Raw genomic sequence first — 141839 nt, 5'->3', positions numbered from 1 at the left:
TGCCTCTGCCTCCCGAGTGCTGAGATTACAGGCCTATGGCACTACCACTCAGCACATAAATGTTGTAATTTTCTAAAAGACTTAGTATGTATACAGTGCTCTGCCTGCGTGTACACTTTCAGGCTTTCAGAGTATCAGATCACATTCTAGATGGTTGTGAGCCACCATGTGGTTGCTGGAATTGAACTCAGGGCTTCTGGAAGTGCAGTCAGTGCTCTTAACCTCTGAGCCATCTCTCCAGCCCACGTAAATATTATTTAACAACCCTGAAACTAGGTAAAACGAGTTGAGGCCTGACGGCAGGCAGCAAAGAGATTCCAGACAGAAAGTAGGAATGTTACAGCATTGGGGTGTGGGGTGTGGGACCTGATTGGGAGCAAGTGGTACCAAGGACTGTGTCCTAGAAGGCCACATGCTGCAAGGGTGAGTGAATTTGTTGGACCCTAAAGTCCAATTCTGGAAGTGGGGGGTCGCCGCGAGAGACCACTCAAGTCACACCAGCTGAGAGGTAGAGGTAACATTTATTACTGACACATCAGAAGTCCCAATTGTCGATGTGTGAGGGTCCCTCAGCACTCGGGAGGTGAAAGACCCCCAAGTAGCTGTTACAGGCTAGTTTTAAAGGCTAAAACCACAAAGCAGGTGGGGTTACTTATCAAGTTAGACCATATGGACATTAGGACATCTGGCATTGGGAAGCTCTTTGTGGGGGCTTGGGTGTGGGTCTCTAGAGCGGTTACTGAAAGCCGAATGGGGACATCTGATATACAGAAACTTACATGTAACTATTCTGGGAACTAGGGTGGAACTTTTTAAGTTAGAAATAACGAGAACTGGGAGAGGTGAGCGAGGCTGGACAAGCGAACAAGCATCTTGTATTTTACAATTTTACAGTTTCTCTAATTGATTTTGACAAGACTAGAGAGCAAGTGATTTGCAGGTGATTTGCAGATGATCACAGCATCTAGCAACGGGTGACCCACTTATGACCTGAAAGGGAAGAATTCCTTGGAGCCAGCTCAAGAACATCAGCAAATGTGAACTCTGGAGGCTGCACCTTTCCTGGTATGAGCGGAGCGTTATTTCTCATTTTATTTTGAAACAAGATTGATCTCACGATGTAGCTGTGGCCAGCCTGAAACTCTCTACGTAGATGTACACTAAGCTGGCCTCAAACTCAACGGGAGATTTGCCTATTTCTGCCTTGTAAAAGCTGGGATTAAAGTCCCGTACCACCACAACAAGAAACAACATCTTTAAAAGTATTTTAGTATTTCTTTTCTTTTTTTTTTAAGTGAGCATGGGTGCCTACAGAGGCCAGAGGCTTTAGACCCTTTGGAGGTGGGAGTTACAGGCATTTGTGACCTGCTTGACAGGGATGCTGGGAATCCAACTCTGGTCTTCTGAAAGCGCACTACCAACTCAGCCACCTCTCCAGCCCCTTTTCAAATAAAACTTAAAGCAATGAAACGGAAGCCCTCGTAAACTGGACCTAGAGAGATGGCTCAGTGGTTAAGAACTCTTGCGGCTTTTGCTGGGGACACAAGATCAGTTTTCAGCATCCACACAGAATAATAAAAACCTCCCAACCAACTGTAACTCCGAGTGCAGAGGGATACTGTGGCCTCTTCTGGCCTTGCACATGGCGGGGCGGCGCGGGGGGACACGCGCGCCACGCACCCCAGTTGGCAGCCTCGCGGAAGCCATGCTGCAGAGCACCGGAAGTGGCCGTACCCACTGGGGGGGTGCCTCGGACACAGGCGGGAAGAAGACCTTCCGGGAAGCAAACATAAAGGGCAAAAAGAAAAAAGAAAAAAAGAAAAGGGAAAAAAAACCCTAATAAAAAAAAAAAAAGAAAAAGAAAGGGGGCGTAAGGAGCCTGGTGGGGAGGAGGCACCCTCGGCCCACGCTCCCTCGCCCCGCGCGCTCCCGCCGCCTGCCCAGGGCCGCCGCGCACGCGCAGCCCAGGCTTCAGACCCCCGGTGGCGCGGCCCGCACACCGGAGGGCCCTCAGGTGCGTATCCCGCCGCTGCTTCCCTCACAACTTCCGCTTCCGGAAGTCCCCCGGGGATGAGACGACTCTCGGGGCGCGTGGCGGAACCTTCAGGCGCTCGAACGCCGGCTCCGAACCCCATTTTCCGTTCCGCGAGCAGGCCCTGAAGAGTGGGGGGTGGGGCGGGGAAAGGGACGACGCGCCGCTAGGCGACCGGCGCACGCTCGGCGCGCACCAGGACCTCTTCTTTGATTGGCTGTGACGGGAACGAGGAGGCGGGAAAAGACTACGCGCTGAGGTCACCCGCCACCTGACGTACCTGTGTATGGAAACGTTTAGTTGGTTGAGGGAGGAGGCGGGGCCACCGCGGTTGCCTAGTAACGGAGCTCTGGCTCCGCCTTTGATGTCGCTCCCTGCCTGTTGGCCCCAGGATTTGGGGGGCCGGTCTGGGCTCTTAGTGGCCATGGTCTTATGTGTATAAAGAAAGCGGAGGAAAGGACCCAGGCTCCAAAATGTGGCTTGTGGTCTGGTTGAGAGTACAAGGTGGCCTATGACCATAACATTTAGTACAGCAACCAAAAAAAAAGTTTTAAGTGAAGTTTACTTTAGTAATGTACTTAACCTATTGCACCCAAAACATTATTCTAGCGTGTACTCAGAATAAAGAACCAGAAATGAGCCGGCAGCGGTAGTACATGCATTCAGGTGGATCTCTCTGAGTTCAAGGATAATCTATATATAGCAAGTTCCAGGCCTGCTGATCTATACAGTGAGAGTTGTCTCTGAATAAATTATAATAGCTTCATTAAGATACAGGAATATTCACCCTTCAAAATATAATGCAAGTCAGAAAAAAAAAACCCTCCCTAAAGTGAAATAAAAACATAGAATAAACACCGGGCGTGGTGGTGCATGTCTTTAATCCCAGCACTCAGAAGGCAGAGGCAGGAGGATCACTGTGAGTTCGAGGCCACCCTGGTCTACACAGCGAGTCCAGGACAGCCAAGGCTACACAGAGAGACCCTGTCTCGAAAAAAAAAAAAAAAGAATAAAATGACAAATATAATTCAAGTGTAACTCAAGCGTGTCAGTCACTTCAGCCCGGAGGATGCTGAGGCAGGGGATTTCGAGTAAGAGTTTATACTTCAAACGTAGTATGGTGAGACCTTATCTCAAAATTCAAAAGCTGATTTAATTCCAGCACTCAGGAGGCAGAGCCAGGCAGATTTTGAGGCCAGCCTGGTCTCCAGAGGGAGCTCCAGCACAGCCAGGGCCACACAGACAATCCCTGTCTTGAAAAACAAAACAATTAAAAAGAAGGAAAAAAAAAAGGGCTGGAGAGATCGCTCAGCGGCTAAGAGCACTGTCCGCTCTTCCAGAGGTCCTGAGTTCAATTCCCAGCAACCACATGGTGGCTCACAACCATCTATAATGAGATCTGGTGCCCTCTTCTGGCCTGGAAGTGTGCATGCAGATAAAGAACTCATACATATAATAAATAAATATTAAAAAAAAAAAAAGCCGGGCGTAGTGGCGCACGCCTTTAATCCCAGCACTCAGGAGGCAGAGGCAGGCGGATCATTGTGAGTTCAAGGCCAGCCTGGTCTACAAAGTGAGTCCAGGACAGCCAAGGCTGCACAGAGACCCTGTCTCGAAAAACCAAAAAAAAAAAAAAAAAAAAAAAATCCCAGCACTTGGGAGGCAGAGGCAAGTGGATCTCTGTGAGTTCGAGGCCAGCCTGCTCTACAAAGCAAGTCCAGGACAGCCAGGGCTACACAGAGACCCTGTCTCGAAAAGCCAAAAGAAAAAAAAAAAAGAATTTGACTCCATATGTTCCAGGGAGCTGGCCTCTCTAGTATATTCTGTAACTCTGCTTATTGCAGTCCCGTGTTCTCCTTCGGTCCTTGTAGTTGTTTTCAAACGAGGTCATTTTTTTTTTACCATATATTTTATACAGTTAATTGTCTTCAACAGACCCAATTAAACAAGACTTACTTGTTTATGCCAAGCAGTGGAGGTGCTGGCTCAGCATTAAGGACGCTTGTAGAGGACGAAAGTATAATTCTGAGAACCTATATCAAGAAGCTCACAACTCCTTTTAACTCCAGATCCAAGGGATCTAAAGTTCTTTTGTGGCCTACACACTCACCTATGCACATGAGTGCATGTGCATACACATGTATACATACACACAGGCACACACACATAAATATACACATATAACTAAATAATCTTTTTAAAATAGAAGAATGAATAAATAAACCATGTTTTGTCTGTTGTGAATGATGCCACAGTGTTTAATTCTGTGTGTTGGGTATGGGTATTTATTTTTAGATTCTTGTGGGTGTTTACTAAAGAATAGAATTGCTGGGTCAAGCTTTGTGGGTATCTTATTTTATTTGTGTTTGTTTATACTTGGGATTGAGCCCAGAACTGTAAGCTACAGCACCACACTTATGTTTTGTATTTTAGATAGATTTATTTTTATGTATCCATTCATCCATCCATCCATCCATCTACCTACCTACCTATCTGTGTATTTTCTTGTTGTTGTTGTTGTTGTTTTTTTCTGAGACAAGGTTTCTCTATGTAGCCTTGGCTAGCCTGGACTCATTTTGTATACTAGGCTGGCCTCGAACTCACAGCGATCCACCTACCTCTGCCCTCCCAGTACTGGGATTAAAAGTGTGCACCACCATGCCTACTTTATTTTAGTTTTTCAAGTCAGGGTTTCTCTGTGTAGCGTGGCTGTCTAGAAACTCACTCAATAGACCAGGCTGGCCTTGAACTCACAGAGATCACCTGCCTCTGCCTCCTGAGTGCTGGGGTTACAGGAGTGCACCACCACAGCCCCGTGTCATCATACCCAGTTTTAGCTAGAGAGTTGGTAGAGACAGAGGGCTGGAAGGGCTTTATTCAAGCTCCAAAAATTTTATCTAGTGGTCATAAAGATAGTAGGCCAGATAGAGAGGTGACAATAAGCAGCTATTAAAAGGCAATAAAGATAAAGCAAAGGAATGTGGCTTCTCTGATCTGTCCAATCTCATTTCTACATGATCAGAGACCATAAAATAACGTGCCAGCTTCTGGCTGAACATGCAATACCTTAGGCCAACTGCAGTTCACATGGAGTCTTTCTTGGTGTCCCTCATAAACATGAGGCCCTTGCATTGCAAGAAGGCATCCAGAGGCAGGCACAGTTTAGTGGGTTAGTGGTGCTTAAACTGTGGGTCACAACCCCTTTGGGGTCCACTTATCAGCTGTCCTGCATACCAGGTACTTATGTTACAGTTCATAACAGTAACAAAATGACAGTTACAGAGTGCAGTAAGATAGTTTTATGGTCGGGGCTCACCAAAACATAAGGAACGGTATTAAAGGGGTGCAGCATTAGGATGGTTGAGAACACTGGGCTGAACTGAAGGGTGGAGATGTGGTCCAATACAAATTTATTGTGTAGCCAGGCTTGGTGCCTCACACCTTTGATCCAGCACTTGGGAGGCAGAGGCAGGTGGATCTCTGTGAGTTCGAGGCCAGCCTGGTCTACAGAGCGAGTTCCAGAGCAGCCAGAGCTGTTACACAGAGAAACCCTGTTTTGAAAAACCAAAAAGAACCCCTACCCAGATCTAGCCAATGGACAGGATATTCTTCACAGTTGAGTGGAGAGTGGGGTCTGACTTTCACACGAACTCTGGTGCCCCATATTTGACCACGTCCCCTGGATGGGGAGGCCTGGTGGCACTCAGAGGAAGGATAACAGGTTACCAAGAAGAGACTTGATACCCTATGAACATATCCAGGGGGAGGAGATCCCCCTCAGTCACAGTCATAGGGGAGGGGAGTAAAGGGGAAATGGGAGGGAGGGAGGAATGGGAGGATACAAGGGATAACAATTGAGATGTAATATGAATAAATTAATAAAATATATTTAAAAAGAAGAAAACAAAGAAAAAAAGAAAGGCTTTCCTGACTCCTGTGTTGTTGGTTATATACAGGATGTAAATAAAGCAAAACCAACAGTTGATTGTTAATTACTGCTTGATGCAGCATTGATGCCAACTGGTAACACCTTAAGATCAGCCCCTCTCGCTCTGCCTGTCATCTCTTTCCGTCAAAGTCCAGTGTTGTAAGCCAAGCATGGTGGCATGTGTCTGGTTTCTCAGCACTTGGAAAATGGAATCAGGAGGGTCAGGAATTCAAAGTCTCCTTGGCTACACACTTCAGTGTCAGCAGGGCATGTTACATAGGCCCTTTCGCAAATAAGACAGTCAGGTCTGGTGGCACAGTCCTTGAATCCCGACACTCAGGAAGCAGAAACAGGTAGGTCTGTATGAATTTGAGGCCTCCTTTCTTGCTGTGTAGATCGAGGTCCAGGCCAGCCAGGGCCTATATTATGAGACTCTGTCTTTAAAAAAAGTAATGCTGGGCGTAGTGGTGTACACCTTTAATCCCAGCACTCGGGAGGCAGAGGCAAGTGAATCGCTGTGAGTTCGAGGCCAGCCTGGTCTACAAAGGGAGTACAGGACAGCCAAGGCTACACAGAGAGACCCTGTCTCAAAAAAACCAAAAATCAATAAATAAATAAAAAAGAAACAGCGCTCTTCTGTGTAGACTTCCCTGGCCTGCCACAAAGGGACCAACCTCAACCACGCAATGCTCCCACGGTGCACCTTGCTTCCCTGCTGTGGGAGCAGCAGGCTAGGTAGGCTTTGGGTATCATACGAGGACTATGTCATGCCTTCAGTGTCCTCAGAGTATCTCGCCTCCCAAAGCTTCTGGCATCTCCATCCTGCACTAGCCTGGACATCCTAGCCTTAAACCATAATGGACCGTTGCTTCACACCCACAGAGCTGTAGTCACGTGATCACAAGAACACCGAGGGTTCCCGACACTCTCTTCCTTGTTTCTCCTATACAGGAGCAATGGCCCAGGTAGCAGTGTCCACCCTGCCCATTGGAGACGAGCCCTCAGACAGCAGGATGGTGATGACGTTCCTCCTGTCTGCCCTGGAGTCCATGGTGAGACGCTGTGGTTCTGCCAGTACCTCAGGTCGTTGTTGAACTAAAGGATGGTGACGCGCGTCAGTGCGCTCCTTATGTACACACCCCCTCTGTCAGTATGGGGGTATCCTTCAGTGCAGGCATGGTGGTACACACCGGTAAACCCCAGAACTTGGGGAGGTAGGGAAAAGAGGGGGCCTGAGTAAGGGCTGTTTGCATTTCTGTTTCAGTGTAAAGAGCTGGCCAAGTCCAAGGCTGAGGTGGCCTGCATCGCCGTGTACGAGACAGAGGTGTACGTGGTGGGGACGGAGCGAGGCTGTGCCTTCGTCAACGCCAGACAGGACTTTCAGAAAGACTTTGCACAACACTGTAGGTGGCCAGCATTGTACAGTGTCATCCCTGGTGCTGTCTGTCTGTCCCTTTGGTTGGTTGGGTTTTTTAATATAGGGGATTAAGTTTAGGGCCTCACACATTGCTAGGTAAATAATCCACCGTTGAACCGTAGCACTACTTTTATCCTCATATTTCTTTCTTTTTTTTTTTTTTCCTCCGAGACAGGGTTTCTATGTGTGGCCTTGGCTGTCCTGGAACTCACTCTGTAGACCAGGCTGGCCTCGAACTCACAGAGATCTGCCTACCTCTGCCTCCCAAGTGTTGGTATTAAAGGCGTGCGCTGGCACCACACCTGACTTGGCTCTAATTTCTTGGGGTAGTGTGGGATTTAGTTGTTGATTTGAAGATTACCTCCTTGTCATTGTTTAGAGAATGTAGTCTGAGTTGTCCTTGTGGTGGCCTTCCTCCCTCAGACCCCCAAGCCCTGGGGTCACCAGTGAGCGCTCACCCTCCTCCCTCAGACCCCCAAGCCCTGGGGTCACTAGTCAGCGCTCACTCTGGCACATGGGAAGCAGTATCTCTATTTTGGGGGTGCTCACCACACTCCATCTAATTTACCACATCACCTGCTCTCCTGTCAGGGCTGGAGAGATGGAGGGCTTGCTGTGCCTACAGGGACCCACATTTGGCTCCTAGCAGCCACATCTAGTAGTTAAGGACCACTGGTAACTCTAGCACCAAGGGATCTGTTGCTCCCTTCGGCCTCCAAGGGCATTTACACCCATGTGGTGTACAGACACACACGTACACATAAAAATGAATCCTTTTTTTAAAAGACAAATCTTTTTACTTACATATTTATTTTATGTACATGAGTGCCCTTTCTGCATGTACACCTGCAGACCAGAAGAGGGCACCAGATCCCATTATAGATGGTTGTGAGCCACCATGTGCTTGCCAGGAATTGAACTCAGGACCTCTGGAAGAGCACACAGTGCTCTTAACCTCTGAGCCATCTCTCCAGCCTTCAAAATCTTAAAAGAAACCAACTCTATTCTTTGGGGTGGGGATACAGCTTCGTTGATAGAGTGATCACCTGGCATGTGTGAAGCCCAGGCCTCCATCCTTAGAAAAACAAACGAAAACACCCTTTTTCTGTAAAAGGGTCATTCTATGATTGTTCCCTTTTTTCTTCCTTTTCCTTTTAATACCAGAAATACAGATGGGAGGAAACAGAACGAATGCTTGCCCTGACCTGTGCTCCTCCTGTGTTGCAGGCCAACAGGAAGGGCTGACTGAAGAGAAACCCCTGTGTCCGGAAAATGGGACCCAGATCTGCCCCGGAGAAGCCCAGCTGCTCAGGAAAGCAGTGGACGACCATTTCTGCTTTTGTTACCGTACGTCTCTGTGGGGCATGGGCGGCCCGTGTGTGTGTGTGTGTGTGTGTGTGTGTGTGTGTGTGTCTGTCTGTCTGTCTGTCTGTCTGTCTGTCTGTATGATGTGCTATGTGGTTGTGAGTGTGTAGTACATGTGATGTGCTATGTGGGGTGTGTGCGTGTATGTGTTTCTGCTTCTGTGTGTGATGTGATATGTGCTTGTGCTTGTGTGTATGTGAGTGTGTGTGTGTGTGTGTGTGTGTGTGTGTGTGTATTGTGTGATGTGTGTGAATGAGGTGCCCACATGTCATACAGTCATGGAGGTCCCAGAACAACTTGCAAGAAGTTGGTTTTCTTCTTCAACTGTGGGTTCAGATCAATTGAATGCGGTCACCATGCTTGCACCACTGAACCACCTCTCTGGCCCCCAGAGTACTCTAAATAGCCATATAGGAGTTGTGTGATTATATCAGCTTGATGTCTTAGGATTCTGTGAACTCATTTATTTATCAATTCATATGTTTATTTTACAGTTCTGGGGAGGGAACCCAGAGTCTCATGAATTCTAGGCAGGTGCCCTACCACTGAGATACACCCCAACCCCTCACTGGAGGATTCTAGGCAGGTGCTCTACCACTGAGCCACACCCTAGCCCCTCACTGGGGGATACTAGGCAGGTGCTCTACCACTGAGCCACACCCCAGCCTCTCACTGGGGGATTCTAGGCAGCTGCTCTACCACTGAGCCACACCCCAGCCCCTCACTGGGGGATTCTAGGCAGGGGCTCTACCACTGAGCCACACCCCAGCCCCTCACTGGGGGATTCTAGGCAGGGGCTCTACCACTGAGCCACACCCCAGCCCCTCACTGGGGGATTCTAGGCAGGTGCTCTACCACTGAGCCACACCCCAGCCCCTCACTGGGGGATTCTAGGCAGGTGCTCTACCACTGAGCCACGCCCCCAGTCCCTCATTGGGGATGGTTGTACTTCCATCCCCAACATCACACATACACATACACAACACCTCTAAGCCATCAGATAGCTATGTAGGAGAAAGGGAAGTGTAATGAGTACAAATCTGAACAAAGTACAATGACACACATATACATATAGGAAAGTGTCACAGGAAAGCTAGTTATGATGGAGCACACTTGTGATTCTAGCACTGGAAACCTGAGGCTGGAGGATCACTGCAAATTGGATACCAACATAGAGCTCAGACCACCGTGGGCTCCCTTTCTCAAAGATAAAAGTGAAAGAATTAGGGAGCTGGCTTAGTGGTAAGAGTACTTTTACAAGCATGAGGATCTGAACTCAAATCCCCGGCACAAAAGGCACTGACCTTTAGCAGCAGCTGAAGTTTTACAGCTTTGATTGGGAGTCCTATAGATGTTTTAGGATAGAGAAGAAAAGGCTACTTTATGCCTTTTGAAAAAAATTTATGTGCATGTGTGTTTTGCCTACATGCATGTCTATATACATGTGTGCCTGGTGCTTAAAGAGATCAGAAGAGGATGTTAGATTTTCTGGAGTTGAAATTACACACAGTTGTGAACTGCCATGTGGGTGCTGGAAATTGAACCCAGGTCCTCAGGAGAAACAACCAGTGCTCTTAACCATCACTTCAGCCCCTCCCCCACCCTTTGTTTTAGAAATGAGAAAGGGGTTTACTTTGGCCTGTTTTTTTGGGGGGGGGGTTTCAAGACAGGGTTTCTCTGTGTAGCCTTGGCTGTCCTGGACTCACTTTGTAGACCAGGCTGGCCTCGAACTCACAGCGATCCACCTGCCTCTGCCTCCCGAGTGCTGGGATTAAAGGTGTGAGCCACCATGCCTGGCATTTTTTTTTTAAAGATTTATTTATTATGTATACAGTGTTCTGTCTGCACATATACCTGCAGACCAGAAGAGGGCGCCAGATCACATTATAGATGGCTGTGAGCCACCATGTGGTTGCTGGGAATTGTACTCAGGACCTCTGGAAGAGCAGCCAGTGCTCTTAACCTCTGAGCCATCTCTCCAGGCTGGCCTGTTCTTTAAAAATAATTTACTTTATTATTTTTTTTGAAACAGTGTTTCTCTGTGTAGCCTTAGCTGTCCTGGCATTGTAGGCCAGGCTGGCATTGAACTCACAGAGATCAGTCTGCCTCTGCCTCCTGAGTGCTGGGATTAAAAGCTTTTGACACTACGCCCGACTTAAATTATTTTATATACATTGGTGTGAGTGTGTCAGATCCCCTAGAACTGAAGTTATAGACAGTTGTGAGCTCTCATGTGGGTGCTGGGAATTGAACCCGTGTCCTCTGCTCTTTACTGCTGAGCCGTCTCTCCAGCCCCCACACCCTGTTGTTTTGTTTTGTTTTGTTTTGAAGACAAGGTTTCTCCTAGAAACCTACAAGTAGAACATTATGATAGGCAGATTTGGGCTCAGGGGTCCTGCTCAAACTAAGGCACCAGCCAAGGACAATACAGGCGGTAAACCTTAAACCCCTACCCAGATCTAGACAATGGATAGAACACTCTCCACAGTAGAGTGGAGAGTGGGATATTACTTTCTCACATACTCTGGTGCCTCACCTTTGACCATATCCCCTGGAGGGGGAGACCTGGTGGCACTCAGAGGAAGGACAGCAGGTTACCAAGAAGAGACTTGATACCCTATGAACATTTACAGGGGGAGGTAATCCCCCTCAGGAACAGTCATAGGGGAGGGGAATAAGGGGAAAATGGGAGGGAGGGAAGAATGGGAGGATACAAGGGATGGGATAACAATTGAGATGTAACAAGAATAAATTAATAAAGGAGAAAAAATATATTCATAAACAGAAAAAAACAAAAAAATAAATGTATAATAATTTAAAAAAAAAGGTTTCTCTGTGAAGCTTTGGCTGACCTGGACTTACTTTTGTAGACTAGGTTGGCCTTGAACTCACAGCGATCTGCCCACCTCTGCCTCCTGAGTGCTGGGACACCCAGTTGCTTTAAAGGCGTATTAATCAGGAATCTCTAAAGAGAAACAGACTGATAGAATGATCACACACACACACACACACACACACACACACACACATACACACACACACCCACACCCACACACACACACACACACACACATTTTAATATATTGCCATAGTTTGGGTTTCTATTACTGTGATGAAACACCATGACCAAAAAGCAAGTTGGGGAGGAAAGGGTTTATTTGGCTTACACTTCCATATATGTATATATTTGTGTGTATACTGAATATATATATTTGACTTATTAGAGTGGCTTACAGGCTGTGGTCCAGCTAACTGTCTCCTGACTGAAAGATGAAGGATCTGGTAGTTGTTCAGTCCACAGGGCTGGATGTCTTAGCTAGTCTTCAGTCTGTATTGGAATCCCAAAGAAGTAGGTTCTAACACCAGTGAAGGCATACCCCAGCATTAGAATCGATGAGCTTGCCAGCAAGAGTGAGAGCCAACAGGCAAAATGCAAACGCTTCCTTTTTCCATGCCCTTTTATGTGGGTGGCCACCTGAAGGTATGGCTCAGATTTAGGGGAGGGTTTTCTGGCCCCAAATTATCCAGATTTAGGATGGGTCATCTCACCTCAATGCATCCAATTAAAAAATCCTTCACAGGTGTGCCCAGCCCTTTGGGTTTTAGTTGATTCCTGATGCAGTCAAGTTTACAACCAAGCTTAGCCATCACAGGAGAGAAAGAGTCCATTACAGCAGGGACAACATGGCTACAGGCAGGGAACAGGTGGCAGCGGGAGCAGGAAGCTGGCTGACGGCGTTGCAGCCACACTCAGGAAACAGAGAGAGCATTTGTGCTCTTAGTGTATGTATGTTCCAGCCACGTGCCCCGTGTCTGTTGCACTAGGTGAAGCTGACAGGTGTGCACTTCTGCGAGGATCATTTACCATCGCTCGTCTCCTCTTCCAGGTAAAGCATTGGGGACAACAGCCATGGTCCCTGTGCCCTATGAGCACATGCTTCAGGACGAGGCCGCTGTGGTGGTTCAGGGCCTTCCGGAAGGCCTGACCTTCCAGCACCCTGACAATTACAGTCTTGCCGCCCTGAAGTGGATTCTGGAGAACAAAGCAGGGATCTCATTCATTATAAAGAGGTAATCTCAGCCGGGCGGTGGTGGCGCACCCCTTTAATCCCAGCACTCGGGAGGCAGAGGCAGGTGGATCACTGTGAGTTCGAAGACAGCCTGGTCTACAAAGTTAGTCCAAGACAGCCAAGGCTACACAGAGAAACCTTGTCTTTAAAAAAAAAAGGAGAGGTAATCTGCTCCCTGGCTTCTAACAGTTCATGCAGTGATAAGCTGCCTTGAGCCAACTGTGGTGGCACAGGCCTGCAATCCCTATACTGGGAGACAAAGGCAGGAGAATCACTGAAAGTCTGAGGCAAACCTAGGTTACAGTGAGCTCAAGAACAGCCTGGGATAAGTACCAAAACCCTGTCTCAAAAAAAAAATATATTGTGGTCTGGGGCCACAGCTGAGATGGCTAAGTCGTTGAGCACTCACCTGGCATGCACCAAGGCCTGGGTTCTAGGCTCAGCACTGCAGCAAAATGGAGTGGACTGTTCACTGTGTATGACCGCTCTGCTTGTGTTCATGTGAGTAATGGTGTTGCTTTTCTTGCAGACCTTTCCTAGGTGCAGAGAGCCAGCTGGGTAAGTAGCGAGTGCTGATCCTCGGTGGCCACCCAGAACCGCCGAACCCGTTCTACTATTTTACCACAGTGATGAGGCAACCTGAGCTGGGGGTGGGGTGGCAGCTTGGTAGCAGATCTCTTTCCTGAAGGGTTGCCCAGGGAGGGGCTGAGGGTGTGTGGTTCAGTAGTATAGCACCTGCCTAGAATCCCCCAGTGAGGGGCTGGGGTGTGGCTCAGTGGTAGAGCACCTGCCTAGAATCCCCCAGTGAGGGGCTGGGGTGTGGCTCAGTGGTAGAGCACCTGCCTAGAATCCCCCCAGTGAGGGGCTGGGGTGTGGCTCAGTGGTAGAGCCCCTGCCTAGAATCCCCAGTGAGGGCTGGGGTGTGGCTCAGTGGTAGAGCCCCTGCCTAGAATCCCCCAGTGAGGGGCTGGGGTGTGGCTCAGTGGTAGAGCCCCTGCCTAGAATCCCCAGTGAGGGGCTGGGGTGTGGCTCAGTGGTAGAGCACCTGCCTAGAATCCCCTAGTTAGGGGCTGGGGTATGGCTCAGTGGTAGAGCACCTGCCTAGAATCCCCCAGTGAGGGGCTGGGGTGTGGCTCAGTGGTAGAGCCCCTGCCTAGAATCCCCCAGTGAGGGGCTAGGGGCATGCCTCCATGGGAGAATGCTTGTCTAACATGCATGAGACCCTGAGTTCTCTTATTAACACTATAAAAAAGAGAAAGAGAGACAGAACACCATGGCATTATGACACTAATGGGCTAGGCAGATGTCCCACACTGGAAGAGACAGCAGCCCAAGACTTGTCACAGCCCAGTCTGGGGAGATTCTATAGTGACAGCTACCTGGTCTTCCAGAGGGGTGTGGGCATGTAGGCAATCAACTGCCAGTCTGTAAGTACAGCCCTGGAACGACCGGGGGGTGTTGGCTTTGAGGGCTCTAGGATTCATTCCTGTGCCTCTGAAAGTCAGGTCAAGGAGAAGGAGTAATTCTGTTTAGCACAGAGCCAAGAAAACAATGTTACTCTTAGGATGCCAGGATCATCCCCGAGGTTGGCATGGGGCAAGAATAGCTTAGGGGGAAAGCTCTACAGTGATACAGCCCTCAAAATAAGCAGGGACTCAGTGGGGTGGTGGCCCACTGTTAAGTGTCCCAGCACTGAGCCGGGCATGGTGGCGCACGCCTTTAATCCCAACACTTTGGAGGCAGAGACAGGTGGATCGCTGTGAGTTCAAGGACAGCCTGGTCTACAAAGCGAGTCCAGGACAGCCAAGACTACACAGAGAAACCCTGTCTTAAAAAAACAAAACAAAATACACACAAACAAAGAGTCCCAGCACTGGGGTGCTGAGGCAAGAGGTTCAGGAGGTTCACTACATATCTAGACCCCTCTTCAAAGAGACCAAGCTTAAGATGCAGGGTCTTATCTGTTTGGTTCTCTTGAGATAACAAAGCTGAGCAGCAGAGTACCCACAGACTTGTGGGAACCCAGATGTCCCCTGTCCCCTTGCTTCACAGCAGTGAGGGTACCCTTTTCCCCCCACCTCCAAATATCTCTGCCAAAAGCATTTAAAAATCCACCCATATATGGCTGGGCGTAATATCGAGTGTCTTCCATCACAGCACTCAGAAGTCAGAGGCAGGAGTATCTCTGAGTTCAAAGCCAGGCTGGTCCATCTAGTGGACCCTAGACCAGCCAGAGCTACATTGTAAGACCCTGTATTTAAAAAAAAGAAAGAAAAGGGGGCTGGAGAGATGGCTTAGTGGTCAAGAGCACTGTCTGCTTTTCCAGAGGTCCTGAGTTCAAGTCCCGGCAACCACATGGTGGCTCACAATCATCTATACCCTCTAGTGACTTCTGGTATGCAGGTGTACAGGAAGATAAAGCACTCATATTCATAAAATAAGTAAATAAAACATTTCTTAAAAAGAAAGAAAGAAGGAATCCACCCACGTTACTTTCTTAAAGTATTGCTTTGGAAATGTAACAGGAGCCCCATGTCCCCTCTGGTTTACAGAGCACGATGTCTAAAGGGAGTGTCATGGTAGACAGTCCAGGTAGAGGAAGGAGGTCCAGGGGTAGGGACCGTGTGCCTCCCATTGTGTGTACCTAGATCAACATGGGCCCCTCCAGGCCACCTGTCTTCGTGAGGTCCTTATCCTCTTTCTCCTGTTAAGAGTTGGAGTCCAGTGTGGTAGCACACACTGTCATCCTCACATTGGAGAGATCGAGGCAGGAGGGTTCGGAGTTCAAGACCAGCCTGGGAGACACAGCAAAACCCTGTCTCCAAAAAATCCAATGAATGCTGGGTGGTGGTGTCACACACTTTTAATCCCAGCAGTCAGGATGCAGAGGCAGGCAGATCTCTGTGAGTTTGAGGCCAGCCTGGTCTACAAAGCAAGCCCAGGGACACCAAGGCTACACAGAGAAACACTTTATCAAAAACAAACAAACAAACAAACAAAAAACCACAACCCAACCTCTCAAAAAAAATGCAAAAGAAGACTGGCGAGAGGCTCCAGCAGTTAATAACCCGTGCAGAAGACCAGGGCTCACTTCCCAGCACCCACACAGTGGCTCACATCTGCCTGCTGTTCCAGCTCATGAGCTCCATGCCTGCTTCTGGAGGGCACCAGGCATGCATGAGACAAACATACATTCAGGCACTGGCCCCTGCACATAAAAAGTAAAAATAAATAAGCCTTTTAAAAGAAGATTTATTTATTTTATTTATTGTATATGAGTGCTTTATCTGCAGAGAGGGCATCAGATAACATTATAGATGTTTGTGAGCCACCATGTGCTTGCTGGGAATTGAACTCAAGACCTCTGGAAGAGCAGGTGGCACCCTTAACCACTGAACCATTTCTCCAGCCCCTAAATAAGTCTTAAAAAAAAAAAGATTTATTTATTTATTAAATATACCACGTTCTGCCTGCACACAAGAAGGGGGCACCATATCTCATTTTAGATGGTTGTGAGCCACCATGTGGTTGCTGGGAACTGAACTCAGGACCTTTGGAAGAACAGGTAGTGCTCTTAACCTCTGAGCCATCTCTCAAGCCCCTAATTCCTATTTTCCTACCAAAGAACAGTCGCACACAGTAGCTGGCACACAGTGCTTCCACGGCAACACTGTTCTGCTGTTCCTCAGCCTGTGTGGGGTGTCAGCCCTGGAGCTGGAGAACTCCTAAGGTCCTGACATCAGACCCTTCTATACTGTGACAGAGCATTTTCTAGTGAGGCCTATGCTTATTCTGGGTCCTTAATCTAACTGAGCCCGCTTAGAATGCCCAGTAACAGGGAAGGGTGGTAAACGTTAGCCTGGCTGGCATGATGGCTAAGGGCTGTCATCCCAGTGCTGGGGAGGCTGAGGCAGGAGAATAACAGGTTTGAGGCCTGCCTGGGCCGCAGAATGAGTTCCAGGCCAGCCTAAACTATGTGACGATAACTCATTGCAGACAAACAAAAAAAGGGCTGAGGAGACGGACCTCAGTGCTAGAGCACTTGCCTAGCGTGTGAAGGGCCCTGCCCTGGGCTTGATCCTCAGCACCAAAAATAAAACAGAAAAATAAAAATTAGAAAAGCAAGAAGTCATAATCCAAGTAAAGAAAGAAGTTTTAAAAGCAAGAAGGAACCCAGCGGTGGTGGCGTATGCCTTTAATTCCAGCACTCAGGAGGCAGAGACTGGTGCATCTCTCTGAGTTTGAGGCCAGCCTGGTGTATAGAGCAAGTTCCAGAACAGCCAGAGCTATACAGAGAAACCCTGTGTCAAAAAGGAAGAAAAAGAAAAACAAGAAGGAGAAAAGAAATTCCTGCACTTTGGAGGTGAAGGTAGGAAGATCAAGAGTTCAGGGTTATCCTCAGCTACCCAGGATATTTCAGGCCAGCTTGGGTTACCTATCATAAGAAACAAAAACCCAAAGGTAATGTATTGTTCAGGAAACAGTGATAACACAAAAAAAACTCTGCATGTCCGGGACATTGGTTGGTTTGTTTGTTTCTGGAGTCTCCTCGGCCTGTGCTGGGGCCCTGGGGGGTGGGAACCCCTGGATGTGGAGGACCCTCTGCTCACTAACCCTCAGGTGCCCATGAAGAAGCAGGCAGGCTAGTGTAGTGCCCGCCAGGTGACCTGGCTGGGGAGTGGCCAGGCTGGGGTCCATACCTACACTCATGGCACTGTCTGCCCACTTCCAGCATAGCTCACCAGCTGCTATGGTAAGCAGGGCTGTTTTTGCGTGGCCTCCTCCTCAGCTAGCATCCTAGGATGGCCTTGAGGTTAGAATTCTTCCTTCTTCTGTTGGCTTTCCAAGGATGTGGCCTTGAATGTGAGTCCTGTTCCATGCCTCTGAGAGAGAGTGATGTGTACGTTTCCGTTCTTACACAGGTGGCCTTGGGATGGTGACAGATGCCGAGAGGCCAGCACTAGCACCAAATGACAGGTAAAAAAAAAAAAAAGTAATAAATAAAGGCATAGACTACATCATAAACCAGGAATAGTGAAAGACAGAGAGGGAAGGCAAGATGATCTGGAATTCAAGGGCATCCTTGGTTACATAATTTGAGGACACCCACATGACACCTGTGTAAAAAAAAGGGGGGGGTGTAAGTGGCTGGTAAGGGTTACAGAAATGGCTTAGCGTTTAAGATTGACTCCTGCTCTTCTAGAGGACTCCATTTTGGTTTCCAGCACTCATATCAGGTAGTTTATGTTACCTGTAACTTGGTTACAGGTATCTGACATGCTCTCTAACCTCCATAGATACATACCTACATGCAGACAAACACTCGAACACATAAAAAAAAAAACCAAATAAACAAAAATCCTGACCTACCTACCTATCTACCCGTCTACCTGTCTTTTTATGGATTTTGGTTTTTTTGAGACAGGGTTTCTCCAAGTATCCCTAGCTCTCTTGGAACTCACTCTGTAGACCAGGCTGGCCTTGAACTCAGAGTTCCATTTGCCTCTGCCTCCTAAATGCTGGGATTAAAGGTGTGCGCCATCACACCCAGTTCTGCCCTAATTTTTTGACCTGGGTTCCCTTTTCCTTGCAGCTATGGCCCCGTGAGTGTGAAAGCTGAACCCATGGAAGATTCTGGTACGTGCACTGATGCTTGACAATCAAATGTTTAGCAGGTTATCATTTGAATGACAACTTTTAAATTTACTTTTATAAAAAAGACTATTAGAGCTGGGCGTGGTGGCGCATGCCTTTACTCCCAGCACTCAGGAGGCAGAGGCAGGTGGATCACTGTGAGTTCGAGGCCAGCCTGGTCTACAAAGTGAGTCCAGGGCAGCCAAGGCTACACAGAGAGAAACCCTGTCTCCAAAAAGAAAAAAAAAGAAAAAAAGAAAAAGAAAAAAGACTATTAAGTATTTAACCATAGCCTGATGGGTGGTGGCGGTGGCGCATGCCTTTAACCCTAGCACTTGAGAGACAAGAGGCAGGTGGATTTCAGAGTTCAAGGCCAACCTGGTCTACAAAGTGACTTCCAGGACAGTCAAGGCTGCACAGAGAAACCCTAACCAGGACAATAGTTATAGACTAATAGATAAGTACTGCTTATCTGAAATGTTTGGCCCTGGCCAGTGAGATGGCTCAGCAGGCAAAGGCACTTGCCTAATGACCTGAGTTCCGGCCCCAGTTTCCACATCCTATAAGAAGAAAACCAGCTCCCACAAGCTGCCTCCACACACTGCACTCCATGGCATGTGTGGATGTGGCATGTGTGGATGTGGCATGTGTGGATGTTGCCTGTGTGGATGTGGCATGTGTGGATGTGGCACGTGTGGGTGTGGCACGTGTGGGTGTGGCACGTGTGGGTGTGGCATGTGTGGATGTATGCATACACCACACACAGAAGAACAAAAGCCGCTTAGAGCATCCCTGTTCTTCCAGGGGACCTGGGCTTGGTTCCCAACACCCACATGGTAGCTCACAACTGTCTATACCAGGAGTCTCATGGGATCCGATGCCCTCTCCTGGTGTGTAGACATGTACATGCAGAAAAAAAAACACCCATCTAAATAAATAAATGGAGTTACATGTGTGAGCCACCACATACAGCTTCGGCGTGTTTGCTGAGTGTGCATGTGCAGGTGTGCACACCTCTGCTTGTACTGAAGCCAGAATAAGGCATTTGGTGATTTTCTCTGTCTCTCCAGCCATCCTTGATGCAGTGTCTCTCCCCGAACCCAACACTCACGTTTTCTGGAAGCCCGCAAGTCCCAGCAATCCTCCTGTTTCTATTGCATTTGGAGCTAGGATTACAGGTGTAATCCTCCTTGCTAGGGATGCCTGGCTCGCTTTGTGGGTTCTGGGACCTGAAATCAGTCCTTATGACTGCATAATGTGTGCTCTTAGCCACTTTCCCATATCTCCAGTTCCTATATAGTTTTGGGGTGTTGGTTTGGTTTGGTTTGGTTTGGTTTTTCAAGACAGGGTTTCTCTGTGTAGCCCTGGCTAATCCTGGACTCCCTTCATAAACCAGGCTGGCCTTGAACTCACAGCAATCCACCTGCCTATGCCTTCCTAAGTGCTGAGATTACAATGTTATGCCACCATGCAGCTGGGGTGTTTGTTTTTTAAATTCTCTGGCAAGCCAAAGACAGCTGAGACTGGGGAAGGACTCATCTCCAGAGTCAACCAGGAAGGAGTGGAAAGTGGAAAGCCACCATGTTGGGACTGAGATGCACACGTCACAACTCAGTTCTGCTCAGCTGTGACACTTGGCTCATCTCTTCCTCCTGGCTTTGTTTCTCTTGTCTCCAGGGCTATCACTAGAGTCTGTGTGGTCTTGCATGTTCCCCACGGGGGCCAGGGTTAAACTCTTGTTCACCAGGGACACACTGGGAGGTGATGGGACCGTTGAGATCCGGAAGCTACTTGGAAATCTTTGGGTCATTTAGGCTTGGCCCTCCTGCCTGGCCTCCAATTTACTGTTAGCTAAAGAGGATTTTAAGACTCAGTCCATGTGTGTGAGGCTGGCCTTGAACTCATAGAGATCTGTATGCCTCAGCCTCTGGAATGCTGGGACTAAAGGTGTGTGCCATCACATCCTGCTTCCAAAGAGGATCCCGAGCTTGTGATTCTCCTGCTTCTGCCTCTGCCTCCCCAGTGCTGGGATGACAGGCTCGCAGCGCCATTCCCACCAACCCTCATGTTCTTTTAGCTGCCTCTGCTCACCTGCCCCCAACTGTGCCCCCTATTGTGCTCACAGGCACTTCACCAAAGGCCGCAGCCGTGTTAGTCAAGACGGAGTCAGAAGATCCTAATTACTACCAATGGAACATGCAAGGTAATGCTGTTGGTGACCGCCACTCATCTAAGAGCTGATACAGATGAACGAGGGGCACAGGATGATGGCTCAGTGGGCAAGCATGAGGACCCGAGTTCTAATCCCCAGAACCCATGCAAAAGAGCATGTCGTGCGTGGATGCCTGGAACATCAGCACTGGGAGGCGGGCGGATAAGAGGATATCTGGGGCTTGCTGACCTAGCTCCTGTCTCAAGGGGATAAGGTGGCGAGTGATCAAGCAGGACATGGGCTATCCTCCCCGACCTCTGCACAAGCACACACCTGAACACACACACACACACACACACACACACACACACACACACACACACACGTGAAGATACTACACACCCCACAAAACAGATGTATGTGTGTTGACCTAGACTAGCAAGTTGCCTTCTGAATTAAATGGTGAATGGGATTTACCTTAAATACAAGGGAGCATTTGTGGGGCACATTTGTTGTCCCAGTGCTCAGAAGGTAAAGGCAGGAGAATGTCAAGTTTAAGGTTATTCTTGATTATATAGCAAGTTCAAGCCCGGGCTACATGAGACCCTCTCTCAAAAATTAAGAAAACCAAGCTAGCCAGGCACAGTGGCATATGGGGAGGCAGAGGCAGGTGGATCTCTGTGAGTTGGAGGCTAGTCTGGTCTACAGAGCGAGTCCAGGACAGCCAGGGCTACAAAGAGAAACCCTGTCTGGAAAAGAAAAGAAAAAAAAAAAAAGAAAACCAGGCTGGAGAGATGGCTCAGTGGTTAAGAGCACTGGCTGCTCTTCCAGAGGTCCTGAGTTCAACTCCCGGCAACCACCTGGTGGCTCACAACCATCTATATGACTACATGGACTACTGTAACTGTAGTCCTGTGGGATCTGACACCCTCTTCTAGTGTGCAGATGTACATGCAGACAAACCCATTACATTAAACAAACGAATAAATAAGCGATTCCAGAAGATTGCCGTGGCCACAGCAGTAGGATTGCTGTGATGGGGCCCATATCCCCGTAACTAGCACTACTGTGGGTGGCTGAATGCGTCATCACCGTGGGAACTAGTGAATAAGTGGGGGCGTGAGAAACTCATGAGGTAGATTTGCCTGGATGCTGTGTGCTCATTTCTCCCCTCTTCCTCAACTGTTTTCTATTTCTAAATTACAGTGATTTCAAAATAATTTTTTTCCTATAAAAACAACAAAAATAGAGGACTGGCAAGAAGATCAGTGGTTAATGTTCCTGCCACCAAGTTTGCTGACCCGAGTTCATCCCCGGCACCCACATGTTTGAAGGAGAGAATCAACCCATACAAACTGACCTCTGACCGCCACACAATCTCTGTGGCATTCAGGCATTTGCTCCCACACATTTGCATATACACAATAGATAAATGAGCGTTTAAAAAAAAATCATTTTTTTGGTTTTGGTTTTTAAGACACCATTTCTCTGTGTAGCCCTAGCTGTCCTAGAACTTGCTTTGTAGACCAGACTGGCCTCGAACTCAGAGATCTGCCTGCCAAATGCTGGGATTAAGGCGTGTGCCACCACCGCCCTGCTAACTTCTCTTTTTTATTTTATCTTGTTTTGTTTTATTGAGGCAAGGTCTCATGTAGCCCAGGCTGGCCCCAAACTTACTATGTCCTACACCCCCATCCTCCTGTCTCCACCTCCTGAGTGCTGGGATCCGAGGCGATGCCCCTCCCGGTTTTATGTGGCGCTGGAGGTTGGGCCCAGGACTTCCTGCATGCTAGGTGGGCACTCTTTATACTGAGCCACACCCCAGTCTTGGAAACATTTCCATTGCATTCAGTGGCTTCTTTGTTTTATTCTAAACGTTTCGTTACATTTTTATTTACTTATTGGTGGGGAAAGGAGGGAAGTGCTGTAGTGCTCAAGTGGAGATCAGAGGACAATTCCCCTCCATTCATAAGATGGATCCCGGGACTCTTAACTCAGGTCGTCAGGCTTGGCCACAGCACCTTAACCTGCTGAGGCATCTGGACGGCCCCAGTGACTTCTGTATGAGCTGTGTTTCTCTCTGAGCTGTAGATTGCTTTTTCTCCTTTCAGGAAGCCAGCATTCTTCCACCAGCTGTGAAGTCATAGAAATGGAGTTACCATCCGAAGGTTAGAAAATGAAGCCTCCCACCCCCCAAAACACATGGGAAACAAAGTGGCTTCTGGCATGCTGTCTTAGGAAGCAGCATTAAGGGCTGCGGGCTCCCGGTTCCTGATCTGTAAGTGGGAACCTCACACTGCTGCTGCCTGCTGTGGCCTTACCACAGTAGGTCTTTTTGTTTGCTTACAGAGTATCTAGGCAGCCCAGGTTTAGGCTCACCATATATCTGGCCTCAAATTTGGAGCGGCCCTCGCTGCCTTTGCATGTGGGAGGACGGTGTGGAAGCCCACATCTGGCTTTTCTTTTCTTTTCTTTTCTTTTTGTTTTGTTTTTAGATAGGGCCTCACTCTATAGCTGTGGCCAGCCTGGAACTCACTATTAAACCAGTCTGGCCTCAAACTCACAAAGCTCGCACGCGTGATCACACCCAGCCCTCTTTCCTTAGAAGACAGGCTTTGAGCATACAGTTCAGGCTGGCATCAGAAGTGAAATCCTTCTGCCTCAGCTTCCTTAAAGCTGGGATTAGAATGTGAACAACTGAACCAGCCAGCCAGGCAGTGGTGGTGCACGCCTTTAATCCCAGCACTCCGGAGGCGAATCTGTATGAGTTCGAGCCCAGCCTGGTCTACAAAGCGAGTTCCAGGACAGCCAAGGCTACACAGAGAAACCCTGTCTCGAAAACCAAACAAACAAACAAAATAAGACCCCCCCCCACCAAACAAAATTAGTTCATTGTGTGTTTAGTATGTGTAAAACATACATAAAATTTCAAGTGTAGTGGCTGGAGAGATGGCTCAGCAGTTACAAAACTTTGCTGCTCTTCCAGAGGACCTGAGTTCAGATTCCAGAACCGACACAGCTGCTTACAACTGTGACTCCAGTTCTAGGAGATCTGACATCTTATGACATACACACACACATACACATACACACACACACACACACACACACACATACACACACACACATACACACACACAGTATACATACAAACATGTAAACACTCATATACATAAAATAACCTTTAAAAAAAATTCTAAAAGGAGTCCAGCCTGGTCTACAAAGTGAATTTTTGACTCAAAACAAAACAAAACTCTGAGGTGAGGATAGATTTGGGTGGGTGACGGTTGGGGACAGGGACAATAAAGTGTTGGAACCTGAGATTACTTAATAATGGATGTCATTTTAGTACTTTTCTTTTCAAGAGTCTACTACGTTGGTCTCTTCAGAGACAAATGAGGACTCTGAGGCTAATGTGAAAATGGAAGGTAAGGTGAAAACATTTGTGATTGTCACATGGTCAGCGCGACTTTTGCTGTGATTGTCACATGGTCAGGCCGGCTTTTGCTGTTTCTGAAATGGTTATTGGAGGACAGAGATTGATGTCACTGTGTGTTCACATGCATGAGTGTGTTGGGTGCTGTGGCATCAGTGTGTGTTCACATGCATGAGTGTGTTGGGTGCTGTGGCATCAGTGTGTGTTCACATGCATGAGTGTGTTGGGTGCTGTGGTAGTTTTTCGAGACAGGGTTTCCCTGTGTATCCTTGGCTATCCTGGACTCACTTTGTAGACCAGGCTGGCCTTGAACTCACAGCAATCGCCTGCCTTTGCCTCCCTGAGTGCTGGGATTAAAGGCCTATACCACCACACCTGGCCATAACTGGCTTTTCCCCCCCTTTTTTTTTTCGAGACAGGGTCTCTCTGTAGCCTTGGCTGTCCTGCACTTGCTTTGTAGACCTGGCTGGCCTCGAACTCACAGCAACCTGCCTGCCTCTGCCTCCCAAGTGCTAGAATTAAAGGCATGCGCCACCACGCCCGGCCATAACTGGCTTTCTAAAGAAACCAATAGTCTCACTACAGATAAGAATGGCCCCCTAGGCTCATATGTTTAAACACTAGGTCCCTAGTTGATGGAACTGTTTGGGAAGGATTAGGAGGTGTGGCCTTGGTGGAGGAGGTGTGTCACTGGAGGTGGGCTTTGAGGTTTCATTTCCGGTTAGCTCTCTCTGCCTCATGCTTGTGGATTAAGATGTGAGCTCTTAGCTGTTGCTCTCCCACCATGCCTGCCAGCCTGCTGCCATGCTTTCTGCCATGATGGTCATGGACTCTAGCCCTCTGAAGTCATAAACCAAATAAGCTTCTCCTTCTGTAAGATGCCTTGTCAATGGTGTCTTATCACAGCAATCGAAAAGTAACTAAGACAGATGCCCATGCCACAGCACAGAGTCAGAGGACAACTCGATGAAGTCTCCTCTCCCCTTCCATCTTTATGGGTTTTTTTTTTTGTTTTTGGTTTTGGTTTTTGAGACAGAGTTTCCCTTTGTAGCCTTGGTTGTCCTGGACTTGCATTGTAGACCAGGCTGGCCTCGAACTCACAGGGATCCACCTGCCTCTGCCTCCCAAATGCTGGGATTAAAGGCGTGTGCCACCACCACCCAGCTGAGAAGCCCTGTCTTAAACAAGACTAGGACAAAGGAACTGGAGACATGGCTCAGCAGTTAAAAGCTGCTCATGCCCAGAGGACCTGAGTTTGCTTCCCAGCACCCATGACTTGGGGGCTCACAACTGCCTATAACTCCAGCTCCAGGGCATCCAGTACCCTCTTCCGGCCTCCGCTGTACTCCCATGCACAGATCCCAACATAGACACACATTCAACCACATAAATAGAAAGGTATTTTTCTAAGAAGATCAGCACCTTAAAGGAGGCAGTGTCCCTTGTGTCTCACAGTTTGAGGGGAGACAGCCTCTAAGGTATAGGAGGCACAGGGTGAGGAAGCCGGCCCCATTGTATGCACAGTCAGGAAGCAGACAGATGCTGGTGCTCAGCTCACTCTCTTTTTTATTCTGTCTGGGTCCCCAGAACATGGGGTGGTGCCCCAACATCAGGATGAGGCTTCCCGCCTCCATTTAGCCTCTGGAAGCACGCTCACCTACATGTCTAGTCAAACTGACCTTCAAGGTTAACCATCCCTTCACCTCTCCACACTGCTGCTCCCTGTGCTGGGGACAGGGGTGGGGTGGGAGAGCATCTAATCTGCATTTCTCTTCAAGTAACACTTGGGTATTTTTCAGAGACTAGCCAATTTTGTGTCCACTCCAACTCTTTTCTTCTCTCTCAAGGAAATGCAAATCCGTCCAACAGTGTGAATTCTGCAGCAGGTGTTGAAGATCTTAGGATTGTGCAGGTGACAGTTCCAGGTAGAGACACTCACTTATTGTCATCATTTGTTTTGTTTTGTTTTCTTTTGTTTTTTCGGAGACAGGGTTTCTCTGTGTAGCCTTGGCCATCCTGGACTCACTTTGTAGGCCAGGCTGGCCTCGAACTCACAGCGATCCACCTGCCTCTGCCTCCCGAGTGCTGGGATTAAAGGCGTGTGCCACCACATGTTTCTTTTTGAAAAGGTTGTTTCCCTTATTTATGTGTATGTATGTGCCTTTGTCTGCCATGTGAATGTAGTTTGTGTAGAGACCACCAGAGGGCACTAGATCCCTTGAAATTGTCCTGGAACACACTCTGTAGACCAAGATGTCTTGAACTCTGAGATCCACCTGCCTCTTCTTCTCAAGTACTGGGATTAAAGACATGTGCCCCCACTAATCATTTAATTTTAATTTATCTTGATGCATTTGTTTTCTGAGTATGTGTCTTGCCTGGGTGTACATACCTAGTGCCCATGGAATTCAGATGAGGGTGAGGATGGTTGTGAACCACCATGTGTGTGCTGGGAAAGGAACCAGGCCCTCTGCAAGAGCAGCCAGTGCTCTTAGCTGTGGCATCATCTCTCCAGCCATTCCCTGCCCCACTCTTTTAATTTTTTTTTTTTTTTTTGGTTTTTTTTTTTTTTTTTCAAGTCAGGGTCTCTTTGTAGCCTTGGCTGTTCTGGACTCACTTTGTAGACCAGGCTGGCCTCGAACTCACAGCGATCCGCCCAACTCTGCCTCCCGAGTGCTGGGTCCCCACTCTTTTAAAAAAAATTTTTTTTATTTAATTTTTGAGACAGGGTCTCACTATGTAGTCTCGGCTGACCTGGAACTCACTGTGTAACAGGCTGGCCTCTAAACATAGGCTGGCCTCCATCTCCTGAATACTGGGAGGTATGCACCGCCATACCACCAAGCTTTTTAAAATGTTTTATTAACAGCCAGGCATGGCAGTGCACACATTTAATCTCAGCACTCAAGAGGCAGAGGCAAGTGGATCTGACTCTGGTCTATGGAGCAATTTCCAGGACAGGTAGTGCTACACAGTGAAACCCTGTCTTGAAAAAACAAAAAACAAGCTGGGCATGGTGGTGTACACCTTTAATCCCAGCACTAGGGAGGTAGAGGCAGGCAGATATCTGTGAGTTCGAGGATAGCCTGTCCAGGACAGCCAAGGATACACAGCAAAACCCTGTCTTGAAACCACCCCCCCCAAAAAAAAGAAAGAAAGAAAAAGAAAAGAAAAATATTCCCTTCTAGTCCTAGCATCACTTCTTGTCTATTGAGTGAGCTGAGGTCTGCATGACAGTGTTGAAGGCCATGGGGGAGAGATGCACCCTTGTTTTCCTCAGCGTTGAAGATGTTCCTCAAAAGTGGCACAAGCAGGGGCTGGAGATGGCTCGTGGCTGCGAGGGATTGCTGCTATTGCAGAGGACCAGGGTTCTGTTCCCATCCCACAACTGCTCACACCCCCCTGTAGCTCCCGAGCATGCCATCTCCTCCGCTAACCTCCATAGGTACTGGCGTGCTTGTGGCACACACATGAATACAAAGTTTAAAAATGTTAAAGTAACATGGGGTGTGCTTCTGTGGAGTTGCCATTTGGAAGAACATCATCCCTAATGGCTTCCATTTTGTGAATTTCCCAACGGCGTAGTTGTTGCACTCGGGTAACTAAGCGATAAGACAGGTAAAGTGCTACCAGGCATTTCTGCCAATATCTGTCTTAGAAGGAAAAAAAATGTATGCATGAGCCTGGTCTGCTCTTTCCACTGATTTTCAGATGATGAGAAGGAGAGACTGTCAGGCATCGAGAAAATCAAACAGCTGCGAGAACAAGTGAACGACCTCTTCAGTCGAAAATTTGGTAAGCTTCTGCATTGCTACACGTCCAAAATGTATGTATTTGTTAAATTATGTGTGTGTGTGTGTGAGAGAGTGGCATGTGCATGTGAGTGCAGTGTCCTTAGAGGCCAGAAGAGGGCGTCAGATCCCTTGGCACTAGAGCTACAGGCAGTTGTGAGCTGCCTGATATGGGTGATGGAACTCGAGCTCAGTTCTTTGGAAGAACAGCAAGTGCTCTTAACTGCTGAGCTGTCTCTCCAGTTCCACGTCTCCAAAATTTATAACTTTTACCCCGTCCATCCCTTTGTGAAGTACTGAGCGTTGGAAGTACTCTAGTTGCCAGGCAGTGGTGGAGGCAAGTGGATCTCCATGAGTTCGAGGCCAGCCTTGTCTACAAAGAAAGTTCCAGGACAGCAAAGACTATACAGAGAAAACCTGTCTTGAAAACAAACAACAACAAAAACCCTGTCTCAAAAAAAAAAAAAAAAAAGAAAAGAAAAGAAAGAAAGAAAGTACTCCAGGCCTATTATAATCTCTAACCAAAATACTTTTTATTTATTTATTTTTGAGACATGGCCTGGCTGTACAACGCAGGCTAGCTAGTCTTGAATTCAATCAAGATATTGCATCAGCCTTGAAAGTGCCAGGGTCACAAGCATGTGCTATTACAGGTAGTTCAAAAGGCTCCACAGAGCAGGTGGTCCTAGAACTTTTGATCCCCCTGGTTCAGCCTCCTGAGTAGCTGGGGTTCTAGGCCTGTGTCACCAGGCTCAGCTCAGTCATCGTTGGGTTTGGAGACAGCCTGCCACTTTGTTGCCCCAGCTGCCTTTGAACCCTTAGACTCCAGTGATCCTACCTCTGGGCTCCTCCAGGTCCAGCTCAGAGCTTGCCATTAAAGACAAAGCGTGGACAGCCTGGCATGCAACCTGAGTACTGAGGAGGTGTAGGGGCAGGAGGATTGCTTTGAGTTAAAGTCCAGCCTGGGCTACCATAGACCCTGACTGGAAATGTATACCACATCCCACCTCTCATCACAGGGGAGGCGATCGGAGTGGACTTCCCAGTGAAGGTTCCCTACAGGAAAATCACCTTCAACCCCGGCTGTGTGGTGATCGACGGCATGCCCCCAGGGGTGGTGTTCAAAGCCCCCGGGTACCTGGAGATCAGCTCCATGAGGAGGATCCTGGATGCTGCAGACTTCATCAAGTTCACAGTCATTAGGTGAGTGAGTCCCAGCTCCACACGAGAGCAAACTGGAGGTGGGCAGTTCAGGAGCTGGGCCAGGCGGCCAGCAGGGTGAGAGGAGCTGCACTTCACGCTCCCTTCTGCAGCTGTGTCTCTTGTCCTCTTCCTTTTATTATTTCTTTCTTTCTTTCTTTCTTTTTTCATTTTTTTCTTTTTTGGTTTTTCGAGACAGGGTTTCTCTGTGTAGACTTGGCTCTCCTGGACTTGCTTTGTAGACTAGGCTGGCCTTGAACTTATAAAGTCTGCCTGCCTCTGCCTCCTGAGTGCTGAGATTAAATGCACGCACCACCACTGCCTGGCTTTCTTTCTTCCTTCCTTCCTTTCTTTCTTTCTTTCTATCTTTTTTTAAAGATTTATTTATTATGTGTACAGTGTTTGCCTGCATGTACACCGGCATGCCAGAAGAGGGCACCAGATCTCATTATAGATGGTTGTGAGCCACCATGTGGTTGCTGGGAATTGGACTTTTGGAAGAGCAGCCATCTCTCCCGTCCCCTTATTATTTCTTATAATTATTTATGAGGGGCTTGTCATGGCACGTGTGTGAGGACAACTTGTGGAAGTCAGTTCTTTCTTCCTACCCTGTGGGCCCCAGAGACTGAGCTCTGAGGTTTGGTGGCAAGCCTCCTTACCCACCTCGTCTTGCTGACTGACCATCGTGGGTTACGCCCCTCAGCCTGACTTCCTGCTTTGCCTAGCATTGTGTGGAGACCACACCAAAAGTGTGGAGACACAGCTGGCTGGGCAGAAGGAAAACAAGCTCCCCCTCTTTCTCCCATGTCTCCCCGCAGACCACTTCCTGGACTTGAATTTAGTAACGGTGAGTACTCTGTGAAGTAAGACACAGTGCTTTGTGGAGCGCCATGGTGGGCACTTACCTCAGGGTCTGATGTCTGCAGCCTGGATCCTTCCAGTACATCACACAGCCTTTCAAATGTGCTTTTTTTTTTTAACCTTGGGTTTTGCTTTGTTGTCAAAGGGCTGGGGTTGGTACCAAGGTCTCACACACGTTAGACAAGCACTCTACCTTTGAACTACCTCCAATGCCCCAGTTTACTTTTCGTTTTAGTTCCCTTTTTTGGTTGCTTTTTATTATTGTTTGAGATGAGGTCTCAATGTGTAGTTGGCTGGCCTGGAAACTCCCAAAGATCCCTGGTTCTAGGTCACAGACTATGGCACCATCCCTGGTTCTATATGGTGCTGGATATCAAAGCTAGGGGGGGCTCTTCACACATAGTAGGCAAGCACTCTGTCACACCCTCAACCCTCAACCACATTTTCTTTTCTTTTTTTTTTAAGATTTATTTATTTATTTGTTATGTGTACAGCACTCTGTGTGTACTCCTGCAGGCCAGAAGAGGGTATTAGATCACATTATAGATGGTTGTGAGCCACCATGTGGTTGCTGGGAATTGAACTCAAGACCTCCGGAAGAGCAAGCAGTGAGTGCTTTTACCCACTGAGCCATCTCTCCAGCCCCCAACCACATTTTCTTATGATAAATTTTCATATGTGTGCTCTCAGGAACTGTTCCACTTATCAACCCTAACACATGGAGCCAGGTATGGTGGTGACTCAGGTCTATAATCCCAGCACTAGGGAGGCTGATCTAGGAAAATTACATGAGTTCTAGGCTAGCCTGGTCTACAGAGTAGACCGTGTCTGAAAAAACAAAAACAAAACAAAATGAAAAACCCACAAACCCCACCAACACACGCATACTTAACCACACTCCTCTCGTGAGCTAGGTGGGGGTCTGAGTTGACCCTGAGTCTTTGGAGATCTACACCAGGGAAGTCACATAGCGCCTTTGCTTGAGCCTTTCTTTAATATTTCAAACCTCTTCTGTAAGTTAGGCAAGGTGGCACACACTGTGAGCCAGGCACTGAGGAGGCTGAGGCAAGGTTCCCACTAAGAGTTCAAGGCCAGCTTGAGCTACAGAGTAGGTAGTCTCAAAAGAGCCAGGCATGGTGATACACACCTTTGATCTCAGCACTCAGGAGGCAGAGACAGGTGGATCTGTGAGTTGAGACCAGCCTGGCCTACATAGTAAGTTCCGGGACACCCTGGATTATCTAGAGATATCCTACCTCAAAAACAAACAAACAAAGCCGGGCGTGGTGGCGCAAGCCTTTAATCCCAGCACTCGGGAGGCAGAGGCAGGTGGATCGCTGTGAGTTCGAGGCCAGCCTGGACTACAAAAGTGAGTCCAGGACAGCCTAGGATACATAGAGAAACCCTGTCTCAAAAACACACACACACACACAAAGAAACAAACAAACAAACAAAACAAAATCAACAAACAAAAAAATCCCGAGAGAAGCCAGGCATAGTGGCATATGCTAGTAATCTCACATTTAGGAGGTGGAGGCAAGAGAATCAAAAATTCAAAATCACCGCTGGCTACCTAGTAAGTTTGAGGCCCGCTCGCCTATCAGGAGATCCTCTCTCAAAAGTAAAATATATCAGGGCAAGAGACAGAGCTGTAAAATCACCATTCATGTCTCTATAAAGTGGGAAAACGGAAGATAGACCAGGAGGGCCGCGTGTTTCAAGAAAAGTGGGAGCGAGCTTATTTCTTCATAGAAGTGCAGAGCACCCCCACGTGTTTGATCTGCAAGCAGAGTGTGTCAGTGTCCAAGGAGTACAACCTGCGGCGCCACTACCAGACCAACCACAGCCGCCACTATGACCAGTACTCGGGGCAAGCACGGGACGAGAAGCTTCGAGAGCTGAAAAGGGGACTGCGGAAGTATCTCCTGGGGGCCTCGGAGATCGTGTGCCCCGAGCAAGCATTAGCGTACGCAAATCCATCCACGAACACCGTGGTGCCGCCGGTGGAAGACGTGGCCGGGAGCTTATGGGAGAAGTTACGACAGAAAATCCGGTCGTTTGTGGCTTACTCTATCGCCATCGATGAGATTACGGATATCAACGACACCACCCAGCTGGCCATCTTCATCCGCGGCGTCGACGACAACTTCGATGTGTCCGAGGAGCTTTTAGACACTGTGCCCATGACAGGCGCCAAGTCCGGGAATGAGATATTCCAGCGCGTAGAGACGAGTCTTAAGAAGTTCAGTATCGACTGGTCCAAGCTGGTGAGCGTGGCCTCCACGGGCACGCCGGCCATGGTGGATGCCAACAGCGGGCTGGTGACGAAGCTCAGAGCCAAGGCGGCCTCGTGTTGCAAGGGAGCGGACCTCAAGTCCGTGCGCTGTATCATTCACCCAGAATGGCTGTGCGCCCAGAAGTTAAGGATGGGCCACGTCATGGACGTGGTGGTGGACTCCGTGAACTGGATCTGCTCCCGCGGCCTGAACCATGGCGACTTCACGACACTGCTCTATGAGCTGGACAGTCAGTATGGCAGCCTGCTGTACCACACAGCTCTCAAGTGGCTAGGCCGGGGCTTGGTCCTCAGGAGGTTCTTCGAATCCCTAGAGGAGATAGACTCGTTCATGTCTTCCCGGGGCAAACCTGTGCCCCAGCTCAGCTCCCGGGACTGGATCCTGGACTTGGCCTTCCTAGTGGACATGACAACTCACCTCAACACCCTGGACGCCTCCCTCCAAGGCCATCCGCAGATCGTGACCCAGATGTATGACTTCATCCGGGCTTTCCTGGCGAAACTGTGCCTCTGGGAGACGCACCTGGCCAGGAACAACCTGGCCCACTTCCCCACGCTGAAATCCGTTTCCCAGAGCGAGAGCGACGGGCTCAACTACATCCCCAAGATCGCAGAACTGAAGGCCGAGTTCCAGAAGCGGCTGGCGGATTTCAAAGCGTGTGAGAGCGAGCTCGCCCTGTTCAGCTCCCCGTTCTCCGCCAAGATTGAGAGCGTGCGCGAGGAGCTCCAGATGGAGCTGATCGACCTGCAGTGCAATACGGCGCTGAGGACCAAGTACGACAAGGTGGGTGTCCCTGACTTCTACAAGCACCTCTGGAGCAGTTACCCCAAGTACAGGAGCCACTGCGCCAAGATGCTGTCCATGTTCAGCAGCACCCACATCTGCGAGCAGCTCTTCTCCATCATGAAGCTAAGCAAGAAGGAGGCGCAGTGGGGCTCGGCACTCCAGTGAGGCGCGAGAAGGCTGGAGGCTGTAATCCCGGGACTCGGGGAGGCCGAGGCAGGAGGATCTGAGTTTTGAGTTCAAGGTCAGTCTGGGCTTCATATCAAGACCCCATTTCAATAAAGAGAAACTGCTAGAAGAGAAAAAGAAGGAAGGGGAAAGCTGGCTATTCCCCTATAACCCCCATTGTGTGGAGACCTAGAATGTTCCAGACCTTATAGGCTGTGAAAACAACAGACTGTTCAATCTCTCGGTTTTAATAAAATCAAAGTTCCCTTTTCTTTACTTTGAACTGGAATCCTAATTTACACGTCACACCTGTTCGTGTGACGCCTGATGCCTGTCTACAGTTCAGTCAGGCCCATGACTGTTGTAGCTCCAGCTGTTGGCGCCTCTTGCTCTTGACTGACCTGTGCTGTTCATCTACAGTGCGCAGTTTCAATAAACCCACTGTGAAAGATGTGTGCGTTTATTGAGGGGTCTGCATGCATGCCTACAGGGTGCCTCCTCCTTTTACGAGCTTGTGCCCTGTGGTCTAGTAAACTTCCAAGTTTAAGGACAATCATCTAGAGACGCTGTCCCCGTACTCCGGAATTCCTGAGCTGTTCTGTGTGCCTGGAGCCAGACAGGTCAGCAGCAAAGCGGAAGAGCCAGAGTACCGAAGGCGGGCTTAACAGACAGGTGAGTTGAGACTTAAAGGCTACCACTTCCTCCCCTTTCCCCTCTCCTCCTCTTCCTCCTCTCTGCCTCTCTCTTCCTTCTCCTTCCTCTGCCCTCCTTTCTTCCTCTGCCCTTCTTCTCCGTCCTCCTCCTTGAAGACAGCATCTCATTCTGCAGACCAGACTGACCTGGGACTTGAGACCCTCCTGCCTCAGTTTCCAAAGCTCTGGGATTCCAGGAGCACTCCGTGATGTGTGCTCCAGATTCCTCTTTCCCCTGGGATGTGATTTGGGACCCTGTGGGGGATGACAAGCACTGCCACTGTGGGAGAGGACGGAATATGAGGTGTCCTTTAGTACCCATGGCCATGAGACGTCTGTGGAGTTATGTGGCCAGATAAGCGGGGAGGAGACTGGACTGGGGGCTTGTTCTTAATTTGTTGCTGTTTTTCAGACCAGACATTGATGCCCTCCAATCAAAGGTGAGGGGGAGAATGGCCCCCACAAACCAACCGAGGACACATCCACCAACTGGAGTGTGTCCGATTCACACACACTAATGTCCACCTAACCAGTCACATGGTGGTACACGCCTTTAATCCCAGTACTTGGGATGCAAAGCCAGGTCGATTTCTGAGTTCGAGACCAGCTTGATCTACAGAGTGAGTTCCAGGACAGCCAGAACGGCACAGAAAAACCCTGCCTTACAGTTGGATCTTGTGGAATCATTTTCTCTCTTTAAAACAAAACACAACAAAACTTTTTTTCAATGTATATTTTTGTTTTATGTGCCCTGGTGTTTTGCCTGCATATACGTCTATGTGAGAGTGTCAGATTCACTAAAACCGGAGTTACAGGTAGGTGTGAGCCGCCAGGTGGGGAATGGGAGTTGAACTCTGGTCCTTTGGGAAAGCATTCAGTTCTCTTACCCACTGAGCCACCTCTCTAGCCCCATGGAGGCATTTTCCCAATTGAGGTCCCTTCCCTTCAGATAATTCTAGCTTGTGTCAAGGTGACATAAAACCAGCCAATACGGTCTCTTTGTATTTGGGGACAGAATTACCAGCAAGATCTTAGAGACAAGAAAGTGCAGGCAGTATCCACTAACGACAGCTGCTTTCCGTCATAACCCCCTCTAGCACCCTCTTTGCCAGGATCTGTTTGGGGATGGGGCGGTTTGAGACAGGACCTCACACTGTAGCTAAATCTGATCTCAAATTCACTCCACGGTCCAGGCCAACCTTGAACCTAACAGCAGTTCTCTTACCTCTGGGCTCTGAAATTACAGATGTGAGCCTCTGTCTCGGACCTTCCAGATGCTAGAACACTGACACGCCCAATTGTGGGATGTTGGGGATGGAAGCCAGGCCCTGGTTCATGCCAGTCAGGTACTCTACCATCTGGGCACCGTCTGAGCCCCGAGGACAGTGCTTCTCAACATTCTTAATGCTGGGACCCTTAATACAGTTAGTTTCTTGTGTCGTGCCAACCCTCAACCATAAACTTATTTTCATTGTTACTTCATAACTAATTTTGCTACTGTTACGAATCTTTTTGGGGTGGTTTAGTTGGTCAGTTTGGTTTTTAGAGACAGGGTTTCTCTGTGTAGCCTTGACTGTCCTGGACTCATTTTGTAGAACAGGCTGACCTCGAACTCACAGAGATCCATCTACTTCTGCCTCCCTGAGTGCTGGTACTACAGGTGTGCCTGTTATGAATCTTAATGTAACTATCCGTCTTCCAGAAGTCTTAGGCACCCAGGGATCACAGCCTACAGGTTGAGAACTCCTGCTGTAGGGTGTTTCTAATGCATTTGGCCTTTTGTAAATTTGCCCTTGGTCATACTAATATAGCATGCAATCAAATCTTTTTTTTTTTTTTTCCCTGTTCCTGGAAACTCCCCTAGCAGCGCTCACTGCCTCCTCTCATCCTCAGGAGAGAAGTCCAGCCCTGTCGTTCCTGGCAGAGTCTCAGTCCACTTCAAACATTTATTAAGGCGGGGGGGGGGGGGGGGGGGCCGGTAAGGAGCCTCTGGCCCCAGGCTATATACAAGTATATACAGGGCTAGGGATGGGACGCCTTCTTGGAGCCGCCGCCCTCACACAGCAGACGCTAGCTTCCGCTTGGTGCTCTCTGTGCAGCGGTGCAGGATGAGGTCCGCGCTGGGTCGCGGGGGCACTGCAGGCTGCGGTTTGGCGCGCTGAGTCGACAGATTATCTGCAAAGGACAGCAAAGACCATCAGAGGCCCCGCCTCCCAGCCTTGACCGGCGCGCGTTTTCTAATCCTGATTGGCCCTTAGGTCCCTTCCCTTGCATCCCGGGCACTAAAGACTTAGCTGGCCCTGCCCCCTTGCAAAGCTCACCCTTTGTGCCCTCAGCTCTCTGTGGCCCCGGTCGTGCAGGTCGTCGGCGCTGCTGTAGGAATCGGACGCTATTGCGACGATAGGTGTCCTGGCTGAGGCGCTTCCGCGAACGCTGGTGGATGCTCTGCGCGTTGCGAATGGTCGACCTGGCACAGTGGGATGCAGACAGATGTCAGCGCCTCAGAATCCCTGCTCCCGGTGGCCACCCCTGGGGCCCTAAGCCTGGCTAGAGAAAGTAGAGTGCAGAGAGGGCACCCTGAAATCCTAAGCCTAGCCTCAGAAAGTGGGTGCAGAGGGGCTGGCACCCCTCAGGCCCTAAGCCTATATTCAGCAAGTGGAGTGCAGGCAGGGGAACCGGTTGGAGCTGTAGGGGTCACGGATGCTACCCTGTCTCAAGAGCCCAGACCTGTTTCCCACATCCGCTCTGCCCATCAACATGTTCCTTACTCTGGGACTGTCCAGGCCTCACCGTCCTAAAAGACTCTAAGCATCTGTGGGCTCCTCACCAGCTCTGTCCCTGACTGCCTTTCCCTGCATCCCTGTTTCAGCCACATCTAGCAACAGCAAAGGCACAGCGCCCAACCTGGTGGGTACCTACCCTGCCAGGAACCTGTGACTAACAGGTCTGCCTCTCCCTTGGGTCTCCCTAGGCTTGCCCAGTTGGAGCCCCTCTCTCACCTGCGTGGTGGTGCCCCACGGCTTCTGATCTGTCGCTGGGCCTGGGTTATCTCCTCCCCAGCCTTCTGCAGATACATGGATGGGAAGTAGCCAGTGGCATCCCCTTTCCTGCAAGATGGGCCATGTAGGAGGCTTAGGCAGTCACAAGGGGTGTGTGCACAGAGCCGGGGCCTTCAAAATGCCTTCAACCATGAGCACCAGTGCAGGTTAAGAGATTTCAAACATCCCCAGCCAAAAGGCCAGCCTGTTTCCTCGTACCAAGGCAAGCCCACCACGCCCTCAGCCCTCCTGTCCAAGTCTGGGCAGGAGGAAGAAGCTGGAGGTGTATCTTCCCGTGTGAACTGGGACACCTTTAAGAGTCCTAAGTGTCGCTGGGCGGTGGTGGTGCACACCTTTAATCCCAGCACTTGGGAGGCAGAGGCAGGTGAATCTCTGTGAGTTCAAGGCCAGCCTGGTCTACAAAGCTAGTTCAGGACAGTCAAGGCTATGCAGAGAAACCCTGTCTTGAAAAACCAAAAAAAAAAAAAAAAAAAAAAGTCCTAAGTGTCACTGGGTGGTGGCGGCTGCTTTGGTGCACACTTTTAGTCTCAGCACTAGGACGGCAGAGACGGGCAGATCTATGTAAGTTTCAGGCCAGCCCGGTCTACAGGGTGAATTCCAGGACTACACAGAGAGACCCTGTCTCAAAAACAAAACAACAACCAAAATAGCAAATAACTCTTAAGTGTTTTCTTGCTTGCTTGCTTTTGTTTTTATTTTGTTTGGTTCCTGAAAGTCCTGGAGATGAAACACGGTGGCTAAAAAGAAAAGACGACTGCAGAATCACAGCGAAGTCAGCTCAGAAGGCAAGGGAGGCCCCCTGAGCCCACGCACATAGATGCATGCAGGGGGAAGGGCTCTCCTACCTGACCACCCACCAGCCATCCAGGAGCTTATGAATGACCTCAATGGCTTCACCCTCAGACAGGGTCACCTCATCCTCTTCCACAGCAGTGTAGGCTTTGATGGTTATGTACGGTTCACCTGGTCCACAGAGGGAACACCCAATGAGGTGAGAGAGTCTATTGGACTCCCAGCACTCTACTCCTTCCTCCTTGGATGTCACACTTCCGCCATCTGTCCAGCTGCCACCACAAGCACGCAACCCTCTCCTCGGTCCTCTCAGATCTATTCCTTCTTGGCGTCCCTCTCTAGGGTTTTTTACTTTATGTTATGTGTGTGAGTACTCTATCTGCATGTCCACCTGCAGGCCAGAAGAGGGCACCAGATCTCATTACAGATGGTTGTGAGCCACCATGTGGTTGCTGGGAATTGAACTCAGGACCTCTGCAAGCGCAGCCAGTGCCCTTAACCACTGAACCATCTCTCAAGGCCCCTCCCTCTCTACATTTAGAAAATAATTGTATTTTATACAGTATAAGCATGGGACCAAGGGCTCGCAACACGCAGTGAAAGAGCTCTACTGTGGAGCCATGCTCTACCCCTCACTGGGAGGTTCTACCACTGAGCCACACCCCCAGCCCCTCACTGGGGGATTCTAGGCAGGGGCTCTACCACTGAGCCACACCCCCAGCCCCTCACTGGGGGATTCTAGGCAGGGGCTCTACCACTGAGCCACACCCCAGCCTCTCACTGGGGGATTCTAGGCAGGGGCTCTACCACTGAGCCACACCCCAGCTCCTCACTGGGGGATTCTAGGCAGGGGCTCTACCACTGAGCCACACCCCAGCCCCTCACTGGGGGATTCTAGGCAGGTGCTCTACCACTGAGCCACACCCCAGCCCCTCACTGGGGGATTCTAGGCAGGAGCTCTACTACTGAGCCACACCTATAGCCTCAGCGTGTGTGTGTGTGTGTGTGTGTGTGTGTGTGTGTGTGTGTGTGTGTGTATGTGTGTGTGTGTGTGTATGGTGTTTTTGCCCCAAGCGGTCCTCTGGAAAGTGGGACCCTCTACTCAGGTTTTATCAGAATATACCTCCATCAGAATAGGCTGTAGGCAAATCTCTGGGGCTTGTCGCAGGGTGTCACTATGCTGCTCGGGCTGGGACACGGTCTGCAACCTACCTAAGTAGCCTTAGACTACTTTGGTAGTCCTCCTCTCTGAGCCTCCTGAATAGCTGAGGTGACATGCCCCACCACACCCAGGTGGAATTTTTCAGTCTTAGAACAGGATAAACAATTCTGCTTTCAAACTCAGTGCGGACCTGGAGCTGCCAGCTTTTCCTTGGGGTGTCGGAGGACGACACCACCCCCAGAAGCCCTCATTCCCAGCCGCTGTCGGCTCAGCTTTCTGCTCCCCCTCCCCCCACCTCCACACCCTGCTCTACATTGCTCCTGGCTGTCTCCTCCCTGTCCCTCTGCCCTGCTTCCCACTTTTACCGACCAAGGACACCACCATCTCTCCTGCTAAAAATAACAGAGGGGCCACCAGCTTCTTCGTGCCCTTGTCTCCCTTCCTCTCTTTCATCCCACGCCCCATAATGCCTCAGAGGGCAGGACACACCTGCGTAGTTGGGATCCGGGTCCTCTGCCTCGTCGGGACTGTCCAGGGGCTCCAAGTAAGACGCAGGGACCCAGCCTCGCTTTGTCTTCATCTGGCAAAACCACCAGCCTGTGTCAGGAGGACGGAGAGGTGAGTGAGGGCTGGTGCCTGGCAGCCATCCTCAGCCATGAGGGCGAGGGAGACGCAGGGAAGGAGATACCCAGTGCTCAGCCTCAGCAACGTCCCCGAACTCCACGCCCAAATCCCACGCCAGGAGCAGGAGCTCAGAGCCCTTTGCAATAAGCAGGTGGGACAGCACCCCTAAATGCAATCTAGGCATTGGGATAGGCCTGAGATGGAGGCCAGAGCTTGCTCGGGCCTGTGCACGGAACTCAAGACTCCTCCGTCAACCCAGGACCAGTCGAGGAAAAGGCCTGACCACTCTCGCTTTTCTCCACGACGTCCACCACGTCTCCGGTGGCTACGGTCATCTCCGTGCCGGAACTCTTCTCGTAGTCAGCGATGGCACGGTAGGTCTGCAGAATGATGGGTCCTGTGATGTCTGCACGGAGAGAGGGCAGGGTGACTGCACACGGCAGGGAGGGCAGGCCTCTGGGGGCGGAGGACACCGGGGAAGACATGGGCAGCTACCCAGCTCCTGGCTCATGGGAGTCGTCACACACTGCAAACTGGAAATCAGCCAAGTCCATGATGGCGGCCCTGTGTGTACTGAGCACCTAGCACCCTTCACAAGAGGAACTGTGTTCTCAGCACATGAGGTTAGCATGCTCCCAGGCCGTTTGAATGCGCTATTTGTTTTGAGACAACGTCTCACTGTGTAGCTCTGGCCTAGAACTCATTGTATAGTTCTGGTTGGACTGAAACTCATATAGATCTACCTGCCTCTGGCACCCAAGTGCTGTGATGAGGCATGTACGCCTCCGTGTGGTTGCTAGGAATTGAACTCAGGCTCTCTGGAAAAGTAATCAGTACTCTTCACTGCTGAGCCATCTCTCCAGCCCTACTCTCCTGTTTGTTTTTTTGAGACTTGGTCTCATACAGCCCAGTATAGCTTCAAATTCACTTTGTAGCCAAGGATGACTTTAAACCCGATTCTCCTGTGTTGGGCTGTGGTGGTGAGGACACACCCCTTATCTGCAAGGAAAGGGGACCCCAAAGCTCCTCTTCCTCCTCCTCCTCAGTGTTCTGTTCCCACACACCCCACACTCAGAGTACTTGGTTATGTCCACAGCACCTGGCTGGATATCCCCACCCCTGGGTGCCCCTGTCCCTGGGCACCTCTAGCCCTCTTACCAGCTACGTTACTCTTGCCATCTTTGGGCATCAGATACGTCTCAGGCTTCTTCACCCTGGAGAAAGAACGGGCAATATGGAGCAGACCTTCACAGAGGAGAAGGTTGCAGGTTAGACCTGCAGGAGGACTTCCCAATAGCCAAAGGAACCAAAGAAAAAAATGGTCACCAGAGAGAGAAGGTATCCACTGGCCCAGCCCTGGGAGGTGGGGACGGGGCACAGATCATCCTAGGAATGAGGAGCTTCTCTATGAAGCCAAACTTGGGGAGGAGGGGGGACACAGAGGAAGCTCAGTGTACTGCAAACCCTGGGGAGATGATAAAGCCCTTCTCTGCCAGATAGATAGAGATGCTTGGCCTGGGAGGGGCTCCCATCAGCTCCCAGGAGGCCTCCAGAACGTCCCCCCAAGGTGACATGAGCCTATGTAGATACAGTGTTGGCCCAGGTCTCAGGGCCCCAGGTCTATAGTGCTGTGTGCCTATGGGCCAGTCCCTCACCCTCTCTGAACTTGGGTCTCCCCACTCTCGGTGCATTCTGTCCCCATGTCCCCTCCCCCGGGGAGGTGGCTACTCACTGGCTTTCAGTGGGCAGCTTCAGGTCATCAGGCCGTACTTTGAAGAAGTCCAGCAGGTGTGGGCAGCGGGAGATCTTCACGGGCAGTCCCATGAGGGCGTTAAAGTACTCAGTGAGTGTCCCCTGGCGGCTCTCAGCTGCACGCTGCCCATCGAACCACCTGGGTGCTAGGTGGGGGCACCAGAGATTCGTGAGCACACGCGCGCACACACAAGGTCAAGCCCAGATGTGTGTAGGAAGGGGTTTTGGAGAACAGAGGAGGGGCCCCCGTGGCGTGGGACCCTTGAGGAGGGGCTCTAGCCTGCTCTCACCCGGGAGGTGTGGAATGACTCTGTTCTCCGACTGGATCTCGCCCGCCTCGATGGGGAACATCTCCTTTAACATTTTCTACATAGAAGGGGCGGGGGGGAAGGAAACAAAACAAAACAAACCAGGCTGGGGCTCTGTGGCAGAGTGCGTGCCTAGCATGCATGAAGTCTTGGGTTCCACCCTGAGCATTGCATAAATGGGATGTGGGGGTGCATGCCTGTCACCCCAGCACTCAGGAAGGAGGCAGAAGGACCAGAAGTTTAAAGGCACAAGCACATGCCTGTAATGCCAACACTGGGAGGCAGAGGCAGGTGGATCAATGTGAGTTTGAGGCCAGCCTGGTCTACAAAGGGAGTCCAGGACAGCCAAGGAAACACAGAAAAATCCTGTCTCGAAAAACAAAAAAGTTGAAGGGCTCCCTTGGTTGTATATTGAATTTAAGGCCAACCTAAGTACATAAGGGAAAAAAGGTGGTGGTGCTCAAGTTCTAAGTTGGACCCGTTTATAACATTAATCATGAGGGGAAGCCGTTGGCTCTACACATGTCCTCTTGAAGTATCTGCCTCTGCCTCTCTCTGTCTCTGTCTGTCTGTCTGTCTGTCTGTCTGTCTGTCTGTCTCTCTCTCTCTGTATGTCTGTCTCTCTGCCTCTGTCTCTCTGCCTATCTCAGTCTCTCTCCCTCTGTCTCTCTCTGTCTCTGTCTCCTTCATTTATTTTGAGACAGAGTCTCACTGGGTAGCCCAGGCTGACCCTGGAAGTCACTATGCGTATCCTCTTCAGATACATGCTGAGCTCAAGGTCCGCAAAGGCAGAGCCACAGCTGCGGGTAGAGCTCTCCCTGCCCCAAACACTCACATGGAACTCGTAGATCTCGGTGAATTTCCTGTAGACCACCTTCTCCGACAGGTCCTGCCACTTAACCAGGAACATGTACACCTGAGGGGCATCAGAGCAGGGTGGGGCACTCAGTACCCTCAAGTGTCAGGCTGCCTTTCAGCCTTGGATGGAAGCCCAAGGAGTTATGGTGAGGCAACCTTTGTGGGGTTAGCCTAGGTCGTAGGATGGGCATAAACTTTTGAGGACTCAGGAGCAGCCAATATGCAGCTTGAGAAGTTGACGTTTCATTTATTCAGTGTGTATGTGGACACATGCATGCCGTAGGTGCGCATGGCTTCATGGGTTCTGAGGAGTGAACTCAGGTCATCAGACATGGTGGCAATTGCCATTATCAACTGAGCCACCTCACCAGCTCCCACTTTTCTTTCAGTTTTTCTTTTCACTATTTAAACAAAATGTATATATGGTCTTTTGTCTGCATGTATGTCCATGTACCACATTCCTGCAGTACCTACAGAGGCCAGAAGAGGGCGATGGATCCTCTGAAATGGTAGTCATCATGTGGGTGCAGGGAATCTAACCCTGATCCTCTGGCAGAGTAGCCAGTGCTTTCTCTCTCTCCCTCCCTCGCCCCCCCCCCTCCTGTGTGTGTGTGTGTGTGTGTGTGTGTGTGTGTGTGTGTGTGTGTGTGCGCGCGCGCGCGCGCGTGTAGCCCTGGCTGTCCTGGACTCGCTTTGTAGACCAGGCTGGCCTCAAACTCATAGCGATCTGCCTGCCTCTGCCTCCCTGCTGGGATTAAAGGCGTGCACCACCATTGTCCGGCTTCTCTTTTTTATTTCCTTCCTTCCTTCTTTTTTGCTTTTCTTTGCCAGTTGAAGGGATCAAACCTGGGGTCGCCTGCTTGTTGAGTGCTGAGCCACACTCCCCTCCTATGCTTCTCCCAAATGTTCCCCGGGAAACTTGCCCTCACTGTGCTAACAGAGGAGGGGCCTTTAAGAATGGAGAGAAGGCTCATCAGAAAGATGGAAAGTAGAAGACAGCGCTGCCTGTGTCCCCAGGGTACCTGGGTTCTGTTCCCAGCACCGACCTTGGAGTTCACAACCATCTGTAACTCCAGTAACGGTGACTCTGACGCCCTCTTATGGTCTCCATGGGCACTGCACACACGTGATTCACAGACTAAGTGCAGGTGAAACACACAAACTAAGAATAAATAGTTTTCTTTTAAGAGGTGGGGCTTAGTGGGAGGTGTTCAGTTTGTTTGGGATGAGAGAGAGAGAGAGAGAGAGAGAGAGAGAGAGAGAGAGAGAAGGTCTCAAGCAATAATAAATCATAATTGTGGCCATAAAAAGAAACAAACTAATGATTTCTACAACAGGGAACAGGTAATCTTATTTTTTTTTTAAGACTTATTATTTATACAGTGGTCTACATGTACATCTGCAGGCCAGAAGAGGGTATCAGGTTACACCATAGATGGTTGTGAGCCACCATGTGGTAGCTGGGAATTGAACTCAGGACCTCTGGAAGAGCAGACAGTGCTCTTACCTCTGAGCCATCTCTCCAGCCCAGGAAGGGGTAATCTTAAAAACAGTATGATGCTTGAAAGATGCCAAAGACAAGGCCTCATAGGGTGATATGGCAGCTCTGAGGAGAAAGAGAAAAGAGAGGGAGGGAGAGGGAGACGGGAGAGAGAAAAGGGGGGGGGGATTGTCTGCAGTTCCAGCATTTGGAAGGGTTTGCCCTGAGCTCTGAATGTTCTGAGCTATGTTGTGAGACCCTGTCTAAAAATACCCCTGTAAGGTGGGCACGGTGGCGCATACCTGTAATCCCAGCACTCGGAGAGGCAGGCAGAGGCAGGCAGATAGCTGTGAGTTCGAGGCCTGCCTGGTCTATAAAGTGAGTCAAGGCTACACAGAGAAGCCTTGTCACAAAAACCAAAACTGTGCCTGTGATTGTCTCTGGGGGTCGGGGAGGGGCAGGGGAGGAATGGAGGATGTGAGGGAAGCAGGTAAAACGACCCCAATGTTCTCTTCTGATATGGCTTTGGCTTTACAAAGTCTCTGGTTTATCTAGGAAATGACTCAGATTGTTTCTATTTAGAGAGGAAGGGAGGAGGGGAGAGGGAGGGAGGACTTAACACAGGCTGCTAAGTGTCTCACAGAACCACCACACAAGTACCGGGTGGCATTCATCTCTGGCCTTTCGGACCCAGTGATAGCGTCTAGATTTATGGGCAAAGATCTCTCCTGTTAGGAGACAGTTTCCTGGGTCCAGCCATCTTGGGAACTAGTTCCATCTTGCTGGCAGGGTCAAAACCGAATTCATGTTCCTGAATTCATGTTCTTAGGCCTGGGAACCCAACTCCTAACCCTCCTTCCTCAGGCTTTTCATGTTTGCCCGTTCACCAGTAAACGATGTACAGTGGGCAGGGCGTGGTGGCGCACGCCTTTAATCCCAGCACTGGGAAGGCAGAGGCAGGCAGATGGCTGTGAGTTCGAGGCCAGCCTGGTCTATAAAGTGAGTCCAGGACAGCCAAGATAACATAGAGAAACCCTGTCTCGAAAAACCACAAAAAAAAAAAAAAAAAAAAAAGGATGTACAGTTGTACAGAGGGAAGTGATGTTATCCTGTTATGTAAGCTAAGGCACCCTAGGCATAAATGCGTTGCCAGTCTTGACTTAATTCACTACCCGCAGTTTGCCCACCCCTTTGTTCCCTTATCATCTGAAATTCCAGTCAGAGTCCAGGAGGGGACATGAGTGCAAAGAGCTGAGTCGAGGGGCCTGACACCAGGTGACCTGGAAAGGCCCAGCCACCCAAGGTTACTTCCTTGCTCAACCCCTTGTGTCCAGATATGATTGTCAATGCAACAGCCTGCCCCACTTCTGTTCCCGTCCTTTAAAAGTGTTGTACAATCTCCCTTCAGGACGAAGCACGCAGAAAATGAAGATTGCATCTTAGGCTTTGGTCTCTGAAGTGAGTTTTCTCCAGCACTCCAACTCACCTCCCCCAGGGCAAAGGGGGAGACTTTGTCCCTGGGGGGGGCGGGAGTGATGTCACCTCCTGGGGAGCTAAACTTGAATGTAGCCACCATCACAGGAGAAGAGAGACAAAAAGCCACAGACGGCCGTGCCTTGGGCCTCTCCATGCAGGACCTCTCCCGGGGCTGACTAGACAGGAAATTTCCCGGGAGGAGCGAGCCTTAGTCCTAGGCACTGCACAGGGGGTGGCGGCGCACACGCATGGATGGAGGATCGGCAGGAGAGCAGAGAGGGAGGCAGCTGGCAGCGTGTGCACAGGGGTGTCTGCCCAGAATGGCAGAGCCCTTCTCAGACACCCAAGAGAAGCCTGAGACCCAAAGACAGAGCCCTATGGTGGCGCACGCCTTTAATCCCAGCACTTGGGAGGCAGAGGCAGGAGGATCTCCATGAGTTCGAGACCAGCCTGGTCAACAAAGTGAGTCCAGGACAGCCAAGGCTACACAGAGAAACCCTGTCTTGAAAAAACGAACAAACAAACAGAGCCCTGTGCCTGAGAGGTCCCCTCCCTCTTAATATATCTTTCCATGGTCCCCTCCTCCTCATATCCGTCCCTGATCCAGGTGGCCTTTAGGTAGCAGCAGTGACAGCACTGTCCTCACTGTGTGCTCCCTGCAGGGCACTCTGAGGCTACTCACATAGTGTTGGCTGGGGACAAAGCGTTTCTCGAAGCCCAGGAGGGCGATGTGGCGGATGAAGGTGTCCCCCATGGCTGAGCAGTGGCAGGGCCACTTCTCCCTATAACCTGGGCTGGGCCTTAAATATACTAAAAAGAGGAAGTGGTTTCTGTTGCTTGTGGGGTGGGGGAAGGGGAGAGCTCAGAAGACTCTTGATTAATCTTTTACTTTCTGGGGATTGTCTGAGCTCCAAACGAGTAATTGAGGCAGCCACGGGCACGAGAGTGCAGAAAACCTGTTGTAAGGCCTATTGGCCAGCCCCAGGCAGTGCCTCCCTGTAGTTCAGAACCTCCTTAGCTGCTGACCTCCCACCCCTGACCTTTGCACGGGGCCTGCCTCTCTTTTCCTCTCTTCCATTTTCTATGTCTGTATCTCCTCACCCTGTAGTGGATGGACACATGTTTTTGTTTTGATCCCAAGTGTGGGATGGGGAACAGACTTGTGAGAGAACAGGTGATGTTTATCCACTAGAAGACGAACCGCCTCCTGTGGGGGCTTGGTTTTTGCCAGCTGAAACACATCTTAGCACAGGAGATGGGTATATATATATATGAGCCCAAAACAGGAGGCAGGGGCTTCTTGGGTCTTGGTATTGTTTGGCTGTTTATCACTCCACTTTGAGACGCTCCTCGAGAGAACCGCTCGGGGCTCCAGGTCCTGGCTGCTGTTGCAGGTTCCAGCAGCAACTTTGGCTGAATTTCTGGGCTGCTGAAATCCTGCCGACCACACCAGGGGACTGAGTCCAACAAGGTCTACTTCTCCTGTTCCCATAAACCTCTTTTCTCTCCTATCTAGGGTAGGTGGGTTGGAAGGGAGGTAGAGGCATTAAAAAACCCTCAGTAAAGTAGGTTTGGAAAAGATTGACGCCTACACCACCCTACGCCCACTAAGTCTCTCTGTGAGGCCTTTGGATGGATAACCTCACACACAAAAAAACGGCAAACTTGGCAGGCCCCGTGAATCAATGCCTGTGATCCCAGCTCTCGGGAGGCAGAGGCAGGAGAATCAGGAGTTAAAGGTCAGCTTCGCCTATATAGTGGGTGTGAGGAGACCCTAATGCGATTGTCTTTAGGGACTTTACAGGACTGGAGGCATGGCTCAGCTGGTAAAGTCCTTGGCATACAAGCCTGAGGACTTGAGTTCTATCCCTCAGGACCTGTATTAAAGAGAAGCTTAGTTGGAGCTCTCTCTCTCTCTCTCTCTCTCTCTGTGTGTGTGTGTGTGTGTGTGTGTGTGTGTGTGTGTGAGAGAGAGAGAGAGAGAGAGAGAGAGAGAGAGAGAGAGAGAGAGAGAGAGAGAGAGAGGCATTAGATGCAATTATGGGCAGTTGTGAACCCAGCCCAACATGGATGCTGGGAACTAAATTCAGACCCTCTGCATGAGAACTCTTAGCCACAGGACCCTCCCCTTAGCCTGGTGTGAGACAGGGTTTCTCTGTGCAGCCCTGGCTGTCCTGGACTCACTCCGTAGACCAAATTGGCCTTGAACTCACAGAGATCCCCCTGCCTCTACCTCCCCTGTGATGGCATTAAAGGTTGCTCCAACACTGCTCCTCTGGTGTGTGCTTTTAATCCCAGCACTGGGAAGGCAGAGTCAGGAGGGTCTTTGGGAGCGATTATCCAGCCAGTCTAGCCTTTGAGGTGAGGTTTGGTTTGGTTTTTCCTTTTTTTTGTTTGTTTGTTTGTTTTTCGAGACAGGGTTTCTCTGTGTAGCCTTGGCTGTCCTAGACTCACTTTGTAGACCAGGCTGGCCTCGAACTCACAGTAATCTGCTTGTCTCTGCCTCCCAAGTGCTGGGATTAAAAGCCTGCGCCACCACGCCCAGCTGGTTTGGTTTTTCGAGACAGGGTTTCTTTGTGTAGCCTTGTCCATCCCGGACTCCCTTTGTAGACCAGGCTGGCCTGGAACTCACAGAGATCCACCTGCCTCTGCCTCCGGAGTGCTGGGATTACAGGCGTGCGCCACCACGCCTGGCACCGAAATGAGTTTTTAAGTCAGTAATAGACCCTGCCTCAAAAACCAAGGTGACTCCTGAGAAATTATGTCTGCACACACAGGTAGACACAAACACCCACATGAGTAAAACAACACCCGACCACACACTTGACTCCTCCTCAGACAGCTCTGCCTGGGAGGGAACTTGGAATGAAGGGAAGATGGAAGGCAGGCGCAGTGGCGAGTGTTTTTAAGCCAAGCAGTAGCAGCGTAGTGTAACTAACACCACCGAGGAGAGAGAAAAGGCTGTAGTCAGCAGGCCTTGTACTCGCAGGGCCTCTCCCAGAGCTGACTAGGCAGACAGATTTCCTGGGAAGAGTGAGCCTGGAGCCTGGCCACTGGACTGAAGGTGGTGACACTCAGCCAGGGAAGTGCTGAGTATGCAGACAGAGAGGGAGGCAGCTGGGCAGAGTACAGAGTCTCCCTAGTGTGATGGCGGAGGTAGGTGGATCTCTGTAGGTTCCAGGCCAGCCAGAGATACAGAGTGAGACACTGTCTTAAAAGTGTCAGGGTAAGCCAGGCGTGGTGGCGCACACCTTTAATCCCAGCACTAGGGGAGGCAGAGGCAGGAGAATTTTTAAGTTCAAGGCTAGCCTGGTCTACAGAGCCAGTTCCAGGACAGTGCTACAGAGAAACCCTTTTTAGGAAAAAAAAAATGGTGGAGTAGAAGTGGGGGTGGGAGTCAGGCAATACCTCTGGCCTCTCTCCTATTCCATACTGGTGGTTCATAAATCACAAGGCCACGAGGGTCACAGGTTGCCTTCAGAAGCTAGCCACCTGCCTGCCTGCCCCCTAAACTGGCCAATGCTGCGCCTCCTTGCAATGACTCTGGCTGGGACTCAGGAAGAGTGGGCGGGGCCAGGTTGTGGTCCAGTCTGGGGATTCCAAAATTACAGGCACTCTACTTCTGCCTCAAGTCACGTCCCCGGGGATCCTAAGGCAAAGTGCTCAGCCACTGAGCTACGTCAACAACCGAACTTGTCATTTTGAGTCTAAGCTATCCAGGCCAGCCTCAAACTGTCCACCTTGCTGTCTCAGTCTGGTGTAGGGGGGCCCTGTGTTGATACACCCAGCACTACATGAAGGAGCTGAGAACAATGGTAGGTTTTTCAATGGCTCACGCCCTGGCAGCCTCTCCTCAAGCGCTATGGAACTCTGGGACACACTCATTTCTGTCCTAGACAGCTTGGTCCGGAAAGTCCAACAAAAACACCAGATTTGCTGTGCACCTGGGCCTGGCAGGCTGTGGGAAGTTCCTAGGGGGACTTACGGCAGGCTAGCCATTACGTCCCCCAGCACTTCCTTCTTGTGGATGCTTGCGTAACTGCAGACAGTGGGTCTGTCCATTGGCCTGAGGCCACACACAGCCACCTTCCCACTGCCCTTCTGAGACCTCACTCTGCTCTCTCTCATGGTCCCTTGCTTGAGAAACAGAGGCAAAGTGAAAGTGGGATTTATTATTTTTTTTTAAAGCATTTGACCTTGTAATAACCTCTATAAGCAAGGCCAGTTTCCATTTTCATCTTTTTGTTTTTGTTTGGTTTTGGTTTTTTGAGAGTTTCTTGGCTGTCCTGGACTCTAGACCAGGCTGGCCTCGAACTTCACAGCAATGCTCCTGCCTCTGCCTCCCGAGTGCTTTCCTTTTCTTTTTTGTCATCACAAAGGATTTATCTTAATGTATGTGAACTATTTAATCTTTCGGTCTTTGGAGATGCTCTCCTGTAGCCCAGGCTAGCCTCCAACATGAACTCTAGATCCTCTGTCTCCCCACTTCTTCCTAAGTGCTGGAATTAACAAGTGTGTGCCACCCTCTCAGGCGTTTACATTTTTGAAATCACACTTTATTTCTTGGGGGTGGGGGTGGAGGATTATCATATACATCAGGGCATGCCTTCCTCAGCAGGATTGGCTGTCTTTTAAAAACAAACCAGCCAGGTGGTAGTGGTGTACAACTTTAATCCCAGCACTTGGGAGGCAGAGGTAGGTGGATCGCTGTGAGTTCGAGGCCAGCCTGGTCTACAAAGTGAGTCCAAGACAGTCAAGGCTACACAGAGAAACCCTATGTCGAAAACCCAAAAACCAACCAACCAAGTAAACAAACAAATGACTTTCCTTCAACAGTAAGAGCAGCGTGCAGCGGAAGGTTGGCTGGTGTAATGGCCCGGTGGTGGCTGAATGGCTGTCTGAAATAGTTCTGCCCCGGAGTGCTGGCTCAGAGGTTAAGAGCACTGGCTGCTTTCTGGGGGATCTGGGTTGGGTTTGGTTCTCAGCTCCCATGTGGCTGCTCACAACTTTTGTGAGACAGGGTTTTGCTGTGTAGCTTTGGTTGTCCTGGAAGTCGGCCAAGATCAGGCTGGCCTCGAACTCATAGCCTGCCCCTCTGGCTGGGATTAAAGACATCTGCCACCACCACTGCCCGGTCATATTTATTAGTAGTACTTATTTTTACTTATGTGTATGTTTGTGTGAATGTAAACCACCACTGTGTGTTGGATGTAAACATGTTTTTGTTGTGATCCCAAGTGAAGGATGGGGAACTTGTAAGAGAACAGGTGATGTTTATGGACTAGAAGACGAACTGCCTCATTGGGGGGCTTGGTTTTTGCCAGCTGAAACACATCTTAGTACAGATGCTGAGAGGATATGGATATATATATAATATATATATAATTATATATTTTATATATATTACATACAATTATATATATGGTTTTTGTTTGTTTTTGTTTTTGGGTCTCGGAATTGTTTGGCTGTTCATCGCTCCACTTCGAGATGCTCCAAGAGAGGACCACTCCAAAGAACGCCTCAGGGCTCTGGGTTCCGGCTGCTCTTCCAGGTTCCAGCAGCAACTCTGGCTGAATTGCTAGGCTGCTGAAATCCTGCCGACCACACCAGGGGACTGAGTCCAACAAGGTCTACTTCTCCTGTTCCCATAAACCTCTTTTCTCTCCTATCTAGGGTAGGTGGGTTGGAAGGGAGGTATAAGCATAAAAGAACCCCCAAATAAAGTAGGTTTGGAAAAGGTCGAAGCCTACAGCAGTGTGCTAGTGCCCATGGAGGCCAAAAAAGGGCATCAGATGCCTTGGACCTGGAGCCATAGGTGGGTGCTGGGAACTGAACTCAGGCCCCTGTGGAGGAGCAGCTCTTTATATGGAGTCATGTGAATGCATGAATGAATGAATGAATGAACAAATGAATGAATATGGGCACGATTCCAATTCCAAGGAGCCAGCCACCCCGCCTCCACCTCCCCAGCCCCGGCTAGGCCAGCCAGAGGTGTCACCGAGCCCTTCCTGTTCTTCTGGCCCTAGGACTTTGGCCTGTCTCCCCACAGGCTTCTCCGCCCTCAGGCACTTGGCTCTCCCCCAGACCAGAGGCCAGGCTGGCTAGTTCCTCCAGCAGGAAATCCCCAAGTCTAGGTAGAGAAGACATCATGAGGAGCTTGCTGTAGGGGATGAGGACAGGGAGGTGGCCTCAGGGACCTTCCATCAGAAGGACTCTGAAGCGTCCTCAGATCAAAACAAACCTGCCTTCATCTTCAGCTCTCGGTACATTTCACGCAATCCGCTCCTTCCTTCTCCTTTTTGTTTCTTCTCAAGACTGGATTTCTGGGTAGCCTTGGCTGTCCTGGAACTCACTCTGTAGACCAGGCTGGCCTCGAACTCAGAGATCTGGCTGCCTCTGCCTCCTGAGTGCTGGGACTAAAGTCGTGCTGCTTCTAGCTTGGTGACCAGGGACCGTCAGTTCCCCAGGACCCGTGGGGAAGCTGGACAGGGTTTCATGGTTGGGCCTCTGGCCCTGTGGGGGAAAGGCTGTGAGGGTGACCAGGCCCACGGAAATGCAGCTCTCCAGCTCTTTACCTATGTGGAGACTGCTTTCTCAGCAAAGCGGGATGACATGGGTCTGCTGGCTGAGGAGTATGAGGTCTCAGAACATCCAGGAGCTGCAGCGAATCCAACTCCCGATACTCCTCAGCTCCAACACTGGGGACTCCACTGTCCCCGGGCCCTGCTAGGCACGCCACACTCAGGGTTTGATTAGACCCAGCCTGAGGGCACTGTGCCCTGCAGCCCGACTCACAAGACTACTTGGGAGCTCAGATCCCACGGCTGGCATGTCCCTTGGCAATTATACCCAACATCTCTGAGACAATCTCATTTATAAAATGGCTCAGCTGTTTTGCCCTCTTGATGGGCTGCTCTGGGTTGGAAATAAGGTTTAGGGTGAGGCCTGGCAAGTGCTGGCCGTTAGCAAACACAGACCATAGTAAAGCTGACTGGAACTGGGGGAGGTGGTGTGTGTGTGTGTGTGTGTGTGTGTGTGTGTGAGTGTGTGAGTGAGAGAGAGAGAGAGAGAGAGAGAGAGAGAGAGAGAGAGAGAGAGAGAGAGAGAGAGAGAGAGACTGGATTTCACGTTCCTAGGCTGACCCGAGGAGGATTCTCCTGCGTGCACCTCCCGAGTGCTGCGACTGCCTGGGTTCTCTGCATGCTAGGCCGGCACTCTACCAACTGAGCTCAAAACTGAGCTCAACTGGCTGCTTTGCAAAAGTGAGTGCACTGGGACATCCTGCTTCCCTGTCATCCCACAGGCTCCTGTGACAAGATCTGTTCTCTCCCTGCTGGTCACCAGGAAGTACTAATCATGTGTTTTAGGACGGTAACATTTTGAAAGACAAGGTCTCTCCACACCTGTTTATGTGGTGCTGGGCGCCAGGGCTCTGCGCATGCTCAGCAAGCGGTACACCGACAGAGCCACGATCCCATCCACTTATTGGTGGTGGGAGAAAGGGAAGCAAGGCACAGATAAACCACAGTGTGGGTGTTGACCAGAGGGAAACTTGTGGAAGTCACTTCTCTCCATCTAGTTGATCCTAGGCATGGAACTCACTCAGCCTCAGTCTTAAGATAACAAGGTAGAGTAGGTGTGCTGGCCCGCCTGGAGCCTCTGTCCCAGGTCGGAAGTAAGACTTGCTTGTCAGGTGAAGTGGGTGGAAAGGGCTGGAGAGATGGCTCTATGCCTAAGAGCACTGACTCTGCTTCCGGAAGGCCTAGGTTCAATCCCCAGCTCACAACCTTTTAAATCTCTGGTTCCACAAGATTCATTAACACTTAAGTGATATGCCCATGTGGATGTCTGCACCATGTGTGCCTGGTGCCCACCGAGGGCAGAGATGGCATTGAATCTTGTCAATTTATTTAATGTATACTTTTATTTGCATATAGAGCCCGCAGGCCAGAAGAGGGCACAGGTTCTCATTACAGACGGTTGTTAGCCACCATGTGGTTGCTGGGAATTGAACTCAGGACCTCTCGAAGAGCAGCCAGTGTTCTTAACCACTGAGCCATCTCTCCAGCCCCCAAACTCCTGATTCCACTATACCTGGCTTTTGACCTGACCTTTTAAGATTTATTACAGGTTTTTTTCCCCCTGTATGTAAGTCTACGTGCCAGAAGAGGGCATTAGATCACTTTACAGATGGTTGTGAGGCACCATGTGGGTGCTGGGAATTGAACCCAGGACTTCTGGAAGAGTAACCAGTGCGCCTAACCTCTGAGCCATCTCTCCAGCCCTTCAACCTGACACTTTGAGAGCATCCCAGCTGAGTTTTGTTTGTTTGGGATCACAGCCTTTCTCTAAGGAGCTGGCCTCTATCAAGCCCTTTACCTGGAGAAATTAATCACAATATTTGGGGGGCAGTTTCAGCTGGCTGGCACTACATGGTAGATTTCCCAGCTGTAGACACGGAAGCTTCTGGAAGTGGGCTTCTGTTCCCTTCACAGGACCGCTGGGGGCTGCTTGGTAACAGTCTCAAGTTGAAGCTAATAAACAGAAGGCTCCTTCTGGTTCCCTCTGTGACAGGAAGCGCCTTACAAATCGGCATTGTGTCAGCTGAACTTTCTGCCCTCAGCCTTCCTCAAAACCAGACCACAAGATGCAAGTGGAAGTGGGGCAGGTGAGGGGCCACCCACTAGGTCGCAGATCACTTGGCTAGATGGTAGTTGGGTGCCTGCAGAGGGCCTATCAGTCCATGACTGGTGCTGAGCCTCACTTGGAGGGCCAGTGGCCTCCAACTGACACAACCCTCCTGCATCAGCCTCCTCAGCTCTATTCTGACAGTGCATACCACCCAACTTTATTTTTTATGACTGGGTCTAATTTAACCCCGACGGGCCTTGGACTTACCTGTAGCAGAGAAAGACCTGACACTGCTTCTGGCTCTCCTCCCCCATCTTCCCCCACCTTCCTCCACCCCCTCACCCCCCACCCAGTGTTGGGCCAGAACTCAGGTTTCTGTGGGTCTAGGCGAGCACTTTACTAGGATAGTTCTGATGCCTGCTCTGGCATGCGTCATGACTCCAAAGGCCCACACCATGAGTTTTGTTTCGGCCTTGGAGCTGCAGGAAGATGGCAGAAGGTCTGGTGGGAAGAAATTGGGTGCTAACAAGGTGTGCCCCTGAAAGCAACATTAACCCCTCCTGTTTCCCCCTGCTTCCTGGCTGCCCCAGTGAGACAGGGCTTCTACTGTGTGCGCTGCCACCACTGTGCTGCCCAGGAAGGGTCAAAGAGCACACTCTGAAGGATCAGATGAGGAGCAGGATTCTCTCTGCTGATCAGCTCTCCCGGGCATCTTGCTGCCATGGCTAAGGCAGTCGCCCCACCAGGGAAGGAGGTAACTGCAGCCTGAGTGGGCATCATCTTCCGGTTCTTCCCTTGTTCTGGGTGCAGGGACTTAAACTCCCCTGGGTGGGATGGGGTGGGTGGCTGTAGCCTACAAAACTGGCCACACCCTGATTGGGGAAAGCAGCGACTTCTTCAGAAACACCAGGAACATAGGTGTCTAATCTTCGAGGGACTGAGGTGACACCCAGCCAGGCTTCTCGTCTCCTACGGCCACCAGCCCACACAGCCCTCCCCAGGCACTCAGGGAGACGGCATAGAAAGAACACGTTTGCATGTGAAAGGCATGGATGGATTTTATTTATTACCCTATATCTACAATTTGAGGTAAAATATAAGGAACACATAAAAATGCCTAACTCTGCTACCGTGTGATATAATTTCCCATTGTGAACATCGTGGTGACGCTACTGAGAACTGTGCCATCACATCCTCTAACTTTTGAGAGCTGTTATTTTGTACAACTGCATCGTCGGCGAGCCGCCACAGGTAGGCAGGCCCACAGAGGGCGTGAACGCAGAGGTGCCTCGCTCCCCACCCTGACTGCCTCAGCCAACCAGGCTGCCACACAGCACAGCCTGACTCGGCCCAGAGCTGCAGCACCACAGACTGCTGCAGGCCCAGGTTGCAGAGGCTTTAGAGTCATCTATAGCTGCTCAAACATGCATACCTGACCTCTGACCTTCAGGATACACCCAGAAATTTACTTGCTGCAAAGTAACGGGTCAAAGAGGCTCTGAGAACAACCTCTCTGGTCGCAGGTGGACACACTGGCTGCTCACTGGCCGACCAGTGAGGAGGCAGGCTTTGCTTTTCATTATGATGAAAACAAAGAAACCATGATGGAGCTTAGGAAAAGGCTTAGTCACATATACAGACGGCAGCCCTGGCAGCCCTCCCTGGGCAGGAATGGCAGCCGAGTGCAAGACCACGGAAATGATTTTCAATAGAAAAACTAAAGCACTGACTAGCACAGGGATTTTCGTCGCTGCGGAAGCCAAGATGCCCAGTAGGAATATGTCCATTGACTGGACTACGCACCGCAGCCCAAGGCTCTGCCCAATGCATTAAAAAAAAAAAAAAAAAAATCTAAGAGTCGTCCCTGCCATTCCTGTCTCTTTCCAGCACTGCTGTGAAATCCTTCTAGTGCATTCCCAAGCCAGCCAGGCACGCGCTTCTCACCACGCTGTGTATGTAGTTCAATTCACAGAACTGCTAGGAAGAAGACATTTCTATCTAAAAGTAGAAAAGAAGGTTTGTATAGAAGGTATTTCTGTTATACAAGTATATTACAGAGCTGGCAGGAACGGGTCCGAGAGCTCTTCTCCACCAGTCATACTGGAAGCGGAACTGGAGAGAAAACAGACAAAGTGGGCAGTGAGTTAGTCAGGTGACAGGAGCAACAAGACCTCTCCTCACACACCCCGACCAGGCTCAAATGCAGCTGTACAAGACGGGTTCAGGAAGTCTGTGATCTGACAAGGTAAGGCAGCACACAGCAGGTGCCGCTGGCCACAGGCCAGCACGGCAGAGGGCAGCCCGAGGCCGGGTGGCAGAACACAGGCTCCTCACGCGTGGGTTACTGGCAGCCCTCCTGTTAGCAGCTGGGTCAGCGACAATGGGGCCGGGTTTGTGACTGGCCTAAGAGGTTGGTCACAGAGGAGGCAACCCTAGCATGCAGGCTCAAAACCAACATGTCTCTTTTTAAGGAAGAATGGCTGTGTTATTCCACCCCAACCAAGACAGGGTGTCACTGTATAGCCTGGCTGGCCTGGAACTCACAGACACCCACCTGTTTCTGCCCGTGCACCATGTCTGGCCCTTCTACATCTCTGAGTGAGAAAAACGCTTGGGCCACGTGTCCCCTGAGGTGGCCCCCCACCAGCTTGCAGGTGGGTACGGCTGAAGGGCAGCAGAGAGAGGTTCTTACCCTGGACAGACATGATCTACCACGTAGGGTCTGGCTCCTGCTTGATCTGTGAGCTCCCATCTGTTTCTTTAATTTCTACAGAAGAAACAAAAGGGCAGCAATCAGCTGTCCTGCAGATGCTAACCTGTGTGCCCACAAAGCTAGCCACACGGACCTGGATCTACCTAGCACCCTCCAATGCGCTTATGCATAAGGTGCTTTTATTATGGAGCCCGGGCCCAGCACATGCTTGCCAAGTGTTGTGTTCTGTTGAGCCATGTCCAGCTCATGACTCACTTCCAACTACCAGATTCACGTTGCTCTGTGTGCACTTATGGCCGGGCCCTGTCTAATGCATAGGGATCTAGAATTTAGCCAGAGCCACGGGGAAAGCAGAGGACATCTGCCTGGAGTCCTCCCTGAACAGTGTTCAAGAGGTAGAAACCTTATCAATTCAGGTCTGCGTAGATGGCTTGGCAGTTAAAGAGTATGAGCTGCTTTCCCAAGGTACCTGAGTTCAATTCTCAGCACCCACATGGAGGTTCAAAATTTCCCGTAACTCTTATTCCAGAGGCTCTGATGCCCTCTTGTGGCTTCCTTGGTCACTACATTCACATAGTGCCCAGCCATATAAGCAAAACACCCATACACATTTAAAAAATAAATAAATAAATAAATAAATAAATCGGTCAATTCATTAAGAAACCAAGGCACAAAACATCACAGAGTGACCACAGTCACACCATCCTGAGGCATCAGTCACTCCAGACGTCTATCCTGGGAGCATCACCACCCTTACCTTCCGTTGCTGGGACCTCCAACTGGCTTGTCTCAGCTGATTCTAAAGAGAAACACATCAAGTCTCATTTAAACAGTGTTCAAAGGTTGCTCTTTCCCCCCTCCTCAAGACAAGGTTTCTCTGTGTAGCCTTGGCTGTCCTGGACTCACTTTGTAGACTGGGCTGGCCTCAAACTCACAGAGATCCCCTGCCTCTGCTTCCTAAGTTCAAAGGTTGCTCTTTATAGACCCCAGAAAGAGAGGAGGAGAAAAAGCCCCAGGGACAGAAACAACCTGCTAACTTTCTTTTCATTGTAATTATGTGGTTATTTTGTTTGCATGTGTTGTCTGGTGCCTTCGGAAGCCCTGGAGCTGGACTGAAAACAGTCGTTAAGCTGCTATGTGAGTTGCTGGGAACTGAACCAGGGTTCTCTGGAAGAGCAGCCAGTGGTTTTTTTTAAAGATTTATTTATTATGTATGCAGTGTTCTGCCTCCATGCACACCTGCAGGCCAGAAGAGAGCATTAGATCTCATTGTGAGACACCATGTGGTTGCTGGGAACTGAACTCAGGACCTCTGGGAGAGCAGCAGTGTTCTTAACCTCTGAGCCATCTCTCCAGGCCAAGCCTGTCAATTTCTGGCCTCCACATACGTGTGTACCACACTTGCATAAACACACTTATACAGGCGGCAGCTTTCTCATTCTGATGCTTTATTTTAGGCCACTGGTCTCAGGAATCGTGACGTGATGACTAACCTGGGATCATGGTCTTACGTGGGCTGAGGCCCACGGTTACCACGCAGGACCCACAGCTCAAGGCTCTCTAAGTTTATTGACTGTCAGTCACGGTAGGAGAGGGAGAACTCGGGTGAGTAGTGAGTGTGTGCAGGCATGAACTGTGACTGCAGCAGGTACAGCCTGAGCCCCAGGGCATGGTGCAACCGTGTAAATAGTGTGTGCTCTCTTACCTTGGATCACAGGACCTTCCGACTCATTCTGATCAACCAGCTCTGCAACGACAGGGGACAGCTTAGAGGACTTCCTGACACGTGACATCTGACCATGTCCATGCTGATGTTCTTTTTTTTTTTTTTTAAAGATTATTTATCGAGTACACAGTATTTTGCCTGCATGTACACCTGCAGGCCAGCAGAGGGCACCAGATCACATTATAGATGGTTGTGAGCCACCATGTGGTTGCTAGGACTTGAACTCAGGACCTTTGGAAGAGCAGGCAGTGCTCTTAACAGCCGAGCCAGCTCTCTGGCCCTGATGTTTCAACTCTGCACGTCTAGCTCAAGAATGGAAGACAGCTGGCTACAGGATGGCTTAGCAAGTAAGGTGCCTGCAAACCTGACAGCCTGAGTTCAGTTACTGGGCCCCATAAGCCGGAGGGAGAGAACTGACCACAAGTTGTCTTCTGACCACTGCATGCGAAACGGCAAGATCTGAGTACCCCAGGACCCCATGTACAAACATGTAAATGAGAAAGGGGGGAGGGGCAGGGAGAGGAAGGAAGGAAGACTAGGGCCCTGGTAGAGGCCACCAGAATCCGGAATTTCACAGTAAGCACCACACACTGGAACCAGAGTCTTGTGCAAAGACGAGAATAAAGCTGAAGGTCATACACAAGAGCCACAACCAGCAGGTTTAGACCATAATATTCTCTGGAAATTAACACCATACAGAGAACAGGAGAGTTGGTCATGGTGGCACACACCTTTAATGTGGGGCTCAGGAAGCAGAGGCAGGGGGATCTTCTTTGAGCATGAACTGAAATTTGCAAAGAAAATTCGACAGAAAAAGTACCCTGGGCTTTTGTTGTCTATGAAGTTTGTGTGAGTACATATGCCGTATGTGCACCTGCCTGGCCAGAGGACAGCTCTGTGGAGTGGGTTCTCTCCATCTTTATCTGGGTCCAGGGGATGAAGTCAGGTCATCAGGCTTGTGCAGCGAGCTTCGCCAGCCAAGCCATCAGCAGCCCGCCCTTCCTTTCTTTTTAGAAAGAGGGTCTCGTGTGGCCCGGGCTGGCCTCACACTCACTACACAGGCGGACAGTGCTGAACTCCAGCCTGATCCTCCTGCCTCCGCCTCCCGAGCACTGGAACAGCAGGCTTCCTCCAGAACTCCAGTGCTGGGAATGTGTGATGCTTTAGTAAGCCTGGCAGGAGCAGTCGAAGCCCTTTAAAGTGGTCTCACCCCACCCACAGGTGCCATTTTCTGACTAAGTGAGGGTGAGGGAAGAGTCAAGCAACAGGGCCAACTTCACGAGGAGGTGGGGGGACGGGACTGAAGAGTGGATGACATACTGTGTCATTCTGCAGGTTGCACTGCACCCACACCCAGACACGCCCACATGCACTCTCAGAGGAACAAAAACAAAACAAAGCTTCATGAAATACTCACGGTTATTAATCACAAGCCCTGGAAATGGTCTAAAGAGAAAAACAAATTTGCATAATGAAATGTTTTTACTTTATAAGGACATTTACTTATTTTGTTAATTCATGGCACTTATGTACTATTTTATAACCCTGTAGAAGAGACATGTGGGATGCGTATGAAGCAAGAGGAACACCTTGTAACACTGACTCTGTTATCAATGTGTACCAGAGTGTACATATCAGTTATTCATAACTCGTCACACACAGCATGTACAGAGCACATGTCGATGTTACCTGTGTTTCATGTGATCTGTAACTCGATCGACAGCCCATGCAGGTCACTGTTATTAAGTGTCACACGAGGTCAGGTGTGACGGCACGCGCCTTGCATCCCAGGCCACAGGAGGCAGAGGCAAGCAGATCTCTGAGTGTTGAAGGCCATCCTGGCTTCCACAGTGGGTTCTAAGCCACTCAGTTACACAGTGAGCCCCTGTCCCACTGCCTACCACCCCCCAAAAAAGGTTCCATTAAAGTAGAAAGAAAACAAGGCTTTTTTTTGGGGTGGCGATGGTTGTGTAACTGGGAGAGTCAAAGGAGCAGTGACTCTTGACAAGAAAACAACGGAGGACGGAGCTCGTCTGCCAGGAAGTCCATGGCCACATGCTCCATCTCGCCACACCCTTCCGTAATGGTTGATACATATTTCAGGGTGTTTTGTTTCTAGTTTTTCAAGATAGGGTTTTTCTGTGGAGCCTTGGCTGTCCTGGACTTTCTTTATAGACCAAGTTGGCCTCGAACTCACAGTGATCTGCCTGCCTCTGCCTCCCGAGCGCTGGGATTAATGGCGTGTGCCACCATGCCTGGCTCCATATTTTAGGTTTTGAAGGCTACATTACTCTGATCATTAAGCATAATAACAGAGCAGCCAGGAACTGTCAACAGTTGGATGTAACCACATTTTAAAAGACAAATAGGACATGACTGCCAGCTTCTCACCTCAGAGATGAATGGAAAACTGGCCAGGCGTGGTGGCGCATGCTTATAACCCCAGCACGCAGGAGGCAGAGGCAGGTGGATCGCTGTTAGTTCAAGGCCAGCCTGGTCTACAAAGCCAGTCTAGGATAGCCAGGGCTACATAGAAAAACCCTGTCTCAGCAAAACAAAAAGGGAATGGCTGGACAAGATGGCAGAGGCAGGCAGACCTCTGAGTCTGAGGCCAGCCTAGTCCACACAAGTTCCAAGCTAGGGATACACACTGAGACTCTGTCTCAAAAAGAACAAAAACCAACAACAACAAAAACAAACCACAGGAGGATTGAGCTAGTTTCAGTGCTGAGCATCTGTAATCCCAGCAAGAAGACAGAGGTCAGAGTCTGTATAGGCTGCATTGCAAGGTCCTGTACCTCAAGAGGCTGGCACACTCCTGTAATCCCAGCACTTGGGAGGCAGAGAGGGCCCGAGGGCGTAGGGCCAGCCTGAGTTACAGACCACCACTCAGGGATCCAGCGAAACACTGCCCAAAACACCAGGAGTCAGTTTAGGCATTGGACGGAAGAAGCCCGGCCTGGTGGGTACAAGACCTGGCGAGTCAGCACTGACTGAACGGTAACAGGGTAAGGAACGCAGGCAGAGAAACCTTTGCCTGTCGCTCGTCACCCACATGCTCCGTTTCAGGTTTCCCCCAACAGCACTCTGGGAGATGACCATGCAGGAAGTCCTCACCTAATGACAGTGAACTTGATAAACTCTGCAGAATCTAAGATCCTCCTCATGGAGCTGATCTCCAGGTAACTGGGGGCTTTGAAGGACACGCCGGGGGGCATGCCGTCAACCACCACACAGCCAGGGTTGATGGTGATTTTCCTGTAGGGAACCTTCACGGGGAAGCCCATGCCAATAGCTTCACCTGCAGCGGGACAAATAGCACAGGGTCAGGTGACCCTCATCTTCAAAACCAGATGCACAGAGCCAAGCAGCAACCGTGTTGATGAGACACTGGTCATCAAGAGCAACACGGGACATCTAATGTTTTCTTAGCACAGAACTCCCAAACAGAGCACTTAGCTCTCACAGCTCCCTGGGCCTCTACCCACAGGGTCTTACAGAAACCAAGTTTTCTTAATTACTATCAACTTACCAAACTTACGGCTGAAGAGGTCGTTGACTTGCTCGCGCAGCTGCCTGGCCTTCTCAACTTTGGACAGGCGTTCATTATCATCATCTAAAGACAGGAGGTTTCACATGACTCCATCAAGACAAAAAAAAAAAAGTCCTAACACCACCTCAAGAGGGCACAACCCATTCGTCTTGAGCAAACTTACCTCACTGTTTCATATGGGTTTTTTTTGTTTGTTTTTTGTTTTTTTTTTTTAGGAGACAGGGTTTCTCTGTGTAGCCTTGGCTGTCCTGGACTCGCTTTGTAGACCAGGCTGGCCTCGAACTCACAGCGATCCGCCTGCCTCTGCCTCCCCAGCGCTGGGATTAAAGGCGTGCACCACCATGCCCGGCTTTCGATTGTTTTTTAAAAAGATTTTATTTATCTTTGGGGTGTTTCTGTTTTTTCCAGACAGGTTTTTATGTAGCTCTGGCTGTTCTGGAACTCAGAGATCCCCCAACCTCTGCACCCCAAGTGCTGAGATTAATGGTGTGACCACTACTGGCCAGATGAAAAAGACCTTAGTTTTTTTTTTTAAAGATTTCTTTATGTGTATGGGTGCTTTGCTTGTATATGTCTGTGCACCATGTATGTGCCCAGTGCCCAATGCAGCCAGTAGGGTATGTCAGGTTCCTTGGGAGCACAGTTGGAAATGGTGGGGAGCCATCGTGGGGGTGCTGGGAACCACTGAGCCGTCTCTCCAGCCCCTCCATACAGGCTCTAAAGGGCAGAGAGTAGTGAGCAGGGCTAACTAGGTGAGGAGCTGTGCCGCCAGGCTGATGGAGGGACGGCTCAGCTGACGCACGCAACACACGGCACAACAGGAGCTGTCCCTGAAGCATTGAACCAGTCCCCAAACAGGTCTGAAAGCGTGAGAGGCTCCCCAGCGCAGGCAGAAGTCATACCTGGAATTGTCACCTGGATGATGTTGAGGTCTTCCACACCTGATGCAGTAGTATTGACGTTGGGCGATGAGTTTATCTTCCCTGGAAGAAAAAGCTGAACATTAGAGTTTAGACAAAGCATGCAGAGTAGCCCAAAGCTGCTGGTGTGCCACGAGCTGACTGCAGCCTGGCCCAGTAGGGCTGGCCCTGGCACGTGCTTCTATTCCAGTGAGCCACTAAAGATGGCCGACTTTCTGAAGGGCCTCGGTGTCTGTGTCGGGGGGTGGGGGGTGGGGGTGGGGGTGGGGGGTGGGGGGGTGGTACACGACATGGGACAGGACACTGCACAGCACTGGCCATCTAGCACTAATGACTGCCCAAGAGCCAAGCCATCGTGGGCACTGCTTTCAGAGACACTCACTGGGAGGGCTTTTGGAAGAGGTGCTCTCTTTGATGGCCGTCTCGAACATCTCAGGTCTACAAGCAAGAGGAAAAAGGTTGGTTAACCCAGAGCAAGGTACCCAGGGAAGATGCAGTCTGGTGGAGCCTGCAGCTCTGCAAACAGCGTGCAGCACTCGAAGCAACCTGGGTCCACAAGGAGCACGTCCAGGAGGACCAATTATACCATCTCCACTGCTGTTGGACCCTCTCTGGCCATATCGCATCCCTTGTCACCATCTTGCCAAGGCGAGAGACAGCATGCCCTGAGTATCAGTAGGAGACCCAGGGGCAAAACAGGAAACACCCATGCCTGCAGCCTGGGTACATGCACAAAGAGCATGTGTGCAAGCAACACATTGCCACAAAATAATAAACAAATGGGCCTGTGGTGCATGTACACATATGTGCTGGTGCACAAGCCTGTGTGTGCAGAGGCCAAAGGAGGCTGCCAGTGTCCTCTGTTACTCTCCTATTTTCTCTGAGATCCTTCACACACATTCCCAGCCCTGGGCAGCAGGTGCCCTGCCCCCCCCCCCCCGCCCCCCGAGTCCTCCCATCTTTGCCCAACCCCTAGCACTAAGGTTTATAGGATCAAGCCTACTCCCAGCGTGTTATGTGGGAGCTGGCATCTGACCTCAGGTCCTCAAAGCTGTGCATCAAGTACCCTTCACCCCTGGGCTGTCTCTCCATGCCTGAAATACAGAACCTCTGAAACAGCTATTTCAATTCAGGCCACCACACGTGAACCCAGCCCACGGACGTCCTCTCCAGCTAAGGTCCTCACTTCTTAATGATGAACTTGATCTTGGCCTTGTTCCGGAGAATCTTCTCCAGCCGTGGAATGCCAAATGTGGACGGTCTTCGGAAGGGCACCCCCTCGGGTAAGCCTTCTACATAGAAGTCTTCCGGGAAGGACTCGAATAACGCAAACGGCACTTTCACAGCCTGTTTAAGGCCGAGAGCTTCGCCTGTAACACACGGCAACCCTTGTTCCGTGGCACGACTCAGAAAAGGCATTTGCAACATTCTGCAGCAGCTACAAGACCACACTTACTTCAAAAACCATATTCACTTTAATTTTGGAAAATGTTCTTGGAATTTTTTTTTAAGATTTATTTATTAAGTATATAGTGTTTTGCTTGCATGTATGCCTGTACACCAGAAGAGGGCACCAGATCTCATTATAGGTGGTTATGAGCCACCATGTGGTTGCTGGGAATTGAACTCAGGACCTTTGGAAGAACAGCCAGTGCTCTTAACCTCTGAGCCACCTCTCCAGCCCCCGTTCTTGGAATTCTTGATACTCAGCAAAATGCATTAGAAATGGAAAAGCAAAACACGCACAATGCCAAAGACATTTAAACATCAAATTCACACCATTCATATTTAATGTTTCAAAACAAACCTACCGCATTTCTCATTGAAAAGGTTTTCCACTTTCTGCTTCAGGTCTGTGATCTTAGCGTTCCAGGCCTCTGTGTGTGGAGAACAGCAGCCACCAGTCAGCAAGGGTTTCCCAGATGGCAGACAGAGATTTTTTTTTCACCTCATCATTGATTTAGTTTAATTTGTTCATTCAACTATTTTTTGGGGGCGGGGTGTTTGAGACAGGGTTTCTCTGGCAGCCCTGGCTGTCTTGGAATCCGCTCTGTAGACCAGGCTGGCTACAGAGATCCCCCAGCAGATCCACCTGCCTCTGCCGCCTGAGTGCTGGGACTGGCGGTGTGCGCCACCATGCCCGGCTTCCTTCCTTCCTTCTTTCCCTTTTGAGGCAGGGTTTCTTTTCCCTCTGGAGCTGCCTCCTGAGTGCCAACATCCCTGCTTACATCCTCTCTCCTTATTTCACAGCTTTACAAAGCACAGACTGAGCAAGCAGCTTGCTTCCTCACACTTTCACAGTCTGGCACAGTGGGGCAGAGGCTGTTTCTGTACGCACACATTCTGCAAGTGGCGTGCCCTCCTCCTTTTCTCTCTCCCTTGTCCATTAAGCTTGTGTCCCATAGACAGTTTTGTTAATAAACACACAAGCCTTAAAAAAAATAATTTACACCGGCGTGGTAGCGCACACCTTTAATCCCAGCACTTGGGAGGCGGAGGCAGGTGGTTTGCTGTGAGTCTGAGACCAACCTGGTCTACTAAAGTGAGTCTAGGGCATCCAAGGCTACACAGAGAAGCCCTGTCTCAAAAAAAAAAAATTACATATTATTTTTTTTAATGTGCATTGGTGTTTTGCCTACATGCCTGTCTGTGTGGAACTACGAACAGTTATGAGCTACCATGTAGTTGCTGGGAATTGAACCCGGGTCCTCTAGAAGAGCAGTCAGTGCTCTTAACCACTAAGCCATGTCTCCAGGCCCAATGGCTGTCTTGCACATCCCTCTAATATTTGTATAATTAAACTAAACCGTTATATTGGATTATCATCCACACACTGGCAATAAAGAACAAAGGGCCTCTCCTGGCCTGGCTGCAGTGTCTGGCTCTAGGTACATGTAGGTCACTCATGCCACAATTCTTGGGCACCCCTGAGGTGCACAGTTTGCACATTTGCACTCTCCTTCACTCATGTCTGCACAGAGACTCCCCCCACAGCACAGGGTATCAGAGTGATACTCAGGGTTAACAGCCTGGTTCTTACTGAATGGTTAATCTCTGACCCACACTGGCTTACCCAAGAAAAAAAACACTGTCCTGTTGACTCAGCACATTAATTCCTTTTATTTGAAGAGCTGAAACCAAGAAAAATAAAAGATGTATTTACCAAAGGAAAACTCTCTCCCTCGAGGCTTGAAGGGAACATTTGAACCGTTGGTCTGGGTAGGAGTCCGAACCGTGGAGGTCTGAGGGCTGTTGTTGTTGGGGCCTAGAGAAAATTCAAAGGAAAACTACAGTCACTGTGCACTCATTGTTAGTTTTAGCATATACCAGAAAACAGAGCCTGGGCATTCTGCAGGGCCTGTCTCAGAGCCCTAGAGACAGGAACACACACACATATATCCAGTCATCAAAAAACAAAGTAGCTGTAAATTTTGCATTACCACTGGTGCTTTTCAGACATGGACACACAGGTGTGAGGGAAGGAAGGAGTAAAGAGAAAGCCAGACAGCTCACCCTCCACAGTGACTTCGATCTCAGGAACCTTGGAGTTGCTCCCAGGGCTTCGTGGTCGTTTTGGGGACTGCAGTGCTGTAAGGTAAAGTGCAATATTACTTCTGCAAGCTGCACTGAAAACTATAGAGGGGTGCATTACAAAAGCCGGGGATTAAAGGTCATACAGCTTGACTCTTTTTCAAAGAAACCTGAAGCATAGAACGGGTAGTGTAATCCTCCACATGAGTGCCAGCAAAGCTGGAGACATGAACGGAAGAGGATGCAAACATCAACTTCCAATGACATGGCCAGGGGACAGAAGAAGAGACCCACTGAGCGAGACAGCTTAAAAGCAAAGAAAGGAACCCAAGGCCCATGGTGACAGTCGGACAGTGACAAGGACTTACCTTTAGTGTTGACTTTGCTAGCCATCCCAGGAGGCAAGTAAGACACAACTAACTCGGGCCTAGAGAGAACACACAGTGCGTCAGTCTACACACAGCACAAACAGCCAGAACTCTCTCTAAAAAATAAAACCATGTGTACTGGTGTTTTCCCTGCATGTCTGTCTGTCTATGTGGGCACCACCTGCACGCCTGGTGTTCACGGAGGTCAGAAGAGGTGTAAGGACCCCAGGAACGAAGCCAGATGCTTGTGAACTGCAATGTGGCTACTGAGAGTTGAACCTGGGTCCTCTGCAAGAGCAGCCAGTGCTGTTAGAGTGAGCCATCTGTAGTGATTTGAATAAGAATGACCTCCATCATGTATTTGAACACCAGGGAGTGGCCTTGCTGACAGAACTGTGTCACTGGGGGATGGGAGCTGAGGTTGCAAATGGCCACACCAGGCCCGGTCTCTAGCTCTCAGCTCCTCCAGCTGCATGCCTGCTGCCATGCTCCCCTCACTAAGGTCGATAGTGGACTAAGCAAGCAAGCCCCCAATTAAATGCTTTCTACTATAATGACTGCCTTGACCGCGTGTCTCTTCACAGCAAAAGAACAGTAACTAAGACAGACGTTGGTAGCAGGAAGTGGGGTACTGATGCAACAGGCCTGACCACACAGCTTGCTGGTAGAGGTGGAATGTAAACTTCGGAATGGAAAAGAGGTTGGCTGCGTTAAGTGGGGTTAGTGGGGGGATGAGAGAGCGCACTGAGGGCGAGTGGAACCGTGGGGGCGCAGCTCAAGAGCTTTCAGAGGGAAAGACTATCAGTAAGTTGCCTACACGTTATTCTTGGGCTATCTTGGCAAAGAACGTGGCTGCTTTTTGCCCTTGTCCTAAGAGCCTGCCTGAACTTAAATTGAAGAGCTTTGGACGAATGGCATTAGCAGAGGTGATTTCCAGACACCCTAGTCTTGGCTGAGTCATGTGGTCATTAGAAATCACTCTTAGGCTGCTCATGATGAAAAGGAGCAAGCTGGACAAATAAATACAAAATGCACAGTTTGAAGAGAAAAGGGCACAAGTGTAAGGGGACTAAGCCCTGTCCTGAGGAGCTAAAAAGCTTCAAGAAAATCCGGGTGCTAAATGGAATAAAGGGAGTGGTGACCCAGGGCAAGACCCCACCCAGCTAAGCGTCCAACTTGTGAGACGGAACTAAAGAAAAACTTAAGCAAGCAGTGAAGAAAATCCTCAAGAGATGGTGAAAATGTAATCGAAGGCCGGGCGTGGTGGCGCACGCCTTTAATCCCAGTTCCAGCCCCGGCAAGCAGAATCTGGCAGCTTTAGTCACACAGTTCTGGCATAAAGTCAAGGATATAAGAAAGGAGTTTGGGAATCTGTTGTGTAGAAATCTGGTGCTTAGGCTGTATGCTGTGACCTTTGAGGTGCTAACCTTCACCGCAGGAGGGCTTGTGTTCCAGGCTATCCTTGGACTAGTTACCTTTGAAAGAAGTAGGGAAGTCCCAACTTGGAACCACCCAGAGGATCAAGGAAGTTCTTTTTTTTTTTTTTTTTTTTTTTTTTTTTTTTTTTGGTTTTTCGAGACAGGGTTTCTCTATGTATCCTAGGCTGTCCTGGACTCACTTTGTAGACCAGGCTGGCCTCGAACTCACAGCGATCCGCCTGCCTCTGCCTCCCAAGTGCTGGGATTAAAGGCATGCGCCACCACACCTGGCTAAAATGCTTCTTTCTTTTTTCTTTTTTTCTTTCCTTGTGATGCTGGGCATTGAACCCACAGCCTCATGAGCTACAACCCCAGCCCAACAGTCCTTTCTTTTTTTTTTTTTGGTTTTTCAAGGCAGGGTCTCTCTGTGTTGCCTTGGCTGTCCTGGACTCACTTTGTAGACCAGGCTGGCCTCGAACTCACATCGATCCACCAGCCTCTGCCTCCCAAGTGCTGGGATTAAAGGCGTGCGCTACCACGCCCGGCAAGGAAGTTCTTACAGGGAACTACTCAGAGAAATAGGAAGTTCTTGCAGGGAGCGATTCAGGCTACTGTATTCTTGCCTGGGGGCTAGGGAGAGTGGGATTAGAATAGATCCTATTGACATAGGTCCTTGCTCTCTCTCTATGTTCTTACTAGTCTGCATTAAAGGAGAGTCTTGATCAGAAATTTCTAGGCTTGACTCGTTCTTTCTTGCATCTCTGTGCCCTACTTTCAATCCCCACTCCCTCTTTCAGGTGAACCCTGATTCGATTTGCCCCGCGGGCAGGGACGACACATCAGGAATCTCCCTCCATGACTAGGGAAATCCCTGCAGGGAGGCCCAGGGAGGATTGCCCTAGAGACAGACCCCAAGGGTGGAGATGCCAGAGCTGTGGGACCTGCCCACTAGCCCGGGAGAGAAGCAGGCTGCCGCCCGCAAGGCAGGAAGGAGCTGCAGAGAGCTCTGGCCTCAGACATGGAGATGCAGTGCTTGGAGGTTGCCCAGCTCGGCCTCGGTACTACTTTGCTCCAGTAGTTCCTCTCTGTGCTGCCTTCCTCCCTTTTGGAACGGTAATGTCTAGCCTGTGCCACTGTATGTAGGAAGTGAGTGATGTTTTTTTATTTTACAGAGGTCTCAGAAGAAGCTTTGAACTTTGGAGTTTGAAATAGTGTTGGGTCTGTGAGAGGCTATGGGGACGTGAGAAGCTGGACTAGTTGCTTATTGCATTATGATACAGCTGTAGGCCTATGGGGATGAGAGCCTGGGATGCGGGCTTTAAACAATGAGCTCATCATATATTATTATAAACGCTCGCCACGAGTGAATTAGTCACCAAGGGTGACCCTGTTGGTAGAGGGTGTTACCAGGGGGAGTGAGTGGGGGATGGGGGTAGGGGTGTGGTTGCTGAGGTTTCAAAAGTTCACACTAGGCCCAGTGCTTGTGCATCAGGACGCAGAGCTCAGCTACACCTCCAGCACGCTCCCCACCATGACGACAATGGATAAACTTCTGAAACTGTAAGCCAGCCCCAGTTAGAGTTGCCGTGGTCATGGTGTCTCTTCACAACAATAAACTAGTGACTGAGACAGCCATCTCTCCAGCTCCCCTAACTCCTAGGTCAATCCCTCCAAGCACTGAATAGTAAGTAACTGGGAAGACAGTAGACAGCTTGGGCGTTAGCTGGAGCACGTGCTCAGTGGTACAGTGACTGCCTAAGAATAAGAATCTACCAGTGAGGAGGTAGGACATGGCTCAGTAAGAGAACCCTGGCCTAGAATCCCCAGCCCGACAAAGCTCAGTGTCCGGAACCTGCACCATGCCAGGAGCTGGCAGGGATGACATAGAAGTCTAGCTGAGAACAAAAGACTCGCAGGGCGCCAGCCCGGCTAGGACCATGGCAAAGGGCTGTGGGGGCAAAGACAACTTACTTTTTAACAACAAACTTGATCTTATTGCTCCCTCGGACAATCCTCTCAAGGCGGGGAATGCCAAACCAGGTGGGGCTTCGGAAGGGGATCCCTTCAGGGAGCCCTTCCACATACAGAAACTCCGGATTCGACTCGAACACGGGGTACGGCACCTTCACTGCCTCTGTGAGGCCGAGAGCTTGAGCTGAAAGGCAAAGAGAAGCTAGCTCGTGGGCGCAGACCTTCACACAGGCGCTCTTGGTTTGAATCTGCTTCCTTACAATCAAACTACACAGCCACTCACTATTAAGATTAACTTAGTACAATGAATGTGGAAGATGATGATGATGATATAATAATAATAATAATAATAATAATAATAATAATAATAATAATAATAATAATAATAATAATGCTGCCAGCACTGGAGAGATAGCTAAGAAATTAAGAGCACTGGCTGCTCTTGTAGAATGCCTGGGATTCAGTTCTCAGCACCCACATGGTGGCTCACACCCACCCATGACCCCAGTTCCAGGCACCTGACACCCTCTTCTGACCGCCACAGGCATAAGGCACACATGTGCTGCACATGCATACATGTACATGAAACACATAAAATAAAAAGTTTAAAAACTCTAGAATCTTTTTCAAGAGTGAAACAAACTATACCATTATACTTTTAGAAATCAGTGATTCTGTTTGGTTTGGTTTGGTTTTTCGAGACAGGGTCTCTCTGTAGCCTTGGCTGTGCTGGACTCAATTTGTTGACCAGGCTGGCTTCCAACTCACAGTGATCCACCTGCCTCTGCCTCCCAAGCGCTGGGATTAAAGGTGTGCACCACCACGCCCGGCTCTGATTTGTTTTTTAGGGCAGGCTCTTGGTGTATATAGCCCAGGCTGGCCTCAAACTTATCAAAGTGATATTAATCCTCCTGCCTCAGCCCCTCAAGAGCTAGGATTACAGGCATGAGGCACCAAACACAGAAACTACAAACAGTACTTTAAAAGTGCACAGTGACTCTAAGGAGCTCCCCAACTCCTCCCTCTCACCCCCACTGTGACACACTAAAGCATAGCCACTCCGTCCCACTCACCGAACTTCAGATTAAAGATCTCTTCCACTTGCTTGCGGAGCTTGGTGATCCGGACATTCCAATCTTCTTTGACTGGAAAGAAGCAAAGTCGAATGTAATTAACAATGTTCTGTCCAGGAGAGACGCCTGCCTGCCAGTGACTGACGCTGTGGACTCTTCCTCCAGGTGGGACATGCCTGCTGCTACCCTGAAGCCAGGGCAGCTGTCATGGCTGCTCCAGTCACTTCTCTACTGGGTCGGCCACAGGCACCTGCAAGCGAGGACCACAGAGCGTGCCAGGAGGTTCCACACTGAACTGTGGCTAACAGCTAGGTGGGCTAAGGGAGAGCCTCCATTACATAAGTCTAATGTCTGAGGATTACCAGAAGTCTGCAGCCAGCATAGAATACATAGAGTCCCTGTCTCAAACAAAAAGTAAAGTATCTGAAACACACCTAACAGGGTAGTCTGTCCTGCAGGGTGCAGGGGACAGGCACAGGTATGAAATTCCTGCGAGTTTTATGGTTGAGTGAGAAAGCCCTATGTTAGCCTACAAAAACATAAAAACACCAGATAAGGAATTTTTGGGTTTTTTTTTGAGACAGGGTTTCTGTGTAGCCCTGAATGAATGTCCTGGACTCATTTATGTAGAGATCCAGCTGCCTCTACCTCCCAAGTGCTGCAATTAAAGGTGATGCCCCACCAAGTCTGGCATGAGACAACTTTCTCACGAAGTGGAACTGGTAAGCGCTCACACTGCCAGAAGGATGTGCTGCTGTGATATAACAGCCTCATGCTCAGAGGATATGCAGGTACCTGCATCCCTCCACAAGGCCCAGGGGCTGTCAGAGAAGTGAGGTGCAAAAATGTAAGAGCTGGAGGGAGGGACGAACTGTTGCCGAGGCTGGCTCTGCAGCACGGCTCTGCAGCACGGTACGGCTTTTGCCATTTCAGTCAGAGCAGCTGTGATCACTATGTGGGTCTCTAACAAGATCAGGCTAGGAACTCCCAGAAGGGAGAGAGGGAGGGGCCTTCCCTGCGATTCCTGGCACCCCACCTGCAGACAGCCCAGCAAGTGCACAGATGTTGAAGATGGCTGCAGAGGGGACCTGGATGATGCAGCTGCCCGAATCACCTGTACCCCTCACCCATGATCCCATAAGTAACCCAACAAACCTGTGTTTTATAACACACACACACACACACACACACGAGTGCAGAAATCCAGAGGTCAGAAGAGGGCGTTAGACCCCCTGGAGCTAGAGTTATAGACAGTTGTGAGCTGACTGACATGGGTGCTGTGAACCAAACTCTAAAGTCTTGTGGAAGAGCCGCACATGGCCTGAAGCACTGCGCCACGCCTCCCTCTGCGGCTTATTGGGCTCTCTTACCAGTGTGCGAGCTTAGAGTTAACGAGGGCTACAGGAACAAAGCCTAAAGTCTGAGTGAGCGGACTCACAGAGAACGAACTGGCCAGACAAGGCACCTGGGCAGGTGAGATGTAACTACTAGAATCAAAGCTCTCTTGGTGGTGCACGCCTTTCATCCCAGCACCCAGGCAGAGGCAAGCAGATCGCTGAGTTCGAGGCCAGCCTGCTCTACAGAGCCAGTTCCAGGACAGCCGTGGCTACACTGAGAAACCCTGTCTCGAAAATTTAAAACCAAAACAAACAAGAAAAGACTATTTGGGAACAGAATTCCCCCATGGAGGAGCGCTACAGAAAAAAATGTTAACTTCCGCTGAGCCAGTGACACAGGTCTTTCCCTTCAGCTATTGCAGAAGCTGAGGCAATGGGTCCCGGGCCCACGGCTAGCCTCTGCTACAAAGTATGTTCTAGGCTCCTCTGAGCAACTTAGGGGCGGTCTACCTCAAAATGACAAGGAAGAAGTGCTAGGGACATCACTCAGTGGCCGAGCTCTTGCCAACATGAGGCACGGGGCTCAGTTCCCACTAATATGGGAAAAAAGATTTTCAAAGATAGTTCATTATTTAAATAAAAGTTAAGAGGACGGGCGGGAGGGCTTCTGGGTGACCATACCTGGAGTATTCGTCCGTGGCTGAGTCACTTCAGTCGCACTGTGAGTCAGAAGTTCGGGTCTGTGAAAGTATTGTTGACATTAGTGGTCAGAGCAGTTAGGAGCAGTGTCAAGGCCGCCCACAGAGCTGGGCCTGTCAATCACTTGCTAGTGTGCCCCACTCCCTTCTTGTACAGGGAAACAAACCATTTTGGTGGTGGTTCTGAGAACAGCAGATTTGGTGGATTGTTGCGTCGCTGCACAAATAACTGTGCCAGCCACTTTCTCTTCCAAACCTACTCCACCTGCCACCTCGTGTCCTACAACGGCTGGATACCTGAACCGCCTCTGGCAAGTAGCTCTCTATCCTGACAGACACCCAAGTCACAAGGCAGAGGGAAGCCAGCTTTCTGAGTCCGCTCCCTACACACGCCACCCACAGCACATCCTTCTGAATGCAGCCACTGCAGCCACGGACCACACGTGCACACAACCATGCAGCACAGAGCACAGGCGACTGCACTTCAGGGCCCTTTAAACACACACTGTTGGGTGCCGCCTGTGGGGCACCCCATTCCTCACACTGTGAGAGCGCAGGCACACATCACCGCTTCCCCCCGCTATGGAATACCCTTCTCCAGGCCACACCCACCTCCCTGTAGTAAATACTCTCACTTCACTGCCCTGGCGCTAGCGCTAGGCTCACATGTCAGAGCCATGCTCGGGTACCACGCTGTACACGTCAGTACTATCCCAGAAAAACCCTTGCTCAATAAGTTCGTGTAACAGAACGCTGCATTTACCGTGTACAGAGAAGGGGCCACTCAGGGAAAAAACCCATCCTTATCAAACAGGTCAGGAAAAGACCCTCTGAAGACTGTTTCACAGATAGTGACCTTACCGTTTGATAACAAACTTAATCCGGTTGCCCACTTGGATGATTTTTTCCAGCCGTGGGATGCCATACCATGAGGGGCTGCGGAAAGGAATGTTCTCCGGAAGTCCTTCCACGTAGAGGTCGTTGGGATGGGCCTCAAATTTTTGGTATGGTACAGCCTTGGCTTCAGTGCTCCCCAACGCCTCAGCTGGAGAAAATGAAAGCAAGTCAGGAGACTCGTTGTAGTGATACATTAGGAACACCCCCAAAAGCAAAGCTTCAAACACAAGAGCCAGCCATGGGGAGGAGCCTACAATCCCAGCACTCAGGAAGCTAAGGCAGGGGATGTGGAGGTCCCAGCTAGCCTGGGCAGAGTGTGGGGTGGGTGGGGTAGGGGGGTATAAATGCATTTACTAATCTCTAGTCTGAAACTACATCCAAACAGCTTTAAAAAGAAATATTCCAGCCAGTGTGGTGGCACATGCCTTTAATCCCAGCACTTGGGAAGCAGAGGCAGGTGGATCGCTGTGAGTTCGAGGCCAGCCTGGTCTATGGAGAGAGTCCAGGACATCTAGGGCTACACAGAGAAACCCTGCCTTGAAAAAGAAAGAAAGAAAGAAAGAAAGAAAGAAAGAAAGAAAAAGAGTCCAATGACTGGCACCAAGCCAGCAGACAGATGGCCCCTGTAGGTGACCTCTGCATATTCTGCAAGCTCCAGGGATCCCGCTGCTGAGACTACAAGGGCAGCACCATGCGTAAGGTTCCGGAGAACAACCGCAGGGCCTCAGGCTCTAACAGTGAGCCAGCTCCCCAACCCACATGGTCGTCCCTCCTATTAGCAACAACTGAAGGGCTCCAATGTGTCTGAGAAGCCACACACAAGTGCATCACCATCACAGCAATATAAAGAATGTACCAAGAGGAACAGAAAATGGCCACACGGCTCAGGTCCAAACCTGTTTTACCTGTTAAATAAGACAGACTAGACCTAATTTTAACATGCCTTCTAGGAAATAGAATAATGTTTGAATTGACAATAGTTGAGAAAAAAGGTGAAGGCTGGGTACAGTGGCAAAGGCCTTAATCCCAGCACTAAGAAGGCAGAAGCAGAGGCAGGGAGACTGCTGCAAGTCGGGGGCCAGCCTGGGCTACACAGTGAGACCTGTCTCAAGAAGGGGAAAAAGGAGCAAAGGGCAAAGACACTGCCTACTGGTCAACTAGGGCTCCAGTGATCCTGTGTGTCCCTCCAGTCCCCACCTGCCTAGTCTGCAGCCTTCTCCAAGCCACGATCAGCAAGTCCTGCCCATAACAAGTGCTCCCAAGATGGGCCAGGGCCGGGCCTCCCCGCCTGAGCTGTCTGCACTGTAGGAAGGAGGGCACAGGTGCCAGTTACGGGCAGTAGATTCTAGTGAAAGTAGAGCAAACGCCTGGGTGATTTTGGCGAGATCACCTCAGAAACCTTACAAAGACCGCCAATAGCTGCTGACTTCTCACCAGCTCTCAAACAGCCACACTTTTAGATCCACCAAAATGCTAACCCAGTAAATTTCTTTTTTAGGATGATGGTCACTGGGAATAAAATTCTGGGTTTTATGTATAAAAAGCAAGCAGTCTACCACATTCTCAAACCTCTTAATCTATTTTCTCTCTTCTTGGCAGTGGTGGTGATGAGGGTGTACAGCTTTAATGCCAGCACTTAGGAGGCAGAGGCAGGCAGATCGAGGCCAGCCTGGTCTACAGAAAGAGTTCCAGGACAGCCAGGGCTACACAGAAACCCTGTCTCAAAAAACAAAACAAATGTTGTCTAAAATTATTTTGTAGTATTGGGGACCAAACCTAGGGCCTTCAGGCATGCCAAGCAAGCACCTTACAAAGAGGCAGATCCTGGGCCCCAGCCTTTCCTCAGCTACACTTGAAAGAGCGGCCTATCTTCGACAGGCTGCTTCTGCTTTCCTCCCGCTTCCTGCCTCTGCCACTTCTTCTTGGGTGACAATAACAGCCAACAGTGATACTCTAGGAGCGCAAGACACTCAGAAGCACATGTCATTCCTACACACCAACAGGATGACACAACAGTGACATCCCCAACAATAAACAACGGCCATCACCTGATTGAGGTTGCTCAGTTAGGGAAGTACTGGCTGGGTTCTTTCCTGCCCCCGCACTGATTTACATACCAGGAGGACAGGAAGGCTCAAACCCTGACATGTCCGGGGAGATAGTTACTTCCCACTTTGCCACTATCCCAGTGTAGGAAAGAAAGAAAGAAAGAAAGAAAGAAAGAAAGAAAGAAAGAAAGAAAGAAAGACAGAAAGAGAGAAAGAGAAAGAGAGAGAGAAAGAAAGAAAGAGAAAGAAAGAGAGAAAGAGAGAGAAAGAGAGAAAGAAAGAGAGAGAGAAAGAGAGAGAGAAAGAAAAGAAAGAGAGAGAAAGAAAGAAAGAGAGAGAAAGAAAGAAAGAGAGAGAGAAAGAAAGAAAGAGAGAGAGAAAGAAAGAAAGAGAGAGAAAGAAAGAAAGAGAAAAAGAAGGAAGGAAAGAAGGAAGGAAGGAAGGAAGGAAGGAAGGAAGGAAAAGTTGATTTGTTCCTGACACAGGGAAGAGTGAGGAACAAAAAGTACTTGGGGCTAGAGAGCTGGCTCAGCAGGTGAGAGCACTGGCTGCCTTTGCAGAGGACCTGGTTAGGCTCCCAGTGCCCATACGGCTGCTAACAACCACTTGTGCTCCGGTTTCCAGGAGATCCAAAAGCCTCTTCTGACCTCCGTGGACACCAGACACTCCAGTGGGGAACAGAAATGGACAGAAACATGTACAGACCGGACACCTTTACAAAGAACTTTTTTAAAAAGGCACTATAATGTTAAGAAACCAAAAACATTAAGTGTCCAAACGTCTAAGATTCAAAGCAAAACATGGCGGCTTTGCTTTAAGCTTTTAGTTTAAGGCCGGCCTAGGTTACATAGTAAATTCCAGGCTGGCAAAGACTACATACCGTCCTAAACCAATAAAAACAAAAAAACCAAAATAACCACCTGAAACAGGGAATCTGATGATGTGGGAGGTGCTGGCCTAGTGTGTGCAAAGCTCTGGAGTCTACTCTCTCAGCGTCACCCAAACCCAGCATTGCCAATTGCGTCTCTAATCTCAGCACTCAGAGGCAGGGAGAATCACTGTGAGTCTGTGGCCAGCCTGGGCTACATACCATCTGCATAGTAAGACTTGGTCAACAACAAAGCCAGTAATAAATACATAGCAAACCCCAAGAAACCCAAAACAGGCTCATGGTGGCCCTAGGAGGCCAGTGGACAGATGCGTGTCCTGGCCCTAATGTGCGTCTTATGTCACAGCAACAAATGACCTTGGACCCAAAAGAAAACTCAACCCAAATGGTCAAAGGCCTACACTGCGTAAATGAACTTCATGAAGCAATTATTTAGGGCTGGGTGTGGCTCACAGAGGAGGACCTGCCCAACATCTGCCAGGACAAGGTAGAGCATTTGCCTAGGGTGTGCAAGGCCCACTCCACTCCAACACAAAACAAAGCCACGAGGGTTTAATCTATTGTCTTCTGTATGGTTTTACAGCTTCTTATATCAGGGTACAGTGGTGCACGCCTGTAATCCCAGCACTCAGCAGGCAGAGGCAGGAGGATCTATCTCTGTGAGTTCGAGGCCAGCCTGGTCTACAAAGCGAGTCCAGGACAACCAAGGCCACACAGTGAAACTCCGTCTCGAAAAACCAAAACAATAACAAAACACTTCTTATAATTAATTTTAAAAGCAACAGGAAATACATTAGGTTAAGCCAAATCATATCATCTCATTCCTAAAACAAAACAAAACAAAACAAAAAACAAAAAAATCCATCCGGGGCTGGAAAGATGGGTCAGCAGTTCAGTGAGAGCTTGCTGCTCTTCCAGGGAACCTGGGTTCAGAATAGGTGGCTATGACTGCCTATAACACCAGTCCTAGGAGACCTAACACCCTGCTCTGGCTTCTGTGGGCACCAGCACACATGTGGAACCCACCCACACATATACACAAACTCATATATGTAATTTTTAAAAAACTTGCTTGTGATGTTTAGTTTAGAAGAATGTGGGACTCGGTGGTTAATGTCTCAGTCTGATGTTTCCAAACAGCCAGAGCTCGGTCTATAATGGTGGACTCCCTTTCTCAGCAAGGTTCTCTCTTCCCCTGATCTGGGGAACCCTAGATCCCCTAAGGAGCATCACATAGGCCTCAGGGAAGATCATAGGCCTGGCCCTTTCCTGATAGAACCTGTTCAGCAAGCACCTGGGGATTCCTGGAAATACTCTTTAATCACATCTGGAAGTTCTTCCCCCACCCATAGGATAATTAAGTACTGTGTTTTCCTTCTTGTGATGGGACCCCATGCTACTGCACCACTGCAGGTAAATCAAGTGTCCTGGCACCCCGAGCCCCAGGGCATCAGACACATTCACCTTCAAACCCCTCCCCACTGCCAAGGTTTATAAATCCCTCATTCATGAAAATAAAGGTTGGCTGGCCTGCTCTCGCAATTCCTCCAATCCACCATGACAGTCAGAGACTCTGTTTATTCTGGGGAAGAATTGCCGCTGGACGCCTGGGGCTTGACTGCCAGCCAAAGCAGTCAAGGCAGCGATGGTGGAGCAGCCTTGGCAGCCACTGAAGCCTGCTCCATTGCAGCAAGATGGGTGCTGACCGCTGGTGAAGGCCCCGCCTGGCCTATGTCTCACGGCACCTGCCTTCCGGTGCATTCTCCTGCATCCTCTGCCATGCTTAGCACAGCAGCTTAACTAACGACCTGTAACACCGTGGTTTAGTCACAGGCCTTTGGAAGACCCGAGTTTCCACTGTCACCTGATACCGCCATTTCATTTTAAAAGAGCTAAGCTGTAACACCCAGTGGAACTCATTTCCCTCAACCCCGTGAGACCGGGTGCCCTGGCCTAATGCACAGGCCTTGCCCTAAAGCACTCTAGTTGTTCCCAAGGAAATGGGACCTTGGTTCTTGAGGTCCATCTGCTGTTTTCCAGATGCAATCAGCGCCTGGACCAGTCCTCCAGATGTGGGAAGCAGGCCACCCACCAGACACTGAACAACAGGGGAAAAACATACTTACCAAATTTCTTGCAGAAAAGCTGGTCAACCATCTTCCTCAATTTGGTGATCCGAGCATACCACTCTTCCTTTACTGTGAGGGAACAAGCACGAGTGTTACCGCTTAGCAGATTTTACTTACTTAGGTTGTTAAATGTTATGAGAATACATTGTTAATTATCCCCCCTTCGTTTGACAGAAGTTTTCTCTAAAGGTTCAGGAAAAACTTATTATTCTATATGAGGCAACTTCTGCTCTACCCAGAGGAATACAAAACAAACTATGATCTCTTTCTACATCCTGAATTAGATAGAACTAATGAGAAATCAGCCAACTGACAAATGCAGGCTTTACAATACGCTTGTTAGTTCATTTATTTCTATAACAGTATCTCATTAGCCCTGGCTGGACCATCAGCCTGATACCTCCCATGCACTGGGATTAAAAGCAAGAGCCAGCCCCATACCCACCCCGGCCAGCTAGAGTACAACTGGCAGATCTTCCCAAAAATGCAGGACCTATTTGGCCAACTATGTGTCACAGCTTCTGTTGACCTGACACAAAGCCAGGCATACCCAGGAAGAGGGAATCTTGATCTTTGTTTTGTTTTGTTTTTAAGATTTATTTATTTATTATCATGTATACAGTGCCCTGCCTGCATGTACACCTGCAGGCCAGAAGAGGGCATCAGATCATATTACAGATGGTTGTGAGCCAGCATGTGGTTGCTGGGAATTGAACTCAGGACCTCTGGAAGAGCAACTAGTGCTCTTAACCACTGAGCCATCTCTCCGGCCCAGGATGAGGAACGTTTCCATCACACTGGCCTGTGGGGCTTGTGGGGCATTTTCTTGCCTACTGACTGATGTGGGAAGGCCCAGCCCACTGTGGGTGGTGCCATCCCCGGAAAAGTTTTAAAGGGTAGCTGAGCACGGCAAGAGAAGCCAGAGGGCAGCATCCCTTCACAGCCTTTGCTTCAGTGTCGGCCTCCAGCTCCTGCCTGGGCGTCCCTTGTGCTGGACGACAGCCCACAAGTCAGATAAGCTCTCTTCCTCAAACTGGTTCTGTCAGTGTTTTTCACAGCAGCAGAGATGCTTTGGAGCTCTGGCTTTGGAGCACGATGCACCCATCTATCTGTGGTTACTGCGGAACACCTGTCTGTCGCTGCTCTCCGGAGCACTAGAACTCTGGAGCGCATGCTCTGTAACGACTCCCACTTGCTGGTCAAAGGCCTCTTTCTTTATGAGGACAGCAGCCTGAAGAGGAGGCTGCGCTGCCCTGAGTGGTCACAACTCCGCAGTCAGGGCAGTGTACACCTGGAGCCTGGAGACCCACCTCCTGATGCTGGCTTATCAAGCTGCAAATCTTCCCGTGTTGAGTTCAGAAGCTCGTGCCTAAAGGGAGAGAACTGAATGGTGAGTACTTGCCAGGCGGCAGCTAGCAAGAAGGCAAACACAGCACACATGCAGTACCCACCCGCCAAGGCTGACGGCATGCCTGCACACCTACACCAAGTGACAGCACCTTAGCTGTCTTAGAAGACGCTTCATGGAACAGGTCCCCTTGGTGAAAAGACATCTCTGCTACAGATATATATTTTTTAATGTTATGGTAATTTAATCCTTTAACTTTATATTGTATTCAAAACTACATGTTTCTAGCTGGGCATTGGTAGTGCATGCATTTAATCCCAGCAATCAGAGAGGCAGAGGCAGGGGGATCACTGTGAGTTCGAAAGCCAGCCAGGTCTACAAAATCAATTCTAGGACACCCAGGGCTACACAGAGAAACCCTGTCTTGAAAAACCAACGCGCGCGCACACACACACACACACACACACAGAGGTTTCTCAAAGGTCCATATGAACTTGTTTTTGTTGTTCTTTGTTTTTAAAGGTCTCTACATAACAGCATTTGTATGTGCAGGACAAGAGGGAGGGTCTTATTTTTCTCAATAATCAGATAACCCATAGAACACATAAACCCTAAATCACACACCCTGTGGACCTCTCTGCTGGAGTGGAGGGCGGAGGACTATTCCAACACTCTTGACACATCAGGAGGTGAGGGAGGCTAGGACGGTGGACACAACTCTCAACATGTGGGCTGTGGTGTAAAGCGCTTGCTAAGGTCTCTAAGGCCACGTTTGGACAGGTAGAGCAGTTAAGGTTTTCATGGACACTTAGGACAGCTACACCCTGTGAACTGTGACCCTGTCATTCACACAGCCTAGGATGTTTGAAAGCAAAGACTCCATTTCTTTTTTCAATCTTGTAACAATTATTACAAACTTTAAGTATTACATTTACTTCATGCTCTTTTGAGACAGGGTCTCCCTATGTAGCCGTGGCTGACCTGGAACTCACTATGTAGACCAGGATGGCCTCAAACTATAAAGATCCTCCTGCCTCTGCCTCCTGAGTGGTGAGAGTAAAGGCCATGCTACAACAACATGACATTCCTTTCCATGTCCTGGCACACGTATTCCGACCTATTTACTAGACTGACAGTCTTCTGGCCCTTTCATTTTATTTTACCTCATTGTTTTTTAAATTTTTACTTATGTTTATTCGCCTGCACGTCTGTGTGAGGGTGTCGGATCTCCTAGAACTGGATTACAAATAACAGTGATCTGCCATGTGGGTGCTGGGAATTGAACCCAGGACCTCTGGAAGAGCAGTGCTTCTAAACTGCTGAGTCCTCTCTCCAGCCCCTGGCCCTCTCAGTTTAGATGCATGTTTGCCACTTTATTTTACAGATTATCTTCCACCTAGGCCTTCACAGATCTAAGAGGTTTGCTCTGTCTTCATTTGCCATGATCACTTCACAAACGCCCTCCTACATCTTTAAGCTTTATGCTGTAATCTTGCTCAAACAATAGGGAGGTTGGGTCACCAAGATGGCTAAAGCACATACTGCCAAGCATGACAGCCTGAGTTTGACCCACAGAATGCACCTAGTGGAAAGAACAGATTCCTAACACTCTCTGACTTCCACACGTACATGCAGATGTGCACAGCATGCATACACACAATAATAAATGTAAAAAAGTTAAAAACAAAAACCAAATACATATGGGCTGTGTGGGTGGCTGCCATTTTAAGAAGGGCATACTATATTAGCACCACCCCCGACCGACAGCTGCACTTGGTTAGGGAATAGCGAAGGAAGTCGTCTTTGCTATGCTTTTCTTTTTCTTTTTTCTTTTTATTAAGAATAGTGGTTTGTCTGCAGGCCAGAAGAGGGCATCAGATCTCACTATAGATGGTTGTGAGCCATCATGTGGTTGCTGGGAATTGAACTCAGGACCTCTGGAAGAGTAGGCAGTGCTCTTAACCTCTGAGCCATCTCTCCAGCCCCTTGCTAAACTTTTCACAGTGTGGGGGATGGACAACATTTGCCTTATTTTCCTTTTCATTCCTCCTTCCAAGCTGTGCTTATTTTAATTTTCCAATCTGTTGTTGACAGGCTTTCAGGTTTCCAGATTTAAAAGCATGGTTCTCATCCTCCCTAATGCTGTGACCCTTTAACACAGTTTCTCATGTTGTGTGGTGACCACCAATCATAAAATTACTTTTGTTGCTACTTCCTAACTGTAAATTTGCTGTTATCAATCATAATGTAACTATTTTTGAAGCAGAGGTTTGCCACAGGTTGAGAACCACTGCCTAAAAGCAACACACAGATGCTATAGCTACTTTCCTTAGTGTGAAAGTCAGGAAGGATTGCAGGCCTACCCAGTGGGCAGGATTAAAAAGCCAACCCCGGCCAGACCTAAGCACACTTTGTACATTCACAGTACAAGACGGAAGAACGGCTGCTGTGGGGTGGCTCCACACAGCGCTTTCCCACAAGCAAGAGACCAGGGCTCAGACCCTCAGCACTCAACACATGTCAGGGAGACGACGTGACCGCCTCTAATTCCAGTCACAGACGGCAGAGACAACCACCAGAGCAACATAGGCCAGACAGACCAGCTGAGAGAGCCCATCTCAAAAGAATAAGGTGGAAGAGCGAGCCACCATATTAACCTCCAGGCCTACAAATACACCAGCACACACACATGCATGTATGTGTCAGAAAAGAACACACACCACACATACAAACACAGGAACAAAGAAAAAGTAGAAGATAACGAGATACAACCACTTAAACTTTCAAATACAGTCTGTGGTTAACGAGTATTTGTCATCATTAAAAACAAACAGGAAAACAAAAACAAAAAGCAAAACAAAACAGAGAAGCGCCCCCCCCCCCAAGTGCACACACGCCTCTTACTTCTTAATGACGAAGCGGATGCGCTCCTTGGCTAGCAGTATCCTCTCCAGGCGGGGAATGCCGTACGTCGACGGCCTTCTGAAAGGGATCCCTTCAGGAAGCCCTTCCACATAAAGGTCTTCAACATGGGACTGGAAAAGAGGGTATGGGATCGTCACCGGACCTTTGGCTTTTATAGCTTGAGCTTTAGGATGAAAAGAGAAAGGGACATCATTACAAGACAAGGCTCTGAGCAAACGCCACGACAGAGTGACAAGCGATTCCCAATGCTGCTGTCCCCATAAGGCTGTGGCAGCCAAAGCCACAGCAGGCAGGATGTATATTATAAAAATGCAACTGCCCAGTGTTTAGAACCTAAGCATTTGTCATCCACCACTGAACCTGTAAAATGACTTCTTTTTTGGGTTTTGGTTTTTCAAGACCCGGTTTCTCTCTGTGTAGCCTTGGTCATCCTGGACTCACTCTGTATACCAGGCTGGCCTCAAACTCACAGAGATCCACCTGCCTCTGCCTCCCGAGTACTGGGATTTTAGGCATGCACCACCACGGCCGGTGTAAAATGACTTCTCACAAGTAACAGAGTGGAAGACATCTTGACCTGCATCACTTGTGCTAACAGCTCTTTATCTACCCCAGGGTAAAACAACACAGCAGTCATAGACCATGTCCTCCAGGCTGTGGACACCGAGTCCCCACCACACCAGCGTCACACTAGCCAGTGTTCCATGTACAGATGTTTGCATTAAAGCTTCAAGCATGTCAACATGTCGGTGGCTGGATTGGACACATAGCTAAACCTTCCAACCCAAACACCACAGTGAGAATTCCTCCTTCTGGGCCAATTAGTACTGAGGTTGCTTTCAACTTATAAAACACAAAGATTGCTATGACAATTTCACAGCACTTGGGACACAATTATTTTCTTATATATACAAAACAATCTTGGTGGCCTGATGGTGATTCCACCCCCTGGGGAGACAGAGGCAGGGGGATCTCTGTGAGCTCCGTGTCAGCCTGCTCTACATGGTGAGACATTGCCTCAAAGCAAACAAAACAGTCCAATAAATTAGTCTCAGCCAGAGCCTTGGTTTTTCATTGCCGAGGAGCAGAGGGTCAGGAAGTCGGTGTCATACTAAACTACGTCAGCTCAGGATGGTGATGACTGAGACAAGAAGGCACAGGGAACAAGGGCAGCCTGGGCATCAGCCGCGCATCCTGTCAGGACCGCGCTGTCCGCCCCGGATCTTCAGGATACACCTTCAGTCCTCATGCCCACTCAGAAGATGAGGTTCCCTGGCCTAGCCGTGTCCTGCCGGCTGTATCTCCCCACTTCTACACGGGCTGTCTCTGTCTTTCCTGCTTAATAGGTCGCTCAGAAGCTCCAGCTAAGGCCCAGACACAAGAGGAGGAGCACACTGAGGGAATCTTAAGGAATGAAAAGATGCACCATCTGACAAGCGGGTCACACTGTAACTCTAGACTTCCATTCAAGTTCTCAACCATCCTTAGAAATACATGTTGGGGGCTGAAGACATGGCACTTGCTGCTCTCACAGAGGTTGAGTTCCCAGTATGCACCGCAGCTCACAACCATCTCCGCACCAGGCACATAGGTGGTACAGAACATTCATGCACCCAAAAAACTGGTGCATTTAAAAAATAAATATTTTTAAAATGTTTCCCAGGGCTAAGATCAACAAAATGTAAAAATCTGTGGGTATACACCTGAGGCAGGCGTGGTGACGCACACCTTTAATCCCGCCACTCGGGAGGCAGAGAGAGAAGTGGGTGTCTGTGAACTGGATGCCAGGCTCATCTTCAGAGCTACATAGTGAGACTCTGTCTCCAAGAGAAAAGAGAGAGAGAGAGAGAGAGAGAGAGAGAGAGAGAGAGAGAAAGAAAGAAGGAAGGAGCGTGCGTGCGTGCGTACACGCTTTGCTTCCACCTAACGGTACCCTAGAAACTAAGTTTCAAGCATGCTCTATACTTGGACGGGACAGACGTGTGAGGAAGGCCCAGCTGACTGGCACAGCCGCCTGGCTAACCTGAGTGATGACCTCAAAGGACAACTGGTGTAGACATACCATATTTTCTTTCGAACAACTCTTCAACTTGTTTCCGTAGGTCAGTAATACGCGCGTTCCATTTCTCTGAAAATGAGGGGGAGGCGTTTTCAGTACCAGGGCAGTTTGGCACAGTGAGCTCTCCATAGCAGCCAGCCCGTCTGTCAGCCCGCCTCAGCCTGGCCTTTTCATCCCTTCCCGAGGGTCTGTCCTTTCTCTGTGGTTCTTGGGAGCAGTTAGAAACTGAGGGACATTTGACACTTATTTTTGGAACAGTCCAAAGCCTGCCTCTTTGTAGCTTTTAAACTTCTGAAAGACAGGAGGTCAGAAAAGGCCAGTCCAACTAAGCACTGCAAAGCAGCAATGAAGAGAGAGACAGGCCTACCCGGCCCCCTGGGACACCTCCTGAAGCATGTTAGCTGTGGAAATGCAAGGCTTTATTGGGAGGTAGCTGCAACTTCCACATGATGCTGAAAAAAATTAAGCACCCTCACATACACACGAACCCCAGTTAGAGCCAGTAGATGCAACAAAAACATGAGAGGTTCAGATACCTTTTCCAAGTTTGGGGTGAGCAAGGTAGAGCACTGGCCTAGATAATGCCCCCAGATGTATCCCATCATGAACCCCAAAACTAATTCACCCCAAGACTTCACTCAGTCCCTTAGCAGAACACACTGGCAACTGGAGCTACAATTCAAGTGGGCAACAGATCAAAACTGAAAACCAGGAGGGGACAAGTTCGCAAATGTGGCTTTCAGTCCTTTGAAGAATAACAGGGCGCCAAGTGGCCGACCCAATGCCACCTGCTCCCTGATGCTTACAGGCTTCACACAGATCCACCGCCTCCTCCATCATGGCCAGCCAGTGCCCGCCCCTCCTCCCAGCAGCTACTTACCAAAGTTGAACTCCCTCACTTTGCGCTTGCCAGCGTTGGTGGGCTCCGGGACTGGCGGAGGCGGGGGCGGCTCACTGCTCTTTGGCCTCTTGGTGGGTGGAGAGTAATCGTCATCTTGAGAAAGAAAACCTTCATTACTGCAAGCACCAGCAGCTGGGAGTAACAGCAGCGCAGGGCGAGGACAACCCTGGGCACTCAGGAGGACGGCACCGGGCCAGGCGAGGACAACTCTGGGCACTCAGGAGGACGGCACCGGTGCAGGGCGAGGACAACCCTGGGCACTCAGGAGGACGGCACCGGGCCGGGCCTCGCCCCCTCTGACCAGGCTCCCCCTTCTCCCCTTCTCCAAAATCTTCTGTGATTGGAGTTGAGTTCGATTTCACGTATTTTGAGAAAAAAGTTTTACTGGTGGCAGCTATTTCCACCACTGACAATACAAGTGTTAATAGAAAAAGAAGATGAAGGTGACTAGGACACGCTTACATATGATTCCAATGGCCTTAAACAGGGGCAGGGGAAAACTATGTCAAATATTGCAATCGGTTTCTGTTAGTTTAGGAAATTTGGTTTTTTGAGTTTTTTTGGGTTGTTTTGTTTTGTTGTTTGTTTGTTGCTTTTTTTTTTGTCTTTTTTTTGAGACAGGGTCTGTGTAGCCTTGGCTGTCCTGGACTCGCTTTGTAGACCAGGCTGGCCTCAAACTCACAGAGATCCACCTGCCTCTGCCTCCCAAGTGCAGGATTAAAGGCATGCGTCACCATGCCCAGCTGGAAATTTGTTTTTAATTTATTGGTTTTGTTGGGGCTCGACTCCCTGGCGTTGGCTCTCCCACTACGGCCTATATCAGCATTCTGTTGTTGTTGTTGTTACTTGACAGAGTGGCTCTGAACGTAGGATCCTCCTGCCTCGGCTTCCTAAGTGCCAGGACTATAGCAAGCACCACCAAGCTGGCTCTGTGAACATTCTCAATAGCACAAAGTTTCCAGAAAGAAGGGACCAGAGATGTTGACTCCCTCAACACAGGGCCGTGTACAATGTGGGCAGGATGGGGTACAGGGCACACACAGACCAGCACACTTGTGAGGCCCACGTTTATTTCAATGGCACAGCGGGGACCTCCAAGTGAAATCCAATCTCTCAACACACAGAAGAGTAAAGCTGAGGACGCCTGGCCCAAGTAAGAACAGCCACAGTTCCAGCACCACCTGCAAATATGGCTCACAAAATCTGTAAAGATTTAGTGTAAGTTGTCAGGTGTGGTGGCACACACCTTTGACCCTAGCCTTAGGAGGCAGAGACAGGTGAATCTCTCTATTCCAGGCCAGCCAGGGTTACACAGTAAGATTCTGTCTTACAAAGATAAAAAGAAAAAAAAGTGGGTAAAGAGGAAGATCAGAAATTCAAGGTTCATAGTCAGCTACACTCCAAGTCCAAGGCCAGCCTGGGATAGCACTGACCTTACCTCAACAATCAACCAATAAGTATGGGATAGAAATAATTCCGATTTACAGACAATGGCTATCAGAGACAACCATTCAAATACAACAGAATAATAAGCTAATTGTCTTAAGGCCTTAATTGTTACTCTCAAACAGACCTTTTATTAAAAAAGCCGAGCAGCTGAAGGCAGACACGGCGGCACAAGCCTGTGATCTCAGCACTTGAGAGACAGAGGAGGGCAAGTTGAGGCCAGCCTGGGCTTCCAGGAAGAGGGAGGAAACCAGGTGCCATGGCACACACTTGTAATCCCAGGACAGGGACAGACTCATCACAGACTCAAGGTAGGCTACAGAGTGAGTTCAAGGCCATCTTGGGATGCAGGAGACACTGTCTCATTTTTAAAAAAAGAAACAAAGAGAGGCCAGACAGTGGCTCAGAGATTCAACCCTGTAAAACAACTGGACACCCGAGTGCTCAGACTGAAGCCGACTTGGGTTTAACTCTGTCTACCAGGCCTCTCAAGAGATGTGGCTCAAACTGAGGCTGAGGGAAAACAGCCAGGCAGATTTTCTTCTATATCAACAGGCCACTTCTTTTTTTTTTTTTTTAAAGATGTATTTATTATGTATACAATGTTCTAACTGTATGTACACCTGCAGGCCTGAAGAGGGCGCCAGATCACTATAGGTGGTTGTGAGCCACCATATGGTTGCTGGGAATTGAACTCAAGACCTTTGGAAGAACAGCCAGTGCTCTTAACCTCTGAGCCATCTCTCCAGCCCAACAGGCCACTTCTTAAGCTGTACGTAGTAGCTCACATCTTTAATCCCAGCCCTTGGTAGGCAAAGGGAGGCAGTCTCTCTGAGTTCAAGGCCAGCATAGTCAACATAGTGAGTTTCAGGACACTCACAGCTATGCAGAAAGACCCTGCCTTAAAAACACAAAGAACAAAACCCATCTCGCTACTTAAGTCAGTCAAATTCATTCAACAGCCAGGCATGGTGGCACACACCTGTAGTCCTAGCACTCGGGAGGCAGAGACAGGAGGATCACTGTGAGTCCTAGAACAGCCACAGCTACACAGAGAAATCCTGTCTTGGAAGGGAGGAAGGGAAGGAGGGAGGGAGAGGGGGTGAGGGAGAGAGAGAGAGAGAGAGAGAGAGAGAGAGAGGGAAGGAGGGAGGGGGAGAGAGAGAAGGAGGGAGGGAGGGAGGGAGGGAGGGAGAGGGGGTGAGGGAGAGAGAGAGAGGGAGAGAGAGAGAGAGAGGGAAGGAGGGAGGGGGAGAGAGAGAGGGAGGGAGGGAGGGAGGGAGGGAGGGAGGGAGAGAGGGTAATACAAGACATACTGGTGTATATTTTATGAAGATAATCTAATTGGACATGACTATAAAAAGGCCTAGGACAGTATTTAGTAAAATTGACTTAGCAAAACCCCTCCATTTCACTCTCCTGTGAGAAATGAAGGTTCAGCAGCAGCAGCAAATACAACGGTGGCAGGGCCTGGTGGTGAGGCAGCTGCTCACAGAGCACCTCGCCAGGCTGCTAGTGGGGTGGGTTCCAGCTATAACTTGTCCTTTTGCACTGCTTCCTCGCTGGTTATGCACGAACTGTGTAAAACACTCCACACACCAGCTTAGCCAAGTACCTACAAAGCCAACAGCAGCCCCTTTGGCTTCCAGCTCCCTGCCAACGCAGTTCCACTATCACCGCGGGCTCTCCATGGGCTTCACCCCGCAGCCTCAAGGTGAAGGGTGGGAGCTGCTCCTGCTTCCGGCTGAGCATTCTTCTGGACAGAAGCATCGCCAGGCACGTGTAAGGCTCTTCTATTGTTGCATGACTACATGAGCACTTGCCCTCTCGGGGACATCCACGACCTGCTGCAGCCAATGCCCTGAGCGCTAATCTCACGCACACAAGAGGCCATCCTGACATCTACCTATTGCCAATCCTAAGCTTCCTGGCAACACCACAGCGCTGAAGAACACTATCCGAGCTCACTCGGCTCTCGTCTGGATGTGGTCAAGCGGCTGTTTGGTAGCACACTGAGCTCTGCAGTAATGTGTGGCAGTGCGCAGTGGGCGACCGGACAGACCGTAAGCATGCAGAAATATTTGCGTGGGCTTAAGAAAACAAGAACAACACATTCCCAGAGAGCTCGCCCATGAAAACACAACAGGAATCAGAAAACAAATTTAAAGCAACTTCAAGAAAACAATGAAGCAAAGTCAAGTTCAGGGGCTGGGCTGTAGCTCATGAATGTGTGCAAATGGCTCCGTGTGCTCAAACAGTTTGAGAGCAGGGCCCTTAAAGGCACTGCGTGATAAGGAACTGGTGTTCCAAAAACAGTCTATTAGCTAAAATAACTCTCACAAAAGCAAGAAAAAAACATACAAGGTTGACCGGCCACTTGTGTTGCGTGCGTGCGTGCATGTGTGTGTGTGTGCGTGCATGTATGTGTATCCGTGTCCACAGGACCTGTTTGGTGATAGTCATCACATAGCAATGCTGAGTCTGTAGAGTATGTACCACAAATGCCCTACATCTTTGTACTTATCAAAGGAAGCGGCAGTTCAACCTAACCCCAACTGTGAGCTCGATGCTCACTGCTCGGACAGTCAGGCTGCTCCAAAGCTTCCCAGACCCAGGTCCCTCATGTCAGCTGTGAGCTGCGAATGGCTGCCTCTGGCCACACAAGGACAGCCACAAACAAGAGCCCAGAAACCTGCCCTGATGCCTTATTCTTTTCTATAAACGATATGGGAAGTGTGGAAAGATACGACTGGGGAAACACTTATCCCCAGGCGGCAGTGGTGATCGTTTTTCATAAACCTTTCTTCAAAATAGAAGCACACCTCTAAAGAAAACCAAGTCTCTTCTCTGGCCATGCTTTTCCCTTTTTAAACAAGGATTTATTATTTTTATTTCATGTGCACAGATGTTTGGGTTCACGAGTGTACGTGTACCACATGCTTGCCTGGTGCCCTTGAACTCCAAAGGAGGATGCTGGGTTGGAACTGAAGGTATAGAAAGAAGATTGTTACGGGCGTCCTCTGCAGGAGCATCAAGTGCTCGTAACTACTGAGTCATCTCTGTAGCCCATGCTTTTCCTTTTAAAATGGTTTCATTCATGATAGGCAGAGATTTTTCTTGTCACTAAATATAGTACCACAATAGGGCCTTTTCCATCTCTTCAGTGTGTTTGCCTGTGCGATTTTAGTGCTGTAACACAGGAGTTACTTTGTAAACGACAATCTTAACACAGTCACTATACCAATTTGGTGCCCGGCGTGGCAGCGCACACCTTTAACCCCAGTACTCAGGAGGCAGAGGCCACTGGACCTATGGGAGTTCAAGGCCAGCCTGCTCTACATTTTCAAGTTTCAGGACATCCAGAGCTACATAAAGACCTTGTCTCAAAAAAAGAAAAAGGAAGAAACAAAGCCAGGCAGTGGTAGCACATGACTTTAGTCCCAGCACTAGGGGGGCAGAGGTGGATCTCTCAGTTTGGGGCTAACCTGGTATACACAGTGAGGTCCGTGACAGCCAGGGCCGCAAAGAGAAACCCTGTATTGAAAAGCTTGAAAAAACACAAGCCTAAAAACCCAAAACCCAACTTGGTTCTTCATCTTATCCAAAGTTTTATTTCTATAATTCAAAGAAGCACTTACTGTACTTATTTCTATATAAAAGACAAAGTTGATTTACATGCTTATAATTTTCTAGAAGTTAATTAGGGGTTTTCAATTTAAGAGTTTATAATGTCTTCATTCATTTACTGTATGTGTTTAGGGAAGAGTCCAGGTTTCCAATCAATAGGCCCTGGAGAGCAGGAGTTGGCTCTCTTTTACTGTGTAGGTCCTGGGGACTGAACTCAGGTCCTCAGGCTTGGTGACAAGTGCCTTGACCAGCTGAGCCACCTTGCCAGCACCCTTTTTTCCCCTTGCCAGTCCTTAACAGGTTTTTAACTTAAGGTGACAAAATTTCAATTCTTTAATTCACTACAAAGAATTCAAAATAGCTTTCAGGTTAATAAATTATGTTAATGAGAAAGACACATCTACGTGTTAAGTTACTGAAATTGACACATGACAAATGGAAAGATTTATTCTTTTTGGGTGAAAGCCATCAACCCCAGCTTCCACCTTCAGTATAATGGAGACACAACAGGACAGGTTACAGAGAGAGAAACAGAGAGGAGACAGAGCACACCCAAGCTCCCAAACCAAGAAAGGTTATGCTGTGGTTAGGATAAAAAAGAGCTGCCAACTGTGTGGTATTTGGGGATTTGGGGGTGGGCATGAGCTTTGCGACAAAAATTTGTATTTTAATGCATCTGTACATTTGCAATGACACAGATACACGCGTACACACTTGTATAGAAATCACCTATCAACAATGTACTGCCACCGTCCTCAGATGATGGGGCAGAGCAGGCGAGAATGTCAGAGCCCAGCTTCCTGTGCTGCTCAGGAACGCAGTCTGCGGAGGGGGCTCTTAGAGGAGTGCTGGAGAGGGAAGAAAAACCTGAATGGCAGTACCCGCCTTTAAAGCCAACTTGAGACAGAGGCAGGCAGATCCTGAGAGCTCAAGGTCAGGCTGGTCTATAAAACAGTTCCAGGACAGCCAAGACCTCCATAGTAAGACTCTACTCTAGAAAAAAATAAAAGAAAAAGAAAAATATTAAAGGCACATGCCTTTAGCCTCAGCACTCAGGAGGCAGAGCAAACAGACCTCTGTGAGTTCAAGGCCAGCCTGGTCTACATAGTATGTTCCAGGCCAGCCAGAGCTACATAGGGAGAGCCTGTCTCAAAACAAAAAAATAAAATAAAATAAAATTAGAGCTAAAGCAACTTAGCCATTGGAGATTATTTTAAACTTTATTTGCAGTCGTTGTTTCCAAACATTTTCAAAAGACAAATAGTAGATTATCCATTTAGGAGTATTTGGAGTTGGGGGAGGGCTTGCTTGCTTGCTTGCTTTAAAAGTTACTGATTCACCAAGTGTGATGGCATATGCCCATAGTCTCAGCTACTTGGGAAACTGAGGCAGGAGGATTGCAGGAGCCTAAGAGTTTGAGGCCAGCCTTGGCAGCCTTCTCCTCCCCTCTTCAGATACCAAGGGCTCCAGATTTTCTTAATTTCTTCTCTCATAACCCAAAAGCTCCCGGAACCTGCCTCTGGGAGCGGATCTAAGTCTGGATATGGGTTTTTGTTGGTTGTTTTTCCCCTTCTCAATTATCACTGCACAGTTTGGTCTACCACTGGGCAGGTCTCATTTAATTTGCACAGCTTAAATCTGTCATCCGGTACTCCCAGAGCAACTGGGGAGCCCTGCTGGGGCGTGGGCTGCTCTGTCCCCAGCTTCCTTAGGAAGAATGGAGATGCATACTCGGTGTGACTGTGACACAGATGCTCATGACCAGAAGTGAACTTTTGGAGTCAAGGCTTAAGTAACTAACCTTCAATAGTCACCTCAACTTCAGGGTCCTCACTTGTTTCTGAAGGGACATGTTGAGTAGAATCTTGAAAAAAATAAAATTCTAAAATGACATTCATTATTCAGCATGTTCCGTGTGCTCCAACACTTACTGTCTGGTACTCCAAAAGAAGCCTACAATAAAATGCAACTGGCATTTGAATTCATTTCATGTTCATTAAAAATATTTGACCCTTGATTATAACTAGGGATAAAAGAAAACGAAATGTAGGAAAACTATGGAAAATGTTAAGATAATATTACCAAGTTACCTGCTTCAGTGGACTCAAGAGCCCCGTGTTCCTGGAGGTAAGCGGGTACAGCAAAATCACACCTGTTTCCTTGCTAACTGCAGGGTAGCACATAAAGGCACGCTTGCTTTCTAGTCTGGGTACTACAGCCTCTCACCTTCCAGGAATCCTAGGAGTAGTCTATACTGGTAAAGGAAACCTCAACCAACTTTTTGCAAAGACAACCTTCATATCAAGAGAGAGCCAGTGCCACATGCATGCATGACTACAGCTGCCTCGCTCTGCAGGAGTCTCTGACTGAGATTTGTGCTGCTACACAGAACGGAACACATACACAGAGGGATACGTTAGTGCCAGAAGCGCGGGGAGTTTTCATTAGCTCTTTCACTTTGCAAAGGCTGAGAGATTAACTGATCTGCCAGAGATGGTGTCTGCTGCTGTTAGTACAGGACTAAGGAGCAGAAGCCAAGCGTACCTAGCTGCCAACGTGGGACACATAAACAAGAATTCCATCAGAAATACGTCTCCCCAGACCTCGTGTGTGCTGACAGACTTGGGAAACTGAGTAGTGGTCAAGGCGCTGGGTGAACCATGCGGCTCCCACGCAGAGGCCTCATGGTAGCAGCAATGCCCAACCCAACCTAAGACCTGCCACAGAGGACCATCAGATTACCTCCCACACCCACCAGGGCGCTCACCACTCAGTCACCTATGAAGAACATCGTTAAGTTAGCACAAGTATTCCTTTTTCTGTTTTATTGTTCTGAGACAGGGTTTCATTATGTAGCCCAGGCTGGCCTGGAACTCACCATGTAGCCCAGGTTGGCCTCAAACTCATGAGTGATCCTCCTGTCTCAGCCTCCCAAGTGCTGGGATAACAGGTGTGCGCTACCACACCCGGCTAGAATGTCAACAGTTCTGAGAGAAACGTACTCCTACGACAAAGCCTACTTCTGCAACTGAGAGTGCAAAGATCAGTCCATGTCTCTGGTAGGATCACTCCTTCACTAGAAGAAGGTAAAAGGCCAAATTCATGACTTCTTAAATAAAATGAAACAACAGACACACGAATGCAAAGTTCCAAGATAAATCCCCCTATGCTGTGTAAACAGCAGCTAACTCGGGGAGGCCCGATTCTGAAACAAGAGCTGGCCACCTCACCAGCCATCTCCTTGGAGGGCCATAGACAAGCCCTCTGTGAACTGCTCCTACCACTGGGCAGGGGGCGCCCACACACACTGGGGGGTGGGGACCGGGAGGGAGGAAACTAGCAGAGTGGCAGCCATTCCTGGGGTTGCTAGCTGTGGGTGCGGTAACAGCAAGAAAACAGAAAACTTCTCAGCCACGAAGTTTACCCACTGCTCTACCAACAAACTGGGGATGGTAGATAGTACACTTTAAAGTTAAAGAGACTACAGCCAGGAATCGTTTTCATTCTAAAACATGGAAAAAATAACAAATCAATTAACTTACTAAACTAAAACACTAGAGTTATTTATCCTCGGTGTACTTCCAACATGGCACAAGAACGCTAAAAAGAACAGAACAGTATGCTCATGTGGCGTCGCCAGGAGCATCCCTGAGCTCGGCAGGCAGGCCAGTGCCTGTTAGCACAGCCAGAGGCAGCACAAGCCTCCTCCTAAGGCCCGCGAGGCCACCTCTCATCCCGGAAGAGCAGGCTCAAGGGGCACCAAACAGGACAAACTCAAAGCCCTTCTTTCCTAACCTTCCGCTGGCACCTCCACTTCCGTTCCTTCGTTGCCTTCAGAAGAATGATGGCTTCCTAAAAAGAAAATGAACAGTGTATACTAAGCCAGTAAAAGAACGCTAACAGTAAAAGAAGAAAAGCTAGGTGGCCACACAATTTAATATAATAAACATACAAAGAGGGTTTTTTTTGCTTTTTGTTTTTAAACTCAGCAATAAATTCAAGCAATGTTTTCTAACTCAGGAAGGTAACTCTTCTGTTTGGAAACCGAAAACATTTGAAGGTACAAACACCCAGAACAAAACTAGGCAAGGCTGGCTGGGGACTTGGTATTAGCCACATGCTATGTAGTCACCACATGCTACGCTGCTGAGGGATGCTGGTTCTGAGGAGCAATTACAGTCCAGGTACCGAGCTCGTCTGCCAACGACTCACAAAAACACCAACTCTTTCTTGCCTAGAGACTTAACAAGTGTCAAAAGTAAGCAAAGTCAGGGCTTACTGTGTGTGCAGGGTTCCCTCTCCTTCCTACTATGGTAGAAGCTACAGACACCATGCCACAATTTAATCAAAGCTGTACTTAAAGCACTTGACTTGAAACTTTTCAAGACTATCTGTAGTTTCAAAAGCATTTTAGTTCAGGAAATAACCTGCCTGCTTCTGGACATGGGGCATACATCCAGCCACCTGGCAGGTCAGGCTGCCAGGGAGAGTAGTTCACTACAGCAAGGGGACCAGGCACAGGAGGAAAGCCAACAGCCAGATGGCCACTTAGGATCCAGTGCACAGCCGCCCCCAAGCGCATCGTAACTCTCTAAGTGCCTAAGCTGTGGACAAGGAGAAAAGGGAAAACAAGTAGTCACCAGCCAGGACAAAGCAGGAATGGAGGGGCGGGCGGCAGGTGGCCTGACAGCTGTGCTCAACTCACTCCTAAGGGACAGCCAGGCCAAAGCTATCAGTAAAAAGCCCACCTGGGGCTTTAGGAGACACATCTACGCTCAGAGCTCTCACAGTGCCAAGCTTAAGCATCGTAGCTACTCCATGCCCTTAACTATCCTGGGTACTTCCCACTGGCTCTATGGTGGGAACTCACCAGAACCCAAAGCTAAGGGCAGCACTGATTCACAAGCCACCCTGTGAGCAACAGGCATGAAGGGCCTCTTCCACACACACTCTTATCCCCTCTATACCTTAACTTCTGCATTTATGGAGCTGTACATTCTTTGACTGTGTAAAGTCAAAAGAAACGGATGTTAAGCCAAAACGAGAAGCCAGTCCTCCAACAAGGACCGGGCGAGCTGCCGAGTGCACATAAGGAGGCTGCTCACGTGTGCTATGACCCTGTGGGTCCTCTCTGCTCTACTAAAAATCTATGAAAAGCAAAGACACAATTATATTTACATTCGAGAGTAATGTGAAAGAAAATAAGTCCCATGAGATCAAAGCCAGAAGGGATAAAGGAAAAACCATCACTAGCAGTCCATGATCAAATCTGGGAACATAGCATAAAAGTTACCAGAAGGCCCACTTAGTAAGCACAGGGCTTTCCATGTGAGAGCTAGCTCGCAATCCTTCCCAAAGCTAAGCTTCACCACGGCCTTGTCACTAGTCACATTGCTAACCCAACAGTAACAGCCTGACTGCTGACTATGCTGAGAAAGGTATAAAGTGTACTTTACCTTCAATGGGAAAGTGTGTCATGTACCCATTTCGAGATTCATTACTAGATTCACAAAAGGGAAAATTGGTTTTGAAAAATTTTGCTTGTGAAGTTCATTTATGTTTAAAAAAAAAAAGGCCAATACATTTTTTCCTTTTCCATTTGGAAAAGTAATATAGTTATAATTATCAAAACAGTCTGTCCAATATAAAGAAACATTAAATACGAACAGGATGTGGGAGAGCAGAAGTGAAAAGGCGATACCTTGCAAAGCCTTCGAAAGGGGGAGCTTTTCATCAACATCATCAGTTTCAGAAGGGCCTGCTTTGGAATACAAAGATAAGCTTCAAAAGGAATTTCAAAGCACATGCTGCTCATATCAGTGCGTATCTGGGTGAGGTGTATGGAATGAGGCCTTTTTAGATATAAAAACAGGCAAAAACAAAAAAACAAAAAAAAACCACCCCAAAACGTTGTTAGTCGATGGTGCTAGTGGATGGGGGGAAAAGTGTACTCAGGTACACGGTTAAAGGGTGGCTGACGAGGACCGGATGGTATGGAACGGCATGTGTGCAATGGACGCTGAGTGGTTCAAAGGGAGGAGTGCTCAGTGAGTCAAGGCTAATGCTGACTGCACGCCCTGCCTAGAGTTTGCTTCTTCCTTTACAGGGATTGCTTAAGAAAGACACGAAGCCAAGCTGTCAACCTCTCCGAGGCTTTCCGGATGACAGACCCTATCAGCAAGTGATACCAGCCACCACAGAACCGCATACGACAAACCACCAGGCAGGCATTGGTGCGCTCACCGTCTGATCCAGAATACTTTTCATTAAGTTAACAGTTTCTCCATTAGTAAAACTATTCTGAGAACACATGAAATGGAAGGGGAACGGACTACCTGGGAGAGAGGACGGGGATTCAGGTACACACAGGGACAAGCAACAAAGGAGAGGACACGGTGATGGTCCAAGGGCAATACACACATGTATGAAGATGCCACAATCAGAGCCTGAAAATTCACTAGAGGAAACGAAGCACAAAGTTACCAGGCGTCACAAAGCCACACATCCAGGCAGCACAGTGTACAGCACAAGTAAGTTTTCATTTTATGTGAGGCAGAGGCACATGGAGCACAGGCTGGTATCCACCTCAGGGGTGATGGATGGGCTGGGCATGCTCCTGTGCTCCTCCTCAGCAGTCTGCCTGGGCCTGGGGATGAGAGCCACAGCTCGCTGCACTGGGTGAGCACCACCCCCTGAGCTAAAGCTCAAGACCTTGAACAAGTTTTGCAGTAGCTAATTTAAAGGAACAAAGGACTACTTTCAGTGGTTATTTCTTAACTCAAAACAAATAAACAATAAAACATACCTGAAATACCAGCACTCAGAAGAATAAGGGAATCCCAAGCTTGAGAACCTGGGCTCATAACAAAACCACATATCCATACTAAAACAAAATATAAACACAAAACACCGCCTCTAAATACAACACAGAAGACCCCTAAGCCACTAGGTTCTCAACCTTCCTAATGTGCGACCCTTTAATACAGTTCCTCATGTTGTGGTGACCCCAACCATAAAATTACTTTGTTGCTACTACATAATCGTATTTTGCTACTGTTATGATTCATAGTGTAAATATCTGTGTTTTCCAATAGTCTTGGGTGACTTAAAGGGGTCAAGACCCACAGGTTGAGCAACACTGCATTTGCAAAGTCTGAAACAGTACACATGGAAGGTCACAAAGACATCAACACAGTGCAAGCAAGGGACATGTCACAGTGGAGAGATGGTAGGGCTAAGGTGCGGCTCAGGGACAGAACGCCTGCTTGCCCAGCAGCTCAAGGCCCTGGGTTCAACCTCCAGCACAAAAGGAGAGTGTGGAAGAGAGACAGACAGAGGAGAAGGGCAGAAGAGAAAAAGGATATACCAACAAGGCACTGCTCTACTCGCCTGGGGAAGAGCCAGCCAAGCTTGTAGCAAAGAAACAATCAGTTCAACGAAGATGACAAATGTCAAACTATACAGTCAGAAGGTGGAGGCAGGAGGATCAGAAGAAGTTAGAAGTCATCCTCGGTACATGAGGAATTTGAGGCCAGCCTGAGCTACATGAGACCCTCATCCAAGCAAACTAGCGAAGCAAACCAGCATTCGGTACAATGAATACACACTAATAAAAATTAATTAAGGTTAGGAGCAGTGGCGCACACCTCTAATCGCAGCACTCAGGCAGCAGAGGCAGGTGGATCTCTGTGTTTGAGGCCAACTTGGTCTTCACAACAAGTACCAGGACAGCAAGAACTCTATAATAGAGACCCTGTTTCTAGAAATACCACATAAATAAAGTGTGACCTTCCCAGTGTGGATGCTGAGGACCTTAAATGTACGGAAGGCAATGAAGATGGTGCCAATGAAGAAAATACCAACAGTGGGAAGACTCTACTTGAAAGACTGTCTACCCGTTAACTTGCTCACACGAGCAAGGTTCTGACAACCAAGCCTAGCTGCCCGCAACATTTTAATTCTGAAACCAAAAATAACCACAATAATTATCTCAGCGTTAAGTCCTAGTATCACAAAGAATAATAAGCCACTCAAACTGACCACAGACAACATAAAAGTAGGGCCAGCAAGACAGTTCAGGGGTAAAGGCGCTCACCACCAAGCCTAGTGATGCAAGTTCAAGCCCCAGGAGCCACGTGGCGAAAGAGACCAACTCCTAGCTCTGCTTTCACCACCACACATGCACAGTAGGCTGTGTGTGGCCTGCAGACAGTGGTGTTTTTTTTTAAATGAATGTCACTGACACTCAGCCATACATGTGCACAGATATTTTGCACACTTCAACACCATAAAAAATTATTCCAGGTGTTTGTAAAATACACCCCTTATCACTTTAAGGAAAATCAAGTCTATACCAAGCAAGTGCAAATTAGAACTCTGTGAAAAATTCACAAGGCACACACTGAAGTAGCCAGTGAAATGTTTGTTTGAGGTGAGGTCTCCGTGTGTAGCTCTGGCCGGCCTTGGCTTCCCGAATGGCGAGAGTGCAAGCTTGTGCGACTATGACATATTTAAGTTTGTAAGGCCACTAGAGTGACTGTACAAAGAGAAGACATGGATGCTGACGAGAGCTTGCATACACCCGGCCTGACATGGAAACTAGGAACAGGCACTGTAGCAGGTGTCACCTGCTCAGAGAGCTAAACGCCACCGGCAGGTGTCAGGAAGAAAGACTGCGTTAGACGATTGTTACCTTGAATGTTATACTGATAGTAATCGGGGTCTTCTGACTCCTCCTTTACTGTCACAGCAGCCATTTCCAGAGAAATGCCTACAAAACAAGTGACAGGCTCCAGTAGGTCACAGCTCCAGGGCACTGTACATTAAAATCCTTACACATTTTAAAGACGTTGAACGGGCAAATGTTTATTAGGTAGGCACTGAAGGGAATCATCTGCAACCCAAACCAAGTCAAGTGACAGACAGACAGACCCAACCGACTGACCAACCTGAACAGACTTCACAGTAAAAACCAGTTAGCTCAACCCTCTCCTACGCTGCCTGGCCCTACCCTCTCTAACTGCCACCCTGCAAACAGACAAACAGGGATCAGCTTGTGCAGCTGGCCGAGTCAAGCCGGCAGTCCATAAAAGCTGCCCCGAAGTCAACAGAAAACGATTTCAGAAGAGCACCATGGCCACAACGCCAGGATCTGCTATCATGGAATCCCTGGCTTCTTTGTGAAAGCGATCCACGCCCCTATTAATAGCAATATTGTGGGTGGCTGAGCCTTGCCTCACCACGGGACTAGTGAACAAATGAGGGTGTGATGACCTCAGAAAGTAAAAAGCTGCCTCTTTGCTGTGTGGTTTTCTTTCTTTTCCTCCTCCCTAGGAGGGTTTCTATTTCTAAATTAAAATAACTTCAAAATAAACATTGTTTTCCATTAAAAAAAAAATCAATTCGCTCTATGGGAAAAGGTAAGAGGAAGGGTAAGCAAGGCAGTTCGCCTGTCAGAACAGAGGAAGGACACTTTAGAACCCAGAGCACCATGGGACATGGTGGCCCTGTGGCCCTCGATGGGGAAGGAAGGGTGAGTAGGGTAAAACTCTGCTACCTGACGAAGACTCAAGTCACTCAGGGCAGAAGGAAGGCCTTGAACACGTACACACACGCTGACTGATTTACACTCTTGCCTCTTTACACACCTAACAACAGTCTCCCGCGCAATCACAGACCAAATGCTGAGAGCTAGCACTACAATCCCAAAAGAAACCCAACTGAAAATCTTTGTTGACTTTAGGTTGGACAAATATTTTCTAGGTTTAAACAAACAAGAAAAAAAAAAGTAAGCCTTGTGCCTGGTTCTGCGGGGCGTACCCTTTCATTCCAGCACCTGGGGGCCGAGGGACGAACTACAGCCGGAGCTACCGCAGGACAGCCAGAGGCACAGAGCCACACTGTCTCAACAGTACACCGGAGACAGGTGGGGAGATGGGGTGGGAATGTGGAGGAGAGAGTAAGAAAAACTGTAATGGTATCTGTGTGTGAAAATGCCACGGTGATAGGGCTGGAGAGGCGGCTAAGGGTGGGAGCACACACTGCTCCTGCAGAAGTCCCGGGGTTCAGCTCCCAGCACCTACAATGGCAGCTCACAGGTACGAGTAATGCTAGCTGCAAGGGAATTCTGATGCCCTCTTCTGGCACTCACATCCACACACAGACACACCAATATACACACAAGTTTTCTTTTTGGCTTTCAAGACAGGGTTTCTCTGTATAGCTCTGACTGTCCTGGAACTTCCTCTGTAGACCAGGCTGTCCTCAAATCACAGATCTGCCTGCCTCTGCCTTCTGAGTACCTGGGAATAAAGGCGTATGCCACCACCCCAGCTTTAAAAATTATTTTATTGGAAGCAAAAAGAAAAATAAAAAAAGAAGAAAATGCCAGGCAGTGGTAAGCACGTGCCTTTAATTCCAGCACTCGGGAGCCAGAGGCAAGTGGATTTCTGTGAGTTCGAGGCCAGCCTGGCCTACAGAGGGAGTTCCAGGACAGCCAAAGATACACAGGGAAACCCTGTCTTGGAGAAAGAGGAAAAAGCTACAGCAAAACCACCTTGAATGTTAACTTTCAAAATTAGGTTTAAAGCCGGGTGGTGGTGGCACACGCCTTTAATCCCAGCACTTGGGAGGCAAAGGCTGGTGGATCGCTGTGAGTTTGAGGCTAGCCTGGTCTACAAAGTGAGTCCAGGACAGCCAGGGTTACACAGGAAAACCCTGTCTCGAAAAACAAAACAAAATAAAATTAGGTTTAAAAGAAACCTTTAAACCTCATGAGGCCTCATCCATATACAAAGAGCTACCGACAATTAAGGAATGCTGGGATCAGGAAAAACACAAGTGACTAACATTACACAGACCAAGCAGGTGTATTTAGGCGTGTGTGTATACATATATGTGTGATGACAATGGAAAAAGAGACCATGAATTGAAAGAGAGCAAGGCAGGGTACCTACGTGTATACACACACACACACACACACACACACACACACACGCACGCACACACGCACGCACGCAAATATGGAAAGGTTGAAAGGGAAGAAGGGAAGAAAGAAATTATGTAATTATACTATAATCTCAAAAATAAAAGAAAAAATTGTAAATGAATTAAGCCAGGCTCAGTGAATCACACCCTTAATCCCAGTACTTGGTGAGGGAGAGGCAGACAGTTCTGTGAGTTCAAGGTCAGTCTGGTCTACATCTACACAGAAAGACCCTGTCTAAGAAAAGAAAAGAAAAGAAAAGAAAAGAAAAGAAAAAGAAAAAGAAAAAAGGAAAGAAAACAAGAAAAAAAAAAGCAAAACATTTTAAAAATCTAAAAGAAGAAGGGCTCTCCCCCCTCAGAGGACAAGGGGAGGACACTAGGGGGAGGCTACACAGAGAAACCCTGTCTCGAAAACCCAAAAAAAAAAAGCCATAACCTTGAAAAGTATAGTAACCAAAATGTATTGTATTTTGAGCTTCAAAGAAAATAAAAGACCAGCCGGGCGTGGTGGTGCACGCCTTTAATCCCAGCACTCGGGAGGCAGAGGCAGGCGGATCGCTGTGAGTTCGAGGCCAGCCTGGACTACAAAGTGAGTCCAGGACAGTCAAGGCTACACAGAGAAACCCTGTCTCCAAAAACCAAAAAAAAAAAAAAAAAAGAAAAAAAAAAAAGAAAAGAAAAGACCAAGCACAGGCTCTAAGAAGCATCTGCAAGACCATATATCTGACTTATATTTAAAACATATGCAGAACTTTCAACAACTGGGGACACAAACACCAATAACCACAGGTTAAAGAGAGAAAACAAGCACTGGGTAAGGGACTCACGGGTGAGAAGTGGCTTCTGCATCCCCAGGACCCACGCAAAGTAGGACATGGCGGTGTGTGTCTGCAATGCTGGCTCTCTCCAGTGAGACGGGAGGCAGAGAGCAACAGGCTCAGACTGGCACTTGAGGTTGTTGGAGCTCAACAGGCACACCATGGCAGGCACACTGTCTCCTCCCCAGCCCTGACTGTCTCTCACATGTTCTCTCTCCTCTCTCTCTCTCTCTCTCTCTCTCTCTCTCTCTCTCTCTCTCACACACACACACACACACACACACACACACACACACACATACACACGCACACACGCATGCGCACACACACAGGATAAACAGGCATGGAAAACATAGAAGACATATAGACAGCTAATGAATACATGAAACAAACGTTGGGCATAACATCCCCAGAGGAAATTGTAAATTCAAACCCCAGCGGGGGAACTGGAGAGATAGCTCAGTGATTAAGAATCCTTGCTACTCAGTCTGGAGCAACCAGAGGTTGCATCTCAGAATTCACATGACAAACAGCCCAGTCCTGCCTATGCCCATAGCCCTAGCTCAGAGGGAGGCAGGGACAAGAGGCAGATCACTGTGCTTCCAAACTAGCCTGCCCGTGCGTGGTTCTGAGAGACTGGATGCCCTATTCTGGCCTTGAAACATGCACATGCACACAACCAAGCGCCCCCCCCACGTACATTACACATGCGCAGGATTAATTAATTACAAGTAACTCTTTAGGGGCTTCTACACAGGCCTGTAACAGTAGCATGCGCAAGGCTGAGGCAGGAGGCTCACAAGAAGTCAGTCTGGTCAACACAACAAGACACAGTAACTAATGACTGAAAATATAACCTTCTCAATTAAGGAAATTGCTTTGTGTTGATAATAGCTTCTAAGAGCACCAGCACATACCAGAATCTTCTGTGGGTTCCGTTTTCACTTTGATGGGGCCACAACTGAAAAGGAGGAAAGAAAGGCGGGTCACGGGATGCAACTGTGAGGAGGGCCACTGGCACAGTAGTTGACAGCGCCCTCAATGTCCAGCCCTACCTTAGTACCCTATCTGCACAACTACTGAGGCAAAGCCTACACTCCTGGTGTCCCACACCTGTAGTCCCAGCACTTAGAGGCAGAAGAAGCAGGACCATTCCAATATGAAGCTATCGTGGATCAGCAAAGTAAGGCTTTTTCTCAGATATGCAATTTAGACTTTTACAGCCGAGGGTTCAGCTGCACACTGTGCTTCCTGTGTGGACTCAGGCCTCCTGCTACCATGGTAACTCTCAGGCGGTGGCACAACTGTGCTGTGAGGACGGTTTACCTTCCACCAGGAGACAGGATGGACCTCTCGGCATCTGCTGCCATCACCCGACCACCTACAAACAAAGGCAGAGCACATTCAGCTCCAACAACATTTTAAGCAGGGAAAATATTTTAATATTCCCAAACCACCCCCCACCTTTTTGTTTTGTTGAGACAGGGTTTCTCTGTGTAGCCCTGGCTGTCCTAGAACTCAGGCTGTAGACCAGGCTGGCCTCGAACGCTGAGAGATCCACCTGCCTCTGCTTCCTGAGTGCTGGGATGAAAGGCGTGCACCACCATGCCCCCAATATCCAACTACTCTTGTTTTTGCTGGTTTGTTTGTTTGTTTGTTTGTTTGTTTTGAGTAAGGTCTCACCATGTAGCCCAAGTTGGTCTTCAACTCTCAACAACCTCTCACCTCACACAGTGCCAGGATTACAGGCAGCAAGTGCTATGACCTGGTTTATGGGGGAGGAGTCGAGGTGAGCTGGGAGGACCTGCCTAAGAAACTTCAAGAGCTATGGTGGTCCCAGCACTCAGAGGCAGGCAGAGCTCTATGAGTTCAAGGCCAGCCTGGTCTACAAAAGTGAGTCTAGGACAGCCAGGACTACAAGAGAAACCCTGTCTCAAAACCTCTTCCCCCCCCCCCGAAAAAAAAAATTCCTTCAAGAGGTTTGCAAACATTGACAGCCTCTGACCTCCTTCATCCACTTTCATTACACAAAGAGCTTATTTTTGTCAGTGAGCTTATTACAGAAATAAAGCATTTCCCGAGTGGCATACAGTAAGACTGCTGATTCAAATGTGACCCTACTTGAGGTTAGCGGATCTGCCTCAGCGTGGAGGCTTTTGTGAGGTATCATGGGAGTGTTCTAAGTCAGATCATGATCCATTGCCCAACTTGCGGTACAGTTTTAAAGCAGTGAAATATGCTGCAATGAAAAGAACTGTCTTGCCGGCCTCGGAGGCAGGCAGGGAATCCAAGCACGAGAGACACTGGCTACCCTGCCAAACCCTGTCCCGCCCTTGCAGACCCTAGCACATACCAGCCCCCGGCTTGCATCCACAGCGCTGTGGAAGGAAGGGCGCTGGTGGAGTCAACCCTGGAACCAACCTTACACAGCCCTTCCTTTGATAGCCAAGAGTCTACATAGCCAAAAGTTCCTTCACCATAGGAATAAGCAAAGGCATCTGGACTGTATCTATATCTCAACATGGACCAAAAAGAAAAAAGAAAAGAAAGGAAAGGAAAGGAAAGGAAAGGAAAGGAAAGGAAAGGAAAGGCAAGGAAAGGAAAGGAAAGGAATAGCCTGTGGGGGTCACACGGGAGGTAAAAGCAGGACTGCTCTCAGTTTGCAAACAGCCTGCTCTCTATCAAAGGGCCAGGCCACCCAGGAATCAAGACCCAGCCTTAACAAGCAAAAGCTGAGTGTGTCAGAGCACGCCTTAGCCAACCCTGCCTATAACAGGCAGACTTCTCTAAGTTCCAGGCCAGCCAGGGCTACACAGAGAGTCCAGTGGTAAAAAGAGACTCCACTGAACTGTATGAAGCACAGGTAATTTCAAAGGAAGGCGAACAGAAGAACACACATGACCTTTCTACTCATGTGAAAATCTGGAAATACTGGGCTCAGTGGTTGAGAACAGCTGTTGCTCTTATAGAAAACCTGGGTTCGGTTCTCCAGCACCCACATGATGGCTTACAACCATCTAAATCTCCAGTTCCAAGGCGAGCTGGTGGCCGTTCTAACCAGGCATACAGTGTAGAATACCTATATACATGGAGGTGAACCTGGAAATCCAGTAAACGTGCAGTGACAGGAAAAGACTCAACAGTGGCTTGAGGGTGCAGGAGGCAGGAGCCATGCGGAACCGGGGTTGAAAGCTACAACAGTCTTGGCCGTGCTGATGCGTCATAGGCACGCACGGGTCAACACTGATCGTCTGTGCGCTTTCACTGCTTGACAAATGTACTGGACATGCCAAGCTGAACTGTCCTCCCTAACGCTCTGCAGATGAGGTTCCAGCACGGCATCAGTGGGATTCCAGGCCAGGGACCCCATCTCCTCCACGCTGGACCCCGTCTCCAGGTCTCGTTTTGTTTTTTCTGGTTTAATCTTGTTTCACTTTTGTTTTGTTTTTGAGACAGGATCTCACTATGTAACTCTGGCCAGTTGGGACACTACTGTGTACACCAGGCTGTCTTTGAACTCAGCGATCCGCCTGCCTCTGCCTCCTGAGAGCCAGGATTAAAGGCGTGAGCCACCATGCCCAGCTCTCCTTTTACTTTAAAAAATGCATTTACTTCTCTGTTTGAGTACTGGGAGGCTGGGGGCACTTGTGTACCCAGCACTTGTGGGGAGGTCAGAGGACAATGTGCAAGAACTGGTTCTCTCCTTCCTGAGAGTCCCAGGGATAGAGCTCCGCCCGCCCAACTTGGCTGCAAATGCCTTCACCGGCTGAACAATAATCTCTCGCCCAGCTTTTGCTTTATTTTGGGACATATTTCATGAAGTTCCCCAGCTAACCATGGACTCATGCTATAGACCATAAGAGATGATCCCCCTGCCTCACCCTTCCCTAACATGACCCGCCATACCCACATCCAAAAGACCTATTTTTTTTAATTCAATCCCATTCCTACTTGGGCATGGTGACATTTCTGTCATCACAACACTAAGGACAGAAGGACCCTAAGCTAAAGGTCCTCAGACTCCATAGTAAAACCTGGGCAGAATAGAACAAAGAACCAGAAGAAGAGGAGGAGGGGTGGGGCGGGGTGGCGCACACCTTTAATCCCAGCACTCAGGAGGCAGAGGCAAGAGAACCTCTGCGAGTTTGAGGCCAGCCTGGTCTACAAAGAGAGTCCAAGACAGCCAAGGCTACACAGAGAAACTGTCTTGAAAAACTAAAACCAAAAAACAAACAAACAAACTTATTTTAGCTGTGCATGGTGGCACAGACCTTTAATCCCAGCACTCTGGAAGCAGAGGCAGGTGGATCTCTGTGAGTTCAAACCCAGCCTGGTCTATAGAGCAAGTTCCTGGTCGCCCAGGAGGTTGTGATTGAAGGATCTTAACTTTAGAGAGCAAGAGTGTCTCTAAATAAGCATCCAGATAAATAACATAAGCAAATAAATAAATACACATGCACGCGCGCGCACACACACATACACAAATACAAAATAAAACATGTCAAGTAGACCTGGCTCAAAGGGTTAGTTTCTCTTTTTTTTTTTTTCCCCCTCCTGAGACAAGGTTTCTCTGTGTACCCTTGGCTGTCCTGGAACTCACTCTGTAGATGAGGCTGGCCTCGCACTCACAGAGATCAGTCTGCCTCTGCCTCCTGAGTGCTGGAGGCGTGTGCCACCAAGCCTGGCTTATCTTTGCTTGTCTTAATTAAGTGGCTTGGTCTGATCACCCTACAGAAGTCCTGCTGCAATGGTCCTCAGCCTCCCGTGATCTTCCTCAACTCCTCTGGCACGGATGTTAGACTTCAGTCACGGTCCCGTGACAGCCATCAACAGCTTCTAACAGATGGGCAGCACTCGAGCCTATCCAGCCATCCCGGCGATACTAGGTCAGCCAAGTCACTCTTAGGCTGTGTGAGAGGAGGATACGGCAGCTAACCAGGACAGTGAAACCCTACACAGCCTCCCTGTATCGCCTCAGCAAGCCACCTCAGCTGTTTCACTAACCCTGCCTCAAAATGTCTCCTAGCCAACTCAAAGATGATCAAAGATTCAGGAATCTAGCCGGTGAACATGTAAACCGAGAAGGTACTCACCTGTAGCCAGTCTTTGCTACTTGGTGGGTTCTCTTTTTCTCACCCTTTATTACCACCTCCCACCCCACCCCACCCCACCCCATCCCCACCTCACCCCCACCCCACCCCACCCCCACCCCACCCCTCCCCCACTCCACCCCCGAAGGCCATTTCACCCCCTAACACTAGATAGGAGAGAAACAAGGATAGAGAGGAAAGAGGGATTAAGAAAATCTCTGAATCTAGTTTCTTTCATTTTAGTTTTTTCTTTGACCACGGCTACTAGCAAGCTGAAACCAACCCCCATGAACGACGAACAACTGCTGACACCCCCACACAATGCCTCTCAGAGCTTTCAAATTTATATACCCTCTGAAAAGTTCCCAGAATTCCAAACATCACACAATCTCAGAAACTATCTCCAGCTGGCAAAACCACGCTTCTGCTAAAGCACGAGGCAAATCATGGCCGCTGCTGTGGACAGTCTGAAGCAGCCCCACAGCCCTACACCTGGGATTAAAATGAAAGCACATTCTTACAATATTTCTGTGTTTTTTAAGGAAACCAAAATTCCAGTATTCTCAATACACTCACCAAGGTGTTTCTTCGGCTCAAGGAAAGGTCTGCATGGAAACAAAACAGGAAGCCATGTATGAATACACAAACTATCATGAGCAACACGAACAGCAACTGGATTACACAGAAGTGCACGTATGAACAATTTGTGACAGGCAGCATGAGAGAAAAGCACCTCACCTCTTAATGATGAAAGAGATCCCTGCCTTGTTCTCCAAAATCCACTTCAAGGTTGCAAGGTCGTAATGCTCAGGGTGCTTGAAGGCAACCCCCTCGGGAAGCCCCTGGACCACCACAGCCGACTGGTCACGCAGCATCTTCTCATACGGCACAGGGACCACTGTGGATTTGCCCAAAGCTTTCCCTATGGGAGGATGACATGGAATTAGCATGACCCACACAAGGTCACAGCTGAACACTAAACACTGCAGCTGGGGAGGTGACTCAGTATAAAAAGTAACTGCCACTTAATGAGGACAGCGGGCCAGGCCAGGCTCATACCTGTATCCCAGTGTTGACAAAGAGGGATCCTGGGGTTCACTGGCTACCCAGTCTAGGCAATCAGTGAGCTCCAGATTCAGAAAGTAAGATGGAGGGGGCAAGAGAGATGGCTCAGTGGCTAAGAGCACCACTCTTCAGAGGACTTGGGTTTGCTTCCCAGCACACATGCCATGGCTCATCTCCGTCTGTAAGGCCAGTTCCAAGGGATGCAGCACACTCTCCTGGCCTCCACAGACAACAGGCAAACACATAGTACACAGACATACATGCAGGCAAAACAATCATACAAATAACATTTTAAAATGTGTTTTGGTTTTGTTTGTTTTTTAAGACAGGGTTTCTCTGTTGTAGCCTTGGCTGTCCTAGACTCACTTTGTAGACCAGGCTGGCCTCAAACTCACAATGATTCGCCTGCCTCTGCCTCCCGAGTGCTGGGATTAAAAGAGTGCACCACCACAACCAGCTCATTTTTAAAATTTTTAATTTAAAAAAAATAATAAATGAACCAGTAAGGGAGAGCTGACAAGATGGCTCAGCAGGTGAGAGTGGCTTGCTGCCAGGGCTCAAGACCTGAGTTCAATCCCCAGAACCCACATAGTAGAAAGAGAAAACTAACTTAAGCTGTGAGTTCGAGGCCAGCGTGGTCTACAAAGCCAGTCTAGGATAGCCAAGGCTACACAGAGAAACCCTGTCTCAAAAAAAGGGGCTGGAGAGATGGCTCAGAGGTTAAGAGCACTGTCTACTCTTCCAGAGGTTCTGAGTTCAAATCCCAGCAACCACATGGTAGTTCATAACCATCTATAATGAGATCTGGTGGCCCCTTCTGGCTGGCAGACACACATGCAGGCAGAACACTGTATACATAATAAAAAATAAATCTTAAAAAAAATATATTTTAAAAAAGAAAAGAAAAGAAAACCAACTTCTGCAAATTGTCCATTCTCTTACCTCTACATATAACACTGTGGAATGGACAGAGGCACATAGGTGTGTAAAACAGAAAAAAAAAGAAATACAAGGTAGAAAGCAATTCCAAAGACATAAGACCTCTACATGCAAACACCAGTACACACCTGTGTGCACATGTGCGAGCACACACACACACCATAGATACACATAAAAACTAACCACAAAGCTGGATTTGATAACACACGTCTATAATTCCAGCACTTGGGGAGGCAGAGGCAGGAGGATCTCTAGGAGTTGGAGGTCAGCCTGGTCTACAAAGTGACAGTGTCCTGGCTACAAAGCCAGGACAGCCAAGGCTACACAGAAAAACCCTGTCTTGAAAAAAAACAAAAATAAAAAAAAAAAGCTTATCACAAGTAGATCATGTTAGTGCATACCTTTAATCCCAGCATTTAGGAGGCAGAGGCAGGCAGATCTCTGAGTTCAAGGCCAGCCTGTTCTACAGAGTGAGATACAGGACAGAGATGAGACCCTGTCTAAAAAATAAAAACAAACAAAACAAAATAAGAAGAGCTCACTAAAGCTCAGTAAGTGGCATTCTGACTGTGCTCACGGTATCTGACTTCAACTCTAACTTAAAATAGTATTTCAAATAGCACTTTGAAACACTAACGTTTGATTCCCATGTCAGCTAACTCCTGAACCTGGAATCTGTCCAAAGGGCCAAAATACAAAGAATAGACCTCACTCTCGCCAGTGTGGCCTGTGTGTAAGTCCAGCTAAGTGGGAGCCTGGGACAGAAGGATCAAAGACAGGTCAAAGCCTACCTGAGCTGAAGAGAATTCAGAGCCAGCCTGAGGATTAGTGAACCCCTGTCTAACATTAAAAAAAGCAGACCACGGATGAGGGGTACCTCAGTTGTCAAGTCATTTCTTAGTGAGGTCCTAAACTCAACCCCAGAACCAAAATGGATTATAATCATGACAGTAGGCTTTGTTGTACCATATCACGGGAGGGACTAACGCAGAGAATTGAGGATAAGCACTGATGCCAAGTACCTGTCAGGACAGCAGAATGGCTCAAAGATATTTTACAATAGAGGACCCCTTGGCAGTTAGCCTAGGCTTGGATAGCACACCTATTGGTTTGAGACTGAAAGTAAGTCAAGTTCTTTCTGTGTTAGGAATATTTAGTTCAAACTATGTTGCTATGACAATCATGTAAACACAATGGCTTTAGCCATGATTAAACTTTCCTGAGTACTGTTTAAGAAATAATAATCAGGTCATGCTGACCATTGATTGGAAATTGATTTTTTTTTTTTTTTTTTTGCTGTATGCTTTATCATAGGTTATGCAGAACTGTTTGTATTTCTTTGTTAGATTGTTCTCTTGCTTTGTTGATTTTTAAATGATCTATTGATTATAAAAGATGAGAAAATCATGATGTAATCTGTAATGAAAAAAACTAAACTTCACTTTAAATAAAGTACTGGGGTTGGCCAGAGTAATAGGAAACAAGGAAAAAAGCAAGCAAGCAACAGAGACAAGGAAAGCAGAAGAAAAATAAAGACCTTAATCATTTCAGCTCCAGATTGCACCTTCAAATTCCTTGTCCTTTTCCTTCTTTGCTCTTCAGCTGGTCTCACTGTGCAGCTGTATCTGGCTTTGAACTCTGTACCTGCTGCCTCAGCCTCTGGGGTGTTGTTAGTCCTCCTGGGGTGGGGGCTGGCTGGAGCTCAGTGGTAGGGCACTTGGGCATCGTACATGGGTTCTGCGTCCACCCCTAGGACACTGGACTCTACCACTGCTTTCCTATTCTCTCCAGCTGGAGTTTATTTTTAAATCTTTGTATCTTGATTTTTCTGTTAAATTTTGAACCCTACAGTGGTTTATTTTGGGGGGAGCAATGGGTGTTTTGTTTTGTTTTTCCAAGGCAGGGTTTCACTATGTAGCCTTGGCTTTGCAGGATCTTCAGTTTGAACCATAACTTATGCCTGGGCTAGTTTTTTTTTTTTCCCCTCCATTCCTCAACCTCTCCTCAACAACTAGTTCCTATAGCTAGGTGTTCACCAACAGTTGTTTTCCCTTAATCAGCTGTCCCCCAAATGCTCAATTCTCCCTAGTGAGGAACCACCAAGACTTTCTCTTCTCTCTTCTTCACTGGTTCCTGGAGGTGATCTATGGGAGAGTCTGAAGCCAGAATTCAGATGATGTGGGAGAACTGACTCTACACAGTTGTCTTCTGACCTCCTGATACACACCATGACATGCCTGCACAACCCCTCCCCCCGAACACACAATAAAATTTGTTGGTTTTTTTTCCTTATTGCCTTAAGAGAGAGGATCTCGAGGGCACACGCCTTTAATCCCAGCACTCGGGAGGCAGAGGCAGGCGAATCAATGTGAGTTCAAGGCCAGCCTGGTCTACAAAGTGAGTCCAGGATAGCCAAGGCTACACAGAGAAACCTTGTCTCAAAAAAACAAACAAACAGCCATTCACATGCCACTATGCCTGCCCAATAATGGTAACAAAAATTAAGTTCTACTTATTTACGTGTTCTTTTGACTTAATCCTTTAAATTCACAAACAATCGACTTAATCTGTAAAAATTCTATGAAAGTCAAATCAAGCATAAATTCTACCATTTAGGAAAGGCAACACAGTGGCCAGGGAGACTGCCCCAGGGGACAGACACTAATGCACAAACCGAGTTCAATCCCCAGAACCCATAAGGGGAAGGTGAGCCAGGCTTGGTGGCAGAGGCCTTTAATCCCAGCACCCGGGAGGCAGAGGCAGGTGGATCGCTGTGAGTTTGAGGCCAGCCTGGTCTACAAAGTGAGTCCAGGACAGCCAAGGCTACACAGAGAAACCCTGTCATGAAAAACTAAAAAGAAAGAGTTGCACTTTTACCATAGCAGAAGCAAAAGTAATCCTCCACCGTCTTTCTGAGGGTTTCAATCTCCACAGCATCCACGCTCATCCGACTCGCCTGGGTCGTACATTTCATCTTATGCATCTCGGCAGCCTTTTCTTCTTCTTCGACACCTGTAAAAAAGTGACGCAAAGGCTCAAATCCACTCTGCCAGTTTGCTTCTTTGTTGCTGCAATAAACACCATGATGGTAGGAAAGAACTAACTGGTTGACAGGTGACAGCCCCTCACCAAGGGAGGCCAGAGTAGAGATTCCCGAGGAACGATGGCTCCTAGTTTGCACTGCCCAGAGGGTAGTCCTGTTCCAAAGAATCCAATGCCCTCTTCTGACCTTTGAGGGCACTGCACACATAGCCCTTGCCAAGTGTGTACGAAGCTCTGGGTTCAACCTCCAACACTGCATAACTTAAGTGTAGTGGCACACTCCTGTGATCTCAGCACTCAAGAGGTGGAGGAGGCAGGAGGGTCAGGAGTTCAAGAGCACCCTTTGCTGAATAACAAGTCTGCAGTCATATATGAAACCCTATCTAAATAAATAAACTAACATAGATATATAACTAGGGTTCAGCTAGGCGTGGTGGCACACACTTGTAATCCCAGTACTCCGGAGGCAGAGGCAGGTGCGTCTCTGTGAGTTCAAGTCCAGCCTAGTCTACAAAGGGAGTCCAGGACAGCCAAAGCTACACAGAGAAACTCTGTCTCGAAAATCAAACAACCAACCAAACAAAAACCAACCCCCTCACCTCCAAAAAAAACCCCGTAGGTTCAAAATTTAACAGAAAAATCAAGATACAAAGATTTAAAAATAAACTCCAGCTGGAGAGAATAGGAAAGCAGTGGTAGAGTCCAGTGTCCTAGGGGTGGACGCAGAACCCATGTACGATGCCCAAGTGCCCTACCACTGAGCTCCAGCCAGCCCCCGCCCCAGGAGGACTAACAACACCCCAGAGGCTGAGGCAGCAGGTACAGAGTTCAAAGCCAGATACAGCTGCACAGTGAGACCAGCTGAAGAGCAAAGAAGGAAAAGGACAAGGAATTTGAAGGTGCAATCTGGAGTTGGAATGAATTAACTAAACAAGGCTATTTTGTCTGCTCTGCTGAGCCACCTCTGACGTGTGCTGGGGAGCACGGGGCTGCAAGTTCAGTTTGGGTCTTAGAGACAGAAGGTTTGTGGTTTTGTTCTGTTTGAGCTTGATACGGAGGAGACGCAGAGGCTGCTGCTCCCCAGCCTTGGCACAGCATGAGGATGTGTGCGCTCCCTGATCCTGTCCACAGCTGACATTTACCTAGTGTTACACTATTTCTTTCTCGTGAAAAGAAAACAAAAGGTGGGAGTTTTTATAGTGCACAAAAAATAGGTCAGTAATGCCTGGCAATGGTAGCTCATGCCTTTAGGCCTGGAGAAGCAGAAGCAGGAAGTGCTCTGTAAGTTTGGGACCAGCCTAGTCTACATTGCCAGTTCCAGGCCAGCCAGGGCTACACAGTGAGACCTTAGAAAACAAACAAAAGAACCGTCTCTTCCTTCGTTCTGATCTTCCCCTGAATCTCAGCAGACTAAGAACACAAAGGGACACCTTCTGAGGCTGAGGGAAGGGCTTAGCAGGTGGTGCTTGCTGACTGAAGCAGGAGGAGCTGAACCTGGATCACTAGCACCCATGGAAACACCAGGACTGCAGTGCACACCCATAACCCCAACACTTCAGGAAGGGGGGGGGGATGGTAGTGAGAGAGACCGGCAGAGCCACGGAGCTCCCTGGTGAGCCAGCGAAGCTCTAGGTTCAGTGACATTTCCTGTCTCAAAAAGTAAGGTGTTGAGAGATGGAGGCAGACACCTCCGGCCTCCACACATGCACAACCAGGCGAGCACACACCAAACATTTAAAAGAACATTCTTAAACTCAACCTATCTCCTCCTGAAGGAAGGCGGGCTCCCTGAGATGGAGACTTCTTGCTCCCAGGAGACCGCACAAGGAGGAGTGGTGGGAAGGCATGGGGGCTGGACCACGGCGACAGGAGAGGGAGGGCCTAGAACCCTAGAGAACACACAAGCTGGACTCCTAGCCTTAGGCTTCTATTGTGAATGTAAAAGCTGTTACTTTCCTGTCCTCCCCAGCTGGGTTTGTCTTTCCAGCTTGTTCAGTTCTCTGTGCTAGGGACCAAATTGGGTAATGCCAGCTAGGGGACAACCCACCACAGCCAGCAAGCCAGCATGATAGGAAGGCCACAGCCCAAGACTGTAAGGAGTTAGTGACTTAAAGTAAGGCCACTGTGTTCTGAGCACCTAGGTGTGTGTGTGTGTGTGTGTGTGTGTGTGTAGCATCTAGTTTCACTGCTGCCTTTACACCTCTGGAACCAACCACTGGGCACAACAGCCAAGAAGTAACCAGACACCAGAAGATGTTGCAATCATGAACTCTTGGCTTCATGGTTGTATAGTAAGATATAAGGAAGGTGGGTCGGGAAAGCCAGTTTCTGTCGAAAATGGGCAGAGTAGCAGCAGGTCAAATGCAGGCCCAATATGCACCTGAAACCTTATTGGCCAAGTCTAGAAGGACCCACGGCCATGGCTTGTTTCAGCTGTGTTAAGGCTAGACTCAAGCCAAGTCACAGGTGTGAAACTTGCACTACCAGCAGTTGTGGCCTCACAAGGCCTGGAACAAACCTGTGATGGAGGCCCAAGCCTGCCTGTCAGCTGTGGCTGAAAATGGGCGAGTAGTCCTGGCTTAGGAAGTATCAAAGGGAAGTCTGAGAGCACCTTAGGGCCTCGCACAGGGTATTTTTGTGATATTTTGAATCGAGTGTCTGTGGTTGGTCAGCTGGCATTGAAGACTCAGCTGCAATTAACAAGAGACCAGGAGCGGTAAGCGGAACCTTTGCTCTACTGGAACAATTGATGCACATCCACAGATCAGAATCACTGAGGGGAGACATTTTGGGAAGCGCTTCCTCAGGGGTCAGCAGTCTGAGGCTGTTCAGTGGTACTAGTGTGTGTACATTTCCAACATGGTACTAGTTTTGGTGACATAAACGCTGCAGGAAGTTACCAGGACCATGAGCTGACCACCAAGGACAGTAGTGGAGGAGGAAGGCCGTGAAGCTGGCTGAAGGTGAGCTACATGTGCTGGGGATGGCAGAGCCCTCTGGAGCCTAGAAGACAAGAGAGTGAATCCCAGATGCTGGGCATCGAGCACCTTATATTTACACCGCTGGCTCCAGTTTTCCTGGGATCTGATTGTATGTAATTGGGCCCCAGTCCTTCCCTCTTGAATCTGAAGGATGTAATTCTGTTTCCCTGGGATTTCTGCAAGGAACCAAGTTGGAGAATTTCTGAACTGCTAACTTGATGGATCCCACAATGAGGCAGGTAAATTCTGGGCTCCTCTAAGTAAACCCTTGCCCACGTGTACAATGGGCTAATGGGCTGCCTGCCTCCTGCCTCCCTTTCTGTCTCCAGTTCTGTGAAACTGGGCAAGTCATTGCTCCCTAGAAGTGTCTTCTCACATACCATGTGCTCAGTGAACTCAATAAACGGGGCTTCTAATGGCCATCAGAGCTTGTGTCCTATAAACAAGTGTTTTGTGCATGGGGGCATTGTAAATATCTTGGAATAAAGAGTTAAAAGGAGACTTGGTCCTGAATCTCCGTGGCCAGGGGACAAGACCACACTATGACCCTACAGACGACTAAATGAGGAAGCCGGGCAATGGGAGGAGACTGAGCCAAGGTCTGTGTGGAAATCCTACATCTGGCCTCTCCCTGCGACTGATCAAACTAGGTCCTCCCTGTTGACAGAGTGGCCACGCCCATCCACATGGACCAGGGGATACAGGTAGGGGATAGGCAACTGACTCAAGGCTCTTTCTTCCCCATCTCACTGCAGATGGACAGACCAGTTCCAAGAGTCTCCCAAAGCTGCCCCTCAGCTGCTGTCTCACACACTGGGCAGAAGTAGGTCGTTAGACCTGTGGGGAGGCTAGGACCCAACACCCCACTGGGTGCTTGCCGTGCAGTTTGGACGCCTTCTCATTAGCACAGCCTAAAGAGAACAGAGGTCTCAGGTTAGACACAGGTAAAGGCAGATGCCTGTACTGGCCTGCTACTCCTTTGGCCCTGAGTCTGAAGGAGAATGGCCCAACAGGGTCATATGTCCCTAATTGGTCAAACTGTCTGGGGAGGATTAGGAAGTGCGGCCGTGTTGGAGGAGGTGTGTCACTGGGGGGAGGGGTGGGCTCTGAAGTCTCCTTGCTCCCTCTCACCCTCTCTTGCAGATCAGATGTGAGCTCTAGCCTCTGTGCCAATGCCACACCTGCCCGCCTGCCTGCATCATTGTAGCCAAGCACCCTGCCATGTTGGTCATGGGCTAACCCTCTAAAGCTGTAAGCAAACCCTCCAACTGAATGCTTCTTTTTATAAGTTGCCTTGGTCATACTGTTTCACCACAGCAACATTTAAAATAAAGAAAGAAGGAAAAAGAAAACAGTAACTAAGACACTACCACTAGCCAGGCAGTGGTGGCACAGGCTTGTAAGCCCTGCATAGGCAGCCTGGTCTACAGAGTGAGTTCCAGGACAGCCAGGGCAACACAGAGAAACCCTATCTCAAAAACAAAACAAAAGACACTGCCACTCACTCATGACCTTGTTAGAGACTCTGAAAGCAAAGCTTATCCCCGTTCCCAGCGCGAGATCCAGCAGGTGACACGACTCACCTGGGGAAAGCTACACTGGCGTAAGGAGGAGGGCACGCAGGTGCTCTGGGGTCCAGCCAGCTGTCACTGGACTTGGCAGCGAATCTCCTGTTTGGTACAATCCACTAGGCTCAGTTTTTCAGAACAACAATGCCTGCTGTGTATCTGTTACTTACACTTATTCAAAACCTAAAGCACGGTTATGGCACCTCACTCTGCGCACTGTACAGATCGCCTTCTGATTAATTCTGGCCACCTATGTGGTCTTTAACATCCACGCAGGAAAAGTACAGCCAGAATGATGGGCGTGTTTCTTTAATGGTTTTAGTGATAACATTCCCTGGGCATTAGGCTTAAATCTATATGAGATGTTACCTAGGCAACTATTTCTAATGATTTTCCTCTTGATAAGAAAAATGCATGCCTGGTGGGGTGGTGCACAACTTTAATCCCAGCACTCGGGAGGCAGAAGCAGACAGATCTGTGAGTTCAAGGCGAGCCTGGTTTACAGAGTGAGTTCTGGGACAGTCGGGGCTACACAGAGAAACCTTGAAGGGGGGGTGGGAGTGCTCTTTGGACCTACACCCCACAGGGTCCACCAGGAAGCAGCTAGAGGTCCTCACCCAGTCCCCCGAGAGCAGAGAGGGAGAAATAAAGCAGGGTTAGAGAAGGGAAGGCAGACAGGCCCTGAGATGCTGCCAAGAGATACAGCAGGAAGCTGGAGGCTGGTGTCTAAAGAGGACCAGTAGGCCAAGGGGAGCCCACAGCCAGTGTCCCTTTAACAAGCCTGGAGCTTCAGGCTTCTCACGCCTGAGCCTCTGCTGCTTTGCTTCTGTCAGATTTTCAGCTTTTGCCTGTTTTTGCAGGGACCATACTCAGCAACTTCCTGGACAGCTTCTACATTCACCTTACACTCCCATCAGCGACTTGCCCTGACCCACTTCTATAAACAAACATCAGAGCATCTTCTGTTGTCGTCTTTTTTTTTTTTCCCTTGGTTTTCTGAGACAGGGTTTCTCTGTGTAGCCTTGACTGTCCTGGACTTGCTTTGTAGACCAGGCTGGCCTCGAACTCACAGAGATCCGCCTGCCTCTGCCACCATGCCCGGTTCCTCTTCTGTCTTTTTCTGGTATAACTCACCCTTAGGAAGTTTGAGATGCCTTATCTAAAAATAATTATATTAAAATTTTACAAAAAAAAATTTTTTTACAAACTACAAAAGACAAAAACACCCCACTTACAATATTTTACAAAATCCTTTTGGAAATCTTTTCTGGTGTTGACAAAAGCACGTCCTCTTTCAGTTCCAACAACAAACACGTCCGTCTCATACACAGCAATGCAGGCCACCTCGGCCTTGGACTTGGCCAGCTCTTTACACTGAAATAAAGACAGCCAGCGTTATCTCATACATAGCTACTTCAAAGCACCATTTCTTTCTAGGTATGTCTAAAAATCCAAATCTAACACTTAAAACCACAAACTCAAGTAACATTCCTAGTTTTAAATTATATGTAAGTAGCCTTTGTGCCTAGTTCTAAACAGGGGTAGAAGGGGGTGAGGTGGAAGGGGGGTGAGGTGGAGGGGGGTGGGGTGGAGGGGGGTGGGGTGGAGGGGGGTGGCGTGGGAGGGGCAACAACAAACAAAACCAAAATAACAATTTACAGGAGAAACCCCTTGTTGTGGGTTTAAGGTCGGATTCCTCAAGAAACAAGCTCAGATTTGCAGACCTGCACTTTGTGAGGCCTGAGGGAGGACAAGGTCCAAAAGGTTAGCTGCTGCTGCTGCCAGGGGGTGGGGTGGGAGGGCCAGGGGGTGTGAGCTAGCTTAGGAAGGGCAGAGAGTCTAGACACAGGGATGTGAGTGTGGTGCCAGGTGGGAGAGCAGCTGGAGGATGGCGCCACCATCCTGAGAGGAGATCTGAACCCACTTGTAACAGCCACTATGCAATTCCACCCTTAAGATTTTGCCCAAACTAAAAATAAAAAATAAAAAAATAAAAAATAAAAATAAAAACACCAAAAGCTGGGCGTGGTGGCGCACGCCTTTAATCCCAGCACTCGGGAGGCAGAGGCAGGCGGATCACTGTGAGTTCGAGGCCAGCCCTGTCTCAAAAAAACCAAAAAAAAAAAAAAAAAAAGATTTTGCCCAAACTATTCTAGAACACAAGATCCTCCTGCCTCAGTTTCCAAACGCTGATTCTACTCAGACTCTATTGACTTTACTAAAGCTACTCCTGAGATTGAGTATTTTTAAGAACTTGGGAGCTGGGGATATGTAGGGGGACCGCACAATGCCAGAGCCATGGCCTAGGCTTGAGAACCAGGACAATGTTCCAAAACATGGTGGTAAAGCAGGGCTTGACAGCTCAAACCCTGGACTGGGAGGATGTGGCTCATTGGTAGAGTGCTGGCCTCCTGTAATCCTAGCATTTGAGAGACTGAGCAAACGATCAGAAAGTGCAAGCTTGGCTACCCTGAAGAAAGTAAACAGGCACAGGGTACAGTGGTAGAGCGCTGGCCTAGCACAGGCAAGGCCCTAGGTTCAATGCTCAATATTGCTTCTTTAAAAGTAATAATAATTAATTAGCTTAATGAATGTTTTACAGAGACGATCAATAGGACGTCGGCAGAACTCCACTGTCTCACCATCGATTCCAGGGCAGACATGAGGAATGTCACCACCATCCTGCTCTCTGAAGACTCCTCATCTTCAGCAGGCAGCGTGGACATCGCTACTTGGGCCATGATTTCTGCACAAGAAAAACACAAGAAAAGTGAATGTGGAGGGGAACCCGCCACGGCCGATTCACTGTGCATCCCCAGGGAGCCGCCACCAAGGCCCACCTCTGTTACTGGTTCATATTTGCCCAAACTCTTCCCCTTTAAGATACGATACACGCTCCACTTTCCATGGCAAGTCATTTGCATAAAATTAGTTGAGCAAGGCACCCCAACTAAACCCAGACCCAGCGACAGGTTCTCTAGGAAAGGCAGCCACACTTCGTGATCCAGTTCACAGGAAAGCAGCAAATGTCTGTTCTCTCCTGTGTGCACCACAGCAAGAGCAGGGGTCCCTGGGGCTGGGCGAAGCTGCTGCTCTGTAGGAAGGGAACAGGCTGCCGGGCACTGGGTGGCATTACAACTCCTCTGCAACACCGCACATTATTCCCTTCCCAGATAAGTTTTTGGGCACTCTGGTATCAGCAAAAGGGGTCACTAGAATTTCAAACAAACAAAAACCATAAAATAGTAACCAATGGGCACGACGGAGAGAGGATTAGAACCCTTGAAATGGCTGCACGGTGATGTGGATAATAAATCCTTTTAAAAACAAGAAGAAAAAAAAACCCAAAGAGGATTACGTAATTCTGCCATTCTACTTCTGGGACTGAAACCTGATTTGTACTCTCCCATCCACGGCACTCTTAACAATCTAACTGTGGCAAGGCTCCAAAGCTGCCCGTGTGAATTAACAAAATCTGAGCTATGGCAATCTTTACAAGAAGGACAATGGTCTGCGGGGGGGGGGGGGGGGGGGTCGCCCAGTTGCTTGCCTGGCACAGTGACGGCCTGGGTTCCGCCCCAGTCCTTGTGCACACCTGTGGTCCCACTGCTAAGAGGCAGAGGCAGGAGGATCAGGAGGCCAGTGTCATCCTTGGACACACAGTAAATTCAAGGCCTGTCTGAGCTAATGACCATCTCAAAAACGAAAAATGGAAGGAGATTCTCACTCATAGTGGTTTGAATGAAAATGGTCCCCACAGACTCTTGAGTTTGGACGCTTGGTTCTCAGTGGATAGAACTTTCTGAGAAGGATTAGGAGGTGTGGCCTTGTTGGAGGAGATGCCACTGGAGTGGGCTTTAGATTTCAAGAGCCCAAGCCATTCCCAATTAGCTCGATCTCTCTCTCTCTCTCTCTCTCTCTGCCTCGTGTTTGTTGATCGAATGTAAATTCTCAGCTATTGATCCAGCACCACGCCTGCCTATCTGCTGCCATGCTCTCTCTAAACCTTTGGAACTGTGAGCCCCAAAGTAAATGCTTTCTTTTATAGGTTGCCTCAGGGCAAGGAGAAATAAATAAATAAATAAAGTGGTGTTCTCATGTTACACATGCAGGGCTCTGTCAAAGCCATGTGGGCCCAACTGGAATCAGAACAAAAAAACTAGGATTATTTATTTTTAATCTACTGCTGGCTTCAAGACTCACTTGTCATAAACCTGCCCTAAAGTCAGCTTAATGTGCCTTAAGGAACTAGAGAGCCTCTAATCCCATCACTTCAGGCAGGCAGAAGCCCTGAGTGAGTTCTAGGCCAGCCAGGTGTAGAGGTGACCTTCATTCACACTGTATTAAAGTGTGTCTCTGTATATGCAACTGCAAACCGCTGAACTAGCAGGAGCTAAAAGCAAACGGATTCCGTCATTGCTATCAAAGAATCTCTGGTCTCAATGCTGTGTAAAAATTGTAACCATCAACAGTTAATAAAGAGCTCAACAAGGGTTGGAGAGATGGCTCAGAGGTTAAGAGCACTGCCTATTCTTCTAAAGGCCGAGTTCAATTCCCAGCAACCACATGGTGGCTCACAACCATCTATAATGAGAGCTGGTACCCTCTTATGGCCTGCTGGCTCACATGCAGGCAGAATACTGTATCAATAATAAATAGAGAAATCTTTAAAAAGAAATATATGTGTAAAGCAGGCAAAACACCAATGCATATAAATAAAAATATTTTTTAAAATAAAAAAAGCTCAACAACCTATAGAGGGCGGGATAGTTAAGGCAGGACTTGAGCCATCCCTGTGGGAGGGTCCTGAGTGGAGGAGGCAAGCATGAGGATGTACCATGAAGACAAAGTGCTAGGTGGTGGCCATGAGAGACTCTGCAAGAGGACAAAGGAGCAGGCAAAATGAGATGAGATGGCAGGTAAGCAAGCACGTGGCTGGGTAGCAGGCCCCGCCAGCATAGTCGGGGCAGAATAGCTGAGAATCTGCCCACCTGTGGTGCTTAAGGCTTAAAATAACGTAAAAGTCTCGGTCTATTATTTGGGAACTAGAATGACACGGAAAGCCCCTCCAATTAAATTTACACCAGGGCTACATGTGAGAGCCTGTCTCGAAAAGAAAGAAAAGGGAAACGATCAAAATTCATTAGCTATAAAGACAAGTATGGATTTCTCAAAGAATAACGATTGGTTTTTGTTTGTCTGTTTGTTTGTTTGTTTGTTTTGTCTAATGGGAGACAAATGCCACCTACCACCTGCAGCCTCATTCCATCATTGGAACTATTCAGGAGGGTGACAGAGCCCTTGAAGGGATGGACTGTGGAGGCAGGAGTCCTGCTAGGCTTGAGGAGGAGGCAGCTTTGGGGACTGGGGGGGGGGGGGGGGGAGCACATGGCCTCTAGCACCTCACTAGCCTGATCTTCGCTGCTCCAAGAGGCCAGTTCCTGAGCAGTCCTATGAGGCTACTGCCTATCATCTGGTGACTGCGTCTCTCCTTACCTCTCTCAGAAACTGCAGCGCTTGGGAAGGTACCCAGGTGTGTCTCTAATACACAAGGAGGCCAAGTCAGCCAGCGACCTCTGGGCTTTATTGATCCCTCAGCCTGAGTCCCTGATTCCACCCCAGGACCTTTAGGAAGGGGAACCGTGGACTGCAGTAGAGAAACAACCCAGGGAGTGTCCCTCTAGGGAGGTATCCTCTAGTATGGGGCCAGCAGCCACATGCAGTTAGTTACGTTTAGGCTAAGACAAAAGCAAATTAAAACTTCAGTTCTTGCCGGGCGTGGTGGCGCACACCTTTAATTCCAGTGCCGGGAGGCAGAGGTGGGTAGATCTCCGTGAGTTCAAGGCCAGCCTGGTCTACAAAGAGAGTTCCAGGACAGCTGGGTAACAAAGCAAGTTAGGCGAGGAGGACATCAAGGACACTGAGCCAGCAGAGATACATGTCTCATCTCTGTCCTTCTCTGCCCACCATCACCGGTCACTGGTGGCACAGAACAGCTACAGAAAAAGAGGCAGACTGGTTGCCTGAGAAAAGACCACACATTAAGCTTAAAGTTGTATGTCGGTGGAAAATGACAAAATGCCAAGAGTCTAATGGGCTGGGAGGGAACCCAGAGCTACCGCAGGGTGGTGACCTTGTCTCAGGAATTAGTGGGCCTCCAAATTCTCAAAATGTACCTTGACCTTTCTACGTCAATATATTTTAAAGATTTCTTTAGTGCATTTATGTCCACTAGCGCCGTTTCTTTGTGGCTTTATCTGCATCCATTGTAATGGTGCTTGAAGAGTCTAGAAGCGGTCATCAGAGCCCCTGAAAATACGTTACTGGCAAGTGTGAGCCATCCAGTAATGTTCTTTCTAAGAGCAGAAGCCCTTTTAACCACTAAGGAAGATCTCCAGCACCTTTTTCAACAGTTGTAAAATTCTCAGCACTGAAACAAACAGCATCTTCATACCTAATATATAATCATTTATAACAGAAACGGCCAAAAGTACTAACGCCATCAGACTTACCAACATTTAGAAGAGTCAAGCTGCTTCGTAAAGCATCTTCACTTTATTCATTTATTTAGTAGTATACAGTGTTTTGCCTGCATGTACACCTGCAGGCCAGAAGAGGGCACCAGATCTTATTATAGATTGCTGTGAGCCACCATGTGGTTGCTGGGAATTGAACTCAGGACCTTTGGAGGAGTACCCAGTGCTCTGACCCTCTGAGCCATTTCTCCAGCCTGCTCCTTCACTTTAGATCCTGCGCCAATCACAAACATTGATGATGTCCAATGCCTAGTGGCGAGTATATTATTTGCATAAATTATCAGTCTTTCCCAACCTTTGTTCTACCTTTTAATTCTGGAAATTGTTATGGTAATATTAACACCTTCGTTATTTAGTTCTGGCTTTTGTTTTCACATTTTTAAAATTATTTATTTAGTGCAGGGGTAGGGATGTACCACAGTGGATATACAGAAGTCAGAAGACAAACCACAAAATTCCATTTTCTCCTTCTACCATGTGGATCCCAGGGATTTAACTCAAAAGTCACCAGGCGTGGTGGTAAACACCTCTACCTGCTCAGCCATCTTGTGGCCTAATTCTGAGTGTCTTTATTTTATTCATGAGTGTTTACCTGCATGTAAGCATGTATGCACACCATGTGTGCGCCTGGTACTCATAGTAGCCAGAAGACAGGATCAGAGCCCATGGAACTAGTTATAAACAGTTGTGAGCTGCCTTGTGTGTGCTGGAAATCAAACCTGTATCCTCCGATACATCAACTAATGCTTTTTTGGGGGGGAGGGGGATTGAAACAGGGTTTCTCTGTGTAGCCTGGGCTGTCCTGGACTAACTTTGTAGACCAGGCTGGCCTCGAACTCACAGCGATCCGCCTGCCTCTGCCTCCTGAGTGCTGTGACTAAAGGCATGTGCCAACACCACCCAGCTATTTAGAATATTCTTTGCTCATCCTTGCAAGTCAGATATTCCCCCTACCTGCTGTTAATTCTTCAGCATTTCCCTCCAGTGACAAACTCTTTTGTTTACTAAAAATTCCTTCCTCTTGTGGGATGTTTCCACTGAAATGGAAACTCAGTCTAATGGTTATTTCCATTCTGCACATTGACACCATTTCATCTCTTTTGGAGTTGTCATATTTTGTCTTCTGCTGCAGCCACTGAAAAGCCATCTACTGGCCGGGCGTGGTGGCGCACGCCTGTAATCCCAGCACTCGGGAGGCAGAGGCAGGCGGATGACTGTGAGTTCAAGGTCAGCCTGGTCTACAAAGAGAGTCCAGGACAGCCAAGGCTACACAGACAAACCCTGTCTCGAAAAACCAAAAAAAAAAAAAAAAAAAAAAAAGCCATCTACTGTGACCTTCAAAGATAACTTCCATGTAACCTCTGCGTATTTCTAAGATGTTTTGTCTTTGCTTTCCACAGCTTCTCTGTGTGCCGAATTCCTTTCCCTCGGTGTTTGTTACTCCCGGGGCTTTTGAACTATGGGTTAGTGTCTGCATGGGGGAACTCAGCTGTTGCCTCTTCCTCCCTGCCGTCCTCGACCTCCCTTCAAGACACAGCTTCAGGGCCGGGCATGGTGGCACACTCCTCTAATCCCAGCACTCAGGAGGCAGAGGCACAGAGGATTGCTGTGAGTTCGAGGCCAGCCTGGTCTACAAAGTGAGTCCAGAACAGCCGAGGCTACACAGAGAAACCCTGTCTTGAAAACAAACAAACAAACAAAAAACAAGTACACTCAAGCAAGCCGCGCTTCTTCCACATCTCTCCTCTATGCCAACAATTTCTTAGGTTCTTAATTTTTTTAGATTTATTTTATTATGCATATGAGTGTTTTGCCTGTATGTATGTATATACACCACATACATGCCTGGTGTCCACACTGGTCAGGAGACATCAGATCCCCAGGAAATAGCATTATAGACGGCTGTGAGCCATCATGTTGGGTGACAAAAGTCCAAACTTGGTTCTCTACAGGAGCACAACGTGTTCTTAACCACCGAGCCACCTCTCTAGCCCTCTTGGGTTTCTAAAGACTTTATCATTTCAGAGCCTTCTCGGTTGTTTTCAGCAGGAATGCCCAGTCTCGTTAAGTTTTACATATTCTTTGCTATACACACCCCTCTTTTTTTGTTTTCGGCTTCTCTGTTTAGCCCTGGCTATCCTGGAACTTGCTCTATAGACCAGGCTGGCCTCAAACTCACTGAGATCTGCTTTCCCCTAGCTCCCAAGTACTAGGATAAAAAGGTGTGTGCCACTGTGCCCAGCTAGATTTATTATTTTATGTATATGCATGTTCTTCCTGCATGTACATCTGTGTATCATATGCCCACAGAGGTCAGAAAAGGGCATCAGATCCCCTGGGACTGGAGTCACAGACAGGTGCTAGCCAAAATGTGGCCCTTCTAGAAGACCACAGGTTCTTGGCCACAGAGTCAACTCTCTAGTCTTGCTGTATGTGTATTTATTGTCTAGATAGCATATGAATTATCAGACAGACATTAGAGTATAAGGTTATAAATTCCCAACTCAAGTATAAAAGCAGAGTTTTATTAATTAATTAATTATCTCAAGATTGCATAGATCCCATGTACTGCTAGGTTCAAGAACATAAAACACACAACCGTGGTGGCACATGACTTTAATCCCAGCACTCAGGAGGCAAAGGCAGGAGGATTGCTATGAGTTCCAGGCAAGCCTGGTCTACAAAGTGAGTTCCAGGGTTACACAGAGAATCCCTGTCTCAATAAACAAAAGCCAACAAACAAAACCTGTCTCATCCACTCCCAACCACCACAGCATATGCAACAGCCGCAAGCATCAAGCTCGCCAATGCTTCTACTGTGACCAAGGCAAAGACAATGTGCTATTCAGGAACCTAGCCTGGGCCCACTTCAGTGGTTAACCACAGGAGGATCACCCAGGATCTGCTGTCATCAGCACCAGTCCACTGCGAATAGGACAGTTCTCACAAGGCAACGCCAGCAGCAGTACCATGACAAAGGCATGGAAAGGCAGGCCAGGCTCACAGAAGATACCTCCTCATCACTGGGGACAGGGCCAAGCCCTGCAGATCCTGCTTTGTTCCTGTTTACACACACCTAGGCCAGAGTTCCACTGTAAACTAGGCACAGTGAGAGGGACAGCAATCACAACGCACTGTGGTGCCAGCCAAGTGGGACAGTCTCCATGGACTCACCCTTAGTCCCACTGTCACGGAAATGAAGACGGGTAGCATTCTTGCTCTTTGGCCAACTTCCGCCACTGTGCACAAAACACAGCCAATGTTTGGGCTGCTGCCACCTCTGCTGTGGCTTTCAGGTTCCCAGCCTGCTGCAGACTCTGTGCAGCCAGGCCTTACTGGGGTGACGGGCACCTGGGCCAGGGTATGTCCTCCCCCCACAGGCTCAGGCACCTGTCCCACACTGTGGCCATGACATCAGCATTCGCATGGTGTGGACTTCCATCTCCTTCTACAGTGATTCCACTGCCAGATGCAAGATCTGCTCTTACTGTAGTTAGAACTTTCATTTTGATTCAATTAAAACCTTCCACCATTCCACAGAGGTCCTCTGAAGCTTCCGTGGCAAATGTAGGCAGCCAGTGTAGTGTTCTTGAGCTCTGGAGCCATTATTAACACACACGGAAGTTATATGAACCCAGGTGGGGGACCAGGGTGGAGGGCAGGGCAGCTAAGCAAGCACTAGATACAGGGAGGGTACCAGCCCGGCCTCCTGGAGCCCACATCCTGCTACTCCAGGCTCGTCATCCTGGAAACCACCCGCTGCTTGTTCCTGGCTCTTCCCAAGCAGCAAACCCAAATCACACAAGGCCAGGGCAGGAGTAGGGAGGACACCTGCTACATCCCCTCTCCCATGTCTTCCCCAGCCTTGTTTTTTGCAGGATCGACTGCTTTATCTCATCTTTACCTTCCTGCCCTGATTTTTTTTTTTTTTTTTTTTTTTTTTTTTTTTTTGGTTTTTTTCAAGACAGAGTCTCTCTGTGTAGCCTTAGCTGTCCTGGACTCACTTTGTAGACCAGGCTGGCCTTGAACTCCCCCTGCCCTGATTTTTAACTCTGCATTACGAGTTTCAAAGTGCTCTTGCTGTCCCACAGTCCCAGGTGGCTACTTCCTAATAGATGAGGTGGCTTCTCTTCTCTCTGGAAACAGACACCAGGCACTCTCTCAAAGCTGCTTCTGTTTCCTGTTGGAGGTCAGGATCAGGGATCAGGTTCCTCCGTGTCCTCAGAGCTCTGGTCTGCTGCATTTCAAAACAAGCCAGTACTCAAATCCATGTCATTTTTTATGCTATATTTTCTCTTTAAATTATTGATCCTTAGTGTTAATATAGTAGCATCAAAAAGGAAAAGAAGTTTTTAATTTTTTGTTGTTGTTGTTGTTGTTTAGTGAGCCAAAGGAAAAGAACTTTTAAAGATTTCCACACTATCATCATTCTGACAAAAAACAGCGAGTGGTGAGATGGCTTAAGGGTTAAGATTAAAAGTGCCTGTACCCCAAGATGTTGGTGGACAGGCCTCTAATCCCTGCATACGGGAGGCAGAGGTAAGAGGATCTCTGAGTTGGAAGCCAGCTTGGTCTACAGAGTGAGTTCCAGGACAGCCAGGACTATGCAAAAACCCTGTCTCAAACAAACATATATATGATAAAACCAATTTTTAATCAACTCATTTAAGTCACTAAAACAACAAAATCAAAAAGCTAAAGACCCCCCAAAAAAAGAGAAAAATCTTGAATAACTTCAGCTACCACTTAATTCTAAGGAAAAACTAAAATTGGATCTTTTTGTTGTTTTGTTTTGTTTTCTGAGACAGGGTTTCTTCGTATAGCCTTGGCTGTGCTAAACTCACTTTATAGATCAGGCTCGTCTTGAACTCACAGAGATCCATTTGCCTCTGCCTCCAGAGTGCTGGGATTAAAGGCCTGTGCCAGCCAAGCGTGGTGGCCTTTAATCGCAGCACTCGGGAGGCAGAAGCAGATGGACTGCTGTGAATTCAAGGCCAGCCTGATCTACAAAGCAAGCCCAGGACAGCCAAGGCTACACAGAGAAACATTGTCTTGAAAAACCTTTTTTTAAAAAAAGGGTTTTGACTTTGTTTTTTAGATGCATTTTATTGATGCTATGGGTTTATTTTGGAATTTTCACATTTACTATAAAAGGCTGACATTTGCCTCATATAATTAGTAAACATACTTTTCCCTGCAACCTAAGAACAGCAGTAGGAATATGGTGTGACTCAGTGGCCGAGCACTTATGTCAGTGCTAATGCCCTGGGCTCCACCCCCAACCCCCTAGGAAGGAAAAACAGGGTTTTGGCTAAACTACAGTCTTGGACAATCACGCTACCTGTTTCCTCATTCTGTCTTGCTTTGCAGTGTGGGAATCACACCTAGGACCCCAAGCAGGAAAGGCCACCAAGCTACTCCCCAGGCCAGAACCCTTGCAAGAGGGATCCAGACCCACCCAAGTCACCACACCGCCCTCAGCTCCCCACACCTGGCAGACTCTAAGCACACTGTAAACCTCATTACTATTTTAAACATTCTTCCAATGTCATTATCAATGTTATTTATAGTTTCAGGAAAAGTTGTCAGGGCCTTAACACAAATACTGTAGTATTTAAATCTATTTAATGATCTCTCAAAATTTTAACCCGCCCCTGCCCCTGCCCCCCCCCCCCCCCGCAAGGGTTTCTCTGTGTAGCCCTGGCTGTCCTGGACTCAATTAGTAGACCAGGCTGGCCTGAAACTCAGAGTTCTGCTTGTTTCTGCCTCCCCAAGAGCCAGGATTACAGGCGTACACCACCGCACACCTGGCTTTTTCACACCCTCTTTTATAAAGCAGAGTGCCTTATTTACAAAGGAAAAAGAAGGCCCCCCAAAAAACTTTTTTGTCCCCAAATACCACTATCCCTTCACCAAGTGAAACAGGAGACCCTTCATCTTATCCCAGTAAGAAAGATAACACCAGGTCCCAACGAGGACACATACTCAACAGAGCTCAATGACAATACACGGAGAGCCAGCCCACACACCTTTAATCCCAGCACTCGGGAGGTAGCGGCAGGCTGTGCGCTGTGAGTGCAAGGCCAGCCTGGTCTACAAAATGAGTCCAGGACAGCCAAGGCTACACAGAGAAACCCTATCCTGGAAAACAAAAAAAAATCAACAGCCGCCCCACACCCCAACATGTGTGGAGCCAGTGGTCACTCCTCTGTCATTTCCTAAAGTGCCTGATTTTTTTTTGTGAGACTGAATCTCATTGGCCTGGAGTTTACAGGTTAGGGTGGCTGCCCAGGGAGCCCCAGGAATCCACCTGACCCCACTTCACAGCCCTGGGATTATCAGCATACCCTACCCACAAATCTTTTTTTTTTTTTAAATAATGTATTTAATTTTATTTTAGCATGAGGGGTTGCCATTGGAACTGGTATTATAGACAGTTGTGTACTGCCATGTGGTGGCTGGGAATTGAACCCGGGTCCTTTGGAAGAGCAGACAGTGCTTTTAAACACTGAGCCATCTCTCCAGCCCCCACAAATCCTTTTAACATAGGTTCCAGGATCGGACTCAGGCCCCCATGATTGCCTAACAAGCACTCCACTGTCTCCCCAGCTCCACAGTCCAGAATTTTGAACAGAAGCCTGCTCTGCCAACACACCAAGAATGTGCTCCTTTGACCTTATTTACTATTTGTAAAATCATCTCCGTTTGCTGGGCATGGTGTCGTACACCTTTAATCCCAGCACTTGGGAGGCAGAGGCAGGCAGATCCCTGTGAGTTCGAGGCCAGCTTGGTCTACAAAGCGAGTGCAGGACAGCCAAGGCTACACAGAGAAACCCTGTCTCAGGAAAAAAAAAGAAAAGTCATCTCCGTTTGTAGAACCACATCCAGGTGATCTTTTGTAGCCTAGGAAACAGTGATAGACTATGGATGGACCCTATGAGACTGTTAACATTATGTTATATGGTTAAGAGCTTGCTGCTCAACTGAGTGCTTTTACAAAAGACGCCCACTCAACTAAACAGTTCTAAAGAAAACATTAAAACGCATTACATGTCTGTTTACTTACATACCTATAAACAAACACCAAACCTAAACACGATAAATTCAAAGTGGCTCAGTTCCCAGGCAGTGCTTTCACGAGCACTGCGCTAGATACAATAACCTATTTTCTGATGAGGTGGAAGAATGCACTAGGGCAGCGTCAGGATGAGTCCGCGCTCTGACGCACACAGCGCCTTGCTCACCTTATTCTAAATGCCTATTTTTACAAAATCATAAACCAAGGACTTGTTCTGCCTAACATCTACAGGTGTGGCTGAGTGGCGGAGGTCCTGCCTAGAACACAGCCCTATGCCCAACCCCCAGCACCACAATAACATAGAATAAAATATAGGGGCCTAGAGTGATGACTGGGCAGTTAAGTGCACACTCTGCTCCTCCAGAGGACCAGAGTTTGGGTCCCAGCACCCATGTATTTTGGAGCCTTGTCATCATGTACATATTTTAAAGCTGAACTTTTGATCATGACATGGCTCTTTTTATGCCTAAATAGCACATTTTCCCAAGCCTTAGTTTGTGAGCTAATAGTCACTTCAGCTTTTCTATGCCCAGTGTATACAGTGGTATGGTTATTTCCATTTCTTTTGCTTTTTAAATATATTTTAGTTTTGATGCTTAACATATATATCATTTCTTCATTGTTCTGGTTTGTTTTTTCAAGACAGGGTTTCTCTGTGTCACCCTGGCTGTCCTGGAACTCACTCTGTAGACTAGGGTGGCCTCAAACTCACAGCGATCTGCCTGCCTCCCATCACCTGGCTATTACAGTTTCTTTTGGGGGGTAGGGGGGAATGGTTCAAGATAGGGTTTCTCTGTGTAGTCTTGGCTATCCTGGACTCACTTTATAGACCAGGCTAGTATCAAATTCAGAGATCTGCCTGCCTCTGCTGGGACTGAAGGTATGTACCACTGAGGCCGGCCTTACATAGTTTCTGCCCCCCACCCCTTGCCAGACAGGGTCTCTCTGTGTAGCCTTGGCTGTTCTGGACTCACTTTGTAGACCAGGCTGACCTTGAATTCACAGCCTCTGCCTCTACCTCTTGAGTGCTGGGATTAAAGGCATGCGCCACCACACCCGGCTAGTTTCTTAAAGCATGCAGCTGAGTTTCTTTTGTTTGTTTTTATGTGCACTGGTGTTTTGCCTGCATGTATGTCTGTGTGAGGGGGTCAGATCTTGGAGTTACAGATGGTTGTGAGCTGCCTTGTGGGTGCTGGGAGTTGAACCTGGGTCCTTTGGAAGAGCAGACAGTGCTCTTAAACACTGAGCCATCTCTCCAGCCCCGTTTCTTTTTTTTTTTTTTTTAAGATTTATTTTTATTTATGAATGTGACCGTGTGTGTGTCCGTGTGTGTGTGTCCGTGTGTGTGTGCGCGTGCCCATGATGGCTAGAAGAGGGTATCAAGACATCCTAGAACGAGAATTATAGGATGTGAGCCGGACTTGGGAGCGGGAATTGAAGCAGAGCCTTTGGAAGAACAGCAAGTGCCCTTACCTGCTGAGCCATCTCTCCAGCCGCACACTGGTATTTTGTAAATACTGGCTTTCGATGTTTAGATGTGTACTTAGCTGCTACTCTTTGCTGTGAATGCACACATTCAGGAAATATGAACGCTAAGCTAAGCAGCCCCTTGGTCACTGCACCCCTCTGAGTATGTGAATGTGTCTGTCGCCAGAGATCTTCCTCTACAGCTCTGCCTGTTTCTGAGACAGTCTTCCTGAAGCTGGAATTCATGGCTCACCTAGAGTGGGAACACAGGCAGCCTCAGGATGCTGCTGTGCCCAGGTCCCAGCACTGGGATCTCAGACTGGCTGGCGCTGCTGGGACTGGCTCTTCTACGTGGGTGCTGAAGAGCAAGCACCTTAACAACAGAGCCAGCCCCCTTTTCTATCAATATCATGTTACAAGTGTGCTTGAATCTAACCTAATTTCATATCTTTGTATGAATAGTCTACAAATAAGCTTTTTTTTTTTTTTTTTTTTTTTTTTTGAGACAGGGTTTCTCTGTGTAGTCTTGGCTGTCCTGGACTCATTTTGTAGACCAGGCTGGCCTCGAACTCACAACGATCCATCTGCCTCTGCTTTCTGAGTGCTGGGATTACAGGCGTGTGCCACCACGCCTGGCAATAAAGAAATCTTGAAAAACAAAACAAAAAACTACCACTACATGCAAAAAAAAAACTGCATCACCCAGACTGTCTTGGGTCTGGGACTCAGGACCCTCCCCTGCCTGAACCCTTAAATACGAGCCACACAATGTTGCCTGGCTTCTTCATCCGGCATCTTTGCAGGGCTCATACACAAGCACCTCCCCACTTCTTAGGATGAATATTCAATCAACTACAGATACCAGATATTTTTTTGTTTTTGTTTTGTTTTTTTGTTGTTGTTGCTGTTGTTGAGAAAGGGTTTCTCTGTGTACCCTTGGCTGTCCTGGACTTGCTTTGTAGACCTGGCTGGCCTTGAACTCACAGTGATCCACCTGCCTCTGCCTCCCAAGTGCTGGGATTACAGGCATGCACCACCAAAGCCTGGCCTACAAATTAAGTTTTCAAGCGAGAGAACATGGAAGCAACAAAAGATTTTGATGGCAAATTCTGGGGCTAGGAGTTAGCCTTGACATTCAATGGGGGAGCTTCTGGGGGCGGGGTGTGAGGAGCTGGTCAACACTTCAGAAAACAGCAGGCCAGACCTTAGTCAGACAGGAGCAGACATTTCCTACACGGTGCTTCAATGCTGGTGCTTCAATGCCAGGGAGGTTCGTCCAGGTGCACCAGGTGCACTGTAAATTCTTCCCAAAGAAAAGACTTAAACAAACAAAATGTCGGCGGGTGGCGGAGAGCGCCTTTAATCCCAGCATTTGGGAGACAAGAGGCAAGCGGATCTCTGAATTCAAGATCTATGGATGGAGTCCAGGTCAGCCAGGGCTACAAAGAGAAACCCTGGCCTGGAACTCACAAAGATCCACTCCACATGCCTCAGCCTCCCAGAGTGCTGGGGTTACAGGCATGAGCAGCCACACCTGGCTTTGTTTGTTTCATTTGTGTTTTGTGTGTGTTTTTTACTTACTTTGTAGATCAGGCTGGCCTGGAATTCACAGAACTCCGTCTGCCTCTGCCTCCAGAGTGCCGCTGGGATTAACGTTGGCGCATTTTGGATGCTTGGTTTCCCGGCCCTTTTTCTTCTATGGGTATATCCCATAAATGAGATAAATATAATTTTAAGTGTCACAAAGTCTAAGACCAGGGCCAAGGTGTATCTCAGTGGTAGACTCCCCGCTCAACATGTCCAGATCTTAGACAATGCAAAAGTAAGTCTAACACCAACACCCGGCCAGCCTCTTCTATATAGTGAGTTCCAGGCCAGCCAAGGCTATACAGTGAGCCGCTGCCTGGGTGTGAAGAGCTCCCTCTGGTAGCTTACTACAGCCACAGGTGAGCGCTGGGGAGAGGCTAGCAGTGGAGTTCTTGGTATGAGCGGACGCTCCCTCAATCCCTACCACCACCAAACACACAAAGAAGTTTAAGCTCTCAGAGATACAACGTTGGAGGAAACCAGTGCTTTAAGGGACCTAGAGAATGGGCTGCAGCTTAGCGGAAACGCGCTTCCAAAGCAAGCCTTGGCCCTGCGCTAGACCCTCTACCACCACTGCTGTTCTTGGAATGCATATGGGCACTCCGACAAATCCTTTACTCAGGAGCCCAATACCCAGCCATTCTGGTTTGGTTTGGTTTGGTTTGGTTTGGTTTGGAGACAGGATCTCGCCATGTAGCCTCAGCCTTCCTGAAACCTAGTACGTAGACCAGGCTGGCCTCCTGACCTACATGCAGGAGCTGAAGGGGTGAGCTGCCACCAGCCCATATTGGTTTTTATCAGGTCACAAGCAAGAAAGCCCTCCAAGCTCACCGACAATCTCTAGCTGTGTCTAATATTCTCACTCACGCCCTCACTGGCCCAAATTGGTAATAAGCGGTCAGGTAGTACAAAATCAGGTAAGGGCTGCAGCAACAGAGCCAACATCGAGAGAGTTGCACTGGTGCGAGTTCCACAGACAGAAGGCAAACTCCAAAGGGCAGAGAAGCGAGCTCAGGGGGCAACAAGTCAGGACAGCCACTGGGGGGACACATCAGTGTGAGTGCCTCGCTCTGGCCCATCCTTACTCTCCGCGGGGAGTGCGGGGGCTTCTTCCAGCACACCTAGAAGGCACACTGTGATAAATGTCTTGAAAAGGCCTGGGGTTTATTCCCCAGCACTGCGAGTGGGAGGGAGGGAGGGAGGGAGGAACTGTCCTGACTGAAATAGTAAACAGAAGTGGGAAACTGTCAACATTAGACTACCAATAGAACCCAGCACTGGAACTCACAGCCACTTTTCAAGCTTCAGACTGAGATTTGTAATCATGATTTACTTTTGCCTTTGTTTTTTATGTGTTTTTCTTGTTGTTTTTTGTGTGTTTTTCTTGTTGTTTTTTTTTCTGAGACAGGATTTTTCTCTGTGTAGCCCTGCTGTCCTGGACTCACTATGTAGACCAGGCTAGCTTGTTTTTGTTTTTCAAGACAATGTTTCTGTGTAGCCTTGGCTGTCCTGGACTCGCTTTGTAGACCAGGCCAGCCTCGAACTCACAGAGCTCCGCCTGCCTCTGCCTCCTCAGTGCTGAGATTACAGGCGTGCACCATTTTTTGAAAAACTGTCTACCAGTCTTCCAAGTAATCTAGAATAAACACTTCCGTTTATTTTTTATTTGGATCCTGTTTTAAACAAGTCATAGCAGCATATGGCTATACTCTAAGCACTCAGAATGCTGAGGCAGGAGGATTGCAATTTACAGGCCTGTATGGGCTACACACAATTAAGAGACAATAGTCAAGGCCCTAACCCCACCCACAGGGTCTGGAACAATATCAGGAGGAGAGCTGGGAAAGAGAACCAGTGGCTCCCAGATTAGAAAGGCCCATAGCTCCTGCCACAGAGAGAACCTGACTTCCCTAGGGTTGGCCTCATCCACAAACGGAATTTCATGAAACCATAAAAAAACAGCAGCTATGGCGCCATAGCAATGACACCTGGCAGAGGGCACGGAGAAGGACTGACCCAGTTTGCCGCCTATCTCACGCCCCAGAGGTCAGGCCGTCATCCCAGCTGTTCCAGCAGCTGAGACAGGGGAATTACCAAGTTCAAAGATGACCTGGGCTACAGAGGGAATTCAAAGCCAACCTGGGCAACTTAGTGAAATTCGAATTATTTAAAAAAGGAAAATGGAGCCGGGCGTGGTGGCACAGGGCTTTAATTCCAGCACTCGGGAGGGGCAGGTGGATCATTGTGAGTCCAAGGCCAGCCTGGTCTACAAAGTGAGTCTAGGACAGCCAAGGATACTAATACTAGGTCCTGCTTCTCATCCTCCAAAACGGTAGATACAGGTATTAACAACCCCCTACCCAAGGATGACCAGCTAATTCAGAGAACGTGGTCCATATTTTAACAGGGTAAAAAAGGAAACAACTCAGCTGGGCGGTGGTGGCGCACGCCTATAATCCCAGCACTCGGGATGCAGAGGCAGGCGGATCTCTGTGAGTTCAAGGCCAGCCTGGTCTACAAAGTTAGTCCAGTACAGCCAAGGGTACATAGAGAAACCCTGTCTCGAAAAACCAAAAACAAAACAACAACAACAACAAAAAAGGAAACAACTCATGACCCCACAACATAGAAGGCCTTAAAGAGCAGACCGATAGTGGCACACAACGGCAGTCGAGTGGGTCACTGTGAGTTGAAGGCCTTCTGGTCTACAAAGCAAGTCCAGGACAGCCAAGGCTACACAGAGAAAACCTGTCTCGAGAAGAAAAAAAAAAAAGCCTTACAGAAATGACTTCAGATGCATGAGAAAGTTTTTTGTGCCTCCAGGGTGTGAGGCAAGATTTCCAAGACACAGGCAACAAAGGAGCCGGAGGCAACAGATTCAAAAAGAAGAAAAGGAAAAACCTACTGTAGAAAGTATCAACCATCCCACAACCCAAACCAGATAGATGTCTGTGGCTACAATACCTGCACCCCCTCATTTACAAACTAGCTTTGGCCTGGAAACGCCCAGAGACAACCAGGCAAGCTGAGCCAGACACTGCACAGCAGCCCCAGAAGATGCCCGACCTGGTACCTCGCTCGCCTCCTGTTCCCAAACAAGGCGGGCACTCGACAGGCACCATCTCAAATCTGCACTCTCAGCAGCCAAGGAGCACAAAGCCATGAGGCATGTACTAAAAAGAAGCTGTGAGGCAGAGCGGCCATGTACCAAAAGGCAAAACTTGCGAGCCAGACCTGTGATCCTAGCACTTCCGAGGCGAAGACAGGATCTGAAGCTCAGCCAAGCCTCGACTACAAAGCGAGTTCCATAGCAGCCTGAACTAAATAAATAACCTACTTTTAAAACAATTTTTTTTTAATTAAGCAAAAACTTGGGTAGGATTTGGTTACACCAGCCTTTAAAAGCCAGCACCTGCGAGGCAGAAGCAGGCGGATCTCTGCATTCCAGACCAGCCAGGCCTTCATACTGAGGTCTCCTACACCCCGGGGGGGGGAAAAAAGGCAAAACTTGATAAGGGGGAAAAAAAATAGAAGCGCAAAGTAAACTTTTCTTTTCCATTCCTTCTCTTAACCCCGACGTCTGGGTGCTTGGCCAAGCAAGACTGATTATTTTCATAGCCTCAAGGCTGAAGTCTTCCTTCCGGCCATTGTGTTTATTTCCATCTCCTCCTCACCCCACCCCCACCCCCCAAAAAAAGTCCGGGTCCCTTTGGACCCACAAGCAAAACAGCTCCGGACAAAGCCCGCAAGGCTGGGCTCCACCTGGGAGCAGGGAGGAGCTCCCCGGTCAGCCAGGGCGGGCGCAGACTGCAGAGCCTGGTCGCTCCCGCCCCCTTACCAGGGCCCCCTCCGCAGTTACCATGCACCGATGCCCCGCCCCCATTGTGCCCGCCGGCCAATCGCGCGCGGCCTGCTGCCCTAAGCGCAAGCCTCAGATACACACACGAACACACACACACACACAAAACACACACACACAACACACGCACGCACGCATACACATGCACACGCACCAAACCCGAGCGCGACCCCACGGGGCTCAGGAGGGGCCGTGACACCGCGCTCGCGCGCTCGCCCCCGAAGTGCCGATTCAACCAATCAGAGCGAGGAAGGCGATGGACTTGCGCGACCCCGCGGGGGAATTCGCTCCATCGTTCGCTCGTTCACGCGCGGGGGATGGGGGGGCGAATGCTCGCGCGAGACCATCCCTCTCAAACCAGCGCGCCCCCCCAACCCTCCCGACCACCGTACACGCTTATGTATATAATATACGCACGCGCAGGACGCCGCGAGTCCTCCCCCACGCGCCACGGGTGCGCGCGTGCAACTGTCGTCTTCTCCACCCCCCCAAACAACACCTCCAGCCTCCCCATCCCCCTCAAAAGCCGCGTCGCGTCTGCTTGCCAAGACCCCCAAGTAGAGTGGACTTTTGGGGGGGTCACAGCGCGTCCGTCTCCCCAACCCCCGAAGTTGTCCCCTCGCCACTTAACAACGCGCCAGGCGACCCCCAACTCTCACACCCGAGTCTGTGCGCACGGTCCCGACATAGGCAAAGTGTCGAATAAAGACGCCCCTGTTCGCCATGGCACCCCGAGGTAGAGGGGACGGCGGAGGGGGACACTTAAAGGAAGGGGACAACCTAAGACAGGGACTCACCCGAAGTGCAGCCGGGGAGGGTCGGGGAGGGGGGGGGATGCGGAGAGCAAAGCGGGTGTAGGCCGGAGGGGCCTCGGCTGAGGCGAGCTGGCGAACGGGGTGGAGGTGAGAGGGCGAGGGGGGCCCTTGCGTCTCGGCCGTGCTCCTGTCACCGCCGCATGGCCGCCCCCGGCGGGGCCTCGCTCCTCACTGGGATCGCCTCTCGCGGGGGCACACAGAGGGACGAAGCCGGGGGTAACCGCGGCAGGCGGGCGGAGAGCGCGTGCAGGGAAGCGAGGGGGGGTGCCGGTGCCCCCTTTTCTCTGCTCTCCGAGCTTCTCTCTCACCCTCCTCCTCCTCCTTTTTTCCCTCCCCCCCACCTCTTTTTTTTTTTTTTTTGCTTTTTTTTTTTTTTTTTTTTTTTTTTGTTCCTGGAAGGTACCGCTGCGCGTGCGTGCGAGCAGCACCGCCCACCGGGAGTTGTAGTTCCAGACGCGCGCTCACCTACGTAACGAGTGGGTACCCCGAACTATAACTCCCAGACAGCATTGCGTGATGAACCCAGATTCTCTCCCCACCGCCCCCCTCTAGGCCGAGGCGAAGCGGCGCGGCGCCCGGCCCTCTCCGGCTAGGACTGTCAATGGAGGCGCGCGGGTGGTGGGAGCAAGAACATGGCTGCACCTGGGGCCTGCGCGGCCGCCGGGTGGGGGAGGGGAGTGGGGTGGAAAGAAACGGAGACCTAGAACGGAGTGGCGTCCTTACCTTGCTTCTGCAACAGGCCACAACTTCCACTTAAATAACTCTTTGCAGCCGACATTCCCTTGCAAATTGCAAAGTTGGGGACATTGCAAAGACCAGGGGAGCCCCCGGCGCTGGCCTGTCGCCTGTTTGCAAAGGGAAGTCCCCCAGCTCCGGGACACAAAGAACTCAATGTTTTCAAAGCTGGCTTTAGAAGCAACCAGAGTGGACTTGCCCTAACTTGGGGACAGGCAACGGTTGGGAGGGGGTGAGCAACTCATGATTTCCACTTCTTCCTCCTCTCTCGAATCTTTACGCACCTTTACGCACCTTTTCCTTTAAAAGGAAAGTTGGGAAAATCCTGGTTGTTCCCACAACTACAAAGGGATTTAACTTAAAGCCCCTCCTCCGTTCATTAATTTTTACTTCTCAATTATTTAATAAAAATCAATGACTTTCGAGAGTAACGTCTAAGTTAAATGCAAAACTTAAAAATGCCCGTGTCTGAAGAACTTAAAGGTTAATGCTAAGCACTAAATTGAGTGAATTTGTGCTGTTTGGTTTTTTCTTTTTTCTTTTTTTTCCGCCAACCCCCCCCCCCCGCGGTCCGAATATTCGGGCGCCCTCCCCCAACCGTTGCTTCTCAGTAGGTGGCGGCCACAAGGCTTTTTCCAGCCTCCCAGCCTCTTTGTCGCTTGCAGGAAAACTTTCCGTGCAAGGCAGTCTTTTGATGTAGTTCCAAAGCCTGCCTTTGAATTCGGGTTCAAGGATTGGCGTTCCCTGGTCGACTTTCTTGTCTGAAACCGCACCCACAAAGCCTCGTCTAGAATCTCCATGTTGGATTTCTTTGCACTCCACCGAGTCTTTAAGGATCCCTGGGAAGCAATCTGATTACAGAAGCCGCCTACGTTTTTTTATGATTTCTCCCTAACAATATTTACACCCGTCGTTGCCTTGCCTAATCCGATTGTGACTCAACTTTGTCGACTCTGTCCAGAGCTATTCATTAAGTTGTCAAATGAACAACTTTCTCTTTGCACTCGGGTTTGACTGATTTTGGTATATTTAACCAGAATTCCATATGCTGGAAACAGGAGCCCGGATCCTTTACAGCAGAGGCTGTGTGCTAAGATCCTACTATGATTATTTTTCCCTTACGTGCTTAGGACAAAAGTTCTTCAGGGCGTGGTGATGCACACCTGGAATTCCAGCACTCAGGCTGTAGAGGCAGGAGGATGGCTACAAATTGGAGGTCAGACTGATCCAAGTAAGGAATTCAGGTCAGCCAGGGCTACTTGGTAAGACTGAGTCTCAAAACAATGAACAATGGAAACATTACAAAGTCGGGTGGGATTTTTTTATTTGTTGTTATTGTTGTTTGGGGGTTTTTTCGAGACATGGTTTCTCTGTGTTACCCTTGGCTGTCCTGGACTTGATTTGTAGACCCGGCTGGCCTCAAACTCAACAGAAATCTGCCTGCCTCTGTGGTCCCCAAGGGCTGGGATTGTAGGCGTGCTCTACTGTGCCCAGCACAAAGTTTTGTTTTTGTTTTCTAGTCAAACACAAGAGATTAAAAAACAAAAACAAAAAAACAATAACACTAAAATGGAATATTTAGGGCCAGGATGTAGCTTAGTTGGTAGACAGCATGCCCAGTGTTAGTACTACACGAACCGGGCATGGCGGCCCATATCCATAATCCCAGCCCATGGGAGAAGGAAGCAGAAAGATCAGAAATTCAACATCATCCTCTGCTATACAGAG

At 48.9% G+C, this 141839-nt stretch overlaps 3 protein-coding genes and 1 long non-coding RNA gene across 20 annotated transcripts; 2 read left to right on the top strand and 2 right to left on the bottom strand.

Moving 5' to 3' along the window:
• Window positions 1-357: 357 nt before the first annotated feature.
• On the top strand, window positions 358-33583 carry LOC311587123 (general transcription factor II-I repeat domain-containing protein 2). 4 transcript variants are annotated; one of them, XM_084763628.1, is made up of 17 exons: window positions 358-423; window positions 895-2014; window positions 6912-7012; window positions 7225-7363; window positions 8605-8724; window positions 12630-12813; window positions 13342-13370; window positions 17735-17789; window positions 18406-18449; window positions 20524-20649; window positions 22710-22766; window positions 23964-24026; window positions 25882-25959; window positions 27746-27829; window positions 28845-29028; window positions 29844-29872; window positions 31567-33583. In XM_084763628.1, the coding sequence occupies exons 3-17, from the start codon at window positions 6917-6919 to the stop codon at window positions 33132-33134; spliced, it is 2856 nt and encodes a 951-aa protein (XP_084619754.1). In that variant the 5' UTR covers window positions 358-423; window positions 895-2014; window positions 6912-6916; the 3' UTR covers window positions 33135-33583. The 4 variants fall into 4 exon arrangements, with proteins under 4 accessions (XP_084619754.1, XP_084619755.1, XP_084619753.1 ...); XM_084763629.1 differs by lacking the exon at window positions 358-423 and having other exon boundaries at window positions 514-2014; window positions 20572-20649; XM_084763627.1 differs by lacking the exon at window positions 358-423 and having other exon boundaries at window positions 514-2014.
• Window positions 33584-35758: 2175 nt separating this feature from the next.
• Window positions 35759-46138, bottom strand: NCF1 (neutrophil cytosolic factor 1). Its single transcript, XM_084763634.1, has 11 exons — window positions 46020-46138; window positions 42359-42439; window positions 41506-41581; window positions 41196-41361; window positions 40622-40677; window positions 39747-39869; window positions 39329-39436; window positions 37731-37848; window positions 36826-36933; window positions 36148-36293; window positions 35759-36001 (listed from the first exon to the last, which is right to left on the bottom strand). Exons 1-11 carry the CDS (start codon window positions 46089-46091, stop codon window positions 35883-35885), a joined length of 1173 nt encoding a protein of 390 aa, XP_084619760.1. The 5' UTR covers window positions 46092-46138; the 3' UTR covers window positions 35759-35882.
• Window positions 46139-55008: 8870 nt separating this feature from the next.
• On the bottom strand, window positions 55009-140260 carry GTF2I (general transcription factor IIi; the record flags this gene model as incomplete). 14 transcript variants are annotated; one of them, XM_084764586.1, is made up of 35 exons in its annotated part: window positions 140100-140260; window positions 120677-120780; window positions 119270-119408; window positions 113321-113455; window positions 109178-109361; window positions 109016-109044; window positions 104676-104730; window positions 104267-104310; window positions 100238-100315; window positions 97247-97306; window positions 95341-95397; window positions 93347-93409; window positions 86452-86565; window positions 85575-85640; window positions 83492-83675; window positions 80550-80608; window positions 79237-79308; window positions 74138-74321; window positions 73260-73318; window positions 71242-71313; window positions 70169-70352; window positions 66780-66838; window positions 66394-66468; window positions 66044-66145; window positions 64692-64757; window positions 64067-64250; window positions 63263-63318; window positions 62863-62943; window positions 61940-62023; window positions 61525-61708; window positions 59825-59853; window positions 58387-58428; window positions 57439-57480; window positions 56661-56735; window positions 55009-56080 (listed from the first exon to the last, which is right to left on the bottom strand). In XM_084764586.1, exons 1-34 carry the CDS (start codon window positions 140152-140154, stop codon window positions 56677-56679), a joined length of 3060 nt encoding a protein of 1019 aa, XP_084620712.1. In that variant the 5' UTR covers window positions 140155-140260. The 14 variants fall into 14 exon arrangements, with proteins under 14 accessions (XP_084620712.1, XP_084620716.1, XP_084620706.1 ...); XM_084764590.1 differs by lacking the exon at window positions 140100-140260 and adding an exon at window positions 139359-139725; XM_084764580.1 differs by lacking the exon at window positions 140100-140260 and having other exon boundaries at window positions 97247-97303.
• LOC311587630 lies at window positions 55949-57324 on the top strand. Its single transcript, XR_014775918.1, has 2 exons — window positions 55949-56062; window positions 56644-57324. It is a non-coding gene; the product is annotated as an uncharacterized lncRNA (long non-coding RNA).
• Window positions 140261-141839: the final 1579 nt, after the last annotated feature.

The sequence above is a fragment of the Acomys minous genome (assembly GCF_964271855.1).
Source record: "Acomys minous genome assembly, chromosome: 16".
NCBI lineage: Eukaryota > Metazoa > Chordata > Mammalia > Rodentia > Muridae > Acomys > Acomys minous.
The sequence above is the reverse complement of the archived record's forward strand: the minus strand, read 5'-3'. Positions and strand labels throughout refer to the sequence as shown.

What these genes read in the sequence shown, in the direction of transcription:
- NCF1 (XM_084763634.1), bottom strand. Translation starts at nt 46,091, where the DNA reads ATGGGGGACACCTTCATCCGCCACATCGCCCTCCTGGGCTTCGAGAAA. An exon ending in CCGAGATCTACGAGTTCCAT is followed by an intron (nt 41,582 to 42,358) that starts GTGAGTGTTTGG and finishes CCTTCTATGTAG; the next exon opens with AAAATGTTAAAGGAGATGTT. An exon ending in CGTGGAGAAAAGCGAGAGTG is followed by an intron (nt 39,437 to 39,746) that starts GTCAGGCCTTTT and finishes CTCCTGACACAG; the next exon opens with GCTGGTGGTTTTGCCAGATG.
- LOC311587123 (XM_084763628.1), top strand. Translation starts at nt 6,917, where the DNA reads ATGGCCCAGGTAGCAGTGTCCACCCTGCCCATTGGAGACGAGCCCTCA. An exon ending in TGTCTGCCCTGGAGTCCATG is followed by an intron (nt 7,013 to 7,224) that starts GTGAGACGCTGT and finishes TTTCTGTTTCAG; the next exon opens with TGTAAAGAGCTGGCCAAGTC. An exon ending in TGTGCAGGTGACAGTTCCAG is followed by an intron (nt 25,960 to 27,745) that starts GTAGAGACACTC and finishes ACTGATTTTCAG; the next exon opens with ATGATGAGAAGGAGAGACTG.